This window comes from Poromitra crassiceps (assembly GCF_964638095.1).
Source record: "Poromitra crassiceps genome assembly, chromosome: 12".
NCBI lineage: Eukaryota > Metazoa > Chordata > Actinopteri > Beryciformes > Melamphaidae > Poromitra > Poromitra crassiceps.
This window is the reverse complement of record NC_139632.1, coordinates 2,692,552-2,793,485: the sequence shown is the minus strand read 5'-3', so window position 1 is coordinate 2,793,485 and position 100,934 is coordinate 2,692,552. Positions and strand designations below refer to the sequence as shown.

Below are 100,934 nucleotides of genomic sequence, written 5' to 3'. Positions count from 1 at the left end.
AGTTTAGTGGGGGGCTTACCTTCTGTTCTGTTATGCTTTTCCATCAGTCTTTTGTATTGCTGCCTTCGCCTCTGGTTAAATAAAATCGGCGCGGTGGTTTCAATTGTCCAAAAGTCCGCTGCTCTGAAGCGTTTGTGTAGTTAAGTGCTGCGTCGGCTCCGCTAGGCCGCAGGCGCTTGGTGAAGCCGCGGTCTTGCCTGGTGAGAGGCCGCGGGGGTAGAGGCTTCACTCTAGCGCAACCCCCGTCCCTCGCGCCCGCCCCTCGCGCAGCGCTTGTGAGTTTTGACTAACAAAGTGATATCCATTCTCCTGGTCGATTGTCACTTTTGCCCATGTACACTGTAACACCCGCCCAACATGCTGTGATGCTATGAGCTGGCTGCTCAGGCCAGGATCAAGGACTGTGGTCATGCCAGCACTGCTCTCTCTCTCTCTCTCTCTCTCTCTCTCTCTCTCTCACACACACACACACACACACACACACACACACTGTAGGTCATTTAGAGGCACCAGTATTTCATAAACAGTTTAAAAGTTCTGTGTATGGATTTAATTGTAACGTTATATGTTATAGCCTACTTCGGAACATGGGTGGAGGGCAGATATGCGGTCGCTATGACGACCAGGTGTGGGCGGGGGCAGATGAACGGCGGTCGAAGCAGAACGTCCATCGGGTTGAAGCAAGTAAAGCCGAGTGGTGACGGGCTGTGCAGGGCTGTAAAATGTGGTGGAATTGAGCCATTAGAGTTACAGAGTTGACACATGTTGCTATGCTAAATACATAGATTTGATAATTGTTCACAGTTTGTCTCACATTGCTTCTTTTTTAATATATTACAGTCACAGTTAGCTAGCTAACTTTGGCTAATGCTTGTGCAATTAGTTAACGCTAATGTTTCCATTTCAGTAGGCAGGTCGCCGTTAGCACCGGTGCCGTTAGCTAGGTAGCGGCTACCTAGCTGTCGTGTATTGATGACATCACTAGCAGGAGATGACAGTAAACACTACCGCAAGGCAGGCCCGGTTCTACGGGGGTGCAAAAGCATGCATTGCACCCTTATTTTAATTGTCTGCATGCTCAGTTGAAAAGTAAATTTTTTTTTTTTTTTTTTTTTTTTTTATAAATGCTACAGCTGCACACTTACTGTTTAAACTTGAATTATAGTTGTTGTTTTTCTTTCTTCTTTGATGTGATTTTATTGCTTTTTGGCACCTATATGTAACCTTTTAAGGTTGAGATAATTGTATTATCATTATATGGTCCAAATATTTCAGTAAAGCATTTGAAACACTTGAAATATTCTTGCTTGGGTGGTATCATTCTACTTGAAATGATGGTCAAATGCATTATTTTTAGTAAAATAACATGTCAAATTTTTCGAGTGGGCCCGGCCTTCGGCCGGGCATCTGCACCCCTTCCTATCTAGGATGCACCCCTAGTCATCTTGTTCTGGAACCGGCCCTGCCGCAAGGCACTCTGGGTATTGTGGTGCGGAGCTCTTTGCGAGGCTAGGAGGCTATAGCTACCATTTGTTTTCTCAGAGGCAGCTGTACCAGGGATACGGCTCTAACTGAACACCCGAGACAACGAGGGCCAATTGATGGTGATACAGAGAAGCACAGATCCACCGTAACAATATCAAGCAGGGCCAAATCCCCTCACTGCTGTAGTAGAGTCTATAGTGACTGATTAGAGTTCCCTGTAGTTGATCCATTCCTGTCCAGGATTCTTTTTCAAACTGAAAAATGACTGCCTTTATCAGCATTTAGAACACGGCTCTCTTGAATACTCGATTCTGATTGGTCAATCAACAATATTCACCGGTCATTATTTCTCGACAACCGACCGCTGCTCTGCCACACCTGGATTAATCAGTTGATAAGAGCCTTTTGTCAGCAAGCCACTACTAATTAGGCCAACCAGTTGCAGCTGTGGTGTCTTGTGTGCCAATTACGAATGAAACCGCTTTGTCGTTGAAAACGCTATTAAAAAATATATTTGAATAATTATTTTTGTCAGATTATTGAATGATTTAGTTGTAGGCCGTGTTCTAAGCGGGATAATGTATATTGAGGCAGTGATTACTGGGAAATAATGACCTTCAGGTGAACGATTAAGCCCTCCGCTACGCGTCGGGCTCAATCCACCTGTCGGTCATTATTTCCCCCGTAATCACCGCCTCAATATACATTATCCCTTACGTAATCTCTGTCACACAGCCATAGCAAATGGCTGCAAGTCTATTTTAGGGCTGCCTGCAGATGGCAGCTCCCTCAGGTTAGACCCCTCGGTGTGAGGAACATCTCTCTCAGGTTAGACCCCTCTGTGTGAGGAACATCTCTCTCAGGTCAGACCCCTCTGTGTGAGGAACATCTCTCTCAGGTTAGACCCCTCTGTGTGAGGAACATCTCTCTCAGGTCAGACCCCTCTGTGTGAGGAACATCTCTCTCAGGTCAGACCCCTCTGTGTGAGGAACATCTCTCTCAGGTTAGACCCCTCTGTGTGAGGAACATCTCTCTCAGGTTAGTGAGGAACATCTCTCTCAGGTTAGACCCCTCTGTGTGAGGAACATCTCTCTCAGGTTAGTAAGGAACATCTCTCTCAGGTTAGACCCCTCTGTGTGAGGAACATCTCTCTCAGGTTAGTGAGGAACATCTCTCTCAGGTTAGACCCCTCTGTGTGAGGAACATCTCTCTCAGGTTAGTGAGGAACATCTCTCTCAGGTTAGACCCCTCTGTGTGAGGAACATCTCTCTCAGGTTAGTGAGGAACATCTCTCTCAGGTTAGACCCCTCTGTGTGAGGAACATCTCTCTCAGGTTAGTGAGGAACATCTCTCTCAGGTTAGACCCCTCTGTGTGAGGAACATCTCTCTCAGGTTAGTGAGGAACATCTCTCTCAGGTTAGACCCCTCTGTGTGAGGAACATCTCTCTCAGGTCAGACCCCTCTGTGTGAGGAACATCTCTCTCAGGTTAGACCCCTCTGTGTGAGGAACATCTCTCTCAGGTTAGACCCCTCTGTGTGAGGAACATCTCTCTCAGGTTAGACCCCTCTGTGTGAGGAACATCTCTCTCAGGTTAGACCCCTCTGTGTGAGGAACATCTCTCTCAGGTTAGACCCCTCTGTGTGAGGAACATCTCTCTCAGGTTAGACCCCTCTGTGTGAGGAACATCTCTCTCAGGTTAGACCCCTCTGTGTGAGGAACATCATTTGTACACCCATTGATGACGTCTTTCTTGTGTAACACAGCTTTCTGCAGTTAGTAAAATATTCCAGCAAAAAAGAAGAAGAAGAAAAGTGGTTCCATTTTCACGGTCATGATCAGGAATGGGAATTAAGCAATTTCAAAAGAAAGGGTGCCATGATAACTCCAACTATGTCATGTTTGGTTCACTTTCTACAGAATGTGTCTCTGGCCATTTGTCCTGTCATTGGCAAAGGTTATTGTCTCCTTTAGACAGGGCCGATTTTACCAATGGGCTTACCCGGGCTGAAGCCCGGGGCCCGGGACATCAAGGGGCCCCAAAAAAAAAGAAAAAGAAAAAAAAAAGAATTCGGGGACCCTTGATGGGGTTTTTTTGGGCCCCCTGTCCAGGGTCTTCGCAAAAAATGTTTTTTTTACTGACGCCATTCAATTTTTTTTGCAGAGTAATAACATCCACTGTGAGAGGGTGTCCACCCGCTATGCCGGCCACTCGCAATGCCGACCTTAGGTTTAGGCGTGCGGGGTGGGAGAGGTTAGGTTTAGGGTTAGGGTCTGGGGGAGGTTAGGTTTAGGTGTGGGGGTGGGAGAGGTTAGGTTTTGGGTTAGGGTCTGGGGGAGGTTAGGTTTAGGCGTGGGGGTGGGAGAGGTTAGGTTTTGGGTTAGGGTCTGGGGGAGGTTAGGTTTAGGCATGGGGGCTGGGAGAGGGGAGGTCGGAACAGCGAGAGGTCGGAACAACGACATGGAACCCTTAGGTCCTAGGGCTTAGAAAAGGAGAAGATACTGAATAATGACATCACAACAGTATAATCCTAATGTTGATTTAAAATTAGATATTCCTTTAAATACGGCTAAAAAAGGTTAAAAAAAACACTCAAAAGCCCCCCCTTCCGCTTGAGGGGGGGGCCCTGCAGAGATGAATAGCCCAGGGGCCCATGAAGTGTAAAATCGGCCCTGCCTTTAGAGGCAGTGTACTGTGTGTGTGTGTGTGTGTGTGTGTGTGTGTGTGTGTGTGTGTGTGTGTGTGTGTGTGTGTGTGTGTGTGTGTGTTTTGAGCATTGTTAGCACATGCACTGTTGCTGTGTGAGAATGTCAGTGTAGGAGGCACATATACTGTAACAGCTGTTGATCATCTTCACCCAGGAGAAAAGTCACATGTCGTCTTTTTTCTTAGTACAGCAGTTTTTCACCACAGGGTGTTCTCATTGCTAAATTGGCTGCAGCTGGGTAGAGATACATCTAGCTGCAATAGAGAGGCGCAGGAACGAGTCCGGAAATCATCGATGCTAACACTCCTGGTTCGTCACTGTTTTCGCCTATGGGAGTTTTTAATGGGTTTTTGGCGCGATTCTTCTAATAATCTCTCTGGGCAACGCTGGCTTAATCAAACGCGAACCAGTGTTTAGTAATATCATCTTCACACATGAGGACCACTTTTATGAGTTTTGAAGCTTTCACGTGCTGTTAAAAGGGCGGCTAGCTAGCAAACGGCTAAATGAGACACTGTTGAGTCGATGGGGATATATACGTCAATAACGTCACCACTTCAAAGGACGAACACGGAAATTCTCTTTCCCTCACCTGGTTCAGCCCGTTCAGCCCGGGGTAATCAGTGCACATCAACAACAGTCCAGGTTGAGTGCTGACGTGACGTGGAAGCCTATGCGACAGTGTGTAGTTCTGGATTAGCTTAGCTCGAGCTTTTTACTTCTAGGGCTCGCATTCACGCTACAAAACTCATGAAAGTGGTCCTCATGTGTGATGTGTGAAGATTATCTGACTGAACTCTGGTTCGCGTTTGATTAATCTTGCGTTGCCCAGAGACCGTATTTGAAGCATCGCGGCAAAAACCCATTCAAAAATCCCATAGACAGAAACAGTGAAGAACCAGGAAGTCCGGGACTTCCGCGTTCTGACTACAAAAATACGTCATCCCTGCGGCTCTCTATTCAACCAATGACAGTAATGCTGGTTATCTGTGCCTTGATTCCTCATTCCTCGCAAACACGTACTGTACCTCCTGAAACACACCACATACCAAATGGCTGAGCTGAAACCAGCTCGTCAGTGTTCCAGCGTGTGTGAGTGCGAATGCACGTGTGTGGCAGGGTGGGCACTGGGCGGTTGACTGTTAAGTGTATTGTAGGGTGAATCCTGGCTGCTTATTCCTGTTATGGTTGCTATGGGGACCATTGCCCATTGGCTACCTTGAGCTATGTCCTCCTTGGTCCTTCAAGGATTAATGGGGCTGTTGAGTCCACTATCCTTCAATTGATGGCTCACATCAATAGACACTGTTGTCCTTACCATCTTAGATAGACACTGTTGTCCTTACCATCTTAGATATACACTGTTGTCCTTACCATCTTAGATAGACACTGTTGTCCTTACCATCTTAGATATACACTGTTGTCCTTACCATCTTAGATATACACTGTTGTCCTTACCATCTTAGATATACACTGTTGTCCTTACCATCTTAGATATACACTGTTGTCCTTACCATCTTAGATAGACACTGTTGTCCTTACCATCTTAGATATACACTGTTGTCCTTACCATCTTAGATATACACTGTTGTCCTTACCATCTTAGATATACACTGCTGTCCTTACCATCTTAGATATACACTGTTGTCCTTACCATCTTAGATATACACTGTTGTCCTTACCATCTTAGATATACACTGTTGTCCTTACCATCTTAGATATACACTGTTGTCCTTACCATCTTAGATATACACTGTTGTCCTTACCATCTTAGATAGACACTGTTGTCCTTACCATCTTAGATATACACTGTTGTCCTTACCATCTTAGATATACACTGTTGTCCTTACCATCTTAGATATACACTGCTGTCCTTACCATCTTAGATATACACTGTTGTCCTTACCATCTTAGATATACACTGTTGTCCTTACCATCTTAGATATACACTGTTGTCCTTACCATCTTAGATAGACACTGTTGTCCTTACCATCTTAGATATACACTGCTGTCCTTACCATCTTAGATAGACACTGTTGTCCTTACCATCTTAGATATACACTGTTGTCCTTACCATCTTAGATATACACTGTTGTCCTTACCATCTTAGCAGATAGACACTGTTGTCCTTACCATCTTAGATAGACACTGTTGTCCTTACCATCTTAGATATACACTGTTGTCCTTACCATCTTAGATATACACTGTTGTCCTTACCATCTTAGCAGATAGACACTGTTGTCCTTACCATCTTAGATATACACTGTTGTCCTTACCATCTTAGATATACACTGTTGTCCTTACCATCTTAGATATACACTGTTGTCCTTACCATCTTAGCAGATAGACACTGTTGTCCTTACCATCTTAGATATACACTGTTGTCCTTACCATCTTAGATAGACACTGTTGTCCTTACCATCTTAGATAGACACTGTTGTCCTTACCATCTTAGATATACACTGCTGTCCTTACCATCTTAGATAGACACTGTTGTCCTTACCATCTTAGATATACACTGTTGTCCTTACCATCTTAGATATACACTGTTGTCCTTACCATCTTAGCAGATAGACACTGTTGTCCTTACCATCTTAGATATACACTGCTGTCCTTACCATCTTAGATATACACTGTTGTCCTTACCATCTTAGATATACACTGTTGTCCTTACCATCTTAGATATACACTGTTGTCCTTACCATCTTAGATATACACTGTTGTCCTTACCATCTTAGATACACACTGTTGTCCTTACCATCTTAGATATACACTGTTGTCCTTACCATCTTAGATATACACTGTTGTCCTTACCATCTTAGCAGATAGACACTGCTGTCCTTACCATCTTAGCAGATATACACTGTTGTCCTTACCATCTTAGATAGACACCGCTGTCCTTACCATCTTAGATAGACACTGCCCACATGGAAAGAATCTATATGTACCCTATATGTTTTAATATAGGGCCACATATAGTTTTCCCATATATGGTGCATACATAAAATTGGACGATTTCCTATATTATATGTACATATATGTACCTATATGTATAGGTACATATATGTACCTATATGTACATATAATATAGGAAATCGGCCAATTTTATGTATGCACCATATATGGGAAACCTATATGTACATATATGTACCTATATGTACATATAATATAGGAAATCGGCCAATTTTATGTATGCACCATATATGGGAAACCTATATGTACATATATGTACCTATATGTAGGATCTTAAATAAAAAAAATAGCAGCGCACACGGGATTCGAACCCCGTTCTCTACGTGCTGAGCTATACATTTTCTTATACTAACCAGAGAGCCGGGCACATTATATACTCTCTCGCACACAACGTAGACCACAATTGTCAGCGATCGGGAAGTTATTTTATGTGATGCGTACGAGTCATATTATGTAACAGACTAAAATTATGTTGTGTGTGTGTGTGCATCTATAGTCTGTAGGCTGTACGGCTTCAGAGGTTAACTTCATTTAACACCAGAGACTCAGGAGGTAGGCCTACACAGAGCCTCGTATACAGTCTGTTACAATAACATAGTGTGCCCAGAGCACCTCGTTCCGCACTTGGTGCAGACCGGTGCAGACTTGCTTTGGTCTAGTCAGTCACAGCTAGTAAGTACTTGCGCATGCGCGTTGCTGCAGGAACTGAATTCATTATTTTATAGTATTGCGCTAAACTATTAACCATAGTTGTGTCCTGGAAGCTTTTTGCTGGCACCACATAGCCTATAGTCCCATATTTATGATATTTCATGTGACATAAAATGCGTTGAAATGTAGTTTTCGTGTAGACCAGATTTCAACTCTCAGTTACACAATAAAAGACAATAAAATGCCAATTCACACACTATCAATATTGTCTCTATTCCAAACTACAACAAATGTTTTAACAATATGATGAACCAAATTGTGTTTTTTTTACACGTTTACGTTGTAACCGCATTTTAGCCGGTTGAAAAGAGGGTGAAATTAGGTCTTAGACGTTCAAACCCAATATCACCCAGATTTAAACTAAAAATCAACGTTGAAAAAACGTTTTGTGCTCGCTGGGTATATATGGATTATGACAGTGTATACAAACAGATTTGTAAATGACCTATATAGGAGGCATATACCTTGTATTGTGTACATATATGGCCTATATGTGGATATAAAGAAGTGAGACCTATATGACCTGTATTATGAACATATAGGCCTTTATGTGTATATAAAGAAGCTATATAGGAGACATATATGCCCTGTATGTGCACATATAGTACCTATATGTGGATATAAAGAAGCTATAAAGACCTATATGCCCGGTATATGCACTTATATGCACCTGAATCTGGCCTATATGCAACTTATATGCGGCATAAATGTGGCCTATATGCGCATATATGCACCTAAATCTGGCCTATATGCAACCTATATGCGGCATATATATGGCCTATATGCTCCTATATGCGCATATATGCACCTAAATCTGGCCTATATGCAACCTATATGCGGCATATATATGGCCTATATGCTCCTATATGCGCATATATGCACCTAAATCTGGCCTATATGCAACCTATATGCGGCATATATATGGCCTATATGCTCCTATATGCGCATATATGCACCTAAATCTGGCCTATATGCAACCTATATGCAGCATATATATGGCCTATATGCTCATATATGCTGCATATAGGTTGCATATAGGTTGCATATAGTTGCATATATGTTCATATAGATTCTTTCCATGTGGGTGCTGTCCTTACCATCTTAGATAGACACTGCTGTCCTTACCATCTTAGCAGATAGACAAATGTAGCCTTCATCAACTATGTGGGGCTGCAGCAGTGTACGTCTTCTTCAGCCGCCTGCACACTACAGCTGCTCTATCCCTGTCTGAGTCTGTCTGAAGCAGACTGACTCTGTCTCTGCTGTAATCTCATTGGGGGTAATGGAGTGTACTGGACGCTTTGGGTCTATTTTCAGCCTACAGCTCACTTAGTCCCCTTTGCTCTGTAACTCGGTTAGGAGAGATTCATTACCATTATCATGGATCACTATCAATACGATTAAATGTGCAAAAGGTGGAAGAGGATCAAGTGATTGAACAAGACCCTGAGTCATGTTTCTTTGGAAAAGGAGTGACGTGTCCCAAACACAGAGGATCAAACTGCCACTGACTTATCAACTGTAAACCCACAATCTGTTCCCCTGATGTCACCACAGCTACTTCCCATGAAAGGCAACACCACTGTGACCTCTGACCTCTCCCCTGTAGCACTCTGACTATAGACCTTATTCGCTAACCCCGGACAGCGCCATATTGTTGACATACCGTCCTGCAGCTGACAACTATAGTAACGGCCTTATTGTCGTTTCTGTTCCATTACAAAATAGCGATAGTGATGACAGCAATAAAAACCCCAGAGTTGTTGTTTGTATGCTGCCGTTAATGCCTGTAATAATAAACAAAAGAAAAAACGGGGTGAACAGACTTTGCTGTGAGGAGCTGTCAGAAAGTTTCACCTGTCTCTCCCAACTATCCACACCTCTCCTGTGCTGACGTATCCTCCGTCTCGCTCCCTTCGCGTCTGTGGACGGTAGAGATAGAAACAAACCACAGGGACTTTATTACTGTCATTACTACAGCCATGCCTAACGCAGGTCACCATTCGAACACAATTGGAACGATACAGGTAAGCTGCCTATAAACGCTGCGCTCACATAGGCTGTCACTTAAGAGCTGCAGCGCTATGTCGAGAACATGGCGGCGGTGGGCGTGCCCGTACGTGAGTGACGTCAATCGAATAAGGTCTATAGAAGCAGTCAGTGGAAATGTCAGGCAGTAGGCTACATGTTGAACTCCCTGGCATTTCAGTGAACACGCCATGGCTACACAGTATCAAATCATGTCATCATTCTAATGACTGTGTGTAGTAAGTCCTCCAAAACATTACTAATACGCCCAGTAAAGGTTGAAAACCGCTGATAATGATAATTGTAATGATTATAATACATGTGAGCATATTCTGAAACAAAGGGTGTAATTTGTAGATGAAAGAAGACGTACGTACTAATGATTGGATGATTCAGAATTACAATCAGACTCATTTTCAGTATTCCTCATAGGCTACATGAGAAGAGACTGTTTTGTCTCGCCAGGTTGTTTCATTCCATCTTTGTTTGGTAGATTCCTCCATGGAATTGAGCTACAGTTCTCCTCTTACATCTTGGCTGGTGCCAGTTTCTGTCCGATTGTTCCACTTATGAAATCATGCTGTCTGTTGGCAATGACAGACGCATTGAAAAGAACGGAAGACTACTTGTGGTGCAGAGAAGGAGAGAGTTTAACCGTTGACGTTCTTGAATTCATGTCATGAGAATATCAACAGACACACAGAGAAAGAGAGAGAGAGATTGAGAGAGAGAGAGAGAGAGAGAGAGAGAGAAAGAGAGAGAGCGAGAGAAAGATTGAGAGAGAGAGAGAGAGAGAAAGAGAGAGATAGAGAGAGAGAGAGAGAGAGAGAGAGAGAGAGCGCATGTTTCTGTAGTGAAATAAAATGTGATGCTGTCAATAGAGCTGATCACATGATCAAAAGCATAATTAAATTATATTTCTTTGCCAACAGCTGAGAGAAAAACAGACAAGAGATTGTGAGGAGATAAAGGACATGAAAGAATTAAGATATGTGGAATAACTAGCTGAGGCGAGGAAGCATGGAAGAGCCTCTTTATACTACGTAGGCTACACAGCGAGCGGCACTATATACATGTAGCCTATGTGTTACTGTATGTCCTGCTTTTATAAGACCAGGGGCCATGTTGGAAATAAGTGTTGACACTTTGACCTGTTATCCCTTGGATTCTGTTGTCTTCTACATCCATAAATAAAGTCAGTTTTTGCCTGCTTGCTTGATCTTCTTCTTCCTCTGTAGGAGCAGTGAAATGTGTGTTCAATCATCTCAGCAAAAAAGAGAAATAATAGCACATAGCCTACATTGTCGATGAATCGGTTCATATATGTTTGATCGATCCAATTCTTAACAACGATTAATCGACTGTTGATTCATCATTAACATCCCTAGTTGTAGGTGTTGTTTAGCTGTAAATGTGAAGGCTATTTTGCTCACCCCCCCCCCATTTATTTAACTTATTTCAACGTTATTGTCTTAGGTGTCTCAGCGCCTGAATGAACCTACACTCAAGCCATGGGTGATCCTCACCTCCAGTGTGGCGGTGGAATGTGCTGACACATGCATGGCTGGCAGGTGGAATGTGCTGACACATGCATGGCTGGCAGGTGGAATGTGCTGACACATGCATGGCTGGCAGGTGGAATGTGCTGACACATGCATGGCTGGCAGGTGATATGTGCTGACACATGCATGGCTGGCAGGAATAGCGGAGTCGTGCACACATGTTCGGACGCTCCTTTTCTAAATGGAGGCAGCAGTACGGATACGGGGGAGCGCGACAGTGACCGATGTTCCGGCCTACTGGATGCTGCCCACTGATGTGGACAAGGTCCAGGCAGAGGTGGGCTTCAAAATCTGACTTCACCACAGGTGCAGGTAGGAAGAAGGCACTCGACCAGTGCATCAGTGGTGAGAGAAGGTCAGGGATACGATCCCTTGTTGGCTGCAGCATGACCCCAAAACCCACAGTCGCTGACCGGAAACCCCTACTGGAAATCATGCACACAGGTCTGTTTGCTTGTCTGGGAGACTGGGATGGAGGACTATTACAGTATCATCATTATGCAGACCCCGTTAAACCATGTGTAGTCCCAAAGTCCCTACAGAACCATGTGTAGTCCCAAAGTCCCTACAGAACCTTCAGAACCATGTGTAGTCCCAAAGTCCCTACAGAACCATGTGTAGTCCCAAAGTCCCTACAGAACCATGTGTAGTCCCAAAGTCCCTACAGAACCATGTGTAGTCCCAAAGTCCCTACAGAACCTTCAGAACCATGTGTAGTCCCAAAGTCCCTACAGAACCTTCAGAACCATGTGTAGTCCCAAAGTCCCTACAGAACCATGTGTAGTCCCAAAGTCCCTACAGAACCTTCAGAACCATGTGTAGTCCCAAAGTCCCTACAGAACCTTCAGAACCATGTGTAGTCCCAAAGTCCCTACAGAACCTTCAGAACCATGTGTAGTCCCAAAGTCCCTACAGAACCATGTGTAGTCCCAAAGTCCCTACAGAACCATGTGTAGTCCCAAAGTCCCTACAGAACCTTCAGAACCATGTGTAGTCCCAAAGTCCCAACAGAACCTTCAGAACCCAGGAAAGGATAGATGTGAAGTGTCTGTCCTGCAGCAGCACTGTGAGGGCCTCACACACGTGGTAGCAGTGACAGAGACAAAGGCAGCTGCAGTGGAAGCTCGGACAAGAGCACAACATGGATCCCCTGTTTGGTACACATCACGAGCAGGAAGAAGAACTGCTTCCAACATCCATGCTGTTGTGTCCACCTGTCTAGCCAGACCCAAAAACACAGCTACCACAAATTCCACCATGATGGGGGATGGAGCATGAGGATCCAGCTAGAGGGAGACCTAGCTGTCACACTGACACAATCCAAGCACAATGTAGGGTCCTAATCAATCCATCATTCCCTGAAGTTGGGGCACCCGCTGATGGGCTTATCCACATGTTGTGGCAAAGGGTTAGGGTTAGGGTTAGGTTAGGGTAACCCTGATGGGCTTATCCACATGTTGTGCCAAAGGCTGTCTCGAAATCAAGTACCGCCACACCATCCTGCAGGCCTGTGCAGATGGCAACAACTTTCATGTCCAGCTCACTGATGGGAAGTTGCACAGCTACTACAGCCCAAGTACAAATCCATGTCAGCCTGTCTCGCGGCGCCCTCTTGTGATGAAAGTCCAGAACTACAACACAGGAGAAACCATCATGGCATCAAGGTTGATCACCGGTAAGAGTTAACATACACTTTATCAATTATTATTTCCAAGTTGTATCTGGAAAAATCTAAAAAGTGGCACAAGAAAACTCAGCAGGCCATAGTAGAACAATCAAGAGAAAGCCTGATGAAGACCAGCGAGGTTGAAACAGTCTATGGTTGAAACGCATTGCGTTTTGTGCTGTTTATTTCATTATTTGATTGAAGATGTAGCTACATTGTTTGTAAAATGTTTCAGTATACACATGTACAGTACAATACATGTACATTACATTACAGTACAATACATGTACAGTACAATACTTTGTGATTAAATTCTGCTCCTAAATCCAAGTTGTATCTGAAAATTTTCATTTAATGACTGTTGAGTATTTGTGAATTTGACCTCTATGAGTTATTTTTTATTCATTTACTTTACCCATGTTTCCTGAAGAAGGAACCTGCATATCGCCACTTCTGTGCCTGTGCCTTTAGCCCCTCCTCTCTACCCTCACATAATCTGGCATTGATGAGAGGTAAGTGGTGGCAATGGTTTCCCTGGAGCATTGTGGGATATCTGTTCAATGAGAAAGATGGCCGCAGGGCTGAGCTGCTGTACCCTAATTACCTCACTAAAGTTATGAGTAAAACCCAGAACGTCTTGGACTTGGTTTCATTCACTGACACACACACACACACACACACACACACACACACACACACACACACACACACACACACACACACACACACACACACACACACACACACACACACACACACACACACACACACACACACACACACACACATAGTGAAAATGCTTAATTTCATGACAGTGTATAGGCTACTCAGGTGTTTACTGTACACAAATATGTCAGTCATGGTCTGGAGTTATGGAGCTATGTGATTTTACAGTACATAGAAAGTCAGAAAAACAACTTTTTCAAGGTCAGAATTGAGACTTTGACTATCAATTTCTCCAAAATGGCACCGTGAAAATGGCTCATTTCATGACCCACTTCCCACTTGGTGTTATACCCTCCCGGAACTATTAGGGTAATATGTATAAAAAAAAACTGCATTGTTGTCAATACTGCCTTCTGAAAAAGTGTGTGTGTGTGTGTGTGTGTGTGTGTGTGTGTGTGTGTGTGTGTGCGTGCGTGCGTGCGTGTGTGTGTGTGCGTGTGTGTGTGTGTGTGCGTGCGTGTGTGTGTGTGTGTGTGTGTGTGTGTGTGTGTGTGTGTGTGTCCACACTGACCTAAAGACCTCCCCGTATACCTGAATTGGGGAGTTTACGAGGAGCACATGAAGGCAGCATTTGACACGCCTCTTTACATCATCACTGGCCCTCCCACAATGCAGTGGGGGGGGGGATTAACATGGCGTCAATGGTAGCTGTTTTGACCAGGGCCGTGGGATTTGGAAAAGAATATGCCTAACAGGAATATGGAGCCAGCGAAACAATAGTTTGAAATATAACATTGATTTTAAACGTAAGTTAATATGTGTCCCTCTTTGCTGTAATTGTCGAAATCATTGTTGCTGTCTTTAATAGCTTGCTGATTTGTGGTAACCAGTGCCAGCATTATTTATCTCACGGTAGCTAGCTAGCTATAGATAACTCGGTACAGTAGGTAGCTAATGGACACAGCTAATAACGTTAGCCAATAGCAACTAAAGCTAAACAAACAGACCTCGGGAAGTAAATGCACAACTTTGCTAAAACGCAAGATATTAATTTTTAGTATACTGTTGATTTTCGTTGATACATTGATGACTCTATCTGGTGTTTATCTGCGAGTGGCACTGTGCGTAATCGCCCCCTTTCGTTTCTGTTTTGGAAGTTAAGCTAGCTACCAGCACACTGTACTGTCTGGCTGCTGGACTGATTATATGGTGAGTTTGGGGGTTCCGCTAAGACTCTGTCACTAACTATCTCGTTAGCATTTATATTGACTTATAGTAGTAACGTTACATGATACATGCATTTGGTCATTCAGCTTGACATCATTTGATAAGATGAAAAAGACCAGCACAATATTTAATTTAAAGTTTGTAATCTGGCAAATTAATGTAATTGACATGCCTGTCTTTCTAGATTTTTATTATTTTTTGCCTCCCTGGTCATCCTCAACGTGGTGTCATTGACTCCACCAGGGACACGAGCAGGAGGACAGCAGCAGGAGGATGGGGTGTTGTTGACTCCACCAGGGACACGAGCAGGAGGACAGCAGGAGGACAGCAGGAGGACGGGAGGCATGGATGAGTCCACAAGCCCAATAAAAACAGTCAAACCATCTCGCAACGAGGCAAGAGGAGCCAAGGTTTCCCCCGCCAAGCCAAATAAAGAGGCTCCAGCACAGAGAGAGGCCATCAAGTCTGCTGGCCGCAATAAGGAAAGCCTTAGTACTACAAAGTGTACCCACGACTTCGTGCTAATACGAAGTCGTGGGCCAGGCAAGACCTCCACAGAAACCCCACAAGACAAAGGGAGAGGAAAGCCCCGCAGGCTGACGGGGAGAACCAGCTCGGGGGAGAGAGGCAAAGGAAAAGTGGCAGGCCCACAGCAGCAGGTGGCAGCGCAGGCTCCTGACTCCCGGGCTTCTCTATCTGCAGGCCCACAGCAGCAGGTGGCAGCGCAGGCTCCTGACTCCCGGGCTTCTCTATCTGCACGCCCACAGCAGCAGGTGGCAGCGCAGGCTCCTGACTCCCGGGCTTCTCTATCTGCAGGCCCACAGCAGCAGGTGGCAGCGCAGGCTCCTGACTCCCGGGCTTCAGGCCCACAGCAGCAGGTGGCAGCGCAGGCTCCTGACTCCCGGGCTTCTCTATCTGCAGGCCCACAGCAGCAGGTGGCAGCGCAGGCTCCTGACTCCCGGGCTTCAGGCCCACAGCAGCAGGTGGCAGCGCAGGCTCCTGACTCCCGGGCTTCTCTATCTGCAGGCCCACAGCAGCAGGTGGCAGCGCAGGCTCCTGACTCCCGGGCTTCAGGCCCACAGCAGCAGGTGGCAGCGCAGGCTCCTGACTCCCGGGCTTCAGGCCCACAGCAGCAGGTGGCAGCGCAGGCTCCTGACTCCCGGGCTTCTCTATCTGCACGCCCACAGCAGCAGGTGTCAGAGCAGGCTCCTGACTCCCGGGCTGCTCTATCTGCAGGCAGGAGCCCCTCAGGTAGCAGAGAGAGCCGTTCTGCTGCAGTGCCCAGTACACCTGAGAAAGGCCGCACACAGCAGACCAAGGCCACTCTAGTGAAGGACAAGTCTCACAGTGGGTTTAGTTACAATCTTTCTTTTTATTAACAAATAACTCAAATAACTATACTATATTATCTTTTTGTGACAAATAGGTCTGTGTATAAATCAGGGTTGCCACAGTTCTAGAAAGTACTTGATAGTGCTTGGATTTAAGAAAAAATAATCAAGGACTTGACCTTGATTATTAATATCAAAAACTTGACGACCTCCTGTCGCCCCGGGGACGTTAAAAATAGCGTCGGGGACAATGAAAATTAATTTGGGGACGGGACGATAGTTGAAAAAATAAAAATAGCACACACACACACACACACACACACACACACACACACGTGCTCTGCTTGTTACAAAGAACGGCGATGAAAATGACACGAACGCAAATCCCTCCTCACAACACACACGCATACTAAACAAACATACGGGCAGAGAGACAGACAGAGTGGAGCTCATTGCGCAAAAAGTGTCTGAATCTTATCTATGGCTGCTTTACCTTTGTGATAGTTTAAGTTTAATTTGCTTGCGTCGGACTTTGGCAGTGCGAGAACGCATCGCTCCTAATCTGCCGTCATCCTGCCTCGTATTCCCAGGTGAGCGCGTTTCTGCTCCTTTTACCCCCACCTCTCTCCCTGCTTAAACCTCAACGCTGTGTGTGCGTGTCCCCACCTCTCTCACTGCTTAAACCTCAACGCTGTGTGTGCGTGTCCCCACCTCTCTCACTGCTTAAACCTCAACGCTGTGTGTGCGTGTCCCCACCTCTCTCACTGCTTAAACCTCAACGCTGTGTGTGCGTGTCCCCACCTCTCTCACTGCTTAAACCTCAACGCTGTGTGTGCGTGTCCCCACCTCTCTCACTGCTTAAACCTCAACGCTGTGTGTGCGTGTCCCCACCTCTCTCACTGCTTAAACCTCAACGCTGTGTGTGCGTGTCCCCACCTCTCTCACTGCTTAAACCTCAACGCTGTGTGTGCGTGTCCCCACCTCTCTCACTGCTTAAACCTCAACGCTGTGTGTGCGTGTCCCCACCTCTCTCACTGCTTAAACCTCAACGCTGTGTGTGCGTGTCCCCACCTCTCTCCCTGCTTAAACCTCAACGCTGTGTGTGCGTGTCCCCACCTCTCTCACTGCTTAAACCTCAACGCTGTGTGTGCGTGTCCCCACCTCTCTCACTGCTTAAACCTCAACGCTGTGTGTGTGCATGTCCCCACCTCTCTCACTGCTTAAACCTCAACGCTGTGTGTGTGCGTGTGTGTCCCTCTGTCCCTCTCACGCTCTTTCTCTGTCGCTCTCGCTCTCTCCGTCTGTCGGTCTCTCTCATTTGCGCACGCACAGACATTCAAATGACCCTTTTCAGGTGAATTTCAATAAAAAGGTTGATTATTGAACATCTAATCATTTGTATGATGTTTTATTTATGTTAAAGCTCACTTTGAATGATTTTAACTAATAATAATGTTAAATTCGGGACAGCTTAGATTTATTTTGGGACGTTCTGGGGATTCAGGCTATTCTCTGAGTTTGAGCCTCCGTAATCTCAAAATTCCCCTATTATCATTTTTGTATACGTCATCAGTAGTGCTGGGCCAAGCTTGATACAGACTAGTGATGCGCGGGCCGCAGTTATAACCGCGCTGACTGCGGATATCCCGCCCCGCGGGCGAAAATTAATATTAATTCTCTAGTCTATGACCGTATTTTAAGATTAATTTTTTGTCGGCCACATTGTTAGCCAACTATTGTGGAATAGCAGGACCCCCAAAGGACCCAAGGCAGTGGTAAACCAGAGCCATGCACTACGTCGAAGGGATATGCCTCCCCTCTTTGTCCATATATGCTCAAGGATGTCACCAGAACCTCACAGGAGTCTCTGCTGAAGACGCGCTCGTATTTTCCAATATGATCAGGCCAATCCAGTAAACTTAAAGCTATAGTGTTTTTTAGCCTAGTAAGCTACATGAGGGCAAGTGCTGACTGACATAATACAGCATGGAAGTTTATTTGGAGTCGACTGCAGCTAAAAACACTTGCTACTATGACACCACGCAGGTTACCCTCTACCTTCGTAAAGGGGCAAGGCTTGATGAGCTATTCAAGTCATTTGGTGAAAATTCCTGTATTTTTTCATATCGCAAAATATATTGCAATGTCAGTTTTTTCCAATATCGTGCAGCCCTAGTATATGTCACAAAATACACTCGTGCAAACATCTCTGTGAAATATTGGGCCATCATTTTGAAACATTTGTCGTTGAAAAGTGCTTAAAAAGCCCTTAAGTATCACTACAAAAAGAGTGGCAACCCTGATAAATGTTGCCTTAAATGAGCAAACGCATGTCTGGAACATTGATTTGTCTGGTTTGTTGTGTGCAGGGGCAAAGACTATGGCATTAATGAGTCAGTCTGTTGAAGAGGGCACAGATGTGGGGACTGTTCGGGAGGAAGGGACGCTGACGGAGCAACAGCTGGGCCTCCGGCAGGCAGAGGAGCGCCTTTACAGAGACTACATCCACCGACTGGTGAAGGTATGGAGACAATCCCTTCAGAATAGACACGGAAGGAGGGGAGGAGTTGGTGTTTTTCAAATGAGTTTCTGTCTGATGTCTTTAGGTTACTGGAACTTGCATAACGTCGCTGTCGTTCCAGGACCTCGAATGTGCCTTTTTTCACTTTTTTATTTTTTGTCATGAATCAATGCCATTGGTCACCCTTCACGTCTCTGTGTGGTTTTTAACAAATGCAACCAATGGAAAAGCATTAAAACGAGCTTGTGAGTAAATCTCGTAACGCCATTCGCCCTCAATCTGTCAGTCAAACCTCGAAATTCCCCCCCTACCTCCGTGTGTACCCCCCCACGCAGGACAATAAACCCGGAAAAGACACACGGCAGACGCGCTGTGTATTTCTCATATCGTTTTGACTAATCCTGGCTTCCTCTGACGTTAATATATCAATCAAATGTTTTCCAGTTATTCCTAGGCTGCAAACTTGTTTTAACATGCAAATCGGAGTGCTTTCTGACGAGAATAAATTAACGTTAATGTTACGTTATGTCAGACTATTTCTCACCCCATGCCAAAGCCCCCATTCGGCCATGAGAGGCGAGGGGGCAATGCTGCTGCTCCTGCGCGCGCCCCCGCGGCCTGGAGCTTGGGGGCTCGTGCATGAGTATGCGACTCTCTCCCGCTTGACTGGCCGTGAGAAAGCGCTTCCAAGTCGGACTGATAATATAAACAACATCATTTGAGCTTATCCAGGTAAGATATTAATAAAGTAATGACACATTCAGCGGGAAACTAACTATAATTAAGACATGTGCCAACTTGGACGACATTTGGTTCAGTAGTTTAAGAGCAAACAGGTTTTTTTTACTTCCTGAAAAGTTTCTGTTTTGGAAATTCGAGGTCCTGGAACGACAGCGGCGATAATCTATTTCGTAAAGGGTGGCCACTCGTGAAGGATTAGACGGTGTACAGTAGGGGTGGGGGAAAAAATCGATACACCACAGTATCGCGATATTTTGCCTGACGATATCGTATCGATATTTGGACAGATATTGCAAAAAAAAAAAAAAATTTTTTTTTTTTTTTTTTTTTTTGCAGGCCATGCCAGGCCACCGGGCTACTATAAACTTTAGTTCCAAGGCCAGCAGTAAACAAACGGTAGCATATTTTCATTTTGTTTTAACAGTAACAGTTTTGTCATAACAGTCATTTACAAATTCCCCAGTTACTGAATGGGCTGCACAAAATGTTTTGTGTAAGTGAAGTGAAGTTGCAAAAACTACATAAGTACAGTAGTCCACACACACATCCAGTTAAGGTGGACTGTAAGTAGACTGTAACAAACAGTTCAGTTTGTTAGGTGCATGCAACTATGACATGACTTTATGAAAGTTGTTGGTCTGTCTACTTGACAATGTTGCTGCAATAAAATGGTTGAAGTCAGATGTACAGACTGAAAAATTGTTCTTATATAAACCAGATGTTGACAAAGTTTTCCTTTGGGGACATCATTTGCAGTTGAAAAAGTAAGAAATCGCAATATATCGAAATATCGCAATATTCAATATATCGCAATATCGATATATCGCAATATCGAAAATATCGCAGTATCGCAATACTATCGTATCGTGACTCAAGTATCGTTTCAGTATCGTATCGTGGGCATCTGGTGATTCCCACCCCTAGTGTACAGCATTTTATTTGATGACTTTTACGTCTCTTGTTTTCACAGCAGTCCCCCGAGTACCCAAACTTTACGTCTCTTGTTTTCACAGCAGTCCCCAGAGTACCCAAACTTTCAGTACTTATGCAAGCTCTGTTCCGTGCACATTGAGAACATCCAGGGAGCACACAAACACATCAAGGAAAAGCGACACAAGAAGAACATAATGGTAAGTTTGTCTTTTCACTCATCCACGGCAGTGCAGGAAATGTAAAAAAAAAATTTTTGAGCAACTTTTGACCCACCGTCTAAAAACGTGGCATTTACAACATTTTGGGGGCACTTAAAAAATAGTAAAAGCATAGTGCAAACAACACTTCTTCTTCTGGCAACCAGCTTCAGGGCCTAAAATTTGGCGTGGGATTGCGGGTATCGTGCATATTTTCGGCAATTCCCACAAATTTAGAATTTATAATGCACGAGTTATAAGTCCCGCATTATAATGCGAGAACCGATGGGTTATTACTGAATACAGACCTCTCATGCTATACCCGAAATAAAACGTCCAGTCTACCCGCTAACGGCTAACAGGAGCTAACATTCTATTGAAGCGAATGGAGCGGACAGCGGGTAGCTAATTAGCTTTGGACCAAACATGGACTTGAGTTTAGCTTAGCTAGCTGCTGGACAGGGCCATGATCTGTTCAATAATAAGGGAAAAAATTGTGCATATTTACATAAAAAAAAAACATCAGTCAACATCATAACATCCAACATAATGTCTTTAATGTGAAGCAGACAACCTATTTAGTTGCAAGTAACATGACAATAAGCAGGGATGTAAACTAGTCACCTTTAGGTAACAGTCACCTTTTTCATCCCAAAATAGGGCACTTTTTTTTAAGGGACAGTGCATATTAATGAACAGTACAGACAGTACATGTAAATATGCCAGATTATAGCCCGAAGGCTAGTTTCCGTCTGCAGTCCCTTGGCAGGTTGATGTAATTCAGAAAATAAGCAAAGTGACAGAGAAAACACATACATGACATAGGAAATATACAATCTTAGTAATGGTACAATTAGTAAAAGGAGAGAAGAGGAAAAATAAATGATTAATGGTAAAAGATAGTACATGTGTGAGCATCCTGCATGGTCACACATGGTCACAGCAGGACTGGTTAAGTCTCAGCCACGCCTTTAGATGGCCCTTGAAGGTGACCAGACTGGAGCTTTTCCTTATAGAGGGAGGTAGGCTGTTCCATACCGTGCATCCTCTAAAGGACAGCACATTTTGACCAAACAAGGTTCTTCTAAGTGGAACCTTACAGTCTCCGTTCGTGACGGCTCTGATGAATGATTCGATTTTGTGTCTGCCCTGGTAACTGTCACCTTTTTCACTATCCATGACTTTTCCATCCCTGAGTAAGAGTCTAAATTACTAAGCCTTTTGTCATTGTGTTTTATCTGCAGACTAAGCAGCCATAGGCTTTCGGTTGTATTAAAGCCTTTATTTCTTGTATTGAGTGATACACTAAAACACTCATATCATAGATACCCCAAGTGTGCTTAGGTTGAGCACTTTTCTTAAATACAAAAACGTGAAATTATTATTGGTTATCGTAGCCGTTATTAGACAGGAAAAGCATATTTACCAGTTATTGTATCGGCTGAAAACCCCCCCAAAGTCTATAAATCCCCGTATCTGAAGAACATACGGGGGGAATTCCCCCCAGTTTGCAAAGTGAATTTTAGGCCTGAGCTTGCAGGTGTTGAGTGTGTGTTAGAGATAGAAATGGAAATTAAATTAAAATTATCAAAATATTGGGGTCAATTTTTGCCCCTGGATCATGGTTTTTAGGGGCAATATGAGATTTATTGGGGCATTTTTGCCCTTGACCCTGGCTATTCCTACACTGATCAGGAGGACTGGTGCTGCCAGGAAAAGGAAAGATCAAAAGCAAAGACTTTTGAATGAAGCGTTTTACTGCTTTTGCTATTTCAGGAGAAACAGGAGGAGAATGAGCTGCGTGCCCTGCCGCCCCCTTGTCCTGCCCAGCTGAGGGCAGTGGACTTATCTGTCCTGGACACAGCCAAGCAACAGGGGATCTCTGAAGAGGACTTCCAGGTTCGGCAGGCAGTGGTCCACAGGATGGAGCAGACCATCCAGCAGCACCTCTCAGGTAGTCCTCCACTCACCCTGGTCCATGTTTTGATCCAACAAGTACTCTGGAAGAGGAGCGTTGCTTTTCAGAGCAGTTTGTATAAATCCCCCCTATGTGAAGTATGTAGGGGGAATTCCCCCCAATTTGCAGAAGGAATTTTAGGCCCTGATTTGTTCAATAACAGTGTTCTGTTTCATTCCTTCACTGACTGCCAGTGGCAGTTAATGCATTGTGAATATATGACCTCGCGCTCCGCGCAGGTGAGTTTTTTTTTATCCAAACGAAGTCCCGTACATGACGTGGGGCTACGTGTCGTGCACATCCCCGCTATAAATAGCGTGCCGTAACCCACTACTGCCATCTTTGATCGTCTCGCTTTTAACCGAACGTACTATCGCAGGTTAAGTTTGCTCCAGGAGATCCGTGTGCGGTTCTCTAGTGATCGCAGGCAGAAGGAGAGGTAAGTTGGCCTACGCACCTGTGACCTGTGAGGTCGGAGTGCATTTCGTTGCCGTCTGACACCGCGGACAGAGAGGAGGCGCATGAGCCGCGAAGCACATCTCCCGCACGAGGAGGCGCCTGGCTGTCCACACGAGGAGCGCATTTCTCCATGCCGGGCAAGCGACTCTGCTCGTCTTCATCTTTTGCTTTCCCATACTGGTTTGGTCTCTCTCTCTCTCTGTCCCTCTCTCGCTCTGTTGTGCCGGATGAGCACCTGAAAGCCCACTTGAGATAGTAACGTCACTCCCACCTCTCTCTCTCTTCCCCCCTCCCTCCCTCTCTCTTTCTGAATTGATGTGTGAATAGAGAGCCATAGTGAAACGTCACTTCCTGCTTTCTCCCTGTACCAGCGCTGTGAAAAATATGAATGGCGGTGGACGGAGAATAAGGTTACTTTTCTGATCCCGTTTGAATTGCGCCACGGGGTGCCAACGCTAATTTTGTCCATTTAAAACATAACTTTGCATCTCAAGAAAGTCACAGTTAGTCGTCAAACTGAAACGTAGGGGTTAGTTTCGTATAAAAACTACATAGCTCGTAGAGCTGTGCATCTTCACTGATCTCACGATTCGATACGATTCGATTATACAAGTCTACGATTCGATTCGATTCGATTATACGATGCATCTTAAATCGATGCATCACTTTTTCCGCAATACATGATTTATTTTTTCTCACTTTCTTTTTTCTCACTGTGTGGCTACTTTTAAAATAAAAGTGCATTTGGAATTGCATTGTATTATGATCCATAATTAAAATAAACAACTGCATGTACTTACATTCTATTTTATTTGATTATTATTATTATTATTATTATTTTTTTTTAATAATCGATTTTTGATATTTGTTAATCGATTCAGAATCGTCCTATTAAGCATCACGATGCATCTCTGAATCGATTATTTTCGGCAGCTCTAATAGCTCGTGGAAGCTCGTGGCATGTCGCCGGTCTTCAGCTTTGCCGAAAGTCGCAGTTTGTCGCCAAACTTTATAACTAGAAGTTATAAATCAGAAAGACTACATGCACCGTCGCCTAAGTGACGTCACTTTCTTTACCGGCAAAGCTGAAGACCGGCGACATGCCACGAGCTTCCATGAGCTGTGCAGTTTTTATACGAAACTAACCCCTACGTTTCAGTTTGACGACAAACTGTGACTTTCTTGACATGCAAAGTTACGTTTTAAATGGACAAAATTAGCGTTGGCACCCCGTGGCGCAATTCAAACGTGATCAGAAAAGTAACCTTATTCTCCGTCCACCGCCATTCATATTTTTCACAGCGCTGGTACAGGGAGAAAGCAGGAAGTGACGTTTCACTTTGGCTGTCTATTGACTCAAACCCCCACCTCGTATTGCCACCTGTTTCTCTCTCTCTCTCTCTCTCTCTCTCTCTCTCTCTCTCTCTCTCTCTCTCTCTCTCTCTCTCTCGCTCTCTCTCGCCCTGGAGTCCACAACTCAGTGTCTGCTGTGCTTCTCCATAGCGGAGGCCAGCGCCCCACTGGGCATGGACGCTCTCGCCAACACTTGGCAGCGGGGTCTCCTGTATGCGTTCCCTCCGATCCCCCCGATAGGGCTCACACTTCACAGGGTCCTCTTGGTGGCCACCCAGGTGGCCAGTCAGGACATGGTTCTCTGTGCTCCTCAGGCTGGTGGACATGGACCCATGGCAGCTCCCAGTGAGGACGGACCTCCTGTCCCAGCTGGACGGGAAAGTTTGGCATCCGGATCCGAGCCACCTTCAACTTTGGGTATGGTCCATTGAGAGGGACCGGTCGCTCTTGATGGACCTCGGACCCTCGAAAACGCACGGGCTCCTTCCACCAGGATGGTTCCTTCCACCATGGTGCCGAGACAGGACGTTGGACCCGGCCTCCTGACCTGTACAGGATCACATACTGCTGTACCTGCAGTGTCTGTTTGATGCTGGTCAGGCTGCCTCAGTACAGGATCATATACTGCTGTACCTGCAGTGTCTGTTTGATGCTGGTCAGGCTGCCTCAGTACAGGATCATATACTGCTGTACCTGCAGTGTCTGTTTGATGCTGGTCAGGCTGCCTCAGTACAGGATCATATACTGCTGTACCTGCAGTGTCTGTTTGATGCTGGTCAGGCTGCCTCAGTACAGGATCATATACTGCTGTACCTGCAGTGTCTGTTTGATGCTGGTCAGGCTGCCTCAGTACAGGATCATATACTGCTGTACCTGCAGTGTCTGCTTGATGCTGGTCAGGCTGCCTCAGTACAGGATCATATACTGCTGTACCTGCAGTGTCTGTTTGATGCTGGTCGGGCTGCCTCAGTACAGGATCATATACTGCTGTACCTGCAGTGTCTGTTTGATGCTGGTCGGGCTGCCTTGATCTTGAAGGTGTACGTGGCAGCTATATCCTTCAACCACGCTCACGTTGGTGGCACACCAGCGGGTCGACAGTATTGGGTGGTGCAGTTCCTGCGTGGTGGCAGGAGACTGCAGCCCCCCAGGGTGAAGCGGACTGCAGCATGGGACCTGCTGCTGGTCCTGCAGGCCTGGGGTGGGGAGCACCACTGGTCCTGCAGGCCTGGGGTGGGGAGCTCCACTGGTCCTGCAGTCCTGGGGTGGGGAGCTCCACGTGCTGCTGGTCCTGCAGTCCTGGGGTGGGGAGCTCCACGTGCTGCTGGTCCTGCAGGCCTGGGGTGGGGAGCTCCACGTGCTGCTGGTCCTGCACGCCTGGGGTGGGGAGCTCCACTGGTCCTGCAGGCCTGGGGTGGGGAGCTCCACTGGTCCTGCACGCCTGGGGTGGGGAGCTCCACGTGCTGCTGGTCCTGCAGTCCTAGGGTGGGGAGCTCCACTGGTCCTGCAGGCCTGGGGTGGGGAGCTCCACTGGTCCTGCAGGCCTGGGGTGGGGAGCTCCACTGGTCCTGCACGCCTGGGGTGGGGAGCTCCACTGGTCCTGCACGCCTGGGGTGGGGAGCTCCACTGGTCCTGCAGGCCTGGGGTGGGGAGCTCCACTGGTCCTGCACGCCTGGGGTGGGGAGCTCCACTGGTCCTGCACGCCTGGGGTGGGGAGCTCCACGCGCTTTCTATCAGCCCTACATGCCTTCGGTGGAAGGCGGATGGCTCTGGGGCGACACTGTGGACGAATATCTCTCTTGCCCAAGGTTTTGTTCCCCAATCATATTAACCACACCATAGAGGTGGAGGTGTACCATCCTCCCAGCCAGGGGAGAGGGCAGTTTGGCTGTGTCCAGTCCAGGCATTGTGGCTGTACATTGAGGCACCGCAGTGCTTTAGATGCTCAGAGCAGCTGTTTTTCTGCTACGGTGGGAAAAACAGGCACGGTCTAAACAGGCACAGGCACGGTCTAAACAGGCACGGTCTAAACAGGCACGGTCTAAACAGAGGCACGGTCTAAACAGGCACGGTCTAAACAGAGGCACGGTCTAAACAGGCACGGTCTAAACAGAGGCACGGTCTAAACAGGCACGGTCTAAACAGAGGCACGGTCTAAACAGGCACGGTCTAAACAGAGGCTCGGTCTAAACAGAGGCACGGTCTAAACAGAGGCACGGTCTAAACAGGCTCGGTCTAAACAGGCACAGGCACGGTCTAAACAGGCACGGTCTAAACAGAGGCACGGTCTAAACAGAGGCACGGTCTAAACAGGCACGGTCTAAACAGAGGCACGGTCTAAACAGAGGCACGGTCTAAACAGGCACGGTCTAAACAGAGGCACGGTCTAAACAGGCACGGTCTAAACAGAGGCACGGTCTAAACAGAGGCACGGTCTAAACAGGCACGGTCTAAACAGAGGCACGGTCTAAACAGGCACGGTCTAAACAGAGGCACGGTCTAAACAGAGGCACGGTCTAAACAGGCACGGTCTAAACAGGCACGGTCTAAACAGGCACGGTCTAAACAGGCACGGTCTAAACAGAGGCACGGTCTAAACAGGCACGGTCTAAACAGAGGCACGGTCTAAACAGGCACAGGCACGGTCTAAACAGGCACGGTCTAAACAGGCACGGTCTAAACAGGCACGGTCTAAACAGAGGCACGGTCTAAACAGGCACGGTCTAAACAGAGGCACGGTCTAAACAGAGGCACGGTCTAAACAGGCACGGTCTAAACAGAGGCACGGTCTAAACAGAGGCACGGTCTAAACAGAGGCACGGTCTAAACAGAGGCACGGTCTAAACAGAGGCACGGTCTAAACAGAGGCACGGTCTAAACAGAGGCACGGTCTAAACAGAGGCACGGTCTAAACAGAGGCACGGTCTAAACAGAGGCACGGTCTAAACAGAGGCACGGTCTAAACAGAGGCTCGGTCTAAACAGAGGCTCGGTCTAAACAGAGGCTCTTCCATTGGATTGTGGACACAATCAAGCAGGCTTATGAAGTTGGAGGTAAACCTGCCTCCTCTGATATTGTCTGTCATTCTATCAGGAGTGTGGCCACGTCCTGGGCGGCAATGAGCGGGATGTCCCTGTCTGAGATCTGGACTGCTCCTTGCACGTTCTCGAGGTTCTATCATCTTAATGTGGCCTCTGGGTCCACACTGGCATCTGCCATCCTGCCGTTGGCTTCTACGATGGACCAGTAGGTTTTATTTTATTTTATCTCTTTTATTTTATTTAACCTTTATTTAACCAGGCAAGTCATTAAGAACACATTCTTATTTACAATGGCGACCTGGCAAAAGGCAGGGCCTCTTGAGGGAGAGGGACTAAAGAAAAAAATAAAATACAAATAATTTAAAATGACGACAAGGCACATCCAGTATCAGGACATATACAACACATCCTATACTTACGCCCCACACGTTAGTTGGTATCGTGTATGACAGCAACAATACCTGAGCATAAATAATCTAACACACAAACATAGTTTGTAGCATCAACATTATAAAGGAGACAAAAAACAAACTGTTCACAAGCAATGAGCAACTGACGAGTAGACAGCACATACTACAGAGTAGACAGCACACACTACAGAGTAGACAGCACACACTACAGAGTAGACAGCACACACTGTAGTAGTAGGCTGTGAAGAGAGCGCATGAGGTAATTAAAAGAAATCAGAGAGCGAGTCTACTAGTCTAGCCGTATCTGCAAGCCGTGTGCGCACCTGCTGCACTACTACGTTTAGTAGCCTACTACTGCAACATGGCCAATTGAGAGTGCATGAGAATAAATGGGGAAGAATAAGAACTGTTTCTGTAGCCTGCCTAGTAGTGCCTACCTCTATACCTGCTACCTTCATTTTAAACACTGCGGTCATGCCATCCGCACTTTGGGGAAGCGTAGTCGCGCTATCTGAAGACCATGGATTAATTGAAGAAAGACCGACATGAAAGCAGCAGCGCAACTCATCCAGAGCAGTATAGTAGGCCTAGGCTACAACTGTTGTCACGCACGGCAGCATGTGAGTGTCTGTGTGTGTGTGTGAGAGAGAGACAGAGAGGGGGGAGAGAGACAGAGTTATTAGCTACTTTGCACACCTTGGAAGCTCCGCTGTGCTCCTCCTGAGTCCGGAGACATATTACATTAAATTGGCCGTTGCGGGCTGCTGGGTTGGGCTGGGTTCGGAATTTTCAGATATTTTAACGGGCCGGGCGGGGCGGACTGGCTCCAATGATGGGTTGGGTTGGGGCGGGCCTTAAAAAACCCTGACCCGCGTATCACTACAGCACACACTACAGAGTAGACAGCACACACTACAGAGTAGCACATGCCGGCATTAGAACAAGCAAAAGAACAAGTGAGCACCAAACTATAAACAGCAAGACAAAACAGCAGAGAGCAGAGATATCAGAGGGTGGAAAAGCAGTTGCATGACTCCGTAAGAGAAACCACAGGTAAGTGGGTTTCCTCGTGATGCGCTGGTATAAGTCATTCACAATGTATGAACTGCCACTGGCAGTCAGGAAGGAATGAAACAGAACGGAAGTTACGGATGTAACTGTGGTTCTGTGAATTCCTGGATGACTGCCAGTCATGCCGGTCACTCGGAACCTTCTGGGCGAGAAGCTCCTGAGAATGGCGGCAGTGGGTTACGGCACGCTATTTATATCGGGGACGTGCGCCTTAACCCCACGTCACGTACGTGACTTCGTTTGTAAAAAAAAACTCGCCTGCACGGAGCGCGAGGTCATATATTCACAATGTATTAACTGCCACCGGCAGTCATCCAGGAATTCACAGAACCACAGTTACATCCGTAACTTCCCTTTGGTTTTCCAGCTTGTTCCCTCCGTCTTTATGGATCATGTCTTACCCGATTTGCCTTCAAGACAAGTGATCTCAACATTGATGTCACCTACCCTTCCTCAGTAAGTCTACTTGTTTACACGGTCACAAAATAGTGCATCCATATTATTCATTGTTTTTTCCATCGTAACTGTAAATATCCAGAAGATCATTTAACCCAGTGATACTCAACTTGCGGCCCGGGGGCCAGATGCGGCCCTCGAAAGGGTGCAGAGCGCCCCCCCCCCGACATTTTCCAATTCACATTGAAAACGAATGTTAAATAAAGTTTGACTGAGCTCCAGCTCAATTGTAAAATATGGACATCTGCTCGCCAGCTAGGCACTTACAGTAAGTATTATGTACTTAACTAACTTAACTATCTGTGTGCAAACAATTGTGAGACTAAAACTCCGGCTGACACCCCAAAAACCTACAATCCACTACAGAAAAATGAACATTCATGTTTTTTTATTAACTCAAGTGAAATCAAGTGACATACAAGTCAGATAAACAGAGTCACCAGTGACACACTTTAAGTGCTCTCCTGCTACCAATGTACATGTAAAAAAATTGATAGATAAATAAATGAATAAAAATCTCTTATTTTCACACAATTTGAAATCACACATTTTATCAGTGAAATACTGTAATTTATAGATTCATTATGCTATAACTTATTTTTTTACTGATACTTATCCTTAAATTAACCCAGTGGCACTCATATTCTGGTTTATTTAAAGAAAAACATTTTGGCTAGTCGAAATTCTAATTGGCTGGTAACTTTAAAATCTAGCAGCCATATTGGCTGTGGTGATCAAAAAAGTTAATTTCAAGCCCTCATTGTTAAAGCCACAGCACAGTAAAGACACTATGTAATGTGATGTTTTCTTCATACATCTAGCCTCTTAAATTTGCTCTCAAAGTGAACCAGATTCATGCATTTTTACTTTGAAAAGTACAAAAATGTCTAAGGATCCAAGTTCCACCCACCACAATCTCTCCAAATCCTGTGGGAAATAAACACATTATTAGTTGTACACAGTATTGTTCTAACAAATGTACAGCTCAGTGGCCTTGTGGTCTGAGTGTCCGCCCTGAGACTGGGAGGTTGTGAGTTCGATCCCCGGGCCGAGTCATACCAAAGACTATACAAATGGGACCCATTGCCTCCCTGCTTGGCACTCAGCATCAAAGGGTTGGAATTGGGGGGTTAGATCACCATATGATTCCCGAGCGCGGCGCACGCTGCCGCTCACCGCTCCCCCAGGGGATGGGTCAAATGCGGAGAACAAATTTCGCACACTCAGGTGTGTGACAATCAGTGGGACTTTACCTTACTTTACTTTACTTACATTGCCCGTTTGTGTTTTGCAATATGGATATTGTTTTATTTATAATTAAATTGAGCATTGGGCCTTTATAAGAATGTTTATTTGTATTATTTCAATTGGCACACTCATGGATACATATTTGAGGTTTGTTTATTAATTGGGGGGAAAGGACCACTGGAACAAACGCTGCGAACATGATCCGGCTCAAAAGTTTGGGCAACTCCCTGCATGTGCAGAGTCTATGAGGAAGCAACATGTAGTGTGACTGGGTTAATGGGTTAAGCGTGCTTACTATCTGTAGCATTTTTAAACACCAATATGTGATTGTCAAAATAACTTGAGACGTTGGTATAATTCCCTTAAACAAATAAACCATGGTGAAGACGATTGGTATAGCATCACGCCAGTGGTATTGTTAGTGCTAGTATTTGTCCAAATTAAGACCACATTTTCCATAAACCCTGTTGCTTTCTGTCACAAAAAGGATGTTGCCACTAAGAGCAGCATCCCTCTTCCTGTTTTGTGCTGTAAAGCAATCTCGTTCTCCTCAATTATACTAGTGTGTAAAATTGATCCTCATTATGATTGATTGATTGATGATTTGTGACAGTGTGTTGAATGTTAAACATAAGGACTTTGGTGAAAAGGGCAGAGTCAGCTGTGATGTTTGGTGTTGTTGATGTTCTCATTTTCTCTTGCTACTTTTGTGTGTTCAGATGACGCAACCAGATGTGTTGATTCAAGTGCTGGAAATCCTAAAGAACCGCTGTAAGTCTTACAGCCTATTAACATTTCCATTTCAAACTTTCCATGAGTTGAAACACGTACAAGTGGTCTTAAAGCAGCTACGAGCAAGATTTTCGATTGTTATTCAACAGTCGAAATTTGATATCGATGCATCACATCTTACCTCTAATAGTAGACGAGACCAACGGCGAGTAGTCTCGCTTGAACCCCGAGTGAATCGGCCAGTTTTGTCTTGACGATTAGTCTGTCTGCGGCCGGGGCAGGTCAGGAAGTGAAATGAAACGGTTTGCGGCAGCCACTTCGGCCATAACCACAAAATAACAAAATAACTTCCAAACAAACTGTTAGAATATAACGAGAGATGTTCACGAGAGTAGCAAGCCCCTGGATGTAGCGAGAATGGCGTTCTCCGTGTTTATGGTCTGTTGCTAGGCAGAGCGAAACGGTTGAAGGCAGGCAGCTGCCGTAAACCGTTTCGTTTCACTTCCGGGTTTATCCGGCCCGCCGGTAGACAGACACAGACTCTATAATCATCAAGAGAGCAATCTCCGATTCACACGGCTTTGGTCTCAGCTACAATTATAGGTAAGATGTGATGCATCAATATTATAATTATACTGTTTAATAACAATCTGAAATCTTGCTCGTAGCTGCTTTAAGTTGTACAACAATTAAGAACAATCAAGACAAAAGGGTTTGTCTTGATTGTTCTTAATTGTTGTATTTGCCTTGTTGATACAAATGTCTGAAAAGATTTGCAAATGAGCCTTTTCAGAACATTTTCAGAATGCTTAAGGTTAGGGATGCTCCGATCGATCGGCCAGCGCTCGGAATTGGCCCATTTTCGGCTTAAATGTGAGATCGGAGAATTCCGATATTGCTTTATTTGTGCCGTTTGCAGAAAAACGATTGATACAAAACCAGTGAGGCATTTCTAGGTGGAGTTGTGGTCAAAATGGTCGCATGCCAAGTCCAACACAGCTAAAAGATCTTGGCGGTGTCATGAAGTGTGTGTGAGACAGAGATACAACACATGGCATCTGTAATGTATGCCAGGATTGGATAAGTACCTTCTGGGAGAAGCAACTACTGTAGCAATCCTTGCTGCAGGTCAGGAGGACCGCAGCTCCGCTCGTCATGTCTTCACATGTTTACTAGTTTATCCACGCTGAGTTCACTGTTTGGTGAGTGTCAGAGACCCATGCTACTTCACCACGGCTAGTCGGAACGTTAGCTCTTAACGTGACTTTATAATGCACTTAGCTTGCTGCATGTAGCATTAACTACGAAACAGCCACGGCTCGTTAACATTAGTTTGTCTTGCTCGTCTTTACTTGTCTTATCCTTGTAATAACATCAGTGCGACACAAAATGATGTAAACAATGGTTCTGGATGTTAGTTAGCTAATTGCATTGAACCCTAAACTAATGTTATCAAGACTGCAAGAAACTGAGCTATCTTTGGAGGGTCGGGTTGCCAGATACAGCAATGGTTTCAGCCTAAAGACTGTTCAAAAACCGCCAAACGCACACAAAATCGCCCAAGCAAATGCAGGTCTATGGAAACAATCTGGCAACATGGAGTCTGAGGCGTCTACAAGCCCAACGTAAGCACATGGTTTTGTTTACAAACATGTAAATATTGAGATAGGAAAAAAAGAAAACATGGATATGTTTTATTAACCAGGACTTTCATGGATGAAGTGCATGTAAAATGGAAACTGTTGGACCTATAATACAGCTATAAAAGCTGCTATAATGGGGGAAATGTTATAATATATGGTATAATACTGCTATAGCCTAGCCTGGGTAAACCCATCCCCCACGTGACCTGCTCTCAGACCTGTTCTCAGTCACTATGGTCTGGTCCCCCGCCTGTGCTAAACGATTTCATGCGGTTGTTGGCCCCCCCCCGATAGACCGCTCCATTACGCAACCGTCATCCAACCAGCTTTGTGCACAGAGCACATGCGCAGTGCAGCAGATGGCGTCATCGCTCTGCGACCTTTGTTGTTAGCAAGCGAGCTAACACTTTTCATTTCAGTACTGCTAGCACGCAAATGGTTACAACCAGCTACAAGAAGAGAGAACATCGCGTGACGGTGGTCAGGGAATGAAAGAGGAACAGGACAACTGTACACGGACCCAAACCTCGATCCCTGCTGCAGATGGCCGCAGATCTGGAGAGATATTTGTGGCTGTGAAGAACAGTCATCATCTATACAGCTGCTGCCAACCTGATGAGGAAACAGGCGTGCTTGTTATGCTGGACACTGAATGCCAGACTGCAGACTTCATCCTCCAGTGCTGTTCGCCTCAGGACTTGAAGGCCTAACGTTGTACCATGGACTGTATACATTCTGTGCTAATAATGCTAGCATGCTAACATCCTTTTCACACACACACACTGAATATACCGAAATGCTAGATTTGATCATGGACTTAACGCTAATGTTAATCAAAAACGGCCGCAGTCATAACGGTAAGGTGTGTTTGACCTAATTGAAATATTAACGTTAATGCCCTCACATTTCAGCGTGGTTACAGATAAACCTATTTAACGCTAGCTAGCTACAGTAGATTTTTGGAGGCGTTAATGTGAATGTCATGACGTAGTGAGCGTAGTATTATACTGTATATTATACATAATCCAGATGTAACCTAGCTATAGCTAGACGTTAAGAGGTTAGCGTGAATGCGACTGAGACCTGACATTACTGGCTTGATATCATATTCCAGATGCAACCTAGCTAGATAAGCTCCACACGGCTGTATGAGTAGCTACAATCAAATGTATCAAGCCTTGATATCATATTCCAGATCCAACCTAGCTAGCTAGATGTTAAGAGGTAGGAATATACCGAAATGCTAGACTTGATCGTGGACTTAATGTTAATCCAAAACGGCCACACTCATAACGTTAAGGTGTGTTTGACCTAGCTAGAAATATTAACGTTAATGCCCTCACATTTCAGCGTGGTTACAGATAAACCTATTTAACGCTAGCTAGCTACATTACTGGCTTGATATCATATTCCAGATGCAACCTAGCTAGATAAGCTCCACACGGCTGTATGAGTAGCTACAATCAAATGTATCAAGCCGATATCATATTCCAGATCCAACCTAGCTAGCTAGATGTTAAGAGGTAGGAATATACCGAAATGCTAGACTTGATCGTGGACTTAATGTTAATCCAAAACGGCCACACTCATAACGTTAAGGTGTGTTTGACCTAGCTAGAAGTTAAGAGGTTAGCGTGAATGCGACTGAGACCTGACATTACTGAAGTGAATACAAGTGACCTATATTTTTCAATCCTGTCTTTGAATAAAAGTTGTACATTGTGTTATGCTTGAAAACCATGTCTTTGCTCCCTTATGTGTTCACAATTACAACAAATCTGTATGGTTTATCTGTTGGCATTAAACCGTGGTATTTCCTTGGGTGATATTCCATATTTGTCATTAAACCTAGCTGTTCACATAAATTTGCAATGATGATCGACCACGTGAGATATCACAAGTAGCCTACTTTTATTAAAAAATAAAATGCAAAGAGAGGTTTCCTTCTCTAACTATTGGTGCGTTCACAAAATATTTACACGAGATTTTTTTTATAAATAATAATCAATAACGTGGATAATGATGACATCTGCAGCTGCTGGAAAATCCGATTTCGATATAGGTGTTATTTTGATCAATATTGTATAGCTGGCTAGACAGAGGAGTTTATCTGGAATCAGTGTGACAAGATCCCTGCTGCTAGCTTGTCTGCCTTTCTGTGTCAGAGTATCTAGCTACATTATCTGCATTACATGCTACACCATGCAAATATATTTCGATATAATTCAAACAATTAGCCCACTGTACTACTGGACTGTGTATTGCTGTGAATAAGTTAGATTTGATTGTGTAAAGTGTATCAGCTTTAAATATCCAATATATACAGCATTAAACAAACGACCAGCAGCATTCAAATGTGCAAAAACGTTATATTTATTGAAATGTGGTGATCTCATGTCACATTACATAATGTTATGCCCAAATGGTCTACTGCCCAGAAGCGTCACTTTACATGTTTGGTAGGGAATTATTTTAATTATGTTAAACCAGCGTTTATCTTCCATAATGCATTAAATCATAATCACAATGCTATGAAGACATTAGCTGATCACCACAGAGCAGCACAGACAAGTTTATCAGATAATTTCGCCATAAAATGTGTCCAGGTGATCAGCTCTGAAGCCCTGGCTTGTATGGTCCGCTAAAATCCGATTTCGATAACGCTAGGTGTTATTTTGATCAACAGACCTCAACCTCAACAGCTGTTTTCACTTGAATTTCCTCACGTAGTTGCATAGCCATATAGCTAGCCAGCTAGTAGCTAGCTCGGGAGCTATGCTTTAGAGAGGCCAAATGCTAACGGCTAGGTAGTGCTAAGCCGCTGCAGCTGTTACACATCATTGACAAAGACGCACTCTCTGATTGGCCGATCACGGCAGGACTGATGTTGGCAGTCACGCCGTCACTCATTGGCTGCGGGGTGGCTGCGGGTCTGCGCGGGTCTTTCAATCGCCCCAGAAATCGTTGTGAATGGCCCGGAGTCTAGACGCTAGTGACTGGGAACTGAGAGAGCAGGTCACGTGGTGGCTGGGTTTACCTAGGCTAGCTATAGCCTACCAGCTAAAAAAAAAGAAAAAAGATCTGCATGATGATTGGTATCGGGCAGATATTTCTCATAGGTGATCGTGATCAGAGCATCCCTACTTAAGGTCTTTTCAGACCAAAAGTGAATCATCCGTGGCGTGCAAATAAATCGGACCGCAATAAAACTTTTTTTAATTAATTTATCTCTATGGGACTATTCACACCAAATCAGATTTTTTTTTTTACGGATACGCATTAAACGCAGCAAAACCACACACACACACTCATGGGGGGCGGCTGTAGCTCAGGAGGTAGAGCGGGTCGTCCACTAATCGCTTTGGATAAAAGAGGTCGGTGGTTCGATTCCCGCCTCCTCCAGTCTGCATGTCGAAGTGTCCTTGGGCAAGACACTGAACCCCAAATTGCTCCTGATGGTGTGCCAGCACCCTGCGTGGTAGCCTGCCGCCATCGGTGTGTGAATGGGTGAATGTACCTACTGACTGTAAAGCGCTTTGGATAAAAGCGCTATATAAATGCAGGCCATTTACCATTTACACTCATACATTTGACTCTCTACTGCCCACTGGTGGATGTATTGCTTAAGATGATACCAACGCTGAGAAAAGGTCTTTGACTGAAACGTTCGTTGCTGCTGCCCAGGTACATGAGGAAATAAATCAACAAAAACTCCAAATGTCGAGTGCTGGCTTTTCTCTTGTTCATACCAATGGATGATACCAACGTGAAAGACACATGGATGTGTGTGGGCAGTGACAACCTATGTATTTATATCTATTTTGCAGAAAAATCTGCACCGTGAAATATGGACATTTCTGATTTGGTGTGGATAGGCTCATAGAGATAAATGTTTTTTTTTTTTATTGCCATGCGGATTATTTGCACAGATTATTCGCTTTTGGTCTGAAAAGACCTTTAGAAATGTCATATTTGCTAGATTTAGTTTGGCATTTCAGTAGATACGGTAAATCAAAAAATACATTACACCCAAGGAGTTTGGATACGTTACCTTGTGTAGGTCCAGTATTGAAGTGAAACGGCCCTATTCAATAGATTTCTGTTTCTGCAACATTTGCAACTCAATGTCATTTACTGGATTCTTTCATCTTTTTCCCCAGCTGAATTTTCTGAGGTTGAGTCAGACTTTCATGCCAAAATTCCTGTTGTGTTCTGTCGGGATATCAGCAGGTTAGTGTCAGCTTAAAAACCTCAACGTTATTTTAATGTTTATGACAGCCTATCCTCTTTGCTGTTTTATTTACAATATATAATGCCATACATGTCTGGCACTAGTATTAGTTTACGGTCATGCAGCAACTTTGGTTCTCCAACAAAATTGCCTCAAATTAAGTACAAAGACTGCACACATCAGACATATAGGTGGATTTGCCTAATCATGGTGATTTCCTTGGGAACACATGGGGTTTATAAGGGTTTATATGCAGCCCTACACAGAGTGGCATTAATGCAAGACACCAGCTAGTATGATTAAGTCCCCCCCCCTTAAGTGAATTTAGTACCGTTTTCATGTGCCCAACACTTGTGTTTATGTGCAGTGGGCTGATGTGCAAGGTTAGTGCAGGCAATGATGTTGCCTGTCTCACCACCAACCACCTGGCTGCCCTGGCTAAGCTGGAGCCCAGATTGGTCCCACTGGTCCTGGCCTTCCGCTACTGGGCAAAGGTAAGCCTGCTGCTGAAACTGATACTTTAGCTCAAAGAAGAGAGGAGAGAGAGCGCTTTTATTCAGTTTGCTTTGTGAAGGAATGCTTTGGTTTCATGGCACTCTACAAACTTTAAAAGCTCATTCAAGCTAGAACGGCCGCACTGCAGATATATGCCTCCGCCAACAAGTGAGCAGTCGACATCCACGTCTGTCCAGACTTTCCGTCAAGGTGTTACCGAGACATCACATTAGCGAGCTAGAAAATGGCGTTCGTGAGGTCACAGTGACCTTGACCTATGACCTTTGACCACCAACATGTAATCAGTTCATCCTTGAGTCCAAGTGGACGTTTGAACCAAATGTGACGAAAATTCCGTCAAGGCGTTCCTGAGATATCACGTTAACGAGCTAGTAAATGGCATTTGTGAGGTCCCAGTGACCTTGAACTTTCCTTGAATCGAAGGGGACGTTTGAGCCAAATTTGACAAAGGCGTTCCTGAGATATCGCGTTAACGAACATCAGACGGACGGACGAACAACCCGAAACTATAATTCCTCCGTTAAAAAACATAGTGGTGGTGGTGTTTTGGCCATGTTGTGGCCTTCATCAGGAAGAGCAGACCACACTGTATGAAGAACAGGAGGGTGGATGAGGAGACAGTTCATTTCAACCATAAAATGGCTCTCTAAAATCAAGCAATCTGATTGGTTCACAGCTGTGGTATATTTAGCGTATACCACAACTAGAGCCGCATCCCTGAAACAGTCCGCCTCTGAGAAAACAAATGGTAGCTAGCTAGCTTGCTAGCCTCGCAAACTGTAGGCAATATTTTTTTCCCAGAATGGCGAAGGCATCGCCATCCTGGAGGAAAAAATATCACGCTCCTAAGCCAACCCGTCACCATAATACCCAGAGTGCCTTGCGTTATGCTGGCGTCTGTCGTCTCCTGCTAGTAACGTCATTATGCTACAACTGAGCTAGCTAGCTGCCTACCCAAAGGAAACATTTAAAGCAGTACTACTAACCCCCAAAACACTTTCCCCCCCGCTTTAACCAATATATATGGCTTTTGGGGTGGTGTTTGAAGGATCCTGGTCAAAATTTCCACATTTGAAACCAAACTGTTAATATTCTACAAACGGTATCATTTTCAGCAGCAAAAGTGCCCTCTATGGGTTCAAACCTGCTTTTTTTTGCGCTCCAAAATGTGTTACAACTTTACGGCACGTTGTACTCCCTCCTTTCCCACTCATGTGATTTTTTTTTCTTCATGTAATCATTAGCTAACGCCAGAGCCATAATAGAAGAGTTTCCGGTTTATAATTCCGGTCTGAACCAATCAATGGTCTGAACACAGCCAAAGAGTATATTGAGACAGGAGGAGACGCTCTTCCTCCCTTGGCTTGGACAGCTCGGCCGGTGGGAATGGTAGCGGTCGATGAGGATACACTGTCCCTTTCATTAAGACGCAACTTAAAGGTACAACTCAGATACCGTTACATAAAGAAAAGAAAAGGGGAGCGCGCTCCTCTTTGGTGTTGATGTGTTAAGAGAGCGACCACAGCTTCCAGGCATGTTGTATCCTAGCCCGGGACATCACTTCCTGGTCACAAAATAAGAAAGAATATGTAAGATGTATAAACAATCAATACTAGCATATCTACTGTAACACATGCAATACCTTATATGTATTGAAAATAAGAAAATAACACTATAAATATGTATTTCCACATAATACAAATTTCAGATTTAGACTAATGTGTGAGGATTTTGGTAATTTAATAATTTAATTCAAGTTTTCTACAATTTTATTTTGATTAAGACTAAAAAGCAAACTAACAAAAAGCACATGTTTTCTTGCATGTTGATCCCTGTAGTTGTGCCACATCGACTGCCAGGCAGAGGGTGGCATCCCCTCCTACTCCTTCGCCCTCATGGTCATCTTCTTTCTGCAGCAGAGGAAAGAGCCCATCCTCCCAGTGTACCTGGGCCATTGGGTAAGTGCATTCTCATGTCCCGCCACCAGGGGCCGACTGAGACCATAATGCAGGCCGGGAATTTGACTCTATCCAGGCCAGGTCAAGAGGTGCGGGTGGGTCACGGGCAAAATTTCTTTTTTGTTTGAAGCCAGAATTAATGCGATCGATGGTGGACATTTTTGTCCGTTTGAAGCCAGATTTAATGGATATAATGCTAATGTGATGTTAAATGTTACCTATTTGTTCTCTAATAGAATTCAACATTACATAACTGCAAGTAGGTAGTATGAAAAAGTTAAGATGTCTCTGTACAAAAGCTTCAACTCACAGCAAACTTCACCCTTGCCAGACAGAAGGAACAGTGCTTTGTGAACTCTGGAAACCCATACTTTCAGTACTTGCTGTTTAATTTGACCAATGGCTATTATTCTTTTTTATGATATAAAGAAATGATATATATATAATGAAATAAAATTAAAAAATTAATACACACCAGTGTTATTGTCTATTGTTTGAATTTCAGACACACACGTGCGCGCACACACACCACCAAAATTAAGATGTGGTGATATATATATATATATATATATATATATATATATATATATATATATATATATATGTATGTATATATAATAGGGATGTCCCGATCACATTTTTTTTGCTCCCGATCCGATCCCGATCATGTGATTTTGAGTATCTGCCGATACCGATTTTTCCCGATCCGATCTTTCGGCAATGCATTAAGAAAAAAGAAAAGAAAAAACTGCAATCAAGTTGACCCTTAAGATTGTTTTTTTATTTAACAGTATCCAACTAACTATCCATTATATCCAACATGGATATGGCTTTTTTATTTAACAGTATATTCATTATATCCAACATGGATTCAAAATTTAAAACAAAATAAAATAAAGCTTATCAGTGGTGCACCACAAAATAACCATGTAAACTAAAACAAATGATGTGCAGAATAGTGCAATAACAATGTAAATCAGGAAATGCGTTTGTTTTGGTAAATTCTTCTGCTCTGTGCGACACTAAATAAATGAATGATGATATGTAATTTAAAACCAAAACTAAGGCCTCAGGATGAGTTTAAGACGTGAACATGGTCATGTTTGTTGAATAAAAAAAAAAAAAAAAAAAAAAAAAAAAATTTTTTTTTTTTTTACTCCCGATCTTTCCCCCCCGATTCCGATCTTCTAAAAATCACGTGATCGGCCCCGATCTCCGATCACGTGATCGGATCGGGACATCCCTAATATATAATATATATATATATATATGTGTGTGTGTGTGTGTGTGTGTGTGTGTGTGTGTGTGTGTGTGTATATATATATATATATATATATATGTATGTATATATATAATCTCCAGGCACCTGACGATTAAATTCCGATTCAGAGGGTTATGCAATTATAAAACAAGTATGGATGAAGGTCATCATGTCTATAATGTGTTATGAGCACTTTCATAAGCCATAATGCATTTTGAGTGTAATTGGCTTTAAAAAAAAAAGTATATATATATTTGCACAAATTAGACAACCACCTATTAATACTGGCATGGCTAGCCCAGAAGCTTATCTACATTTCTGTTCTGACCAATCAGGATTTGGCACCAATTCTCAATCTATTAATCCCCAACTGTAATTGTAGCTTGTTTGCTTCGCCTCAGTTCTTGTCTCTGCTGCATCTGACTTGTTTCTTTCCTTTCCTTTCCTCAGATTGAAGGCTTTGATGTGAAACATGTGGATGAGTACCATTTGACCGGAGTCAAGTTGGACGTATTTGTCAGATGGGAACACAGACCTCCCAGCTCCACAGAGGGACGAGGGGACAACCGAGGCGAGGCCAGGGGAGAAGGCAGACCCAAGCCAGAGCAGAAGAATCCTGATAACAGCCAGTATAGGGAGGGCCTGGTGAGTAGTACAGATTCAAAAAAAATCTGAAGAAAATGTTAGATCTTCTGCGATTCGTGTTCGAAACATTTCCCCTCCTTTTGTCCGCTGCCTTTCAATTAAACAAATTCATTAGGCCTGTATCACCTAATAATATTCTCCTGTTGCTTTTCTCTGAAGACCCGCTTGACCCTGGACCTCGGTAAAGGTGTGTCGCTTGGCCAGTTGTGGTTGGAGCTGTTGCGTTTTTACACACTGGACTTTGCCTTGGAAGAACACATCATCTGCATCCGCGTGAGGGAGCTCCTCTCTCGGGAAGTGAAGAACTGGCCTCGCCGCAGGCTTGCCATTGAGGGTAAGAGACCATTGTACAAGCCGTCTGGTCTTATAGGTCTGAATAGATACACAGGGTTTCAACAGGTCTGAATAGATACACAGGGTTTCAACAAGTCTGAATAGATACACAGGGTTCAACAGGTCTGAATAGATACACAGGGTTTCAACAGGTCTGAATACATACACAGGGTTCAACAGGTCTGAATACATACACAGGGTTTCAACAGGTCTGAATAGATACACAGGGTTCAACAGGTCTGAATAGATACACAGGGTTTCAACAGGTCTGAATAGATACACAGGGTTTCAACAGGTCTGAATAGATACACAGGGTTTCAACAGGTCTGAATAGATACACAGGGTTCAACAGGTCTGAATAGATACACAGGGTTTCAACAGGTCTGAATAGATACACAGGGATCAACAGGTCTGAATAGATACACAGGGTTCAACAGGTCTGAATAGATACACAGGGTTCAACAGGTCTGAATAGATACACAGGGTTCAACAGGTCTGAATAGATACACAGGGTTTCAACAGGTCTGAATACATACACAGGGTTCAACAGGTCTGAATAGATACACAGGGTTTCAACAGGTCTGAATACATACACAGGGTTCAACAGGTCTGAATAGATACACAGGGTTCAACAGGTCTGAATAGATACACAGGGTTTCAACAGGTCTGAATAGATACACAGGGTTCAACAGGTCTGAATAGATACACAGGGTTTCAACAGGTCTGAATACATACACAGGGTTCAACAGGTCTGAATAGATACACAGGGTTTCAACAGGTCTGAATAGATACACAGGGTTCAACAGGTCTGAATACATACACAGGTGATGGCATTTTGGAACTTGCAGACTTGAACATGGTGCTTATCACCTAAATGTGCCGACCTTGCAAGTTGTAATAAACTTTTGAAGATCACGTTTTCGGAGTCTTCCTGAATGTGACTAAATAGATTTCCATCACATTGCCTCCATGTTGGAAGGTTTGCCTTTGTTCTGTCTGCTGATAGGCCACACAGTTTGCTGGTGTTAGGTGAATCTGTCTGCTGATAGGCCACACAGTTTGCTGGTGTTAGGTGAATCTGTCTGCTGATAGGCCACACAGTTTGCTGGTGTTAGGTGAATCCGTGTGATGTTAAGGCTCATTTATACTGCATTTTCATACGGAAATAAATAGGTTGTCACTGCCCACACACTGCCATGCGTCTTTCACGTTGGTATCATCTTAAGCAATACATCCACCAGTGGGCAGTAGGCTCTTTAACGTAATGAACACAGAGTACAGACAGAAGGCTCTGTGCGTCTCTGTCTTTAACGTAATGAACACAGAGTACAGACAGAAGGCTCTGTGCGTCTCTGTCTTTAACGTAATGAACACAGAGTACAGACAGAAGGCTCTGTGCGTCTGTCTTTAACGTAATGAACACAGAGTACAGACAGAAGGCTCTGTGCGTCTCTGTCTTTAACGTAATGAACACAGAGTACAGACAGAAGGCTCTGTGCGTCTCTGTCTTTAACGTAATGAACACAGAGTACAGACAGAAGGCTCTGTGCGTCTCTGTCTTTAACGTAATGAACACAGAGTACAGACAGAACGCTCTGTGCGTCTCTGTCTTTAACGTAATGAACACAGAGTACAGACAGAAGGCTCTGTGCGTCTCTGTCTTTAACGTAATGAACACAGAGTACAGACAGAAGGCTCTGTGCGTCTCTGTCTTTAACGTAATGAACACAGAGTACAGACAGAAGGCTCTGTGCGTCTCTGTCTTTAACGTAATGAACACAGAGTACAGACAGAAGGCTCTGTGCGTCTCTGTCTTTAACGTAATGAACACAGAGTACAGACAGAAGGCTCTGTGCGTCTCTGTCTTTAACGTAATGAACACAGAGTACAGACAGAAGGCTCTGTGCGTCTCTGTCTTTAACGTAATGAACACAGAGTACAGACAGAAGGCTCTGTGCGTCTCTGTCTTTAACGTAATGAACACAGAGTACAGACAGAAGGCTCTGTGCATCTCTGTCTTTACGTAATGAACACAGAGTACAGACAGAAGGCTCTGTGCGTCTCTGTCTTTAACGTAATGAACACAGAGTACAGACAGAAGGCTCTGTGCGTCTCTGTCTTTAACGTAATGAACACAGAGTACAGACAGAAGGCTCTGTGCATCTCTGTCTTTAACGTAATGAACACAGAGTACAGACAGAAGGCTCTGTGCGTCTCTGTCTTTAACGTAATGAACAGAGTACAGACAGAAGGCTCTGTGCGTCTCTGTCTTTAACGTAATGAACACAGAGTACAGACAGAAGGCTCTGTGCGTCTCTGTCTTTACGTAATGAACACAGAGTACAGACAGAAGGCTCTGTGCATCTCTGTCTTTACGTAATGAACACAGAGTACAGACAGAAGGCTCTGTGCGTCTCTGTCTTTAACGTAATGAACACAGAGTACAGACAGAAGGCTCTGTGCGTCTCTGTCTTTAACGTAATGAACACAGAGTACAGACAGAAGGCTCTGTGCGTCTCTGTCTTTAACGTAATGAACACAGAGTACAGACAGAAGGCTCTGTGCGTCTCTGTCTTTAACGTAATGAACACAGAGTACAGACAGAAGGCTCTGTGCATCTCTGTCTTTACGTAATGAACACAGAGTACAGACAGAAGGCTCTGTGCGTCTCTGTCTTTAACGTAATGAACACAGAGTACAGACAGAAGGCTCTGTGCGTCTCTGTCTTTAACGTAATGAACACAGAGTACAGACAGAAGGCTCTGTGCGTCTCTGTCTTTAACGTAATGAACAGAGTACAGACAGAAGGCTCTGTGCGTCTCCGTCTTTAACGTAATGAACACAGAGTACAGACAGAAGGCTCTGTGCGTCTCTGTCTTTAACGTAATGAACACAGAGTACAGACAGAAGGCTCTGTGCGTCTCTGTCTTTAACGTAATGAACACAGAGTACAGACAGAAGGCTCTGTGCATCTCTGTCTTTACGTAATGAACACAGAGTACAGACAGAAGGCTCTGTGCGTCTCTGTCTTTAACGTAATGAACACAGAGTACAGACAGAAGGCTCTGTGCGTCTCTGTCTTTAACGTAATGAACACAGAGTACAGACAGAAGGCTCTGTGCGTCTCTGTCTTTAACGTAATGAACAGAGTACAGACAGAAGGCTCTGTGCGTCTCCGTCTTTAACGTAATGAACACAGAGTACAGACAGAAGGCTCTGTGCGTCTCTGTCTTTAACGTAATGAACACAGAGTACAGACAGAAGGCTCTGTGCGTCTCTGTCTTTAACGTAATGAACACAGAGTACAGACAGAAGGCTCTGTGCGTCTCTGTCTTTAACGTAATGAACACAGAGTACAGACAGAAGGCTCTGTGCGTCTCTGTCTTTAACGTAATGAACACAGAGTACAGACAGAAGGCTCTGTGCGTCTCTGTCTTTAACGTAATGAACACAGAGTACAGACAGAAGGCTCTGTGCGTCTCTGTCTTTAACGTAATGAACACAGAGTACAGACAGAAGGCTCTGTGCGTCTCTGTCTTTAACGTAATGAACAGAGTACAGACAGAAGGCTCTGTGCGTCTCCGTCTTTAACGTAATGAACACAGAGTACAGACAGAAGGCTCTGTGCGTCTCTGTCTTTAACGTAATGAACACAGAGTACAGACAGAAGGCTCTGTGCGTCTCTGTCTTTAACGTAATGAACAGAGTACAGACAGAAGGCTCTGTGCGTCTCTGTCTTTAACGTAATGAACACAGAGTACAGACAGAAGGCTCTGTGCGTCTCTGTCTTTAACGTAATGAACACAGAGTACAGACAGAAGGCTCTGTGCATCTCTGTCTTTAACGTAATGAACACAGAGTACAGACAGAAGGCTCTGTGCGTCTCTGTCTTTAACGTAATGAACACAGAGTACAGACAGAAGGCTCTGTGCGTCTCTGTCTTTAACGTAATGAACACAGAGTACAGACAGAAGGCTCTGTGCATCTCTGTCTTTAACGTAATGAACACAGAGTACAGACAGAAGGCTCTGTGCGTCTCTGTCTTTAACGTAATGAACACAGAGTACAGACAGAAGGCTAAGGGAGTATCATTGGGCCTTTACTTGGCATTACATTACACCTTTTAGTGAGAAGCCACGCAAAGCTCCTCCCCCTTTGCCCTATCATGGATGCTTAGTCAGTTTTTTCATTTCCCCACAGATCATTGAGGCCATTTACACCTGGCGCTAACATGCGTTTTCTGTGATCAGATTGCAATCAGATTGTATTTTATCACTTCAGCCTGATTCAATTTACACCTGGCGTTAACATGCATTTCCTGCAATCTGATTGCAATCAGATTGCAGAAATGGTTGTCCTCTCAATCCGCATAAAGTTGCTGTATCCAGATTGAGAGGACACATTGCATTTACACTTGTGTTCAATGTGTACACAATGCATCCCTGACCACCTCCGGAGGTGGTTTGGCCGATCAGATTGCAACCCTTCTTCAATGCGTTTTGGGGGTGTTTACACCTGGCATTTCAAGTGATAAAACACAATCTGATTGCAATCTGATCACAGAAAACGCATGTTAGCGCCAGGTGTAAATGGCCTCAGTGTGGCATGACTTCCAGGACATGTCTGATACACTTTGTAGCACTACCTAAAGTGTAGTCACAGTAATTCATCTTGATCCATGTCTCAAACAATGCCATGTTGGGTACTTTGAATTTGAAGGAATTGTGCCTGGAAAGTCTTTGAATGTGATGTTTAATAAGCTTTGGAAAGTCTTTGAATGTGATGTTTAACTCATTGAGTGCCAGCCATTTCTGGAAAACGGATGCTCCCAGTGCCAGCCCTTTCAGAGCGTTTTCAGTGATTTCACAAGACCCACAGAATATTGTGTGATATTACTATGTAAACACCGAACACGCCCAAAGAACGATGAGACTCTATTGTATCATCAGCAAAAAAAAGTTTATTGATATCATTTTCCGTTCTTTAGTTCTCAGCAGTAGAAGATAGGTTGATTTCACCAAAAACAGACGTTTCAAACTAGAAGCTGAGATAATGAGCCTTTTGTGAAATGAAGCATTTCAAGCACATCACTGACTCTGAAGCTAATATTTTCTGATGTAGTGACGTGGTGTAGTTGTGTGGTGCCCTGCGTGCCCCACCCCCCTCAACTGCAAACTCCTCCTCCGTGGGAGTGTATCTGGTGGCTCTGCTCGAATCTCTGCTACCTGCGTCAGGCGACGAATCTCTGCATGGAGCTGGGATAAACTCATCCCCACACTAACACACAGCCTGCATGCCGGCGGAGCTGGGAGAAACTCACCCCCACACTAACACATAGCCTGCATGCCGGCAGAGCTGGGGGAAACTCATCCCCACACTAACACACAGCCTAACACGCACCCAGCGTCTATTTTCGGAGCGCTCCGCCGTTTTTGTGCGCCGGCTCCCAGCGCGACACCAAAAAGCCAAACCGGACTGCTGAGACTGGTTTGGCTTTTCGGTGTCGGGTGCTGCTTTTCTGGCGGCTAATCGTGTGGAGAAACTATGCAGCAGAGACAGAGGGGCTCAGTTGTGGGAGCGGATTGGCTGCTGTTCGCAGCTAACGTTAGCTCCAGCCAGAGCAATCTATACGGCTCTGGCTCCAGCATGCATCGGTTTCCGTTTCATCACGGGGCTTCTTCTGCTGTTTTTCCTCACCTTTCTCTAATCTGGAGAGCACTGTCGCCACCTAATGGGTCCGTAAAATAGCTTATACACCCTCAACATCCACCATATTTTTACAGGAGATGCATCAGGCTTTGATCCACGTCCCACCGTCAAAAAACGCAATTGACGTCTTTAGATGTCATTGGCACTCTACGTTACTATTTGAATTGACGTCTTTAGACGTCATTGGCACTCAATGAGTTAATAAGTGTTGGAAAGTCTCGGAATGTGATGTTTAATAAGCTTTGGGAACCCTGATAGCACAAAGTCACTGTGGGTCTTTTTTTCTCTCCACCCCCTTTTTTTTTTTAGATCCTTTTGCTCTGAAGAGGAATGTTGCACGAAGCTTGAACAGTCAAATGGTGTTTGAGTACATCCAGGAGCGCTTCCGTACAGCATATAAGTACTTTGCTTGCCCTCAGAGCAGGGGCACTGGGGGGCGCCAGAGAGGCAAGAAGGCTGGCAAACAGGACATGAAGTTGGAAAGAGTAGAGAAGAAGGAGGCTGTATTTGTAAACACAGAAGAAGATGACGGGAAAGGTGGAAAAAGTCAGAGCGCTGGAAGAGGGCAGGAGGATGAAGAGGACGAGAGTGATGATGAGGATACCTCAGTTCCGCCCAGAAAGAAGGGTGACAAGACATTGGATGCCACCCTCATGGGCATGGTTCTCACTGCAGGGGAGAGAGCCACTGGAAGGCCCACAAATGCTCTCTCCTCCCCGAATGGCCTGCTGGACAGTGACAGAGAGGGGGAGGAAGAGGAAAACAGTGTTTCAGAGAAGGAGGGGCTTGTTTCACCAGAGGATCTGCACTATATATTTGATAGGATGATTTTCACTGGTGGAAAGGTAATTCAAATAAACACTATTCACCATTTTGTCATTTCAGAAAATCAATAACATGATAGGATCAAGAATAACAGCCTGGACATTTTTGCAGTTTTTTAAAAATTGAATGCTGAAATAAAACTTTAAAATGTGTTCTCTGACAATGGTAAAACTAGAGATTTTATTTTGTGATTATTTTTTAAACGATATTGAATGATTATTTTATCTGATTATCTTGCAATTGCTTCTTTGAATTTCTCTGGTATTTGAATGTCTTCTCTCCAGCCTCCAACCGTTGTGTGCAGCATCTGCAAAAGAGATGGTCACCTTAAGGATGAGTGTCCTGAAGACTTCAAGAAGATCGAGCTCAAGCCTCTGCCCCCTATGACGGAACACTTCCGGGACATCCTCGACGGGCTCTGCAGACTCTGCTATCGTACGTATTCATCTGTGCACTTCAAATATTTATTTGTCTTTTCCAACGGTTCATTTCACAAAGATTTTTGGTTTGAGATTCTTCGGTAGGCAATTTTATGACTTCAGAGTAAAACACTCAAACAATTTATTGGACAGATGGTTTTATATTCTGTTCTTTACATCAAACATTATGTGTATTACACCCACATTTAGTGGTAAATGTTATATCAGGTCAATTCCTGTCGGAGATGTTGCTAATAACTTATGTGTTTGTAGATGAATTGTCCCCTTCTCCGCTTGAGCAGCAGAAGAGAGAACAGATCCTTGGTAGCCTGGAAAGGTTCATACGAAAGGAGTACAATGGTGTGTATGAAGCTTAAGCCAGTGATATAGCACAATGCAGTCCACATTTGGAAAGAAAACAGAATATAAAATGTAACGCCTTGTTCGTGTGTCCGGACCCACAGATAAAGCTCAGCTGTGCTTGTTTGGCTCTTCAAAGAATGGCTTTGGTTTCCGTGACAGTGACCTGGACATCTGCATGACTCTGGAGGGTCATGAGACTGCAGAGGTAGGTGGACCAAGCATGCTGCCATTTCATTTGATTTTGACACTCAGGGTATGAGAGATCTGTCAGTGTTCATTTTATTTCTCATTGTCTAAACAGAAGCTAAACTGCAAAGAGATCATTGAAGGTCTTGCCAAAGTGCTGAAGAAGCATACAGGTAATTCAAGGTTTGACTTGTTATCTCGTGATAAATCAAGAATATTTGTATGTTTCCAGCATGGAATTCATGGCTGGTTGTGTTTGCCCGTTTCGCCCCTGTCACAGGTTTGAAGAACATCTTGCCTATCACAACAGCTAAAGTGCCTATTGTGAAGTTTGAACACAGACAGAGTGGCTTGGAGGGAGATATCAGCCTCTATAACACCCTGGTGAGTGAAGCCTTTGTAAAAAAAAAAAAAAAAAACTGCCCTAATTATTCTTATTTATTTATTTGTTTACTCCTTGGTGGTGCACTAATTTGTAATTAATAGGTAATTAATCTTGATGGGTCATCCCTGTAGGCACAACATAACACCAGAATGCTGGCTACTTATGCAGCTCTAGACCCACGTGTGCAATACCTGGGATACACGATGAAAGTCTTTGCAAAGGTGCGTAAAACATGAATACAAACTGTTGTAAATTTAAATTGATTTCCGTTGCTTGCTGTATAACTAATTTGCCTTGTGTGCACACAGCGCTGTGACATTGGCGATGCATCCAGAGGAAGCCTCTCATCCTATGCGTATATTCTGATGGTGCTTTACTTTCTACAGCAGAGGCAGCAACCGGTCATCCCCGTCCTCCAGGAGGTACCTATCGCTGAGAACAAATATGTCAAACCTAAAATAGAAATAGATATTTTTTTCTGAGGGAAAACACTCAAATCTGTGTGATGTCTTCTTAGATCTTTGATGGGAAGAACGTTCCACAGCGGATGGTGGACGGCTGGAATGCGTTCTTTTTCGATGATCTTGAGGACCTGGTGAGTTTATTGGAATTATTTTGACATAGGATTTATCCAGCATGGTTGGACAGACCCTGTCAACACTTCTTAAATGCTAGCATCAAACGGCAAACGGGCGTTGCGTTCTCACATTTGATTTCACGTTTATACGCAGCGTTTGTGATAACGATTTGCATGCAGACTGAAGCCGCAAAAAACTCAGAGCAGAACATTGAAACTTCTGGTTAAAACCTTTGCAATAATGGTCATTAAATGAACTAATAGTCTTATTGATGCATGTTGCAAATGTTTGTTGTGTGTGATCCAAAATACACAGAAGACATATAGAACGCAGACAACTAAAAGTCAATTTTAACACGTAAGTCGACGGCCCTGATTTTTATTTACCCAGTTATAAATTACGGCTTTTGTTTTAAAGGTAAAAATGCCTAGCTTCCCCTATTCTGTCTATTTCTAATGGGCTTGATTTAGCTTTCTAGGATTAAACTTTAATGAAATTTTCACGCGATAGAGTGACACAGAAGTCAGAATGGTAATAAACTGCTCCAGATTGGATGACAGAATAAAAACCCAGTAAAGCAACATAAAAAAGACTTTTCTTTGCAGCACAATTGGGACTTGAGGAAATGCATCTGCCGTGAGTTGTCTTCAATTATTGAATGTGGGAGTGATTAATATGTGTGATGCCAGTGATTAATTGTGCCATAAGGCTGTATTGGGCTAGTTCAATGCTCTTATATTGTCTACCATGGTGAAGGGGGGCTGTGTCGTCACCTGAATTGCATTTCACCACTTTACACGGCGACAGTAAGGGCCGGTGTTATCAAAGAATTCCACTCTGGGACCTGTTTTCACTTTTTTGTGTTTTCAGGCCGCAAGAACGCCGTCACCGTGTAAGGAAGGCACTAACGCTAAACAAGTTTGCCGTTTTATGCAGGGAGCGTTGCAGTGTAAACAGGGCCTTACTCTCCTAGACAAGTTTTCACTATTGGGAACTTACGGCAACGCTCCCTGCATAAAACGGTAAACCTTTTTAGCGTTAGTGCCTTCTTTTTTTTTACTCGGTGACGCTGTTATTGGTGCCTGAAAACACAAAAAAGTGAAAACAGGTCCCAGAGTGGAATTATTGATGACGCCGCCCCTTACTGTTGCCGTGTAAAGTGGAGAAACGCAATTCAGGTGAGGACACACAGCGCCCCTTCACCATGTTAGACAATGGTAGGCTATAGGAGCATTGAACTAGCCAAATACAGCCTTATGGCTGTATTGAGTCATGAGTCGCATTGACACCCAACAAACGTGATAACGATTTGCTAAAAACACAATCTGTGTTAAGTCCCCCCTACTAACATCACACATAGCCTATTAATCACTGTGTCCCGCATTGAATAATTCAAGACAACTCACCGCGATGCATTTCCTCAAGTGAAGTCCCAATTGTGCTGCATAGAAAACAGGTCTTTTTTATGTTGCTTTACTGGGTTTTTATTCTGTAATCCAATCTGGAGCAGTTTATTATCATTCGTGACTTCTGTGTCACTCTATCGCATGGAAAATTCATTTAAACTTTAATCCTAAATCCTAAATCAAGCCTGTTAGAAACAGACAGAATAGGGGAAGCTAGGCGTTTTTACCTCCAAAATAAAAGCCATATTTTATAACTGGGTAAATAAAAATCAGGGCCGTCGACTCACTACGCGTTAAAATTGACTTTTAGTTGTCTGTGTTCTATATGTCTTCTGTGTATTTCGGATCACACACAAAAAAACTTTGCAACATGCATCAATAAGGCTATTACTTTATTTAATTACCATTATTGTGAAGGTTTTAACCAGAAGTTTCAATGTTATTCTGGCTCACTTGACGCTGCTCTGACTCTTTTGCAGCTTCAGTCTGCACACAAATCGTTATCACAAACGCTGTGTATGAATGCGAAATAAAAGGTGAGAACGCAACGCTAGTTTGCCGTTTTATGCAGAGACTGTTGTCGTCTAAATCTGGCCCAGATGTTTCCACTCCGCACCTTCTCCCTTGTTCATTGTGTTTCTCATGTCTCCACAGCGTCGACGTCTCCCAGAGCTGCAGCACAACAAGGAGTCAGTAGGAGAGCTGTGGCTGGGCCTGTTGCGCTTTTACACCGAGGAGTTTGATTTCAAAGAGCACGTCATTAGCATCCGCCAAAGGAAACGCCTCACCACCTTTGAGAAACAGTGGACCAGCAAATGTATCGCTATTGAAGGTGTGTACGCGTGATTGCTCTGCCCCTCTATTGTCTACCTCAGGGGTTCCCAAACTTCGGTCGCTTTCACATATAAGCTGGTGGACTCGGTGCGATTCGGGGGGGGGTGAAGTTGCAACATTGTTACATTTTTCATTTGGTCCGTTTCGCTTTGACACAGAAATTTGCCAAGCGCACCAAACTTTCTGAACAATGTCACATGGTCGACACGGTCACTCGTCTATTGGACAGAATATTGAGGGGAAATCTCTCCTCTTCTGCCTCCTTGCCTGCTGAGGGCTGACTGAACAACACAAGGGAATCCGTGAAACACAACCCATAGAGAAACACTACCTTTATGTGATCTTGGGATTTCTGGTTTTACTTTGGTGTTACTATCAAATAAATATTTTACAAGAATGCGCCCAATATGAGCGGCAGATGAGGCAGCGAGCTGTTGGGTCCAACATCATTCTGCAGATGAGACGAGCGAGGCAGCGCTGTGCGCACCGACCCGTGTGCGCGCCGCAGTGTTTTGCTTCCTTCTACCACTTTCTACTCATGATGCACGACCTTTCCTATATTTGCTCTTGTGTTTGGTTCGGTTTGCTTTCACACCACAAACGAACCGCGCTAGAGTTCACTTGCAAACGAACCGAGACCCACGTTTTCAAGCGGACCAGAGTTCGCTTGTTTGTTCCGCAACAGAATTTGTTTGCGCTGCCTTTCACATCACCCCAAACGAAGCGCACTATCCGAGGAAACAAACTCTGCCGCGGTTAAAGCGCGCCAAACAAGCTTATATGTGAAAGCGACCTTAAGAATGTCGGGCCCACTTTGAAATGTGAAAATCTTCCGTGGCCCACCGAACCCTTTAATCACAACTCTATTCAGCACACCATGTAAGATGATGTATTTCCCTATGTTTTATTTTATTAACAGAGAATGTGAACCTGGGTATACGGCAAATGAATAATCCATCCACATACAAAACATTTCTGCTAAATATCCAAAAGCCAAATTGCCAACATTTTCTCCCCCTTAAAGGCCGTTTCTCACTGGTGCGGTGCGGAATGCGTTGCGAAATGCGTTGCGATATTTCGTGCGGATTTTCCGCATTGCAAACTATACACACAGGTGCGGGTGCGAATTATTCGCATTCCCACGTTCATTTTCCGTCTGCGGAAAAACAGTGAGCAGAGACCACGATGGAGTCAAGCAGTAGTAGTAGCAGTGATGATGACCTGCTCCTCATTTTGCTGAGAAAACAAACGAGAAAGAGGAAAAGAAGGTTCTGGGTTCACCCAATTTGAGAGAGGCGCACAGAACATGGCGAGTTTCATCAGCTGGTCCAGGAGCTGCGCCTGTATCACGGTCGCTTCAGGCAGTATTTCAGAATGGGAGTAACCTCGCGTCACCAGGCTCTTCTCGGCGAGAAAGAGCCTGGCTCCCGCCCACAATTGATTTTGTCACCCTACTGGTTCCCGCCTAGAGCCCGCCCTAGACCGGATGGCAGCGTTTCTAGCTCGTCAACTTTCACGTTAACTTGACAATTTGACCCAAGTATCAGAATCCTCTTTCACCGTTTTGACCGGTGTGTCAGGCGGTGGTGGCGGAGATGCCATATTGCATAAACGTTTTGTTTTATGTAACGCTAGCTTTGTTTTGATCAGACTCTAGTTTAGGTAACATCACCGCGTCAAGCTAACGGCAACAAAGACGTTGTTAGGCGCATTGCCATCCGGTGTTAATTCTGGGTCCGGGGTTTACGCCCCCATGACAAAAAGCGGGGTGGAAGGTGCCCAGACTAGAATGGGAGTTGAGCAATTTGAGGCTCTGTTGGGGATGATAGCCCCTCACATAATGAGGAAACACACAAACTACCGCAAACCTATCGACCCTGAACAACGACTGGCAGTGTGTTTGAGGTGAGCATTTTCATGTAATTTATTTTGTTTACCGTCTTTTGCTTTAAAAAAAATCACGATATACGAGGGATCAGTGTTTGTAAACAAACGAGGAAACTGGGGGGGACGTTCACGCTAGGAAGGCTATAGATAGCCTGTAACGTTACAGTAGGCTATGAACACAAATTTAATCATCACCATGCCAAACAGCAGCGCAGCTCCATACTACAATGTGACGTCAGTTGTAAATAAAGGATTTCATTGGTCAAACGTATCTTGCCGCATCCGAAAATCCGCGGAAGTCAAAGTCCGTGCGGAAAAATAAACCCCCGCACGAATGTTCCGCCTCGGTGTGCAAGGTTCAATTGCAACTCATTAAAACATTTTGTTGCAAATCTCCGTGCCGAATATTCGCGCGAAAATCCGCACCGGTGTGAAACGGCCTTAACTCATCAGAAATGTTTGCCTGCACAGGGGTTAAAGTGGGATTTGACAGGTGATTTTGAAAAGAAAATGCACACGCATTTCACTTCCTACTCTCCAAACAAAAACAATGCACTGCCATTTTCTTTGCTTTTAGCTAGATTTAATTCAAATCAGCCTGACATGGTTTGAAAGCTGGCAGGCTGGGGTACATTACCCAAATCACATTAGTAATGTTGCTGTTACAATGTTACAATGCTTTAGCTCAGCTAACTGTTTCATGTATGTGGATGGAGTATGTTAACGCCATTAGTGCCAAGTTCCAGGATGTACCTTATAGTAAAATAAAAACACTGATTTGGGTGGTCTAACCTAGTTTGTTAGTGTATTATTCCGGCTTTCTAGTCAACTATGGTGACGATCCATATGGTAGTTTGTATTCGATCAAAAATGTCCGCCTAAAAAAAGAAAAAAATGCTCCTGGCGGCCCACAGTTTGGGAATCACTCGTCTACCTAGTAGTACATACTGCTTGTTTTCATGGTCTGGCCAGTGTCATCTATTCCTGCCTCCCACTCAACTTCTTCACTCACTGTGTTCTCATCCTTAGATCCCTTTGATTTGAACCACAATCTTGGTGCTGGAGTTTCTCGCAAAAGTAAGTGCTTTAGTCCAGAGTACTCAATTACAGCCACATTTATGCTCTTTATGCTCAGCAGCGAATTAAATTGGTCTTAAGTTTTCGCTTTTATTTATTTTATTATGAGTTTTTATATTGTTTTACAGTTTTAAGTTATTTTAATATTTGTTGGTTTTATGAGTTTTAGGTGAGGTACATTTGCACTTTATTTTAGGATGACCACAATGGAAACAAGCCTATGGCTTTATTGTGTTTTTATCCATTTGACCAGCACTTTAGACATTGTTGTACTATGATGCTTCTTTACTTGTTGTTGTCAATAAAGTATTCAATCAATCTTTTTTTTTTTATTGTATCGCAATGTATCGTGATACAATCGTATCGTCACCCATGTATCGTGATACGTATGGTATCGTGAGGTCCTTGACAATACCCAGCTATATTGGCGGGGCATTCCTGTCTGTGTTGGAAATTAACTTTTGCGTCCACCAGGCAAAGAGGATTTGAAATTGTACCAGCCATGCACATTTGTTTATCAGGCAGGCATATTTTGTAATCCCACTTTTGTGTATAACTAACATTTGTGTAACGTCTTGATTTGGTGAAAAAACAAAAATGGCTTGGCCTAATGTTTGGCCCTCGAACATGAAAAGAAGCAAATGAGAAGCTGTAATCCGAAAAGGTAGAGTTGAGTAGGAAGGAATAATGAAGTGGTTTTGATCAAATGCACAGTATAAACAGTATATAAGCAGTATAAGCAGGGTCTTTTGACAAAAAGAAACAGTAGGTCAACACGAGGAACAATTACATCAAGAAACAAATACATGTGAAAAAAGCACAAACGAGGGCCGACTTTACAGCAGGGGTGGTCAAACTACGGCCCGTGGGCCAACTGTGTCCTGTTGTCTGTTTTTAAGTGGCCCGCGATGCATGTTGCAAAAAACATCAACAACAACAAAGTTGTGGTGGGCCGCTTAAAAACTGGGGTCAGGGTAGTAAAGTATAATCCATTTTCTTATTTTAAACCAAAGACGTGGAATGGAACCCTTTTTTCTTGTAAAAAAAAAGAGAAGATGGGTCGGTTTTCTCTGTCTTTCTCGCGTGTTTTTGTCATTGTTGGTTTAAAAGGGGAAATTGTTTTTGGAACATTTGTAATCTATCATTTTGTTGAAATGATCTATGTCTTAAGCTGTTGGTACCGAAGTTGAAAAGAACATGTGAAAGGATCAAAGGATAGAGAAATACACATTGTAGTAGGTGAGCACATCAGTAAACGATGTGTCATATTAATGTAGGTAGAAAATTAAATTTTGATGGCACAGGGTTTTCTGGTCTAAACACTTTTTCTTTCTTTCAGTGAAACAGGTTGAAAACTGTTGCATTTAATATTGTTGGAGCTGCGACGCCTGAAATATTTCTGTATGTGGCCCACAACGATTTGATTTCACATTTTTGATGTGAAATGTTGCATTGTCTCCCCTGATTCTAAGTATAGTCGAATCGCTTGGTTTGAGCAAGTAAAACAATTTTTATAAGCATTTTAAGCAAGGTTTATGGAAAAATGAATAGCGGATGAAATCCCATGAAGAGGGAGAGGGGGTGACTTTGGCACCCCTTTGGCACTCAGACCTGAGCCTACTAAATATTTAATGAACCACTCATGATTGTCAAAACTGTTTTTTATTTTCGAAAATGTCAATGTCATGTAACATGTTCTTTACTTCAGTGGTGCAATGCTTGTTTGAGCTAAAAATCCACAGCAGAAGCTTTTTCTATTAATTAATAAAGCCTTAGACTTAGAATCAGGGGAGACAATGCAACATTTCACTCACACAAAAAAAAAAAAAAATTTTTTTTTTTTTACATTTTTTTTTTTTTTTTTGAATTTCGATTAAAAGTCGACTTTGGCCAGCGAATTTCGAATAGTGTTTTTGCTAGAAATGCCCATCCCTAGTACGCAGCCATTAACACGAGGACCAGCTGTTATTTGTTGCTTATTTGACGGACTTTAAAATGAATGCACCCTCTCACCCTCTGTTTCTCTCCCTTAGTGACCAACTTCATCATGAAGGCCTTTATAAACGGGAGGAAGTTGTTTGGTACTCCATTTTATCCCCAACCTGGCACCGAGGCGGTACGTCACTCATGCTGTGTTTTACACAAGTGGGAATAAAGTTCAGATTTGAAAGGTGTCTTGCTTTGTGTTGTGAGGAAACGATCTTCTTCTGAAATGTCATTTGTGTCCATTGTTTCCAGGATTACTTTTTTGACTCCAAGGTGCTGACAGACGGGGAGCTGGCCCCAAATGACAGGTGCTGCAGGATCTGTGGCAAGATCGGTCATTACATGAAGGACTGTCCCAAGAGACGCAGGTATATGGGTCATTACTGTCCCAAGAGACGCAGGTATATGGGTCATTACATGAAGGACTGTCCCAAGAGACGCAGGTATATGGGTCATTACTGTCCCAAGAGACGCAGGTATATGGGTCATTACATGAAGGACTGTCCCAAGAGACGCAGGTATATGGGTCATTACTGTCCCAAGAGACGCAGGTATATGGGTCATTACATGAAGGACTGTCCCAAGAGACGCAGGTATATGGGTCATTACATGAAGGACTGTCCCAAGAGACGCAGGTATATGGGTCATTACATGAAGGACTGTCCCAAGAGACGCAGGTATATGGGTCATTACATGAAGGACTGTCCCAAGAGACGCAGGTATATCGGTCATTACATGAAGGACTGTCCCAAGAGACGCAGGTATATGGGTCATTACATGAAGGACTGTCCCAAGAGACGCAGGTATATGGGTCATTACATGAAGGACTGCCCCAAGAGACGCAGGTATATGGGTCATTACATGAAGGACTGTCCCAAGAGACGCAGGTATATGGGTCATTACATGAAGGACTGTCCCAAGAGACGCAGGTATATGGGTCATTACATGAAGGACTGCCCCGAGAGACGCAGGTATATGGGTCATTACATGAAGGACTGCCCCAAGAGACGCAGGTATATGGGTCATTACATGAAGGACTGTCCCGAGAGACGCAGGTATATGGGTCATTACATGAAGGACTGTCCCAAGAGACGCAGGTATATGGGTCATTACATGAAGGACTGTCCCAAGAGACGCAGGTATATGGGTCATTACATGAAGGACTGTCCCAAGAGACGCAGGTATATGGGTCATTACATGAAGGACTGTCCCAAGAGACGCAGGTATATGGGTCATTACATGAAGGACTGTCCCAAGAGACGCAGGTATATGGGTCATTACATGAAGGACTGTCCCAAGAGACGCAGGTATATGGGTCATTACATGAAGGACTGCCCCAAGAGACGCAGGTATATGGGTCATTACATGAAGGACTGTCCCAAGAGACGCAGGTATATGGGTCATTACATGAAGGACTGTCCCAAGAGACGCAGGTATATGGGTCATTACATGAAGGACTGTCCCAAGAGACGCAGGTATATGGGTCATTACATGAAGGACTGTCCCAAGAGACGCAGGTATATGGGTCATTACATGAAGGACTGTCCCAAGAGACGCAGGTATATGGGTCATTACATGAAGGACTGTCCCAAGAGACGCAGGTATATGGGTCATTACATGAAGGACTGTCCCAAGAGACGCAGGTATATGGGTCATTACATGAAGGACTGTCCCAAGAGACGCAGGTATATGGGTCATTACATGAAGGACTGTCCCAAGAGACGCAGGTATATGGGTCATTACATGAAGGACTGTCCCAAGAGACACAGGTATATGGGTCATTACATGAAGGACTGTCCCAAGAGACGCAGGTATATGGGTCATTACATGAAGGACTGTCCCAAGAGACGCAGGTATATGGGTCATTACATGAAGGACTGTCCCAAGAGACGCAGGTATATGGGTCATTACATGAAGGACTGTCCCAAGAGACGCAGGTATATGGGTCATTACATGAAGGACTGCCCCAAGAGACGCAGGTATATGGGTCATTACATGAAGGACTGTCCCAAGAGACGCAGGTATATGGGTCATTACATGAAGGACTGTCCCAAGAGACGCAGGTATATGGGTCATTACATGAAGGACTGTCCCAAGAGACGCAGGTATATGGGTCATTACATGGACTGCCCCAAGAGACGCAGGTATATGGGTCATTACATGAAGGACTGTCCCAAGAGACGCAGGTATATGGGTCATTACATGAAGGACTGTCCCAAGAGATGCAGGTATTTGGGTCATTACATGAAGGACTGTCCCAAGAGACGCAGGTATATGGGTCATTACATGAAGGACTGTCCCAAGAGACGCAGGTATATGGGTCATTACATGAAGGACTGTCCCAAGAGACGCAGGTATATGGGTCATTACATGGACTGCCCCAAGAGACGCAGGTATATGGGTCATTACATGAAGGACTGTCCCAAGAGACGCAGGTATATGGGTCATTACATGAAGGACTGTCCCAAGAGACGCAGGTATATGGGTCATTACATGAAGGACTGTCCCAAGAGACGCAGGTATATGGGTCATTACATGAAGGACTGTCCCAAGAGACGCAGGTATATGGGTCATTACATGAAGGACTGTCCCAAGAGACGCAGGTATATGGGTCATTACATGAAGGACTGTCCCAAGAGACGCAGGTATATGGGTCATTACATGAAGGACTGTCCCAAGAGACGCAGGTATATGGGTCATTACATGAAGGACTGTCCCAAGAGACGCAGGTATATGGGTCATTACATGAAGGACTGTCCCAAGAGATGCAGGTATTTGGGTCATTACATGAAGGACTGTCCCAAGAGACGCAGGTATATGGGTCATTACATGAAGGACTGTCCCAAGAGACGCAGGTATATGGGTCATTACATGAAGGACTGTCCCAAGAGACGCAGGTATATGGGTCATTACATGAAGGACTGTCCCAAGAGACGCAGGTATATGGGTCATTACATGAAGGACTGTCCCAAGAGACGCAGGTATATGGGTCATTACATGAAGGACTGCCCCAAGAGACGCAGGTATATGGGTCATTACATGAAGGACTGTCCCAAGAGACGCAGGTATATGATATGGGTGGCACTTGAATCTATTTGATCATTAGTCATCATACTGTTGCTTAATTTTTAAGCAGTGCAGCAGCTACTATACATGACATGTGTCTGTAAATAATCAATAATAATTCATTTTATTTGTAGTGCACTCTTCATTCAGAAAGAATCTCAGAGTGCTACAGAGTTAAAAACATCAGAGGCAAATAGTACATTTGACAATAGTTAAAAGCTAACAGGAGAAGGCCTTCCTAAATCAAAAGGTTTTTAGGCCCGTCCTGAAAGAGTCCAGGGTCTGTGCTGCCCTGAGGTGTTCAGGAAGGCTGTTCCACAGGTGTGGTGCGGTCACACAGAAGGCACGCTCCTCCATGGTGCGGAGCTTGGTTTTGGGGACTCGGAGAAGCAGCCTGCTTGCAGACCTGCGGGTGGAGGTTTGTGGAGAGATGAGTTCTTGTAGGTTTGTAGCACAAGGTGTCTGTTTGTATCATGAGAGGATAGACCAATCAGGAGTATGCATGAGAGGATAGACCAATCAGGAGTAGCCTATGCATATGCAGAGGGGGGGCGGGGGAGAAGGGGCCGACCTGCACCGCTTACTTCAACACCTGGGTGTGGATTATTTTTTACTAGAAATCTTTTGTGTGTTTGTGCGTGTGTGTGTGTGTTTGCGCGCATGCGTGTGTGTGTGCGTGCGTGCGCTGTGTGTGCGTGCTTGTGTGTGTATACAGTGTATGCGCGTGCGCAGTGTGTGTGTGTATACAGTCTATGTGTGTATACAGTGTATGTGTGCGCGTGCGTGCGCAGTGTGTGTTTACAGTGTATGTGTGCGCGTGCGTACGCTGTGTGTGTGTTTACAGTGTATGTGTGCGCGTGCGTGCGTGTATACAGTGTGTGCGTGCGTGCGCTGTGTGTGTGTGTGTATACAGTGCATGTGTGCGCAAAATTACATGTGAGAAAATGTATTTGAGTACATGAAAATATTGATTGTCTAAAATCAAGGGTTTTCAAAGTGTGGAAGAAGAGTGGGCCTCCCCTCAGAGAACATATAGACAGCTGCCCCCTCCCAAATAAATAAATAACTGACTATATATATATATATATATATATATATATATATATATATATATATATATATATACAGTATATATATATATATATATATATATATATATATGCAGTTTATTGGTAAAGCCTGGCAGAGAAGAAAGAATGTTATTTGTATAATGTATGTATTGATGATGCACCTCAGGTCATGGCACCTTTTGCTGTGGTTTCTTTTGCTTAGAAACATGAAATCTGGTTCTGGAATCTGTACCTATGTGTATGAACTCTACTGATGTACGTTACATTACGTCATTTAGCAGACGCTTTTATCCAAAGCCACTTACAATAACACATTTTTGTCAACAATGGAGAAATCAACTATGCAACAGCTGTAGCTATGACAGCTACAACTTTTGAAGGAATAGAGTGGTAAAGTTTTTTTGTGGGTGGGGAGAGAGAGAGGGAACGATGTTAGTTCTAGAAGGGCCCAGGTGGAGCCTGAAAAGGTGTGTTTTTAGTCTTTGCAGTGATTCGGCCGTCCTGACCGAAGGTGGGAGCTCGCTCCACCATTGATGTGTACTTGTACTGTCGTGTCTCATAAGCCCATATACGGGCACCATTTGTTGTGTGACACGGAAATAAAATAAATCAATTAAAAAAGATATATACAGTATATATATATATATATATCCTTTTTTCAATATCTTCTTTTAAACATCTTAAACATCTTTATCCACTCTGAAGGACTTTTAATCAGGTTTTTTAACACCTCTTTATTATAACTAGCAGGATACCCGCCCTGTGCAGTGTATCAAGTGTAAATGTTGTGTTCTCTGCATGGGACTGTGCTGCAGCCAGGCTTGGCCAGCACAGACAGACCGTTCCCCCGGCCCCATAAATCTCGTAAAAAAAGAAATAGCTTCCCAACAGATACAAAAACCTGAGCATATATGTGTTTGATGCCCATACAAAGAACCGCCGCGATCGGATTTGTGAAACATTTTTTTTTAAATCTCGAATTCTTTCTCCCTGGTTTCTCCTCTGACAGCATGAGCTCGCCTCAACAGAGGCAGCCGGACTGCGGGGGCTCCGCCCCGCGGCTGATTCGTGCGGTGGAGGCGGAGCAGCCAGCATGGCCGTCTGTGACGCCGCGCCTCCCCTGAAGCTGTTTCACGCCTCCCCTGAAGCTGTTTCACGCCCCCAGGGGAGGGCGCCTCGCACTTTGAAAACCACTGGTCTAAATAAAAAGGCTAATGAGATGTAAATGTTCTATATCAACACGTGTGTGTCGGATCTATTTAGCCCTTCTTCTTCTGTACTTTTTGTCTCCTAGGATGAAGAAGAAAGAAAATGACAAAGAGGAGGACATAAAGGAGGAGGAGCGGGAGCCGAGGGAAAGGCGATGTTTCCAGTGTGGTGACATGGGTCATGTACGGAGGGACTGCCCTGAGTATCGCCATCTCAGACAGAGGACTACTGGAGTTCCAGGTATAGACCAGAACAGCACATCCGGGTAATTTGCAAAACTTGAAGGCCGCGCCCCTTTTTAGGGGATAACACAAGCCACTCGCGTTGACTTCAATGTAAAATAGCAGTACCCAAAACATCTATAGAAAAATAACAGAATTAATTTCCTTTATAAATGACCCAAAGACACCATGACATGACAATATATTTCAACTCGGCCGGCCATAGAATGCGCAAGATACATCGACACGAGGTACTTGCCTTATATGAACGCTGTATCCAGTTTCCACCAGGTTACATGCATCGTCCACATTGACGGTGTCACGCCTACCCTATTGCAGACCAGTTTTTTGTTTTTTTTATTGTTAGTGAAACTATAACAACACAGCAACTCTTCGGCATATCTCTATCAACTTAAACCGTTTTAAATAGTTTGTTTGAAGTGGTTTCGGCTTCTTGTACCGTCGTTTACTATGGTGGGTTTCCCCTAAAAAGGGGCGCGGCCTTGGAGCTGGGCGCTTGAAGACGCGATGCAGTTCTGGTCTATACTCAACCACAAAATGGTGTCGTGAGAAACATGCTTCAACATAGCCTCCAGTTGGGACGTTGTCTGCAGCATTAGACCTACATACTCGAACGTCAAGCTGACGAGGTCGTCCCAGGGGAGTCCCCAGCAAAATGAGTCATTGTGTGATTTCACTATGATTTCAATGACTAGAAGTTAGTTAGCCCAAGGAGAGAATGTAGTGCATATACTGTACTTGGTCATAGCTTTCACGCTCTCCGGTTAATCTCCCCATCTATATTATAGTATACGGTACTCATCTATATTATACTATACTCATCTATATTATACTATACTCATCTATATTATACTAGACTCATCTACTGTATATTATATTATACTCATCTATATTATAGTATACTCATCTATATTATAGTATACTCAACTATATTATAGTATACTCATCTATATTATAGTATACTCATCTATATTATAGTATACTCATCTATATTATAGTATACTCATCTATATTATAGTATACTCAACTATATTATAGTATACTCATCTATATTATAGTATACTCATCTATATTATATAGGGATGGGGCCAATCCAATATCGGTATCGGGTGCCGATATTGGCACTAATTCACAGATTTTTTTTTTCTTTGCAATTCCAAAATTGTGGGCCGTAATTTGCCCATGTATAATAGTATCCTTCTTTGCCTTGTATATTTTCTTAATTTTGTCTGCTTTTTGCAAGGTATATTTAAAAAAAAAAATCTTTAATTGGCCAAATCTTTGCCTATAGGCCTACTGTATATTCAAGAAAAATATTGGTATTGGCATAATATCGGTATCGGCAGATATCCAAATTCAGGTATCTGAATCGGATCGGAAGTGAAAAAATGTGGATCGGTGCATCCCTAATATTATAGTATACTCATCTATAGTATAGTATACTTGCGCTGTTCACGTCCGCTGCATCCACCCGACCGTGTGTCATATTTTTGCGGAGCTGCACGTCGGCTGGCTTGCCGGCCACGGCATAGCCCTGCTGTATGGCGAGCACCTTGACGGTATACATTTTGTTTGCTTTAGTCAGCCCCATTTCTCAGAAGTTTAAAGGGCCCCATATTTGGCTAATATAATGTATTATTATTATAATAAATAATAATAATAATGTTTAGAAAAAGAAGGTTGCGCTTCAACAGTGGGCTTCTCAGTGGACTACTGAACCCAAAACCCAAAATATGTTCCAAAAAAGATGAACGGGCAGTACATCCCAGTTTTCAGAAATACAAAAATACTCACATTTCACTTGATTTATTTGGCTCACATCACAAAAACAAAACGCTTAGACGCGTTTCAGCAAAGAGCTTCTTCAGAGTGTTTGAGTAGCACAGGTTCAGTCTGCTAATATAACAAAGAGCTTCTTCAGAGCGTTTGAGTAGCACAGGTTCAGTCTGCTAATATAACAAAGAGCTTCTTCAGAGCGTTTGAGTAGCACAGGTTCAGTCTGCTAATATAACAAAGAGCTTCTTCAGAGCGTTTGAATAGCACAGGTTCAGTCTGCTAATATAACAAAGAGCTTCTTCAGAGTGTTTGAGTAGCACAGGTTCAGTCTGCTAATATAACAAAGAGCTTCTTCAGAGCGTTTGAGTAGCACAGATTCAGTCTGCTAATATAACAAAGAGCTTCTTCAGAGTGTTTGAGTAGCACAGGTTCAGTCTGCTAATATAACAAAGAGCTTCTTCAGAGCGTTTGAGTAGCACAGGTTCAGTCTGCTAATATAACAAAGAGCTTCTTCAGAGCGTTTGAGTAGCACAGGTTCAGTCTGCTAATATAACAAAGAGCTTCTTCAGAGTGTTTGAGTAGCACAGATTCAGTCTGCTAATATAACAAAGAGCTTCTTCAGAGCGTTTGAGTAGCACAGGTTCAGTCTGCTAATATAACAAAGAGCTTCTTCAGAGCGTTTGAGTAGCACAGGTTCAGTCTGCTAATATAACAAAGAGCCTCTTCAGAGCGTTTGAGTAGCACAGGTTCAGTCTGCTAATATAACAAAGAGCCTCTTCAGAGCGTTTGAGTAGCACAGGTTCAGTCTGCTAATATAACAAAGAGCTTCTTCAGAGCGTTTGAGTAGCACAGGTTCAGTCTGCTAATATAACAAAGAGCTTCTTCAGAGTGTTTGAGTAGCACAGATTCAGTCTGCTAATATAACAAAGAGCTTCTTCAGAGCGTTTGAGTAGCACAGGTTCAGTCTGCTAATATAACAAAGAGCTTCTTCAGAGTGTTTGAGTAGCACAGGTTCAGTCTGCTAATATAACAAAGAGCTTCTTCAGAGCGTTTGAGTAGCACAGGTTCAGTCTGCTAATATAACAAAGAGCTTCTTCAGAGTGTTTGAGTAGCACAGATTCAGTCTGCTAATATAACAAAGAGCTTCTTCAGAGCGTTTGAGTAGCACTGGTTCAGTCTGCTAATATAACAAAGAGCTTCTTCAGAGTGTTTGAGTAGCACAGATTCAGTCTGCTAATATAACAAAGAGCTTCTTCAGAGTGTTTGAGTAGCACAGGTTCAGTCTGCTAATATAACAAAGAGCTTCTTCAGAGCATTTGAGTAGCACAGGTTCAGTCTGCTAATATAACAAAGAGCTTCTTCAGAGTGTTTGAGTAGCACAGATTCAGTCTGCTAATATAACAAAGAGCTTCTTCAGAGTGTTTGAGTAGCACAGATTCAGTCTGCTAATATAACAAAGAGCTTCTTCAGAGCGTTTGAGTAGCACAGATTCAGTCTGCTAATATAACAAAGAGCTTCTTCAGAGTGTTTGAGTAGCACAGGTTCAGTCTGCTAATATAACAAAGAGCTTCTTCAGAGTGTTTGAGTAGCACAGGTTCAGTCTGCTAATATAACAAAGAGCTTCTTCATAGTGTTTGAGTAGCACAGGTTCAGTCTGCTAATATAACAAAGAGCTTCTTCAGAGCGTTTGAGTAGCACAGATTCAGTCTGCTAATATAACAAAGAGCCTCTTCATAGTGTTTGAGTAGCACAGGTTCAGTCTGCTAATATAACAAAGAGCTTCTTCAGAGTGTTTGAATAGCACAGATTCAGTCTGCTAATATAACAAAGAGCTTCTTCAGAGTGTCTGAGTAGCACAGGTTCAGTCTGCTAATATAACAAAGAGCTTCTTCAGAGTGTTTGAGTAGCACAGATTCAGTCTGCTAATATAACAAAGAGCTTCTTCATAGTGTTTGAGTAGCACAGATTCAGTCTGCTAATATAACAAAGAGCTTCTTCAGAGTGTTTGAATAGCACAGGTTCAGTCTGCTAATATAACTAAGAGCCTCTTCAGAGTGTTTGAGTAGCACAGGTTCAGTCTGCTAATATAACAAAGAGCTTCTTCAGAGTGTTTGAGTAGCACAGATTCAGTCTGCTAATATAACAAAGAGCTTCTTCATAGTGTTTGAGTAGCACAGATTCAGTCTGCTAATATAACAAAGAGCTTCTTCATAGTGTTTGAGTAGCACAGATTCAGTCTGCTAATATAACAAAGAGCTTCTTCAGAGTGTTTGAGTAGCACAGGTTCAGTCTGCTAATATAACAAAGAGCTTCTTCATAGTGTTTGAGTAGCACAGATTCAGTCTGCTAATATAACAAAGAGCTTCTTCAGAGTGTTTGAGTAGCACAGGTTCAGTCTGCTAATATAACAAAGAGCCTCTTCAGAGTGTTTGAGTAGCACAGGTTCAGTCTGCTAATATAACAAAGAGCTTCTTCAGAGCGTTTGAGTAGCACAGATTCAGTCTGCTAATATAACAAAGAGCTTCTTCAGAGTGTTTGAGTAGCACAGATTCAGTCTGCTAATATAACAAAGAGCTTCTTCAGAGTGTTTGAGTAGCACAGGTTCAGTCTGCTAATATAACAAAGAGCTTCTTCAGAGTGTTTGAGTAGCACAGGTTCAGTCTGCTAATATAACAAAGAGCTTCTTCAGAGTGTTTGAGTAGCACAGGTTCAGTCTGCTAATATAACAAAGAGCTTCTTCAGAGTGTTTGAGTAGCACAGGTTCAGTCTGCTAATATAACAAAGAGCTTCTTCAGAGTGTTTGAGTAGCACAGATTCAGTCTGCTAATATAACAAAGAGCTTCTTCAGAGCGTTTGAGTAGCACAGGTTCAGTCTGCTAATATAACAAAGAGCTTCTTCAGAGTGTTTGAGTAGCACAGATTCAGTCTGCTAATATAACAAAGAGCTTCTTCAGAGCGTTTGAGTAGCACAGATTCAGTCTGCTAATATAACAAAGAGCTTCTTCATAGTGTTTGAGTAGCACAGATTCAGTCTGCTAATATAACAAAGAGCTTCTTCAGGGTGTTTGAGTAGCACAGGTTCAGTCTGCTAATATAACAAAGAGCTTCTTCAGAGTGTTTGAGTAGCACAGGTTCAGTCTGCTAATATAACAAAGAGCTTCTTCAGAGTGTTTGAGTAGCACAGGTTCAGTCTGCTAATATAACAAAGAGCTTCTTCAGAGCGTTTGAGTAGCACAGATTCAGTCTGCTAATATAACAAAGAGCTTCTTCAGAGTGTTTGAGTAGCACAGGTTCAGTCTGCTAATATAACAAAGAGCTTCTTCAGAGTGTTTGAGTAGCACAGATTCAGTCTGCTAATATAACAAAGAGCTTCTTCATAGTGTTTGAGTAGCACAGGTTCAGTCTGCTAATATAACAAAGAGCTTCTTCATAGTGTTTGAGTAGCACAGATTCAGTCTGCTAATATAACAAAGAGCTTCTTCAGAGTGTTTGAGTAGCACAGGTTCAGTCTGCTAATATAACAAAGAGCTTCTTCAGAGTGTTTGAGTAGCACAGCTTCAGTCTGCTAATATAACAAAGAGCTTCTTCAGAGTGTTTGAGTAGCACAGATTCAGTCTGCTAATATAACAAAGAGCTTCTTCAGAGTGTTTGAGTAGCACAGGTTCAGTCTGCTAATATAACAAAGAGCTTCTTCAGAGTGTTTGAGTAGCACAGGTTCAGTCTGCTAATATAACAAAGAGCCTCTTCAGAGTGTTTGAGTAGCACAGGTTCAGTCTGCTAATATAACAAAGAGCTTCTTCATAGTGTTTGAGTAGCACAGGTTCAGTCTGCTAATATAACAAAGAGCTTCTTCAGAGTGTTTGAGTAGCACAGATTCAGTCTGCTAATATAACAAAGAGCTTCTTCAGAGCGTTTGAGTAGCACAGATTCAGTCTGCTAATATAACAAAGAGCTTCTTCAGAGTGTTTGAGTAGCACAGGTTCAGTCTGCTAATATAACAAAGAGCTTCTTCAGAGTGTTTGAGTAGCACAGATTCAGTCTGCTAATATAACAAAGAGCTTCTTCATAGTGTTTGAGTAGCACAGATTCAGTCTGCTAATATAACAAAGAGCTTCTTCAGAGTGTTTGAGTAGCACAGGTTCAGTCTGCTAATATAACAAAGAGCTTCTTCAGAGTGTTTGAGTAGCACAGGTTCAGTCTGCTAATATAACAAAGAGCCTCTTCAGAGTGTTTGAGTAGCACAGGTTCAGTCTGCTAATATAACAAAGAGCTTCTTCAGAGTGTTTGAGTAGCACAGATTCAGTCTGCTAATATAACAAAGAGCTTCTTCAGAGTGTTTGAGTAGCACAGATTCAGTCTGCTAATATAACAAAGAGCCTCTTCAGAGCGTTTGAGTAGCACAGGTTCAGTCTGCTAATATAACAAAGAGCTTCTTCAGAGTGTTTGAGTAGCACAGGTTCAGTCTGCTAATATAACAAAGAGCTTCTTCAGAGTGTTTGAGTAGCACAGATTCAGTCTGCTAATATAACAAAGAGCTTCTTCAGAGTGTTTGAGTAGCACAGGTTCAGTCTGCTAATATAACAAAGAGCCTCTTCAGAGTGTTTGAGTAGCACAGGTTCAGTCTGCTAATATAACAAAGAGCTTCTTCAGAGTGTTTGAGTAGCACAGGTTCAGTCTGCTTATATAACAAAGAGCTTCTTCAGAGTGTTTGAGTAGCACAGATTCAGTCTGCTAATATAACAAAGAGCTTCTTCATAGTGTTTGAGTAGCACAGGTTCAGTCTGCTAATATAACAAAGAGCTTCTTCAGAGTGTTTGAGTAGCACAGGTTCAGTCTGCTAATATAACAAAGAGCTTCTTCAGAGTGTTTGAGTAGCACAGGTTCAGTCTGCTAATATAACAAAGAGCCTCTTCATAGTGTTTGAGTAGCACAGGTTCAGTCTGCTAATATAACAAAGAGCCTCTTCATAGTGTTTGAGTAGCACAGGTTCAGTCTGCTAATATAACAAAGAGCTTCTTCAGAGTGTTTGAGTAGCACAGATTCAGTCTGCTAATATAACAAAGAGCTTCTTCAGAGCGTCTGAGTAGCACAGATTCAGTCTGCTAATATAACAAAGAGATTCTTCAGAGTGTTTGAGTAGCACAGATTCAGTCTGCTAATATAACAAAGAGCTTCTTCAGAGCGTTTGAGTAGCACAGATTCAGTCTGCTAATATAACAAAGAGCTTCTTCAGAGCGTCTGAGTAGCACAGATTCAGTCTGCTAATATAACAAAGAGCTTCTTCAGAGCGTTTGAGTAGCACAGGTTCAGTCTGCTAATATAACAAAGGCAGAGATGACACACAACTGGGAGTTGGACCCAATTGTTTAGGAGCCAATCACCTTCAGCCATGAATCTAGATACAAGGACAAATCACAGCATGAAGCATCACAGAACATGGTTTCTGCTCATTATAGCCTGGATGACACAAAAGGGGGGGAAAGGACAAACTAAACTGTTTGAACCCAGAAAGCGTTTTAAGCTGTAGTCATCATTGAGTCTGTTTGGTGTCATAGTATTGAGTGTGTGTATCCAGAACATTTCTCTCTGGGCCAGTTTCTTCAGAACCTCACCTCCTCTTGTAGGCATCATGACTTTTTCGATCCCACAGAATTTGAGTGGAGAGGGTGAACCATGGTTTGCTTCAGCATAATGTTTTGCAATAGCATAGTCCATGTTGCCTGTACAGATCGCAGTTCTGTGCTCAGATATTCGTTGTTTGAGGGGCCGTTTGGTTTGTCCTACGTATGCCAGACCACAGGGACAGATTCACATGTACGTAGATCACATGACCACAGGGACAGATTCACATGTAGATCACATGACCACAGGGACAGATTCACATGTAGATCACATGACCACAGGGACAGATTCACATGTAGATCACATGACCACAGGGACAGATTCACATGTAGATCACATGACCACAGGGACAGATTCACATGTAGATCACATGACCACAGGGACAGATTCACATGTAGATCACATGACCACAGGGACAGATTCACATGTAGATCACATGAGTTGATTTACAGTTTATAAATTCCCGGATGGGGATTTTCCTCCCAGTGTGAGGATGGTTGAATGATTTGGCATTTGTTGTATTGCTGCAGCAGGCACAGGTACCACACCTATACATGCCTATCTTTATCTTTATCTTTATCTTTATTGTTTATTTGAACAGGCACAGGTACCACACCTATACATGCCTATCTTTATCTTTATCTTTATTGTTTATTTGAACAGGCACAGGTACCACACCTATACATGCCTATCTTTATATTTATCTTTATCTTTATTGTTTATTTGAACAGGCACAGGTACCACACCTATACATGCCTATCTTTATCTTTATTGTTTATTTGAACAGGCACAGGTACCACACCTATACATGCCTATCTTTATCTTTATTGTTTATTTGAACAGGCACAGGTACCACACCTATACATGCCTATCTTTATCTTTATCTTTATTGTTTATTTGAACAGGCACAGGTACCACACCTATACATGCCTATCTTTATCTTTATCTTTATCTTTATTGTTTATTTGAACAGGCACAGGTACCACACCTATACATGCCTATCTTTATCTTTAACTTTATTCTTTATTTGAACATGCACAGGTACCACACCTATACATGCCTATCTTTATCTTTATCTTTATTGTTTATTTGAACAGGGACAGTACACAATAAACATATTGCACCAGAGATAGCTAAGAGCTCATTTGCATCTGTAGTCCCTGGGCACACAGAGTCCTGTGTGCACACAGTACATATCAAATACAGAAATAAAAGAAAAATCCTAGTGTCTAAACAATCAATATACATAGTACAAAAAATGATAATACTTACTATTAGTAATATATAACACAGTAAAATAGAACACATAGGTAGATAGTAATCCCCAAAGATCACATAGTGGTAAATGAGGAGATGATATATAACTATAACAATAACTATAATATAACTATAACTGTTGTCAGCCTTTTTGATTGTAGGTGCTCTCCTGAATGAGAAAAGAGGTGGAGCTTGGCAGAAGTCCTTCAAAGATCTTCCTGCTTGAAGCAGATGTTTGCAGTGTTTCTTTGTGAAGCACAGTGGTTCTGTTCAGTAGAGAAACAAGCCTGGCTTGGATTCTCCTCTTTCTGTGTATTTGTGAGCAAGAAACACAAGAAACAAAGGATTGAACAATATTCAAAGACGAAACCGGAGCCATTCACACTTCTATCTATCGGAAAGACATGGAACACAACTCAATACTGCTACAAGCAATCACCCCAAACCTCTAAAGGATATTATACCTGTGGGTCTGTTTTTCAGGCTCAAATGAACTGTTCAGATAAAAAAAAAAAACATGGCAACTGGGTTTAAGGAAAGAGGTTATGGATGCAACTCTATTCAGAAAGCCATACAACAGAACAGGCCAATGCCTCCTCTCGTTCTGATCTTCTGTCAATCTTTTCCCCACGTTTAAACGGAAATGTTACCGTAGTCTATAAGTAAGAAAACACTCAGAAAACAGACAAAACTGAGCGCAATTTAATCTAGAAGGTTAAAACGTTGTCCGACATTTTTTGTTTTATTTATGAGCCATTTAAAACTGTTCATTACGTTCGTCATAATCGTCAATATTCACAACATGCTGTTTATGAACATTGCACATTCAGAAACCAGCGCCACCGCTAATATGTATTCAGGCTAAATATAGATGTATTCAGGCTAATATATAGATGTATTCAGGCTAAATATAGATGTATTCAGGCTAAATATAGATGTATTCAGGCTAAATATAGTCCATTTAACTTTCGGAAGCCTTTGCAAGTTGAGTGGAAGCATCTTGTGCAGTCATACAAGCCATAGCTGTGTTATCTTGTTATCTTGTTATCTTATCTTATCAGCCAACGCTCCACTCACACTAACACATGCCCGGTTTGTTTACATCCGTGCATTAGAGGAGGGGGGCTACAGTAGTGACTGGTAAAGACACAACAGCTCTCGCCCGCATTGTTTATTATTTATCTATTTAACCGACTAGTATTTCTCATGCCGACTAGTAAGGGAGTGGGCATTTAAACGTTTAACCGACTAGTGGTCGGCATCCCTGCTTTGAACCTCCACTACCCTTAACCACCACCTCCACCCTTGCCCCCCCCTCCCCTTTCCTCTCCCCCCTGTCCCTCCCTCCCTCCCCTCTGTTTTCAATATATAACTGAATAGACGTGTTAATTGTTATTTGCATCTGTTGCTGTTGCTCGTTTCTATTTTTCTTGTTTTCTGTGGACTCTTATTGTCGGCGCCTTGGGTCATTGAAAAGTGCTCTATAAAATAAATAAATAATAATTATTATTTATTATTATTTACACTTACAAACTAGCTCACAGCTAATGTTCTGACCAGAGTACGGTTGCTTGTTTTCCCCTAGCTCCCCACATGGTGCGAACCATTGTGAGCTCCCAGGCCATCCCCATTCCCCAGGCAACTCCAGACCGTCCTGGAAGGACCAGACAACCTTCTGAATGTGTGAGTACAACAGCTGGACATCAGCCCTGTGTTGATGCTACAAAAATATGTACATACAAACAGAATTTTCAAATCAAAATGTCATGTTGTCCTATGTACAGTATATAAATGTCCTATTATTGATTCTGATACTTTATTTGTGTCTCTTTTCTCCCTCTGTTCATAGTCGGATAGCCGACAGACTCCGCCCTATTCTCCCCAGCCCACGCCATTCTCTCAGAGTTCCTCCCATTCCTCCAGCTCCCCTCAGTCTTCCCAGAGTAAGACCAGCTCTGCTGGTCCCCCTAAACCACCTGCTCATCCCCAGAGTAAGACCAGCTCTGCTGGTCCCCCTAAACCGCCTGCTCATCCCCAGGTCCCCCTGTCGCTCTTTAGTTTCCCCACCTCTCACCCGGCACAGTTCCACCCGGGGGCGCTCACTGCACTGGGGCTTCTTCCCTCCCACCAGCACCAGTCACACCAGTCCCCGGGGCAACCTCATCACACGGTCCATCTCCCTTCCGCCTCCTGGCCCATCCATGGACCGGTCCTCCCGACTTCCTCATCCACTGTCCCCTCCCCACCTGCTCTAAAATTCCCCCTGCGTCCAGCCTCTGGGAATGGGAATCCTGCAGGCTCAGGAGGCAACCCCAGCCCCATGAATCTCAATGACCCCAGTATAATCTTTGCCCAGCCAGCAGGGAGGCAGATTGGCATGGGTGGGCCGGGCCGCGACGGGCACTGGCACAACCACCTAGCACAACCAGGGTCACTTGTGGGCAATGGCACTGTAGGCAAGTCAGGTAGTCACAGGGTGAACTTTGATGTCACTGTCTCTCTCTGTTACTTTGTGTCTTTCCTTGTCTGTTCTAAGGGCCTGTGTCGACCTAGCGTCTTTTCATCAGCTCCGGCGTCTTTTTTCAGTTGTTTCCAATGAGGAGTGAGCGTATGCGGGTGCACACTGACGTCTAGAGAAAGTGCGCTGCGCCCAGCGTCTATTGTCACAGCGCTCTGGCGTTTGTGTGCGCCCGACTCCCAGCGCTTCCAGCTGAAAATATTTGAACTTTTCAGAAAGACGCTGGTGTCGGGTGCTCCTTTTCTGGCAACTACCGGTAATCATATGGAGAAACTATCACAACAGAGACAGAAAGGCTCAATTGTGGGAGCAGATTGGCTAGACACTTAATATTTCTGGTGAGTGTTGAGCTAAATCACTGTATGTGTGTTGTTAGCTAATGTTAGCTGTCAGCTATCAAGCTAGCTACCGCACTGAACTAACGTTACTTTCACACTGCTTCCTTGCATATTGTGCGCTGAGATCAGCGCTCCCCAGCGTACTTCCAGCGTTTAACGGTCAGAAAAAGACGCTAGATGGACACACGGCCTAAACCTGTATCTGACATTCAGCTGGCTGATTCTCAAAATTAATCAAACTTGATCATTCTTGGCAGATTGTCTCAGTTTACTGTATCATTGAATGATTTAACATGCACCACTTGCTTGGGAGATACAGAATTTGTATTTGTTTTGTTTACACAAACAGGAATAATACATAATGTGCTATTGTAGATTATATTGTTATGGATTGATTATTTTTGTATGCTTTCTGATTTTGTCTCTACAGAGCCAGGCTACCCGGCCCAGTTTGGGGGTGTAACCCAAGGCTCTCGGTCCTGGGAGCACAATAACGCACCCCAGTTCACTCTGTCCCCATCCTGGCCCTACCGCATGCCCCAGAACTTCATCCAGCAGGGCAATGGGGGCTTCCCACCTGGTAAGCCCTTCATGGCCCAAGGTGAGAGAGACAGGATCAGACAAGGCAAGCTCTCGCTTCTTATTGCTAGTGCAAAATAAGTATTGTGCTTGCTGAAAGCAAGGCACAATCTATAAAGTCCCCCATACTTATATATATCTGCCACTTTTTTGGTGCGTAATAATTCCCACATTTTCCGCAGCACATAGACACGCCAGACCTCAAAACGTGCGACTCATTGAGGACAGTTGTGCTATGACTTTGCTAAGGGTTTTGTGAAGCGGTTTGGCCGCTATTTGTGATTAAGCGCAAGTTTTTTTCCCATTCACTTGAATGGGGTTTTGAAAAAATCTTGCATTAAATGAGCTGTACCTCAGAAACCATACGACCCAGAGAGACCAAACCTGGTAGGGAGGTTCAAATGGACCTTTTACTATACAATTGGCCTGATGGTGGCGCTATAACAGCCCTCTTTATGTTTTGGTCCATAACTTGGTACAGGTGTGCAGGGATGTACTCTGAGCTGATAGGAAAAATAAATGTCATTTCGCCTATAGAGGGCGCTATAGCAACATTAAGTACCTGTAGCTCACAAACCATAATAGCGACTGTTCCCAAATTGGGTCCATAGGGTCATAGAGTGCTCTTCTACTCTGGCCTAAAAAATTACACAGATTGACCTGATGGTGGCGCTATAACCGCCACCTTTACGTTTTGGTCCATAACTTTGGAACCATAGCTTCTACAATCACAATTATTTTTTCCCAGGTGTCCTTGGCTTGCCCACTCATTGCTGTGATCTAAAAAAATGCACCTATTGACCTGATGGTGGCACTATAAGAGACCTCTTTACGCTTTCTTTAAAATTCTAGCAGCCAATTACTACACCCTTGCAACCGCCTAGAGACGTCCTAGCTACACATTGCCGATTGGGGCAATGCGATTGGGAAATTTAGCATAGTTTTAATTGAAATTCATGCCAAATAATCTCTCAAGCTCTGCAATTTGAGGTCTTATGGCTTTTTTCTTTTCCCCCATTAGGTTCTGTGGTGCATCCCAATCAGAATTTCCCAATGGTACCCCATGTCCGGCACCATGTAAATCTGAATTTCATCCAGCAGAAGAAATGAACTTGCATCTCCATTTGATTAGGCTTATGGTCAGTATCATGACAAAGCAAAAATAATGTAATCTTAAATTTGCATCATTTGGTCACAAGGATTTTAAGGATTTTTAAAATGAATTTTATCATTTTTGTACAGTTTTTATGTTTTTCTTTTTCTCATTACATTGATTTGTGATACAAATGTCAAATATTTTAATACCCCCATTTTTGAGGGGGTCCAAAAAGTGTTTTTATTTTATGTGTAAACTAAGGAAAAAAGGAGGAAAAATGTAAACCTTTATTTTTATTAGCTGTATTCATACTTTGCTTGCCACAAGATGAAGGCTTTGAATAGACATTTGTTTTAAAAACATAATAATAATGTCACCCCTAAGTATTTAGTGCCAAAAACAGGGATAGCAAGAAAAAAAGAAGGAAAAAAGGAAAAAACATAAACCCTAAAAAAAGAAAATAAAGAAAAAGCAAACGACGTTGTTGTGTGTCTGTTTTGTTGATAGCATGTGTACATTAAAGGCAGTACTGCACAATCCTGAAATATAACAGTTATGACTGCTGCACAACATAATCCCTTATGGTTATGTCTGCCTACTGTATTCACCTTATATAGCCCCGCCCACTTGACCCATTGTGTCATGATTTGGGATTATAAGTAATAATGGGTATAAGTGATTATATTAGTTACTAATCAAAGTAACTTCAAGTTACTGCATTACTTTCTCCAGCGCTCAAACAAGTTTCCCAAATCCTTAACAAGTTGTGGAGATGGGTCTGGCTATGCGAGACTACTGTGTTGCCAGAGCTTGTTGCACCCTGCGAGCGCTGCTGTTCCACAGCTTTTCACGGAGCTTGTTGCACCCTGCGAGCGCTGCTGTTCCACAGCTTTTCACGGAGCTTGTTGCACCCTGCGAGCGCTGCTGTTCCACAGCTTTTCACGGAGCCTGCCGACAGGTTTTCGATGAAAGTCGAAAGTCTGTCTCGAGAGATTAGATACCAGGTAATAAATAAAGTAATTGTATTCGTTTTTAAAGGAGTAATCCGTAATAAGTAACTAATTACACTTCCTGAGTAACTTGCCCAACAATGCTGACAGCTGAGGAGAGCCCTTCCTTATTCTCCTCCTTGGGCAGACCTTTCTGGGAGAACAGAAGCAGTGTGATGATATCAGCAGGCATCCTTGCTGCACTAGCCTCATTTAAAAAAGTCTAAATCTATAGCATGGACAGCACTGTAATGCATCTTAGAGGAGAGATATTTCATCTTAGAACTGACCTGCTCCATTTCAGTCTCTGATGTCCTTGCTGCTTTCTGTTCTGTCCTTTGGCGTCTTTGGATGAATGTAGGACAGGGAGCGATCACCAGATGGCGCTGTCACACACAACCTGTCCGGGGCCTGAGGGGGAGACGCAACTTTGGATGTAGCTGTCTCCTTGCATGTGTCTGCATTATGTACACAATTCACACGTGTATTATAACAACAAAGTGCCCCAGTTATGAGATGTCGTCATCATCTGCCCTGCTGAGGTGTTACTGAGCTCCAGCTGTGACTCCACCCGATATGTTCCATATAAAGTATCAATATGCACCACCTTCTCATCCCACAGTGTCAAATTCCGCAGACCTTGGCATCATATTTTAACACCTGAAGGCGCCTACACAGCCACAGTAAAAACAGCTCTGCGCCTGCTCTCCCGTTGTTTTCCTATGGGGGAGCTAGAGCGCCACTTCTCAACTAGGTGGCAGCGCTACACTTGGCGATTTTGCCACCTTGCTCTGCGCTCAAAGTTCAAAATAGCACAACGCTGACCTACTCATCGCTGACATTTCATGAGCGCAACCAATCAGAGGAGAAGAATCAATGAGAGCACATAGCATGCGAGATGCCTACTGTTTAAAAAAGACAACGAAAACAACATAAGCATGTGGCGGTAGACAGGAAACCCGAGGTGGGTTTATTCGGGGTACCTCAGGAATTAAGCTAATATTAAAATAATCCTTACAAAGCAACGCATTTATGGCAGCATCAGACCCCGAAAGCCTTGGCAAAGTAACCAGCTTGACCTGGTCCAGCACAGCCAGAGCACCACTCTGTCCTCTTGTTGTCTGCTACTTGGACACCATAATATCTTGTTCGGCCAGCGTGTCATTTTTAAAAGTATCCACAGTCTCATCTTTGTCTGTCTTTGATGTATTTTGTTATCTCTGTTCATGTAAAAACACATGAAGATGATATGAGTGTTATTGTGGGAGGTTGGCGGCGAGTCATGTAAGTCAGGTTAGGTCAGCTTTCTTTATATAGCCTGTAATCACAGCTACCATCTCAAAGCACTTCACAACAGCCACATTGTGAAACAATCAATGAATTTGACCCTCAGTGAGAACAAGGAAGAACTCAATATATGAATATAATGTGTTATAATGATGCATTGTACAGACATTCTTGAGAGTGTGAACACCAACATTTTACACGAAATCACAATTATTTATATGATTAACACATTGACTGCCAGCCGTTTTTTTCTTGCTGTAGGTAGCTTCTGCCAAGCCGTTTTTTGAGGATTGTGGCTCATTTTACAAGAGCCGAGGATTCTTTTCTGCTTGGAGTTTGTGAACATACAATATCTCAAAAGTACTAATAGAATGTGTCCTTTCTCTGTCTAAAAGAGTTAGTTTGTAGAGTTAGTAGTTATGTAAGCATTAGCAGTTGAATACAGCATGGTTTTAGCGTCAGAAAAAATATTCAGAGATAAACGGCTTTTTGTGAAATTCGATAGAACAGTCACTTTAACCATTCATTTTTGGCTCTCTCTCTCTCTCCCTCCCCCTCTCGCTCTCTCTCTCTCTCTCCCTTCCTCTCGCTCTCCCTCCCTCTCTCTCTCTCTCTCTCCCTCCCTCTCGCTCTCCCTCCCTCTCTCTCTCTCTCCCTCCCTCTCGGGAGGGAGACGCACTAGGTTTAATCCTAGTGAGAGGGGGAGAGGGAGGGAGGGAGGGAGAGAGAGAGCGAGAGAGAGAGAGAGCGAGAGGGAGAGTTGCTTCAACTCCTCCCTCCGTGGGCGTTCTTCTTGGCTGCAGCGGCCGTCACAAGCTTGTCACCAGTCTCAGTGCTTTGCTGCTGTCCTGTGCCTGTGGCTGCGCGGCCGCTGTTTGAGGAAGTCGGCATGGACTCGCTCGCTTCTTGGAGTTTTGGTTGAGAGAAGCTTTTGCGATTCTGGTCATATTTATGCTGCGTGTTTCAAAGTGTGTTCCACCTGTAATCTATTATGTAAATTTGCAATCCCGCATTGCCAGCAATCAGCGCGAAAACGAAAGCGTTTTCCCCCAGCCATTTTCATGAGAATGGCTGGGGTGAGAATGGCGTGACAAGTTAAAAAAATGCTTGCCTTCCTCTAGTCAGGAGAGCACTGTTGCCACTTAGTGGGTCGGTGGAATGGGTTGTAAACGTTCGGTGGCTCCAATAATTATATAAGAGATGTAAAAGGGTTAGATGCACATCCCACGGTCAAAAAAAAAAAATTATTTTTTTGACGACTCAACTCGTCGTTGGCAGTGAACAGCTGGATTGTGTTTGACGACTCAACTCGTTCTTGGCAATTAACGTGTTAATTATTATAATTATTAAGAATTTGTAGATTTTGATTAGAACAAATTTAAATTTATGGCCTGACATCAATTTTCAGATCATATTACAGAGATGAGTAATTAAATGTATCATTGTATGGATTGCATATTCTTAGCACATTTTGAAAGCAACCTTATCAAGCCTGAGAATAAACCAACGGTACAGTTCAAGCAAGATCACGGTCAGCCTTGTTGTCCTCATGCTTCTGGCTTGACTTGTTTTCTTGACAAGTCTGTGAAAGTCAGACACATTTCTCTGAGCCATGCATGATACAGGTGATGTGATCAGGATTCCCTGGAGAGAGAGGGAGAGAAACACCGAGAGACAGTAGCGGAGCGTACACCGGGCCGAAGTGTGAGAGCAATTCAATCAATAGACAATAACATTGGTGTGTCTAAGAGCTTCGCCCCCCCTGCTGCGTGGCCTCGCCCGCCCTGCAGCTCGGCTGCTGCATGGCCTCGCCTGCCCTATTAGCGTGTGCGCAATGTCTCCCTCTCTCTGTCTCTCCTCTCCCTCAGTCTCTCGTGTGTGTGTGTGTGTGTGTCACTGATAACATCAGTGATGTCACAATGCCTATGTATGAGATCACTGATAACATCAGTGATGCTATGACATCATTAATGACATCACTGATGACGTAGGTAATCAGGGCAATCACCTAATTAAAAAAAATATGGCTCCATCAGGTCACCCGCACGGGTGCTCTTTACACCCCCTGAAAGTTTCAGCCCGATCGCAGGTAAAACGGCATAGCTGTGGCCGGACACAAAAATTGAAACAGAGAACAGAGATTGCCCACATTCCAAAATGTATATATATATACAGTGTTGGGCAAGTTACTTTCAAAATGTAATATACTACATATTACTAGTTACTTTGATTTGAAAGTAATAAGTTACTTTACAATAATACTTTCTGTGTAGAGTAACTCATTACTTATTACACTACTTTTGCATTACTTTTACCAAAACAACAGCAGCAGCAGAATGACATCGCCGCCCCGGGACCATCCTGAAAAATAATTTCAACCGCCATCCAAAATTCAAAATTTTATTATTTTCCTTTGTTATTGTTATCTATAGTGGTTATTTGTATAAAAACACACAGTTTGATTAGGAAATGATTGTATCTTTTTTTAAATGTGCTTTGATTTTTTACAATGTAACTCAATGTGTAACTTGAGTTACTTGACAAAGTAACTGGTATAATAGTACTGAAATCCTATAAGTAATAAGTTATATTACTGAGTTACTGCTAAAAGTAATATATTACATGTAATATGTTACTTTTGTAATGAGTTACCCCCAACACTGTATATATACATATGTATATATATAGATTTATAATATAGTCTCGTGGAGAGGTTGCAGTAGAAGGCACTTTGACAGGAAAATTTGCATTTTATGATAAAACTCAGCAAGTGAGATTGTTAGCTTGCATTTTTGACATAATTATTGATCATTCTCAGTGTACCTTTTCCACTCATACTCAGTATTGTTCTGGTTCCCCGATTATCTCCAGAGAGGAGAACCGTTACAGTCTGTGAACTGAAATCATATAGCAATATCTCACATCTTAGTATGCTGCCACTGAACTATAGTGAAGACGTAGGCCTATATAGTTGCTAAGCGAGCAGGAAGATTATGAAACATTGTGGAAAATGTTTCCTATTGGTTTGTTATCCGTCACTGATGTCTCACTGTTACCTCAGTCATGCACTTGGCTGAGGGGATCTGTGTGCACAAGCCTTCATTGATTAGCAGCCCAATTAAACAGCAAAGATGGCGGCCCAATTAAACAGCAAAGATGGCGGCCCAATTAAACAGCAAAGATGGCGGCCCAATTAAACAGCAAAAATGGCGGCCCAGGGTGGAAAGGAAGGTGACAGAATCTCTCCTCTTCTCCAAACTAATTCCTTTACTGAGGGTCTCAATTGGGTTTGCCTCAGACTGATAATGGATGTCTGGGCGATCTAAACATGCACCCAAAAACAGCTCCGATGAAATAAAGCAGACAAACCACACAAGGAGAAAAGTACAAGGGAAAAAATAGAATTCCTGCAGGTTTGAGTGTGTGTGTATTTGAGTGTGTATGCATCGGCATGTGTGTGTGTATTTGAGTGTGTATGCATCAGCATGTGTGTGCGTGTGTATTTGAGTGTGTACCTCTGTGTTTGCGTCCTGGTATGTCAGTATGTGCATGAATGGGATTTCTTTGTTGGGAGAGACGAGGACAAAATTGGAGATACATGTTAGAATGATTAATTGATTATTTTAACGGGTTATCTCTCTTTCGTTAACCTTCGTCTGTGTGCAAATGACATGTTGGATTAAACAATGGGGTTTGAACATGGCAGGCACTGAGGCACTACATCTCCTGGCTGGCTATGAGGAGAGACACATTGATCAAAGCGTCATGTCCACGATCTCCAACACTCCTGCTGCGCTCTGGGTCATCCATCACAAGTCTCTGGTCTGGTTCAGAGGGCAGTGTCATTTCACATTTTTATAAATGTGTTCTGCCCAATATACCTGTATATATATATATATATATATATATATATATACACAAGCAATATACCTGCCCAGGAATCACAGCACATTCTAATGTCCTTCAAGAGTGTCATGGTCACGTGTATTGGACTCCAAAAATAAACTGTGAGGTCAAAGAATGTTGTTCAAAGAGAAAAATGTGTTCTGTCCAGACTGCATATTACTTTTGATTTGTGTGTGTGTGTGTGTGTGTGTGTTGGGGGGGGGGGGGGTGTCGGTGTAACAACATTGTTACTTTTTCCATTTCAAAGTGTTCTTTGTGTTTAGGCATTCATCTTATGTGAGACAAAAACGGTCTCCTGTTCTCCTGCTGCTGTTATCTGATATGGGAACTTGTTGACCTTGTGTCATATTTTGATGCCACAATAAAAGCAGCAGCTTTGAACAGTCTTGTGTTTGTCCAGCTGAGATCATCTCATCAGCCCCTGCAGGCCACACAATGATTATGCACCATATCAATCATTCAAATAATAACAGAAAATTATAACAGTTCTGTTATTCAGCACAAATGGTTTGGATCATTAGGCTTTCTGAGGCAGACGCCCTGTACCAGATGTGAAGTGCCTCTGGTGCAACACTGGGACAGAGATATTCAAATATTAACCAATCTGGGAACCCAGAGTCTATTTTTATTTGAAAAATAGACTCTGGGACAGCCCTACCTTTTTGGCACCATTAACAGCAATTAAGGCTGTAATGTTGTAAAGATTAATTTCATCAGTAATAGATTACTGCTTATAAATACTTTTACTTTCATCAGTAATGGATTACTGCTTAGAAATAATTTTACAAAAATGATTGTTGCATAGGTCCAAAATGTCTTCCAGTACAGTAGCTGAGTGAGAAACTATCGCCTGCAGGTTCTGAAAACTAGGTTCTCTCTTGTATTCAATAATACCCAGGAGATGCTTTGTGCCTGCTGGCCTGATCATGAATTGACCAGTCTCATAACCTGACGTAGGTTAGGGTGACGGTAATTCATGATCAAGGTTTTGATAGATGTTAGCCTGGGTAAACCCAGCCTCCACGTGACCTCTATCTATGTGACTGATAGCACATAGAGGTCACGTGGAGGCTGGGTTTACCCAGGCTAGATACATGTGGGTATTGATGAGTGACTTGACATGACAGTGACTGTGTCGAGGGCAGCTTTTTATTTTAGTTGATGGGGACAATCAGTATAATTAAGATTAGCAGGTAGATTATGATTGCTGAAATATCCATTGATTAGCTGTGTTTCATGCTGTCTTTCATGCTGTGTTCCATGCTGTGTTCCATGCTGTGTTCCATGCTGTGTTTCATGCTGTGTTCCATGCTGTGTTCCATGCTGTCTTTCATGCTGTGTTCCATGCTGTGTTCCATGCTGTCTTTCATGCTGTGTTCCATGCTGTGTTCCATGCTGTGTTCCATGCTGTGTTCCATGCTGTCTTTCATGCTGTGTTCCATGCTGTGTTTCATGCTGTGTCCCATGCTGTGTTCCATGCTGTGTTCCATGCTGTCTTTCATGCTGTGTTTCATGCTGGTCCTGACGTATTTGCTGCCAATCTAGGAGTGACTTTGGGAAACAATTAAGGAGACTCACTGGCAGCATACTTTCTAATTGCTCTTTCACAACTTTACACTTCAGAGGAGTTGATTCATCAACACCCGATTTCACCAGAAAATCATAGAGACATGATTCAGATGCTCAGATGTCTGCCCATTTATTTTGTTTATGATTCTTTCCCCCTAGGCTACTTTGCCAATTCTCCATGCCAGTTTGATTTGCACGAATATCTGTTTTGAGATATTAAGCCGGAGGAAACACGGCTATAGCACCCTTGTATTGGTACGCAGGGAATCTACCGCTGCACACCCAGGCAGTGCATGCACCCATGCCCCTTTATTTTTCAATTGAAAAGTCTTGGTCACAAGAATGTAGGCTTGCACTAATATTTTCATGTTGAGACTATCAGTTGAGTATAAAAATGCAAATAATTGTAATTAAACGCCAGTAATGCTTTATAATCCTCAAGCTCTGACAAGATTCCCCGTGTGTTAAAAAATCACCCTTTTCCGACAAACACTGCATGGAAAATTGGAAATAGTAAAGGAAACAGGAAAAGGCGAAACAGCAGATCCACTGAGATTACAACTCATTTCCCTTTCTAGGTCAACCGAAGAGGCGAGCGAGGGCTGAGGGTTCTGGATCAGGATCAGGAGAGCGAGGGCTGAGGGTTCTGGATCAGGATCAGGATCAGGAGAGGGCTGAGGGTTCTGGATCAGGATCAGGATCAGGAGAGGCGAGCGAGGGCTGAGGGTTCTGGATCAGGATCAGGAGAGGCGAGCGAGGGCTGAGGGTTCTGGATCAGGATCAGGAGAGGCGAGCGAGGGCTGAGGGTTCTGGATCAGGATCAGGAGAGGCGAGCGAGGGCTGAGGGTTCTGGATCAGGATCAGGATCAGGAGGGCTGAGGGGTCTGGATCAGGATCAGGAGAGTGTGTCGGCTACTGAAAGTGAATCCACTTCCTGGGATTGAGCTTGCCTAAGGGTTGGTGAGGATTAGGAGCAGACATGAGAGAGAGAGAAGGGTCTGACCGTGATGGTCTCAGCGAGAGAAAATGACTTTCCAATCACACGGCCTGCGGATGAGGGGTGACAGAGGGAGCTTAATTCAACATGGTGAGTGGAGGGGAGGCGGTGTTAACAGGGAATGGATGGTCAGACAGAGAGGTGGAATGGAGCATTTGTCTGCCTTGGGTCATATCTGATGAATGTGTGAGTCCAGAGTGAGGGGTCATATCTGATGAATGTGTGAGTCCAGAGTGAGGGGTCATATCTGATGAATGTATGAGTCCAGAGTGAGGGGTCATATCTGATGAATGTATGAGTCCAGAGTGAGGGGTCATATCTGATGAATGTGTGAGTCCAGAGTGAGGGGTCATATCTGATGAATGTATGAGTCCAGAGTGAGGGGTCATATCTGATGAATGTATGAGTCCAGAGTGAGGGGTCATATCTGATGAATGTGTGAGTCCAGAGTGAGGGGTCATATTCATCAGGCAGCCATTGTTTGTTATGCAGCAGCATTTGATCGCAAGCATATCCTCCAGTGCCATCAGAATCCAGGCTGATTGGGAATCGAGGTGATCCTCTCTCTCTCTCACACACACACACACATGCACACACACGCGCACGCACACACACACACGCACACGCACACACACACACACAGAAATAGCCCAATTGTTGATTTATCCCCCCCGTTTAGAGATTAAGATTTTGTTTAAGATTTGTTATGTTTTTGTTTGACCCTATTGTATTTAATTGCATTTGAGTTGATTCATTATTGGTCTAAGGTGCTGCCTCGTCATTAGACCATGTTTATAGAAGGAAGCATGTCCGACCAGAGAGCGCCATCTCACTAATCTTTAGTTTACACATTTTAAGTCAAGTCCACTTCAAGCCTGTAGAACACCAGGCTGAGTAAAGAGGCTGCAGTGTCTGGAGGAGCATCGCCTCTTCAGAGAAGAAGGGCGAACCAGTGGCCCACAGTGTCCCTGTCGCACCAGCTGCGCATTTCAGTAGCCTACTGGACAGCGCCCAGTGCTGTCTGCACACTATATTTCCAACTTTACCGAACTCAATGTAGGCTCCACGTGTTTAAGGTCGTGAAGGGAAAATGCTGCTGAGACAGTTTGTGATGTTTGTTCAAAGGAGGAGCGACGCGATGACATCGTATCCCTTCTTCTTCTTCTTCTCTACCAAAGCATTTGAACATTTCGGACGGAAATAAAGAGTCAACGGTCCTGAGTGACTCCTGCATTTGATCAATGAAAGCGGGGTAAGTTTTTTCAGAAGCACCGATGAGCTGCTGTCGGGAACCTGTTGGATTGATCGAACGCACTATCTGTTACGCACAGTTTGGAGAGTCTGTCGTCTCCTCTGCCTGTTTTGCGCTTTGGTGACCTATTATTAAACGCGGGAGCAATTTCTACCGTTGTTGTGGATACTGAACAAGAAAGCATGTTTTTATGCAACACCAGTGCTGTTAAAGACTGGAGCTATTTTCTCTCTCAGATTCTGCCTCTTCTCAACAAAACAACGGGCTTGGTGAACCGGGGCATTGATGACAAAGTGGAGGCTGTGACGACCACCATGGTGACCGCGCTGCTGCCGCCGCCGGACATGAGCGCAAGTCACCCCCCGCTGAACTCCAACAACCACACGTCAGGCATGGAGCACGTCTTCCAGTACTACTCGGAGAGTGACCTTCTGTACACGGACTACAGCAGGACACCTGCCCGAGACCCTCTCCCGTTGCCCAAAGCTGTGCTCTACCTGCTCATGGCTGCGCTGGTGGTCGTGGCAGTGGCATATGCTATAGTGGGGCACCTGGTCAAAGATGTCCTTAATGACTTCGTCGGTATGTGACTCTATGTGTGTGTGTGTGTGTGTGTGTGTGTGTGTGTGTGTGTGTGTGTGTGTGTGTGTGTGTGTGTGTGTGTGTGTGTGTGTGTGTGTGTGTGTGTGTGTGTGTGTGTGTGTGTGTGTGTGTGTGTGTGTGTGTGTGTGTGTGTGCGCGTGTGCGTGTGCGTGTGCGTGTGTGTGTGTGTGTGTGATGCATGTATTCCCACTAGGAGCAATATGAGAAAATAAGGTATAGAGTCTAACAGTCCACCAGCTGACAGATGTTGTTTGAGGTAGGAGGAACTGTAGAATCCACACATCAACAGAGAATTAAGTCATTTCAAGTGATGAAGTAACACCTACTTTATCAATTACATTTGACCGTGGGCAAGTATTTCTGGAGTGCATCTATAGGCATACAGTAAACAGTGGAGTGTCTTGTATCATCTAGGCATACAGTAAACAGTGGAGTGTCTTGTATCATCCTAGAAATACCAAGCGATTTTCATCCAAATGTACCGTCTACCTACCTCTCATATCAGACAGTGAGTGACCTTGTGAGAGAGACACAACAAATGTCTGGGGGAGAAATGGAGGTCTATTGTTTTCTGTTTGAAATGATAGAATGATGCTTGAACATGATGAGTGGAAAACAATGGCACGTGAAAAACACATGTTGCATGATAATTAGGGGTTCAAGCCCCGAAGGGGCTGGAAACCATATTGTATGTTTATTAGTGGCCGGGCCAGCGAAGCGGCCAGGCCACTTCTTGTATTTGCCTATATTATTATTCTTCTTCTTCCTCCCGGGAAGTTCGACTTCCCATGGATGAAAACTAACCAAACTTTGCACAAAGGTCCAGTCCCATGCCAAACGTCTTTGACACAAATTTGGGGCCAATAGTCCTAACGGTGGCACTACAGCGACCGTCTAAAGTTTAAAACTTAAAAAATTCATAAAAAATCAGGCATACGTGCTACGGCTTTGCAACTTTCACCGAAATGTGCGCCTAAATGAGGGGAAACTTTTGTACAATGCAACCTATGGCCAATTATGAAGTCTAAAGACCGCAAAACTGCAAAAACTGCAAAAACGAATTAAACCCTATACTCCTCCCACATTTTTTCTTCAAACGACACCAAACTTCAGTATCTGCATCGTTAGACTGTTCTACACAAAAGTATCAAACCAGATTTTCGATCGGTCAAAAATTGAGCCCACAGTGCATCAAAACGTTGAATTCTGGCCCCGTGTATAGCCTAATTACCTTAATTACCTTTGGCAATTAGGTTGTATTTGTGATATCATCAGTCAGTCAAGCAATTGTGATGCCATCACTGATGTCACTCGAGCAATTGTGATGTCATAATATTTTTTTCCCCCATTGACTTGCATGGGGTTTCGAAAAATCTTGCAGTAAATTAGCTGTAATTCAGAAACCATAACAGCTACAGCTACGAAACTTGGTAGGGAGGTGCACAGAGGGGCCTTTTATTCTACACGAAAGAATTACACAAATTGAGCAGATGGTGGAGCTATAACAGCCCTCTTTACATTCTGGTCCATAACTTCTGAACCGTATGGTCTATCATCAAACTTCTTTTTTCCCTGGATTCCTTGGGTCCTTCCGCATCTACTCATCTAGGCCACGCCCATTTCCGTCTGACTAGATTTTCCGCCATTTTGAATTAGGTCCAAAACAGTTTTTTTGCGATTCCCCCTTGAAATTTTGTCCAGTCTTCACCAAACCAAAGCACACATCATGTGATGAGTGTCCTGCACAACACTGTTTCGTGGTATTTGAAAAAAGCACACCGTTGCGATATAATCGACTTCCAAACTTCTGTGGGTGGGGCCAATTTCACAAGAATCGCCATAACTCTAGAACACAACGTGCGATCCTAACCAACCTTGGTCCAGGTGTGGAAGGATATACTAATATTGTGTCATTTCGCCTTTAGGGGGCGCTATAGCAGCATTCAGTACCTGTACCTTCTAAATTGTTTTATTTTGAAGGGCGGCAGGAAGTGCTGATTCATTGTCATTATGGCCAACCTTCCTTCTTGTATTGACACTTGACACTTCTGAGCTGATTTCAAGGCTCAAGGCTCAAGACTCAAAGCCTTGAGACTTGCCCGGCCACGACCCATTGCTGCGCAGCAGCTATAATTCTTCTTATTCTTCCGTAAAACGGTATGAAACGGAAACAGAAACCATAAGGCCCACAGTAGCCAAACTTTGCACATATAGTTTGGAAATGTTACCCACTACTCAGAAACAAAGAAATACAGCAATCTAACAAATGATGGCGATATAACAGCCCATTTCACGTCTTCAGGCCTACGCAGGTCATTTAGGGCATTGTGACACCATCACCATCAATATCATTGGGCCCATATCTATAGGGACGATGCTCAACTCTGATGAACATCTAAAAAGGGCTTTTTTGGCCAGCGCTTTAGCGCGGCCCCTAAAATCTGGCTTTGTCCAGACCGATCTCCTTCTGGAGGTGACCTGTGTAGTCACCTGTACAGTAGGTCAGCAGTTCACCTGGGTGAATCCATCTCATGTAAAATTCACCTGTAGGTAAATTTGTGATGGAAGTAATGTCAGTTGGGTAGTTGTGTGTGTGTGTGTGTGTGTGTGTGTGTGTGTGTGTGTGTGTGTGTGTGTGTGTGTGTGTGTGTGTGTGTGTGTGTGTTGAATGCATTTTGTAATTGCCCAACTGTGTCACCCGAGAAAGTAAGCATCTGTATACAGACACCACTTAACCAATTTTAACTAAAGAAGACAATTGCTCGAGTGATATCACTGATGACATCACCTGTCACCTGTAGGTCAGCAGTTGACCTGGGCGTATCGATCTTGTGATGTCACTCGCGTGTGATGTCACTTAACTGGAAGTGATGTCACACAATTGCTCGACTGTGATGTCATCAGACAGTTGTGATGTCATCAGTTGCTCGAGTGCTTTTCTTCTTTCTTAAGCATTTGTTCAAGGTTTGAACCCCTGGTATTGCCACTTGCGGCTATATCTTATATGATATCAGGTGGATATATATATATATTATATTTTATATGATATCAGGTGGACTGCATTTTTAAGAGCAACAAATAACAGATCCCATTAAGAAATGTTGCTACTGTACATTTATAATGACAGTACATGCATCTGACCTTCCCTCTTCACCCACATCACCAGCTCCTTGCATGTGCATATATATATATATATATATATATATATATATATATATATATATATATATATATATATATATATATATATATATATATATACAGTATATTAGCACCTGGCTCTGTCATTCTGCTCTGTCTTTATTACAGTAGTACTGTAAATAACACGTGTGTTCACTTGCTCCCTGCATGTAGGTGGAGGCAGGACATGTAGGTGGAGGCAGGACATGTAGGTGGAGGCAGGACATGTGGGTGGAGGCGGGACATGTAGGTGGAGGCAGGACATGTAGGTGGAGACAGGACATGTATGTGGAGGCAGGACATGTAGGTGGAGGCAGGACATGTGGGTGGAGGCAGGACATGTGGATGGAGGCAGGACTAGGTGTAGGTGTAGGTGGAGGCAGGACTAGGTGTAGGTCTAGGTGGAGGCAGGACTAGGTGTAGGTGTAGGTGGAGGCAGGACTAGGTGTAGGTGGAGGGTTAGGGTTAGGTAGGTGGAGGCGGGACTAGGTGTAGGTGGAGGGTTAGGGTTAGGTAGGTGGAGGCGGGACTAGGTGTAGGTGGAGGGTTAGGGTTAGGTAGGTGGAGGCGGGACTAGGTGTAGGTGGAGGGTTAGGGTTAGGTAGGTGGAGGCGGGACTAGGTGTAGGTGGAGGGTTAGGGTTAGGTAGGTGGAGGCGGGACTAGGTGTAGGTGGAGGGTTAGGGTTAGGTAGGTGGAGGCGGGACTAGGTGTAGGTGGAGGGTTAGGGTTAGGTAGGTGGAGGCAGGACTAGGTGTAGGTGGAGGGTTAGGGTTAGGTAGTTGGAGGCGGGACTAGGGTTGCTGAAGGTGACGGTGGTGAAACCAGTGAACCAGGTAAAAAAGAGTGCATGTGGAACAACAGTCTGCAGCACTTAGCTTTGCCACAGAGACATACAAGCCCCTCCCCTCCAAATCAACTCTAGCTTATCTGTCTGTCTGCCTCGCCTGACTGTACCCTGACACACACACACACACGCACGCACGCACGCACGCACACACACACACACACACACACACACACACACACCATATCTGGGCTCCTGGGCATTTTGTCGAGGTGTAAATGTGCTGCGGCACCATGATGTTTCGCTCTTCTGACACACTGACATATCTGTTCTGACACACTGACATGGTGCAACACTAAACCAGAGGAGATGACTGGTCTCAACAGTTGGGCAGTTGTGACTGCGCATAGCAAAGAGCAGAGATGATGTCATAGGCAGTGATGATGTCACAATGCCATCAGTGATGTCACTCAAGCAATTGTGTTTTTTGGTTACACTCGTGCAATTGTGACATCACTGATGATATCATGGACATTGTGATGTCATCAGTATTTGATGTCATCAGTGATTGAGTGTTGATGTCATAGGCATTGTGACACCATCAGGCTTGAACCCGATGGTATTGCCGCTTGCGGCTTCTCTTTATGATTCCATTTGTGCTCTTTTGACCATCAGAAGGCGCTAAACCAAAGCTTTCCAGCGATACACAAACTTCAGCCAAGATCGATGTCATTAACGCACGACGCCCCTTTCACACCAACCTCATTAACGCACGACGTCCCTTTCACACCAACCTCATTAACGCACGACGCCCCTTTCACACCAACCTCATTAACGCACGACGCCCCTTTCGCACCAACCTCATTAACGCATGACGCCCCTTTCGCACCAATCTCATTAACGCACGACGCCCCTTTCGCACCAACCTCATTAACGCACGACGCCCCTTTCACACCAACCTCATTAACGCACGACGCCCCTTTCACACCAACCTCATTAACGCATGACGCCCCTTTCACACCAACCTCTCGAATGCAACACTTGTGTTATCACAAGCTAAAGCACACCGAGGACTGGACAATGTATCGGCTGTGTGGGTCTGCTCTGTGATGAGCCTTCTGTCTGTTCTTCACACTCACACCTGTCAGATCCTTATCTGACACAACAATGATTGATGTGTCAATTGAAAAGGCTCCAGCACAGATGATGGTGGTCGGTGTGTGGAGACGTCTCATCTCCCCAGAAACAATTGGATGCTGCTCTGCCTCTAATGGAATTATGGAGGCTGAACCCATCATAACTTTGTCAGATGAAGTTTGCAGTCTTGGGGCCTGTGTCCACCTAGCGTCTTTTTCTGACCGTTAAACGCTGGAAGTACGCTGAGAAGCGCTGATCTCAGTGCACAATTAACATCTGAAACTAACGTTAGCTCAGTGCGGTAGTAGCTTGATAGCTGACAGCTAACATTAGCAAACAACACACATACAGTGATTTAGCTCAACACTCACCAGAAATATTAAGTGTCTAGCCAATCTGCTCCCACAATTGAGCCTTTCTGTCTCTGTTGCGATAGTTTCTCCATATGATTAGTTGCCAGAGAAGGAGCACCCGACACCAGCGTCTTTCTGAAAAGTTCAAATATTTTCAGCTGGAAGCGCTGGGAGTCGGGCGCACAAAAACGCCGGAGCGCTGTGAAAATAGACGCTGGGCGCTGCGCACTTTCTCTAGACGTCCGTGTGCGCCCGCATACGCTCGCTCCTCATTGGAAACAACTGAAAATAGACGCCGGAGCTGATGAAAAGATGCTAGGTCGACACAGGCCCTTGTTCTGTACATGTTATAAGTACTTGTTTCTGCCCTCTGCGTGAATGTTATAGCATCAATGTGGTCATGCTGTATGTATACCTCCAATCCCCCCTGGCCCTTTTCTTCATGGAAACAGTAGCATTCATCTGAGTGAGATGGCTCTGCATTAACTGCCAGGTAACCGCAGCAATGTCCCCTTTTTCTTCATTTAGATGTTCGGCTATTCGGCTCACATCGGGTTACCAGCTGCAGCGAGAGTGACATCAACTGTATCAGCAACAACAGCATGAATGAGATGAGTGAGCTGAGCGAAAGGCCACGATTGGTGGAAATGAACTTCATAGCCTCGAACCACACTAATTGCCTGGGTTCCAACAAACCGGAAGAGCTGGTGTTCCCATAGACGAGACGTTACAGCAGCGACACTGTCCACTCCGGGACGTCACGTCTGATACCCACTGCTGCTGTCCTGTCCTGACCGGACAAATCAAGCGGCACATTTGCTTGTGTTTCTTGTACAAGTGGATGAATCAGTGTGTTATGAATCTAACCTCTATCCACTGTCTGATCACTTGCAGGTGTGGTACACTGGTACAGGATAGTGCACACTGCTCTGAGATGTTGAAGCATCAGCAGCTAACATTCTGTGTTTGACTGGACTCCTTGTCTCCTTATGATAGCAGATGACTGGAGAAGAAGGCAGTTTTTTGGGAAGAGCAGTAAAATTAAAATGTTTGTTTTATAAATAATTTGTCATCACCATGCCCCTCTTTCAAGTGGCCTGTTCATGATGTTACCAATGTGACACACTGTAACAATTCTTCAGCAAACAGTATGTAATCACTCTAAATATACAATGCAGTGGTCAGAGCTTAATGCTACTTGCAAGGTTAAGAAGATACTTTTAGGAAGAATATAGCATCAGCTAATGTTTTATTTCCCACAGTGAAAAGACATGAATATTCAATAACACTGTAAAATGGTCACCTGTAATGATCATACAGTTTGTATCAAGCTCATCAAGATACTGTACAGGTACAATGTAATAAGAGCTTACAGTATAACAGTTGCTTTTGTGTAGTCATGCTGTACTGGCATCAATAATGTGATTAATTTGACTGTAATAATGAACTGTATTTTGTAGTTTCATGTTATTAGCTTGATGTGAAAAGGTGATCAATCACCTTTCACTTTAGAATGCAATTTGCACTTGAGTGGAAAAAACCTAACCCTAAGTGCCAAAGCCATTATTCACATGAAAAGAAAGGAAAAAAAGGGGTAAAATACTTTGAGTAATTTCCATCTTGCTTTGAAAGGAAATGAATGTAAAGTTTGTTATGGATTTTTCTTCTTCTTGCTATTCATTTATCTGGGAAAATGTTTGAAAATGGTACCGCCATTTAAGCATTTCAAAACAGTCCCGTGCTTATTTTTTTTCTTCCGATTCCTAGGCTTGCCCGCTGCGCGGCCTCGCCCACCCTGCAGCTTGCCGAGCTGATGCAGCTCACCCACTGCACATCGCATACGCAGCTCGCCTGCTCTGTGGCATCACTGCTGACATCATCACTGATGACATCACTGATGACATCAGATCATCATTAGGTAATTAGGGCAATTACCTAATTAAAAAATCTGCCTCCGTCAGGTCACCCGCACGGAGGGCTCTTTACACTTCCTGAAAGTTTCAGCCCGATCGCACTTAAAACAGCATAGCCGTGGCCGGCCGGAATTCTGCTCACGCACACGCACACACACACACACACACACACACACACACACACACACACACATACACACACGCACACGCACACGCACACACACACACACACACACACACACACGGTCACTTGTCAAGTTATTGTCAAATTATAATAAGATAGATGTTATGTAAAATGTTTTTTCCAAAGCCTTTGTTTACCTCACCTCCTCAAGGGCTATGTACTGCTGCTGCGGAGTCTGACACCAGTCAACAACTAAAAGGTTTCTTTCTGTGCACACTCTGTACTGCTGCTGCTGAGTCTGACACCAGTCAAAGCTACAACTAAAAGGTTTCTTTCTGTGCACACTCTGCTTGAGTCTGACACCAGTCAACAACTAAAGGGTTTCTTTCTGTGCACACTCTGCTTGAGTCTGACACCAGTCAACAACTAAAAGGTTTCTTTCTGTGCACACTGCTTGACTCTGACACCAGTCAACAACTAAAAGGTTTCTTTCTGTGCACACTGCTTGACTCTGACACCAGTCAACAACTAAAAGGTTTCTTTCTGTGCACACTGCTTGACTCTGACACCAGTCAACAACTAAAACGTTTCTTTCTGTGCACACTGCTTGACTCTGACACCAGTCAACAACTAAAGGGGTTCTTTCTGTGCACACTCTGCTTGAGTCTGACACCAGTCAACAACTAAAAGGTTTCTTTCTGTGCACACTGCTTGACTCTGACACCAGTCAACAACTAAAAGGTTTCTTTCTGTGCACACTGCTTGACTCTGACACCAGTCAACAACTAAAGGGTTTCTTTCTGTGCACACTCTGCTTGCTATACTCCCACTGCCCTGCATTTGCAAAAGCTTGTTGGGACTGCATTCATGCAAAGGTACAGAATGAAACAAAAAAAATGGCAATTGAGAATAGCATAGAAACACAAGATAGAAAATACTATACTGACTGTTATACCCATATCTGAAATTATATCTGTACTATACTTTGATACAGACACTTCACTTCGCACATTTGAGGTGGAGTATGGAAACGCTGTGCTTTAATAGGCACGGTGGAGACAGAGTACGTCTCTCAAGGCAGTGGTCTTCAGAATTCTCCAGCAGTAATCTGTATGGGTGGGAGATTGCTCTCCACACAAGACTGTGGAGGCTGACGATTTGAATTGTCAAACATATCCAATGCTTTAACCACTTGAATAGGCTACTGTCATTCACTGTTTTCCTATCTGGTCATCTAATAAACACTCATCGGCAGAAGTGCTATTGTTCATTACTCTTTTCTTTTCTTAACTTCTCCAGGTAAACATGCACATTATACACTTTGAACTCTGGGTATGTGTACGAAAAAATAATTCCGACGAGTACTGTACCTTTACATCATTGGTTTTCAACCTTAGGGTCGCGACCCTAAGTGGGGTCGCCTGGAATTCAAATAGGGTCGCCTATTCATAGCTTTCAAGGGGCGTTACGTGCTGCCGGGAACGCCCACCTGACGGTAAAAAAAAAACTTGTTCATTCCGCTGCGAGCCGAGTCGACTAGTTTCTCACGCTGTGTTTGTTCAGCCGTTTGTACACACGTCTTTGCGGCCAACATTTCATCAAAGGTAAGCTCAAGTAACGTTACAATAATGATTAAAATACCCCGTTAACGTTACTTGAGCTTACCTTTGATGAAATGTTGGCCGCAAAGACATGTGTACTTTGATGGTAGAAAAAAAGCCATTTGCCCTCCCCAGCGACTGAACCACGTCTAATCGCACAAATCCACAACCTCCTCCTGTCTGGTTTTCTTTCTCCGACCGGATTCTGTAAAAGCACAAGCCAGGCGTGAAAAGCTATGAATAGTTTTTTTTTCCACACACCACACACAATTTAATACTACCGAAGATGATTAGGGTCACTTGTGATTTATTTATTTATTTTAGTTCTGAGTTTAAAGTGATCGTCTCTAAGATTTCAGTTTTGTTCTCTTGGCTGACACCTATGGCGACAAGTGGTAATTGCATGTGAGATCCAAACAGTGTTGCATTATGTGACATTACTAATGTGACATAATGTCACTATATACTGCAAAGGCTTCCATCAAAGGACCATAGCCTCAATCAACATTGTGAGTGACTCTTATTTTTATTTAGATGAAAGTCTTTGAGATTATCGGACGACGTCATTATTTTTCTTCTAAGTTGATTTCGTACTTTGTCCTGCACCTGATCTGCTGAAGCTGCTTGATGTGCGCGTGGTCATGGTGAACCTGCAGAAGTCACTCCAGAAGGCCATGGAGAGGCAGATCAAAAGCTGATCCTATAATCAATTAAATTTGATGTGTTGAAGCCACGCCCAGAGATACCAAATCCCATGTCTATTTGAAATTAATCTCACCTGAGGTAATTATTATCTCCTGTAATCTCTGGTTTCCAGCTTGGAGCAGATCATGATGATGCAGAGGTAGCAGGGGTAGCAGAGGTCGCAGAGGTTGCAGAGGTAGCAGGGGTAGCAGAGGTAGCAGGGGTAGCAGAGGTAGCAGAGGTAGCAGGGGTAGCAGAGGTAGCAGAGGTAGCAGGTGTAGCAGAGGTAGCAGAGGTAGCAGAGGTAGCAGGGGTAGCAGAGGTAGCAGAGGTAGCAGGGGTAGCAGAGGTTGCAGAGGTCGCAGAGGTAGCAGAGGTAGCAGAGGTCGCAGAGGTAGCAGAGGTAGCAGGGGTAGCAGAGGTAGCAGGGGTAGCAGAGGTAGCAGAGGTAGCAGGGGTAGCAGAGGTAGCAGAGGTAGCAGGGGTAGCAGAGGTAGCAGAGGTAGCAGGGGTAGCAGAGGTAGCAGGGGTAGCAGAGGTAGCAGAGGTAGCAGGGGTAGCAGAGGTAGCAGGGGTAGCAGAGGTAGCAGAGGTAGCAGGGGTAGCAGAGGTAGCAGGGGTAGCAGAGGTAGCAGAGGTAGCAGGGGTAGCAGAGGTAGCAGGGCTAGCAGGGGTAGCAGAGGTAGCAGGGGTCGCAGAGGTAGCAGGGGTAGCAGAGGTTTATTGTTTATTGTTTATTTAGATCCCCATTAGCTGCCACACATGGAAGCAGCTATTCTTCCTGGGGTTCACAATATAAAAGTTAAAAAAAAAAAAAAAAATGACATACATTTGATGGATACAATTATTCAAATACAGTTTGTACAACTTAATTCATGAAAAAATTAGGTAATGCTATGTAAGCTTTCTTAAAATATAACCACAACCCAACTATGGTTGCTTTTGATTAAAACAGTTTACAGATAGACATAAAAAAAAATAAAAAATAAAGTAATAAAAAATTTACGAATACCGACACCAAATTCAGATTCACATGAACCAATGTTCAATCAATAGACTCTTTTTAAGATGTTTTTTGAACAGACTTAAAGACTGGGTGTGTCTCATACCATCAGACAGCTTGTTCCATAATGCAGTGGCTCTATACATAACAGATTTTTGAGTAGATATTAAATTTGTGGAAGGCAATACAAGTAATCTCCTAGACACTTGTCTTGTTGAATAATCATGAATATCTTCAATATGACAGATCCTAGAGTATAAAGATGTAGGCTTGGCCTGTATACAAATTTTATGAAAAAAGGAGAGAAGATTATAAGAAAGCCTATCCCCAACCTTTAACCACTGAAGCTTACTATGCATAACATTAACATTAGCTTTGTAAGGGCATTTCAGAACAAGGCGAGCAGCTCTGTTTTGAACAATTTGTAACTTATGAATGTCTTCCTTAGTTGCACTAGACCATACCATCGAACAGTAGTCTAAGTGAGATAGCACCAATGCTTGAATTACCTGTGCTCTAGAGGGATCATTCAATAAGTAGGAACATCTCTTGATAACAGATACAGCTCTCCCCATTTTTGCTACTACATTGTCGACATGAGCAGACCAGGACAGCTTTTCATCAAGGGTTATACCTAGTAATTTCACATATGAGACTTGTTCTAGCGCTACCTTCTTCATCTCAAGGGATAATTTAAACGCTTTACTTAATGTATGGCTAGAACCAAACACTATACATTTTGTTTTAGCCACATTAAGTACTAATTTATTGTGTTCCACCCATTTAGATACAAGATCAAGTTCACTTTGCAAAACACTGTTTAGTTCTTCAATGTTATTAGAGGCTGTGTAAAGGGTGGAATCATCAGCATACATAGTCATTGAAGCTTTTTTCAGTGCTAATGGAAGATCATTGGTAAATATAGAATACAGTAATGGACCTAAGCAACTCCCTTGTGGGACCCCACATTCTAATTTACTAGTGGTGGAAAAACTACCATTGAAATAGACATTCTGTTTTCTATGTGTTAGATAACTTTCAAACCAATGAATTGCGTTTTCACAGAAACCATATGCACATAGTTTTTTCAATAAAAGTCCATGATCAATTACGTCAAACGCAGCGCTGAAATCAAGGAGAACTGCACCTACAATTTTTTTGTCATCAATATGACTACGCCATGCGTCTGTCATCTGCGATAGTGCCGTACCTGTTGAGTGGCCTTCTTTATAGGCATGCTGATGGATGGAATCTAGACCATGCAAGGAAAAGTACTGTAACATTTGATCAAACACTATCCTTTCCAGTATTTTACTAAGTATGGGAAGGATGCTAATTGGCCTACTGTTAGACCCACTAAAAGCATTCATACCATTTTTTATTAAAGGAATAATTTTGGCCGCTTTCCATGATTCAGGGAAGACACCTTGCCTAAGGCTGCAGTTGAAAATGTGCCAAACTGGTACTGCAATATGTTCCGCCATTATTCTAATGAGCTTCCCATCAAGATTATCAAGACCAAATTGTTTGTTGTTTTTCACCAGCCTCAATAGTTTTTTGACTTCTTCTAAGGAGACTGGTTTCAGCTCAAATATACATGTCTTATCTTTCATAATATTTTCTTTGATCAAATTGACAGACATATCATCTCTCAAGTTATTCATTTTGCTCCTTAGATTAGTCACCTTATGAATAAAGAAATCATTGAAGTAATTGGCAATTTCTAAAGGTTTTGTGATAAAATCACCACCAGCTTCAATAAATGAAGGGGTGTTACAGGGGTAGCAGAGGTCGCAGAGGTTGCAGAGGTAGCAGGGGTAGCAGGGGTAGCAGAGGTAGCAGAGGTAGCAGAGGTAGCAGGGGTAGCAGAGGTAGCAGGGGTGAATTGGATTTGAAAATAAATGTTTCTTGTTTACTGTAGTTCGTAACTGGTGCTGAGGCCCACTTGGTGCGCTACGGAGTTACTTTGGGTGCATCTTGAGAGTTTGCTCAAATGTAAGCAGAATGAAGGTGAAATTAGTTATTTACAATCCTAAGGGACTGAATAAAGACAATTCAAATGACCATCTGGATTTGATCTTCCAGTTCTAATTCACAGCCGAAAGAAAGATTCAACATGTTTATAAAAAAAGGCTTTGGCCTTATTTCTGGGAAAATGTTCATTCTTCACTCAACAGCGACATTTTTATCAACATTTGCTGATAAGGAGATAGAAAAGTACTCTTATTGATAGATTGAAAATGTCACACAAAGCTTTGTATTGTAAAGAGGCAGTGTATTTGATATAGCTGCTGGTGATCGCCATCAGTGGTGTAGGAAAAGTTTGATCAATTCTACTTACATTTTAATGAAGTAAATGTCATATTGATATTGATTTTCACAACAAACAAAATGTGTACCTGCTCAGTCTTTGTCACAAATACAGTATGCCTCATCACATTGGTTGGTGTGAACAACTAGCACGAGCAGCATTTTGATTCAAACCCATTAAATCCGGCTTTGATCCTGAATACTGTAACCTCCACATAGTGAGTCAAAGCAGAGTAGGCTACAAATGGTAGATTCTACCCATAATAGTTCAAAAACATATCTAGAGACATATATAGAGATATGAAAGGCAGAATCACACATATAATATCCATTATTTTACAGTACACTGTAGGTTTAATGATTCCCTTTGAGATGTGTGCTGTAATCTACTGTAAACCCAACACAAGTCCCTCCTCTACCCCAGCTTCAATTATTATTTATTGTTTATTATTATTATTATTATTATTATTATTATTATTATTATTATTATTATTATTATTATTATTATTATTATTATTATTATTAAATAACAACAACAACAACAATAATAATAATAATAATAATAATAATAATAATAATAATAATAATATAAAATGCATTCCAAATATTGTGGTAAATATGTGAAATAATTTTAAATGTGTTAAAAAACAAGCTTTTGAAATACCATTTGCCATTTCACTAGGCTAGGTTATTACTAGCAGAGCAAAAGTGTCCTCAGGTGGCCAAACAGTAGAATGCATGTCTTCAGTGA

General features: G+C 43.6%; 1 protein-coding gene across 4 annotated transcripts; it reads left to right on the top strand.

Moving 5' to 3' along the window:
• Positions 1 to 16,061: 16,061 nt before the first annotated feature.
• Positions 16,062 to 76,931, top strand: tut4 (terminal uridylyl transferase 4). Of its 4 annotated transcripts, none has more exons than XM_083647518.1 (29): positions 16,062 to 16,371; positions 18,725 to 18,876; positions 20,631 to 20,747; positions 22,524 to 22,701; positions 29,406 to 29,494; positions 31,462 to 31,513; positions 37,278 to 37,347; positions 37,716 to 37,842; positions 39,703 to 39,822; positions 41,534 to 41,728; positions 41,888 to 42,062; positions 48,080 to 48,615; positions 48,880 to 49,030; positions 49,288 to 49,374; positions 49,479 to 49,582; positions 49,679 to 49,736; positions 49,844 to 49,947; positions 50,080 to 50,169; positions 50,257 to 50,370; positions 50,466 to 50,543; positions 52,587 to 52,764; positions 55,683 to 55,730; positions 57,764 to 57,846; positions 57,969 to 58,084; positions 63,147 to 63,301; positions 73,544 to 73,641; positions 73,808 to 74,414; positions 75,245 to 75,415; positions 76,415 to 76,931. In XM_083647518.1, exons 2-29 carry the CDS (start codon positions 18,736 to 18,738, stop codon positions 76,501 to 76,503), a joined length of 4,131 nt encoding a protein of 1,376 aa, XP_083503644.1. In that variant the 5' UTR covers positions 16,062 to 16,371; positions 18,725 to 18,735; the 3' UTR covers positions 76,504 to 76,931. The 4 variants fall into 4 exon arrangements, with proteins under 4 accessions (XP_083503644.1, XP_083503645.1, XP_083503643.1 ...); XM_083647519.1 differs by having other exon boundaries at positions 73,808 to 74,423; positions 75,245 to 75,394; XM_083647517.1 differs by having other exon boundaries at positions 73,808 to 74,423.
• The last annotated feature ends 24,003 nt before the right edge of the window (positions 76,932 to 100,934 follow it).

Coding starts and splice junctions, on each gene's coding strand:
- tut4 (XM_083647517.1), top strand. CDS start 18,736: ATGGCATTAATGAGTCAGTCTGTTGAAGAGGGCACAGATGTGGGGACT. Junction 20,748..22,523: donor GACACAAGAAGAACATAATG/GTAAGTTTGTCT, acceptor TTGCTATTTCAG/GAGAAACAGGAGGAGAATGA. Junction 75,416..76,414: donor TAAGCCCTTCATGGCCCAAG/GTGAGAGAGACA, acceptor TTCCCCCATTAG/GTTCTGTGGTGCATCCCAAT.